General features: G+C 43.7%; 1 long non-coding RNA gene across 1 annotated transcript; it reads left to right on the top strand.

The window, feature by feature from the left end:
* Positions 1 to 39607: 39607 nt before the first annotated feature.
* On the top strand, positions 39608 to 87807 carry LOC128351318 (uncharacterized). Its single transcript, XR_008319706.1, has 7 exons — positions 39608 to 39652; positions 58124 to 58244; positions 75444 to 75501; positions 76895 to 77025; positions 79509 to 79596; positions 83408 to 83471; positions 87682 to 87807. It is a non-coding gene; the product is annotated as an uncharacterized LOC128351318 (long non-coding RNA).
* The last annotated feature ends 56372 nt before the right edge of the window (positions 87808 to 144179 follow it).

Raw genomic sequence — 144179 nt, 5'->3', positions numbered from 1 at the left:
TTGTAAGTATTGGAACCGTGGAGGTTCTTCGGACCATTCCAAAGTAAGAGTTTGAATAGATCTGAATTTTGTTTTTTCAGTAGTTAAACTTTGCAAGTTATATGCCTTCTCTCTCCAGTGGACAAACTTGTTAGCCACACCATGTTGTTGGTGACCTCCACTGACCCATCTCTAAGCTGGACTTTTATCCCTTTAATTTTTTTTTTTAGATATCCCCTCTCTTTTCCCTCTTCAGTCTAGCATGCACACACACACACACCAGACATGCATACACTGGCTATGATGAGTAAGCAGTCTCCTGCCAAACCTCATCATGTGTGGCCTCCACTGACCCGCCTCTGAGCCAGACTTTCCTATCCCTTTAATTTTGTTTAGAAGCCCCCTCCCTTTCCCCTCTTCTAGCTAGAAGCACATACATACAAACACACACACACACACACCAAGCAAACAGGCATGCATGTCAATGATGACTATGAGGCATTGTGCCACCATGTGCCTGGGTCCTGTGTGGCTTCCAACGAAGATGTGGTGGACCAGTGACTGAGGTTCTTTCCCCCTACAGGAAAAATGCATCCATTTGTTTGAATTTGAACCAAATTGGTGGCGGGGGGGGGGGGGGGAGGTTGAGCAAAACCAAACCTACCCACTCTGGTTTGAAACTCATTCATATTCAAATCACACAGGTCAAGCTGGTTTTGTGCACATCCCTACTCTCAACAGTGTGCCCACATGCTTTCCCCACATCCCCTTTGCACTTGCCCAGTGTTTCCATGCACGCTTTTACCAAAACCAAAGGCCCCATGCACCATTGGTTCCAGTAAAATGCTCCCCAGCACCAGAAATTGTAGGTACTGCATGGAGCTAGCTGTGCCAGCAGCACCTATGTCTCTGTGGGGCCAGGGCGATAGTACATTTTTATTTTTCTTTGAATCAGATATTCAAATGCAAAGCTGTAATTATATATACCCATGAAAATACCCTAAGAAGAATATAGGCTGGTCTAGAATTACCAGCAGAAGATATGGTGATCACTAGGCCTGTGCAGTCGGATAGGTCTGAAAAGCATGCCAGACCTTATATGCCCTACGTGGAGCACATTGGAATGAATTCTGCAATGACAGGAGGGAACTCTGAAAAAAATTCCCTACAGTTGTAGAATTCTATCAGAGTTCCCACATGTGTCTCAGAATTCCCCCAACACATTGCATTATCCCTGTCCCCCTCCCTTAGCAGGGACCTGGTAACTGCAGGAAACAGCAGGCATAATGTTCTCTTCATTCCCGCTGGAGCCAGCCAAGGCTTCTGGTTTAAAAGGTACCTTTTTCTCCCCTTAAGATCTTTGTTAATCTGCACCTGTTCCTGCTCCCAGCAGGTGCAAAGGATTTTGGGAATTGTTCTTTTAAGGGATGCACAATTCCCCACACCTAAGGTGACTTACTAGGGGCCTAAGGGGCGGGGGGGAGGGGCACTTTACACCAAAAGTTGTGGCAAAGTATATTCAGCATGCATTCATTTATTCCTAATACTTTTGTCCTAATTATGCCTGCCTTTACATATTTCCCCTATGACACCTTCTACATTTTAAGATGGTATATCATTATTATAATGTTGTGTTTTGTAACTTTGAGAATAATCCAACAGTAATTGCAACCTTAAATATATACTCATTTTATCACACCTCTTTTGATTTTTCTTTTTTATACTCAAGAGCATGATTATAATGTATGATAATGAATTTATTAAAGTACATCATTGTGCGTAATGCCCAAGTTCTTCATCAATTTATGTTTACGATTAAAACAATGAGCTGTGTTATTGTTGATGGATAATTGTGTAAACCCCTGAAGCCTCTGAAATAAATCCTCAGGGTAGCTTGTTTGTAAGTGGCTTGCCGTATTTTATTTATTTGTTTGTTTGTTTATTTAGTAGAAGGCTACTTGTATTTTCACTGTCACTGTACAAGGCAAGTATACAGGACCTGTGAGCTCCTTTGGGACAGTGAATCATTTTCTTACATTTCAAGACATGTTTGTTTGAAAGCAGTGGATAAATAGTATCAATAACAATTTGAAAAGCTCTCTCTTGAATCCTCCAACAGCATGGTTATGATCAGCTCCAGTGACAGTTCGGACATTTTCATAAGAATGATAAAGAATGATAGGCAGAAGGTTTTTTGGGGGGTGATGGTGGTGGTGGTTTGCCCTCTGTTCCTACTTTCCTCCCATGAGTTCTTCTCTCAGAAGAGGTAGAGCCCCTGGATTGTTGCACTGCATCTTGAGCACTCTCAGGATGCAGCAGGGGGCTCATTAGACTTCCCTCCTCGAGACTCCATTATGCTTTCAGGGCCAAGCATTGAGCTCCCCACTTCAGTCTTAAGCAGCTTGGCTTGGGCCCAAGGGATAAGTGGAGGGAAGCCACATTCATCCTGTCAGATTGAATCATGTTAGAATGAAGCCACATTCATCCTGTCAGGTTTGAATAGAAACAGCCTGATTCAGTCAGTCCAAGTTCGACTGGCCCGTCCCTGACCTAGGCCGCAGCTGACCTGGGCTATCATACAGGAGGCTGGTGGGACACTTGGAGGAGCTGCCGCCCGCACCAACTTTGATGTCTCCCCCGCCGCCTCACTGCCACTGCCTCTATTAAAGATACAGCGGTCCCTTTCTCTCACACACACACCCTCAACTGGCCTTAGGATAGGGATTAGGGAATGCCTCCTTTACTTGTAAAGGGGAATCTTCAAGGATTGTCCCTTACAAGTATCCCTGATGGCCAGACTCAACCCAATTCAACTGAAACTGAAACAGGATTGGGTCAATTTGAATCCAGTCCAGATTCAAACCGAACCAGCCGAATCCAAGCCAGTTCCGTGTACACCCCTACATGAAGCTATCGTCACACATTGAATTGGGGCTGTAGGTTGAAAGGACATAACACAGAGCTTTCTGCTGGGATTATGCATGGGGGGTGTCATTTAGTTATTCTATTTATTTTTATTACAGACTTTACTTTGTTATTACAAATTTTACTTATTAAAATCAATTCATTTTGTTATGCATTAGTTCCAGCTATGCACATTTTATAAGCATCATCTTAATCTCCCAAGACAATTGTTGTTTCCTGGTGGAAGTATGCTCTGTGCTCCCACACAATCAGCCCTGCTCCATGCGGAGCAGAGTGGATTGCTCGGAGGCCAGGACCGGTTGTCCTGGCCCTGGAAATCCCACAATGCACTGTACAAGTGCACACTGCATTGTGGGGATCTCTCCAGTGATAGGAAAGCAGCCAGCACTGAAAGCAGCTGGTGCTGACACACAGTCAGGTGAATAGGGTTAAAGGAGCACTCACTCCCTTAAGCTCATTTAAGAGGCAGGCTCCCTAGGCAGGTTTGCTGCCAAAGTGCTGCCAGGAGCTGCATGCCTCCCAGCAGTTCTCATGGGCAGGCAAGGCCAGGCTTGGCTGCCTTATCCCAGTCTTAGCTGCTCATGAGAACAGTCTCAACATCTTTCAAAAAGAGAAGGTGATGATGAGTCTTTAACTAGCAAAATGTCTGTCCCTATGGCAGGCTATGTGAGGAGAGAAGACTTTATATTGCTCAGGATGTGAACAGAATCTCTCTGTACAGTTCTTTGCACAGTAACCAAGCAAAGTGGATTAGTTTTCTCATAAGAGTGAAGGACCAAAAAAAAGAAAGAAACATAGGACTGACTAGAGGATATTACAGCAGCTTGGAATCAAACCTGTTCTATGACCCTGGTGGCCACGGAGAATCAAGTCTATTTGTTCTATTTATGAGTCCCCTACCTATCCATCTGCAGATCAACTCCTGGTTTTTGTTTATTAGACAAGACAAGGAGGCGGTTCCCACGATCAGTGAGAGCCGCCTGGAGAGAGTTAGCAGGGAGAGTGAGCTTAGCCCGCTCTCCCCACAGATGAGCAGTCAGTCTGCTCCAGGAGGCCACAGTGGCCGCCCACATGACTCCATAACAGAGCCGGTGGGGGCTTGGGAGTTCAGGGGCCACGCAGCCCCCAGAAGCTCCAGCATGCCCTGTGCGAGCATGCAGGGTATGCTGGAGAGACCCCCGAGCTAGGAGGCTGCATTTCAGCCTCCTGGTTGGGGGTCTGCTCTTGAGTTGTCGCACCACGGAGCCACGCCGCGGCAACACACGATTTTAAAAACCGGATATCTGGCGCACTTGCTCCGCAAACCTGGTTTAAGGGCAGGGATAGTTTAGCAGGTTACCCGCTTAAGAACCACCGGGCTTGCAGCCAAGGTCTCACTGAGAAAATTGGGCTAGCCTCCGCAAGCTCAAATTTATCCCATTGTGTGAATAGCCTCAAGATGTTGGAAAGTGACCTTTATAGAAAGAGTCATTTATAAATTTGAGTTCTCCATGGTGTATGAATATACTTCAAATGGCATACCAATGTTAAAACATTGCGCTAAAACAAATCCTATTAAAACAAAATGGATGCAACAAACCAATACAGCCATAAAAGTGACACTACCACCAAATTCAAAATCAGTGTGACCATCATTGGTTTTAAAATGCATAAAGCAACAAGGCCCAGTGTGTTTCTAAGGGCAATGAGTTCCATTGGGGTGGTGCCACCACAAAAACAGAGGCCTCCCTCTGTGCCCTCTCAGATCTCCCATCTGTAAACACGACAATGAAAGCGTTACTTGCTGTCATGTGGGGAGAGTTCATGATAATTTCTGAAAACTGCTTTTGATGCCTCTGATGTTTTGAGCTTTCTTGCAAAACATCAATTAATTTTAAAGGTTACATTAATGTTGTCTGGTTTCCTTCCCAAAATAACTTAAAAGCAGAAGGACTCTAAATATCTTAAAAGCTGAAAGTTAACTTTCACATAACAATAATCTTGTAAAATATCAATGTTAACCTTCTTATACCTATACTGTGTATCAATTGTGATAGAATTCACAGTTTTCCATGATTAATCCTGCAGTCACCAACATAATCTCATTATTTAAAAATATTTGTGTTCCATTTAAAGAGATTATGTTGGTGACTGCAGGATTAATGTAGGTTGGAGAACAAAAATACTGAAATCAGTGAGCAGTATTTGCTCTGAGGGGAAAAAATTATTACCCTGGTTTCTAAATTTAATTCACATAAACATATACAAGTAAACTGATGGATAAACTATACATTGCAATGCAGTCACTATTTCTCCACTATAAAGCTTCCTCAAAAGGAGACAATCCACAACAGAGAAGTAGTAGAGAAAGATGTGCTTAACCTGCCTGGCATTTCCCCATTGAATTCCACCAAATCACTTCCCTTTGGAAGGAAGTATGAGGTGAGCATAAGTACAGAACCCTGGCAGGTATAAAAGCACTTGGGGCATTCAGAAGAAAAGTGTTAGGCAGGGGGAGGATTGTGCATCTTCCTCTCTGCCAGTTCTAAGAATGCTTTCCAAGAGACACATGGCTGTCAAATCAATGTTAACTTAGCTGCATTGTAACATGCACTTGGCCCATATTAGTTAAACATGATAAAATATAACCAGTTCACATAGGCATGACTATAGTAGTGGTAGCACCAGAAACCTTTTTTTAGAGGGGGGGCACAGAAGGGGCAAAGTACATTTATGAGGGGTTCAGCTATGATCCACATATATTTCTGAAACAGACTTGGGGCAGCTGGCGAGGTGGAAAGCTACTAGGCTGCAGAGGGGTGAATTCTTGCCCCCTCTGGAGCCACGCTTGAACTACAGCATCAAATGATGATTCACGTGTGTGAATGAGCACGCACAGATTTAAAGCCACACCCATGCCACCTCAAGCAATAATTTTCAGCCGTGTTGGTTTACACATTCAATGACATGAGTCAACAAATAATAAGGAGATTCTCATGATCCACTAAAAGGGGGCTAAGGGAGCCCAGCCCACTTTTTGTGGATCATGTGCTATCATGGGAACTGCATGGCTCCCGGCAGCAAACCCCACTATTTCCCCCTCTCCTTAGCTGAGGTTAGCAGAGTGAGTGCTCCGCTAACCCTTTTAAAAAAATCTTGAGTTGCCACGGTGTGGCTCCGTGCCGCAGCAACTCATGACGAGACTCCCAGCAGGGAGGCTAAATGCAGCCTCCTGGCTCGGGAGTCTCTCCAGCATGCCTTGCGCACTCACGCAGGGCATGCTGGAGCTTCTGGGTCTGCATGGCCCCCAAACTTCCCAGTCCCTGCCAGCTCCATAACTATGCAGAGCGGCTAAGCCCGCTCTCCTCACAAACCCCATCTTGGCGGTTCCCACTCATTGTCGGAACTGCCTCAAGAGAAATAAATTGAGTATGCATGTGTGATGTGACAAATATGCTTCTGATCTTATATCTAGGCTACCTGATCAATAAATCCGACATCATATAACAATGTTTGAGAACTGAGTGTAACTATGCAAAGTAGTGGCACCATCTTGGCTTTATAGAATTTACTAATTTTGTTTTTTTAAGCAAAGACATTGAAGTGATTTCTACTGTCCTCTCTGGTTACTTAGGAAAATGCATTCCTAGTTTGTTCTACATATTACATGAAATGTTTGAATGAACATTGGTGCTGCTAGAGGAGGGAATAAAGGTGTATGTTCAGCTCTATGTATCAGCTGTGTGTATCAGCCAGCCTGGTTTCAGCCAGCAGTGATGAAATTGTATTCAAGTAAAAACAAAGTTAACCCACATTTTCTCATGGAGTAGGAAATCATGGTTATTCATGAAATGGGGGCTAGTCTTCTCCAGGAACTGCATGTATTGTCTTTTTTGGATTTCAATGGAAGAAATCATCATAGTTACTGAAATGATGCTTATGCTGATGAAGTACCTAGAGAATCAGACTGAAAACACGTTGAACAGAGCATTAATTTCCTAACTGGCAATATGTGCTGTCAAACAAAGTAATGGAGGGGATATTGCAGTGCCCTCACCAGTCTTTTGTGTGTTCATCTTGGAGTTCTGTATTTTCTGTATCAGACACTTTGAACAAAATGCCAAAGGGTGATTTGATAGGGTGATGGATGATTATCTTCCAGGTCATTTCTGTCCCATGATGCTTGGGGAAAGGCAGAGAGAGGTAAATAGATCAATGGAAAGTCTTAAAAGAATCCTTGATGTGTTCTTCTAGCTCAAAGCAGCTCAGCTGTCTTCATGATATGGGGAACTGAGGGGAAGGGGGATTGGCAAACGGAGAACAGATTTGCTTTGGTCTGATGCCCCCTTTGCTACAAAGTGAGCAAACAGCCCCTGAATCTGCTATTCTCTCTCGCTCTCTTAAATATTTTAAGTTCAAGTTGTTTGGGAAATGTTAGCTTTTCAGTGGAGAAAAGGCAGATCCTTACTAAATGAACTGTAGATATGAACAGTGGGTCATATTCAAAGTGTAAAAGTAAAATGCACTTTCATTCATTTGACTTTCTTCAGTTTCATGCCTCCTTTAATTCTTATCCCCTTACTGCTCCTCTTTTCCGGAACTTCTTCCCCCCACCCCTGACTTCTATACCACTTCCTCCTTCCCAAGATCACTTCAGATGTTCAGTCAGAATAAAGTAAGTGTGCAGAGTGGGGGCCAGTGTTCCCTGTAACAGGGATTCCCAGATGTTGTTGTTGACTACAACTCCCACAATCCCTAGCCAAAAGCCATTGCAGCGGAGGATGCTGGGAGTTGTAGTCAACAACATCTGGGAATCCCTGTTACAGGGAATACTGGTGGGGGCAACATCATGATGGCAAGCTCTGCCCCTAATATATGTTTGTTGCACCCAGACCCCAATAAGACTCAAGGCACTGGGTTGAACTTGGGCCAAACCTTATTAACTGCAATGGAATCACATAACATGGGTAATAATCTCCCAGGAGAGGCAGCTTCAGAAATGTCTTCTGCCTTCCCCATGTTTGGGTGGAACCAAGCTCAGAAGCCATTAGCAGTCCTGTGACAGCTCGGACCTCTTCACAGTTTACTGTGTCAAGGGAGGATTGTCCAAGTCACCCCTGAAAACCCTGAGTGGGTAAGCTGAATGAATCCTCAAAGTTGCTTCCATGTCCAGACATCCCAGGGCCACAAAACGCTGAAGGGCTGTTCCACGGAAATTCCCTTTCACACCAGTGATACTGGTTGAACCAGTATCACTGGTTTACACACCAGTGATACTGGTTCACCAGTTGAACACCAGTAGTTGAACTGAAAGCCTCCATACCTGCATTTACCTGCTAGCAGGAGCAGGAACTATACTAGTTACTGGCAACCACCACTCATGCCAGCAGCATGAAGCATACTTAGTGAGAAGTAGATGGAAACATTCCCACCAAAGGCCATCAGCTGGAAACATACAAATTTGCCCCAGAGGCAAATGAGCTTCTCCCCCACTAAGAAACGGGTGAGTGGTTAGGTGTTAATGCCTGAATGAGGCAGACAGGGGCAGGGCTGTTTTATACAGCAGCTACTTGATACCCTGCATAAGATGTGACCCAATGGCATGCCAGATACATGTTGTTTCTGCATGAGGCCAGCCACAACCCCACCCACCAGGAGCATGCCAGGAGTCAGGGTAAGGAGCAGCATTCCATCTAGTGAAGCTAAACCATGTATGCACACTACTATGTACAGAGTAACCTTTCCACCTTGTTGGACACCGGCCCTGACAGGCTTCATAATTGCATGGAAAGTTCTATGTGCCCATGCAAATGTAGGCTCATAGGCTCACTTCATATATTCAAACAACTGGGCATGAATTGGGTGAAGTCTGCTATTGTATTGCAGATCCTGGGGGAGGGCACACATGCTCATACTCATCCTTCCAGACTGAATGTCTGAAAAGTACTCAGGTGTTTAAAGAGTCCCTGTCAACAGCATCTGAAAACCTACATTCTCTCCCAAACTTGAACCATTTGTATCCTAGTATTCAGCCTCTGAAACTTTTTTAAGGGTAGAGTCAGATCAACTTCTAGAAAAATAAGATGATTTGAATGTGATGACAGTGAATTTGACTACCAATGAGTTAGAGTTCCACCCCACCCCTTCATCTCACATATTCCATGCCTCCCTGAAAATGGCAACCCCATTGGAGTTCTTCCCTTCCCTCTTGTGAATGTGTAGTAGTAGTAGGCTAATTGTGCATCATGCTGCCCATTCAAATGTGCATGCAGCAGTACAGATCTGATTCATTATTTCACCTCACGTTCACAGTGTGTTCAAGTGCAATGGTGACAAGTGAGGTAATTCACTAAGTGAGGCTCCAAGTGCCACTGTGTGGCAACTGAGGGAGGGACAAAATTTCCATGCTTAACTTTAGATAGTGGCAGGTGGCAATGGAGAAATGGGATGTCACTGTCGGCACCACAGAATTACACACTTTCCACCTGGGAACCTGCCATTGTCAATAGCCTGTGTGTGAGCTGCAGCAACTGTCCTGTCAGAAACAAGTTTGCAAATATTATTGTCACATCAATGAAGAAAAGAACACCATCTTAATCATGCAAGCTGTTATGCACTGTAATGCACTTACATTGCTGGCTGTAGCACCACTGCCTCCTGGCACCATTTCCACCACTGCCTCCTGGCACCACTTCCACCACTGCCTCCTGGCACCCAAAGGTACAAGAAGGAATTTTCCTTCTCCTCTCAGCTGCTGCTGTTGGTTTCATTTAGGCAACCATTAAATCACTGGCCATCACTACTTGACTATTTATCTTCTCCATCCAAAAGTACATTCTGCAGTATAAATTAAAGCAGACCTGAATCATTTGGTACACATGTTTATGCATAATTAGTTTTGTTGCACAACAGCTTGCATGATTAAGATGATGTTCTTTTCTGCATTGATGTAACAATAATATTTGCAAGCTCGTCGGCTATTGGTACACTTATCTGCGACAGCAAATATGCTGTTTTTCTTCAGATGCAGAAGCAGGTAGATATCTGTGGTTTTCTCACACATGGTCCTTTTTTCCTGTGATTATGGATGGGGCTCAGCTTGCCATGTGGCCAGAGTATTCAAGCAACCAGCTCTCCACAGGGTTAAAGGTGCCATGGGGTGAGGTTTTTAAAGAGCCACTCTGCAGTAAATGGTCATGGATTATGACAATGAATATTTATATTCATTGAAAATTGTCATGTAATTCTACCCAGAGCATGATGTGGTTAACTTTCAAGTAAATATTTACTCAAACAATCTGAACAAGGCAATCTTGCTGTGAGATTTGTTTTTCTGCCAATGTAGAAATTTCATACCCACATTCCAATATCCAGGTGCCAAATACAACATTAGCAATCACATTATGATTTGTCCAGAGAGAATTTATCCTTTCTCAGAGACTTGGATGCAATTACAGTCTGAGCCAACTCCCAGTGAAGTCAATTAGCCCTTAATTAGCAACTAAACCTGTTAGCTGGGAATCATTATTATTTATTTATGTAATATCGTAAAAATGCATAGCTGTTTATAGACAATTGAAATGTTTAAAAGCCTACCCTTCAACATTTACATTATGAGAATGATATTGTTTTGCTGTCCTTCCTCACACAGCAGGATGTTCAGAGCGTAGAAACTTTATCAGGCCAGTCCCCTTTAGGGCTGGGCATAGTGGGCCAAGGCAGTGCCAAACTTGAGTGCATGCAGACTGGGGACCGGTATTGGCAGGGACAGGCCAAACAGTGGTCAGGAGTTTGCCAATGAATCTGTTAGGCATGGGGGTATCTGCTTGGATACAGGAGGAAAGGCAGGTAGTGCTGGATGCAAGTTACCCTGCTCACTTGGCAAAGAGGCACCTTTTAACGTGCTGATTCTCTTTATTTAGCAGGAGGAGAGTGACTGGCCCTGTCCACCCCAAGCACAGTACCTCTAGTGACTTTTGCTGGTGTGTATCTTATGTTTCTTTTTAGATTGTGAGCCATTTGGGGACAGGGATCCATCTTATTTATTTATTATTTCTCTGTATAAAGTGCCCTGAGCCATTTTAGGAAGAGAGGTATAAAAATTGAAATAATAATAATAATAATAATAATAACAACAACAACAACAACAACAACCCCCAGTGAGGCACTACCTTGGCGTGGTTGTGGGGCTTGCGTGCTCTGAGGAAGGTGAGAGCTATGCCAGAGGTCCAGCCATACTGGACAGGTCTCACCAGAGGAGCCAGACAAAGAATGCCTCTCCCATCAACAATATGGTGAGACGTAACTTTAATAAATCTATACCGGATCGGTTGTCGCCTGGGTCAACAAGGACCGCGCCAGGTGCTGGAGTCCCTGGACATCTGGTGGCAAGTGGGCAACAGGACTCAGGATCTTCAGTTGAGCAACCAGGGCTGGAGACTGCAAGGTTACTGGAAGAAACGTCGCTTAACGCACAAAAATATACAAAAAATTGCAACAAGGAAATAATGATCTGCTATTACAAGTCTAGTCCAACTAGAAGACATTATTTAAAAAGAATGTACCAAATTTGGAAAGAGAAGCATCCAGATACAGAAATAACAGTACAAAGGCTAGCAGACTAGAGAAGATTCATAATAAAAATTAAGTATTCACAGAAGTTGAGCTGGAAGAACTGCAAAGAGCAACTCAGGCTCAAGATATGGAAGAAGAATTACCACCAACTGAAGCAGTTGCTCAGGCGCAGGTGGAGGAGGTGTTGGAAATAGAGGATGCCACTGTTGCTGAACTGTTTCAAAATCAAAACCAGGCAACCTCCCCTTTGCCTTCACCTCAAAAACCCAAATGCCATTTAACAGAAAAGCAACAAGAACTAAAGCAAAAAATAACTGAGCACATGAACCAAACAACGACCAGGGTTCGTCTTCCAGCTCTAAAAAGAGTTGCCAAAAAACAACTTGCTCAGGCATTAAAAGATGTCAATGCTGCACTTGCAGAAATAACAACCAATAATTTGCAAGAAACAAACCAACTAATGTACAGTGCAGGAACAATAACAACACAAGAGCTCGGATAGAAGATCAGTGGACCTGTAAAAAAAAGAAAGTACATCACCTAAATGGAAGATTAGATTAGAAAATAAAATCCCCAGGCTTAGATCAGATGCTAGTAAATTGAAAGATATGAAAGACAAGAAGCTGAAGAATGAAAACACCAAACAGTATCTGATTCAAAAATACCACCTAGATTCAAGGAAAATTAGAGAAGTCCTGGAAATAATAAAGCAACTAATAACAGCAGTGTCAAAGAAGATTAGCAGATACGAAGCCAGAATTACACAACACAGGCAGAATCTCCAATTCCAATCGAATCAGAGACATTTCTACCAAAGCATAGAAGGAGAAACTGTAAGAAACTTAGAAACACCAAATCATGAAGAAACAGTGCAATTCTGGGGGAAATTATGGGACAATCCAATAGATTATAATAAAAAAGCAGGCTGGATGAAAGAGGTCAAAAAATGTAACCAATAAATGCAAGATCTAATAATAACACCAGAATTAATAAGTGAAAGAGCAAAGAAAATTAAAAATTGGACTGTGCCAGGCGACGATGAACTGCATGGCTTTTGGCTTAAACACCTAACAAGCCTTCATAAACAGCTATCAAAACAGTTCAATCACACTTTGCAAGGAGGTGATATTGAACCTGGGAAAACTCATCTCATAATGACAGACCCAGCAAAAGGTGAAGTTCCAAGTAATTATAGATCAATAACCTGCCTGCCAACTATGTTCAAATTATTAACTGGAATAATAGCAGATGAAGTGATGCAACACTTATTAACTAACAAACAGCTTCCAGTTGAACAGAAAGGAAATTGCCCAAACACCAGAGGCACAAAAGACCAGCTGCTGATTGACAAAATGATTTTAGAAAACTGCAAGAGAAGAAAAACAAATCTAAGTGTTGCATGGATTGACTACAAGAAAGCCTTCGATTCATTGTCTCACACATGAATACTAAAATGTTTAGAAACAACTGGTGTCAGCTAAAACATTCAGATATTTATAAAAAAAGCAATGAGCATGTGGAGTACACAGTTAACAATCAATGGCGAGACACTTGGACAGGTTAGCATTAGAAGAGGCATTTTCCAAGGGGATTCACTATCCCCTCTGTTGTTTGTAATCGTCATGACGCCACTTTCACAAATACTAAACAAAACACTCCTCGGATACCAAACATCTAAAACATCAAGTCAAATCAGTCATCTGCTGTACATGAACGATCTGAAGTTGGATGGAAAGACTCAGTCAGAAATCGAATCACTGCTAAACACTGTCCGTATATTCAGTAGTGATATAGCAATGGAGTTTGGACTAGACAAGTGTGCTGCATTAATAATGAACAGAGGGAAAATAAGAAAAACAGAAGGAATAGAACTGCCCAATGGAAGCAACATCAAGAACCTGGAAGAGAAAGAATATTACAAATATTTGGGCATTCTCCAGGCTGATAACATTGAACACGCTGAAGTTAAAATAAATTTGGAAGTGAATACATCAGGAGAGTTAGAAAGATCCTCAAGTCCAAACTCAATGGCAGGAACACCATGCAAGCCATAAACACCTGGGCTATACCTGTTATCAGATACAGTGCAGGAATAATAGACTGGACCCAGGCAGAGCTAGAGACGCTAGATCGTAAGACCAGGAAAATGATGACCATCAATCATGCTCTGCACCCCCGCAGTGATCTCGATAGGCTATACCTCCCTCGCAGCTCAGGTGGAAGAGGAATGCTGCAAGTCCATCAAACAGTAGAGGAGGAGAAAAGAGGCCTTGAAGAATATATCAAGGACAGTGAAGAAGATGCACTTAGGATGGTCAGTAATGAGAAACTATTAAACACCAATGAAACAAAGCAGGCCTACAAGAAAAAAACAGTAAAGAACCAAGCAGAAAAACTGAAAAATAAGCCCCTGCATGGTCAATATTTGCACAATATAAGTGGAAAATCAGACATCACCAAGACCTGGCAATGGCTTAAGAATGGCAACCTGAAGAAAGAAACAGAGGTTTTAATACTGGCTGCACAAGAACAGGCACTAAGAACAAATGCAATAAGAGCCAAAGTCAAAAAATCCACAACAAACAGCAAGTGCCACCCTTTGTAAAGAAGCAGCTGAAACAGTGGACCACCTAATCAGCTGTTGTAAAAAGATGGCACAGACTGACTACAAACAAAGGCATGACAAGGTAGCAGGGACGATACACTGGAACATCTGCCAAAAATACAAGCTAACTGTAGCCAAAAATTGGTGGGACCATAAAATTGAAAAAGTTGAAGAAAATGAAGATGCAAAAATATTATGGGACTTCCGACTACAAACAGACAAACATCTGCCACACAATACATCAGATATAACTGTAGTTGAGAAGAAAGAAAAACAAGTCAAAATAATCGACATAGCAATACCAGGGTATAGCAGAATAGAAGAAAAAGAAATAGAAAAAATCACCAAATACAAAGATCTACAAATTGAAATTGAAAGGCTGTGGCAGAAAAAGACCCAAATAATCCCAGTGGTAATTGGCGCCCTGCAGAGGCGTAACTATAGGGGGGGCAGGGGGGGCACGTGCCCCGGGCGCCATCTTTTCTGATCACATGGGGGGCGCCGCCATGACCATCAAAATTTTTTTTTTAATTTTTTGTTAATACAAATGTTTCCTGCTCAGTGCAGCAGCGCTGCAGCAGTCAAGGGAGCGCATCGGTGCCCCCTTCCCCATGAGCGGTCCCTTCCGCGCCGCCTGCGCCCCCCCCCATTGCTTTGCTGGCGCCTAGCGGCCAGTCAGTGGCCTGGCTTGGCGGCGGCGGCGGGCGCTTGTGAGGAAAAACCTAAGTATAATGTAGTATGTTGGGGGGGCGGCGGGGGGCGCGGTGGGGGGGCGCCATTTCAGTGCTTGCCCCGGGCGCCGTTTTCCCTAGTTACGCCTCTGGCGCCCTGGGTTCAGTTCCAAAAGACCTTGAAGAGCATCTCAACACCATAGGGGCCACAGAAATCAGCATCAGCCAATTACAAAAAAGCAGCTTTACTGGGAACAGCCTATATTCTGCGATGAAATCTATAACCGCAACAACATTGACAATAAAATTCAGCCATCCCAGGTCCTTGGGAAGGACTCAATGTCTGGATAAAACAAACCAGTCAATAACACCTGTCTGGCTGTGTAAACAAGAAATAATAATAATAAGATTTTCTGATCTGTCCTTGCTGCAAATTCCAACCGATGTGGAGAGATATTTAGTTTCCATGAGAAGCAGCAGATCCTTTTCTGCCATGGCCCCAATGCTCCAAAGGTGAGATACATGCAAATCCTTTCCCTATTGCTCTTGCTTTTTATTTCTTTCAAAAAGAAAGATTATTTTCTCTTTCTCTTTCAAAAAGCTTTTGATGTTTGATGTGCTGACACGTTCTGCTTCTCTTTATTTGATTGTTTTAACTGGTGCTTGATGTTACCCCAGGTGTTATATTAAGATGGGACTTGTTATAGTAAGATGCGACTTTCTGTAAAGTATCCCCAAGAGTGTCCTCTCAATATTTGTCTCCATTCTAATGCGCTCTGAAATGGAAAGTACAGTTTTCATCTCTGCAGGAAAAAAAATGTAACTGTGGAGAGGGGGGCATAGGTTTTCAGAGCAGGCCAGGGGAAGAGCTCACCGGCATGGTCTTAGGATGATATACATGAGTACAGAATCCCCAGTTAAAATAATGCCTGAAGAGAGCTATTATTGATTTTATATGTTTTTTTCTTTGCACACTGCTTTAAAAATTCATCTGAAAACTTGTGTAAAAACTAGGGATGTGTGAATCGATTTGGGTACAAGATGATTTGTACCTGAATCTACTTGATTCAGGCGATTTGTAGACAGAACAAATCACCGCTGTGTTCAATTGCCCAGATTTGGGAACAAAACAAATCACCCAGAACCGGTCATGAAAACATTTGGGAATTCGAACCTCCATTTTTTGGCCACAGTGGGTTGGGTGGTAGTGCCCAATGGGTGGAAGTTACCACCCAGATTTCAAAGAAATTGGGCAAAGGGGTGGTTTTTAACAATTATTTGAAGTTCACACATCTTTAAGCTTTCCCCCATAGGGAATAATGGGGATTTCAGCAGCCGTATAACTCCACATAGGAGGCACCAGGGCGGCCCAGAGTGGCTTGTGGTGGGTGGTAGTGCCCAATGGGTACAAGGAAGCTGCCACCCAGATTTCAAAGAAATTGGGCAAAGTGGAGATTTTTAAAAAAATTTTGAAGTTGGTGTATCTTTGTGGATTTCAAAGAAGATTATGAATGAACAAAGATGCTCATTCATCATCTTTGGTGCAAAATGATGAATGAACTTAGAATCCATTCTCATTTCCTACCACAGAATCTACTCTCAAAACACCTCAGACATTTAAAACAAAAAAACCCCCAGTACCCCATGGGCTTGTGGTTTTGCACGTGGTTGACACCCTATGTGCACTACACCACAACCCACTCTGGGTCACCCTGGTGCCCCTCAAGTGGACTTACGGGGCTGCTGAAATCCCCATTATTCCTTATGGGAGGAAAGCTTAAAGACGCACCAACTTCAATTAAAAAAAAAAAATCACTCCTTTCACCAATTTCTTTGAAATCTGGGTGGTAGCTTCCTTGTACCCATTGGGCACTTCCACCCACCACAACCTACTCTGGGCCACCCTGGTGCCCCCCACATGGAGTTATAACTAAGGCTGCTGAAATCCCCATTATTTTCTATGGGGAAAGGCTTAAAGATGCATCAACTTCATTTTTTTTAAAAAACCATCCCTTTGCCATATTTCTTTTAAATTTGGGTGGTAGCTTACACCCACTGGGCACTACCACCCACCCTATGTTTTGCCCCAAATTGATTCAGATTTGGAAAATCCAGGTACAAATCAAATCTGGGGTGGTTAGGAGGCCTGATTTGGACCCAAAACACATTGGGGAGTGATTCAGTTTGGTTACAATTTGAATTTTTAAAATTGATTCAAGCACATCCCTAATAAAAACCTTTCCAACAAAAAACACATTGCTTAGGCACAGTGTAGTTCCTACTGAGTGGTAGACTGTACCACTTAAGGTTACAGGTGGGGGCTCACATGACAGAAAGTTCCAAATGGAAAAATCTGAATACCTTAAAACCAAAACCAAAACCTAACTAATAGGGAAGAAAGCTTGACTGGAACCCTCCTCCTTGATATCTGTTTTCTGAGGGGTTTTGTTGCATGGAGGAACATTCAGACAGTTCAGCCTAAAGTGGTACAACCCAGACACAGGTTTACCACTTCAGTGGAAATTCACAACTCAAAAAGCAAAGTACAGGTGTAGATCATGCTCCCCCCCACACACATACAGTATACTAAAAAAACCAAACAAACCCGTTTCTCCTGCAAACTTCATTAACAAATTCTATCCTATTAACTTGGGCTATAAGGAAACTTCTGCTTTCATTTAGATGTATTTAAGCTATTAGGTGTCTTTTCTTACTGCATTTCCTTTTAACCCAGTTATTGCTGTCCTAACCTGTCATACTCAGTTTTGTATGCGCTTCTTACAAATTAATAATTGCTTGTCAAACACACACACACACACCCCAATTACATAGGACTATTTTACTGTGGCAGGACCTGGAGTTAACTTGATATTCTATTTTGGGATCATTATAATGTTGTAAGATTATCTCTGTGAGGTAGGACTGTTCCATTATTCATCCTCAGCAGATACTTGAATTTATTTTAGGTATATTCTAATATAGTCTTCATTCTTTCTATAAATGCCAGCATTTGATTGATTTGTCTTGCCAAGAAGGCAGTATGTGTAGCAACCAATATCTGGGGGTGGAACCAACCAGAATCTCATGGCAGAGCAAGGCAGGTGAGAGGTCAATATTACAACCTTTTTCTTCATCTAGAATCATATAACCACAGACTGTTAGAGTTGGAAGGGATCTTGGAGGGTTTCTGGTCCAACTGCCTGCTCAGTGGCAGGAAACTGCTACAACATCCCTGTGAGATGTCTGTCCAGCTTCGTCTGAAACCTCCAGTAATGGAGAGCCAACTACTGCACAAGGTAGGCTGCTCCACTGTTGAACAGCTCTTAAAGGTAGGAGGGGTTTACCATTGCCATCTCCCGTGCAGTACGAGATGATGCCTTTCAGCATCTTCCTATATCGCTGCCGCCCAATATAGGCATTTCCTATAGTCTGGGAAACACACCAGTGGGGATTTGAACTGGCTACCTTTGGCTTGCTTGTCAAGTCATATTCCCGCTGCACCACTAGGTGGCTAGTGAACAGCTCTTACCAGGGATGTGCATGGAACCGGTTTAGAGGCCCTTTATGGGCCTCGGAACCCGTTAGGAACCAGCGGTTCCACCGGTTCAAAGGTGGCGGGGGTCTATCTTTAAGAGTAGGGGAGGGTGCACTTACCCCTCCCGCCGCTTACCCCCCCCCCCCATGCACACGCTGGCGTCCATGTTTATCAAAGCCCATCGGGGCAGCAGTGTACCTCCCTGCCACTCTGTTGCCCTCATCTTCCGGATATGAGGTACACTCCCGCCCTGATGGGCTTTGAAAAACATGGAGGGGAAAGCGGTGGGAAGAGTAAGTGCACCCTCGCCCTCTCTTAAAGATAGACCCCCACCACCTTTGATCCTCCCTGCCGCAGTTCTGTGCACATCCCTAGCTCATACAGGTGGGAAATTCTTCCTAATGTCTAGCCTACAACTGCTTGCTTGTAATTTCTTTTTCTTCCTTTTTTTTAACATTTATATTTTTATTAGTTTTCTATATACCAATGTGACTTCCAGTTCATCTTTCACCATAGTTATACTGTAACATCTATATTTGCTCTTGTATACATATTTTCTTCATATTTTACCATCATAATCCTTTAGTTTCATTACTCAAACAAATTCCCCAACTGTTATTTTTACATTTCAAGCCCCATTGATAAATCCAAGTTTACATTATTTTTTTCTATACCACAAAGAGGGTTTCCAGTCTTCTAAAAAACTTCCTGAATGGCCATCTCTTACTAATACAATAAATTTAGGAATTTCTATTTTTTTGGGGGGGGGGATTTCTTCATTGATAAAGCCCAACAGAAAGGGTTCAAATCTCTTGTGACATACATTTAAGAATCTTTTAAAATCCCTCATAAGCCATATCCTAAGGCCTCTTTACTTCTCTACAAAACTGCCACATATGATAAAAGGACCCCTCGCTTTCTCTACATCTCCAACACTTATTAGATACATTTTTGTAAATTAGAGCCAATTCTTATGTATTAAATGCCACCCATCAATTTTATCAAATTCTCTTTTACATTATATCACACTGTGAATTTGAAATATTTCTTCCACCGCTTCTCCCAAACCTCTAAATTAATATTATAACCTGCTTCATGTACCCACTTTACGATTATTAATTCTACCACTTCCTGTCTTGTTTCTTCACATAATAACAAATTATACATTTCAATAATTTCCCCAACTATTGTCAAATTTTTTCTACTTTGATCTTATCATAGGATAAATACACATGCCGACACCAACATTTAGAACATGTCAGAGTATTAATTGCAAGTATCATTTAAAATAAATATAACATCTTTGATAATACTCCTTTTCTTAATATAATTATTAATTTGATAATTTTTCTAACTTTAATTCTCTTCTGAAATAATAGCTGGATCTGAATCAAAATCTTTTTTGTATCTTCGCCAAAATTTTTCTAATTCCGAACAATCCCTCATAACAAATTTCTTAGATTTATTTTTAAAAAGACATCCCTTCAGGCAATAGCCATTTAAAGGCTATATTTTTCTTCCTCAAAGCGTCCACCACATACTTATAATGCTTCCGTTTCTTTAAGATTCTTGATGGGATCTCTTTCAGAACCCTTATAACGTGACCCCCAATGGTGAGAGTATTAGCAAAATGTGCGCCCCAAATCCTCTCTTTAATAGATGTAGTGGTAAGCTGTACTACGCTATCTCTGGGTAGCTTATTCGCCGAAGCACAGTTGGAGTTCACACGAAAAGTCAAATCCACTTGGCTCTCAAGCTCTTGATAATCCATTTGCATGAGCGCCGCTATCTCTGTAATAAGCAATTGTCTCAGATCTTGGTCCTTTTTTTCAGGTACACCCCGAAGTCTTAAAATTTTATCTTTCTGTCTAATTTCCAACATCGCCATCTGATCTTGTAGTTGATCAGAGCACTACTTTAGTTGTATTATGTCTTGCTCTACAGAGTTCATTTTCTTTCCTAAAATTTAATCAAATAATTAATCAAATTAATTTGATAGTTAATCAAATAGGGAAGAAAATACTTGCTTGTAATTTCAATCCATTGGTTCTAGTCCTGCCCTCAGGAGCAACAGACAACAAGTTCACTCCTCCTTCTATCAGACAACCCATTAGATATCTGAAAATGGCTATCATACCTTCTCTTGGTATCTTCTTCTCTAGGCTAAACATATCCAGCTCCTTCAAATGTTCCTCATAGGACTTGGTGAACAGACCCCTCACCATCTTTGCTGCCCACCTCTTAATCTCTTCAAATTCATCAGTATTCTTCCTAAAATATGGGGCCCAGAATTAGACACCATATTCCAAATGAAGTTGGCTCGGTGTAGACAGTGGATTCATGTGGGCAGAAAGGGCCCATGCTCATCCATTGAACACTGTCAATCAGATAGTAAACGTGTGTGTGTGTGTGTGTGTGTGTGTGTGTGTGTGTGTGTGTGTGTGTGTGATGACTTATCACTTAGCAGAATCTTATTATAAGGATTATATGGAATATGTTGCTAATTATTTAAGCAATTATACTTATTTAAAAGGCATTCAATAAGTCATCTGTCCCACCTTAAAGATAGAAAATACTATGGCCAGGAAATAAATGATTTGCATACACAAGGAGAAATGATGAGGAATATATTGAATGGCACAGAACTGTTCAACACAATGTGAATCCATGACTCATTTCTATCATTTCTATTCCCATGCATAGATGTGCAGCCCAAGCAATCCTATAAATGTTGAAGTTGTTCACACACACACACACACACACACACACACACACACACACACACATGCAAAACTGAGCTAAGGAAGCCCAGCCTGGTTTTGCACACATGTGTGTATCACTGGGATCAGACACGATCCCAGCGGCACTGCGTCAGGAAACATGCCTATGGAACCACCCTCCAAAATGAGGTTAGGAGAGTAAGTGCTCTCCTAACTCCATTTCTTTGATTGTCTGCCAGACCTGGCTGCTTGCAGCCAGTTGACTGTGGGGCTCCCAGTCAGCTTTGGGGAGGGGGGATCCCCATAATGCACCATGCACTCATGCAGTGCATTATGGGAGCTCTGAGGGGGGTGGGGTGACATGGGGCAATGGTGACCCTTGGAGCTACTGGCAGCAGCCAGTAATTGACTGGGTGAGCAATCTGCCCACCCAAAGGGAAGAACTAGATTGTCTGCGGGGAAGTAAGCTTTTTTTAAAGGCTTCCTCCTCGCTAGCCCTCTTGCTCTTTCTCAAGAGCAGTGAGAAAGTGCTCATTGACTACCTATAACCTACAGGGCATAATTTGAGTTAGGGTTTACCAGGACTGAACCCCAAATGTTGTTTACAAAGCTTTAGGATCTTGAAGAGCACACAAAATGCCACACTTAGGACTGGCTCTCCCTCCCTCCCTCCCTCTCTCTCATACATTAGGGGTGTGCACGGACCGGTCCGGGGCCATGCAAGAGGCCTCCGGACCAGTCCAGAATTCAGCCAGTCCAGCGGTTCGGCGGGGGTAAGTGTGGCTTTAAGAGCGGGGCGGTAGTACTTAACCTCCCCCCGCCGCTCTTCTCCCTCTGGCACTGGACTTTTCTGAAACTTTTTTTGGGGGGGCAGAGTTCCTCCCTGCCATCCCTGCCCCTGTCGTTGTCTCCCGATTTTGCAAGTGGTAAAAGCTGGTGCCACGCATGTGCCCATTGAGGCGTGCGCCCCCGTCACTGCTGCCGGCACGTGCACGCCGCATACGTCATTGTGAAAAGAAGTCTTTTCACAGAAGCAATCATCCTGTGTGTGACTTTGCCCAGAGTAATTACGTGTGGGACTGGGGAATGGGTTTTCATCCCATTCATCATGTAAAGGATGTATATAATATATACTTTTTAAAGATGTGTTAAAAGTATATATAAAAGAGATGACTAGAGTCATAGACTTATTCTCCTCCCCATTCCTCTAGCATGCTTTCTGCCTATGCATTGTCACTGCGAGTGGTGTAAAACCACCAGGTACTTGTGGATGTTGTTGTTGCAAGGATGAGAATTCTAGCAATATCTGGTTTATATATCGTTTTACGATATAGCTATTGGCCATTACGCACATTACATTTGAATGCAACAAATATGAGTATCGGGGATACACTCACCACACAGCAAAATGTACAGCTAACTGACATAGTTTGAAACTGGTAGGACGGAGAGTTCATTGGCTTTTGCACTGAAAACAGCCAGCCAGTTCAATAAGGCTCAGATGAACATCACAGCATGGGTGGGATGTACATCCAAAAGCCTTCCACACTGTCAATATATATCTGCTTGCTTACACTCATGGCTCTCTGCTTCTTTTATGACTCCCCCCCCCCACCTAAATGGAAACAACTGACTGAGTTTGTGAAGTTCAAAAAGAGACTTCTTTCCCCCTCTATGCTTTAAAAATTAAATAGTTAACTTGCACTTCTAAGAATTCTTTCAAATGCAGGAGCTATTGTGTGCCCAGTTTCTACCTGCGCCCTTACAAATCTTTCAGAATTTTCAGAAAGAGATTTCTCTGACTTATGCTGCATTAGGACGGTGGAGAAAATTTCAAATAAAATAGGAAGATACAGTTTATGAAAGATTGAGAAGGGTTATAAAATTTGATTTTTCTGTAAATAATTCATGATGCTCCTTCACAGCACTGATAAATTCTTTTCACAGTTCGACTCTTTGGCTATAAATATACCCACAATGAATACAGAGTAGGAAACTATTTTACCTCAGGGTGTGATGCCTAGTGGGTATGGACATGTAAAATGCATATGCTTGTTAAAGATATGCATATATGTCTTCCTTGTGAAATTAGGGAAGGGAAAAAGACATTATAGCTCTTTGCCCTTGTAGAGATTTTAAGTGCCAATTTACAAATATTTTCCTTCAAAATCATCCTTAGGTGGCTTGGAGCACACCACTTTCAAAACTTATATATGGAAGTTAAAATGGAGATACACTCCATGACCCCACCTATCACAAAAAATCATGAGACCTCCCCTTACGTAAAATGACGCAAAACCCTGTGCCTTGACATCACCACACTCTGAATGATTCCGACCTGCACTTCTGTTTGTGTTTTTGAATGAGGAAAATGATGTTGTTCACACGACCACTGATGGTGGGGCCCAGGGAGGGTGAGGGGAATCAGTAAGGATCAGTCCTACCTTCCTCCCAGATATGTGCGGGTCTCTCTTCAGCCACACTGCTCGTGTGCCCAGTTGAGCCATGCTGTAATGAGTGGAGTGGCCATCTGGACTGGAGGCTGGATGAATGAAGCCCAGCCCCACAATGCACTGTGCAAGGAGTGTGATGCATTGGGGGCCCCCACTGCCAGCCACTGTAGGGGATTTTTCTACATGAATGCTCGGGCTGCAGGCAGGCTGTTTGTTTGTTTTTTACATTTTATATCCCGTTCTTCCTCCAAGGAGCCCAGAGCAGTGTACTACATACTTAAGTTTCTCCTCACAACAGCCCTGTGAAATAGGTTAGGCTGACAGAGAAATGACTGGCCCAGAGTCACTCAGCAAGTTTCATGGCTGAATAGGGATTTGAACTTGGGTCTCCCCGGTCCTAGTCCAGCACTCTAGTCCAGACACCACGCTGGCTCTGCTTGAGCATTCATACAACTGGGGCCTGAGGAAGAAGGGTGCACTTGTGCCATTTTACCTCAGTATAAGCCCAGGTTAAGAAAACAACAACCAGGCTACCCCAGTGAATAGTGCTGGGATTGGGACCAGTGCTCCACACGAGCAGCCCTACCTGGGTAGGGCTGTTTGTGTGAATCACCTTGGTGTGCAGCTGCAGATTACATGCATGCAGTACAGAACAATAATTTAAATCTGAGTTTCTAAATTCACAGTCTGTTCTTTCTATTAAGTGTCCCAACTCAAAGATGCCAATGTGCTTTTTCACATGACCACATAAATACTGGTGAGCCTAAGGACAGGTGCAGGCAAGCTTGATTTAATTTAATTACATACATACATAAGCCTTAATTACGGTCAGAGACCAGCATAAAATTAGACATTACATGAAGGTAATACTAGAGAAAGGTCGCATGCGATTTGATTTAAATTTAATTTTACATTTGTATCCCACTCTTCCTCCAAGGAGCCCAGAGCGGTGTACATGGTTAGATTTATCCTCACAACAACCCTGTGAGGTAGCTTGTGCATAAAACAATGCATAAAGCAATTCCATAGCGCTGTTGCATAGGCCGGTTTTAGGTTAAGCATATTGGCTGAGATCCTGACTAATGAAGTGTGTGCACTCTGCAGGAGTGCAACAACAACACCATTCCCTCTGCACGCATGCTGTTGTGCAAGAGCCATTAGAGTTCTAAGTGTTCCCCACTCTCTGGAAGGGTTGTGCAAAATCAGTGGGGGTCGGGGGGGGGTATAGACAAAGTTACTCTTAGTATCTTAAAAGTTGAATAAAAATAAAATTTGTTAGTAGTTCTGCAGATTGTTTAGTTCTCTACTTAGAAAGTAGGTTTGCTTGCTTGGTTACAGGATTGTTGTTACAGTACATTTTACAACCATTGCTCTGGGTTTTATGAGAGTTCCCTTCCCAAGCTCATATAACTATTTCTCTTCACCTTAAACGCTCAGAACCCAACTTGGTTCTCTTAACTCCCAGGCTTTTAACTAGGCTATCTTATCTCCCTAAACCTCAAGTTCCAACTCTTTCTCTAACTGAATCCCAAGGGTTGTAACTGCCTTTCTTCAGAAGCAGGTTTCCTAACAGAGCTGCAGGATTTGTCTCTGCCAGGCACCTTAGCACTGAATTTTAACCCTTTCTATCCAGGTATCTCTAAACAGTTTATACTAAAACCCCATTTCATCACACTGAGCCTCAGAGATATGTTTCTGATCTTGCATGAACACCTCCAGAGTGTGTCAAGTGCTTACGAACAGTGTTCTCTCTATTTTTTTTTCTATCTGTGTGCAGAATGAATTTTGTTCTGATCGGCAGTATCAAGACAGTATGTGCACACGTGCGTTCAGAATGGGGCCTTCCTGATTCAACGTGAGTGGGGTCTAAAATTGTATGAACATGAAAAGGACAAAAATGCATGAACGTTTTGAGGATACCATGGACAGGCAGGAAAACAAACAAATGGATCATAGAACAAATCAATCTAGAATTTTCATTCGAGGCACAAATGAGCTCTACAATCGGGCTCTGTACCAAAGAACTGGGAAGTAGCCAATGTGACTCCAATTTTCAAAAAAGGATCGGGGGGATCCGGGAAATTACAGGCCGGTCAGCTTAACCTTGGTGCTGGGTAAACTGATGGAAAGCATATTTAAGGACAAAATTGATAAGCATATGGAAGAAAAGGAGAACCAGCATGGCTTCTGCAAGGGAAAGTCTTGCTTCACTAACTTTTTGGAGTTCTTTGAGAATGTCAGCAGGCATGTGGATAAAGGTGATCCAGTTGACATAGTATACTTGGACTTCCAAAAAACTTTTGATAAAGTTCTCCACCAAAACTCTTGAGTAAACTTTGCAGTCATGGAATAAGGGGACAGGACACATTCATGTATGGATCGGTAACAGGTTGAAGGACAGGAAACAGAGAGTAGGAATAAATGGACAGATTTCACAATGGAAGTAGGTAGGAAGTGGGGTACCCAGGGATCGGTACTGGGACCAGTGCTCTTTAACTTGTTCATAAATGATCTAGAAGTTGGGGTGACCAGAAAAGTAACCAAATATGCAGATGACACTAAGCTATTTAGGGTAGTGAAATCCACAACAGATTGTGAGGAGCTCCAAAAGGATCTCTCCAAACTGGGTGAGCGGGTGACAAAATGGCAAATGCAGTTCAATGTAAACAAGTGTAAAGTGATGCACATTGGGGCAAAAACCACCAAATTCACATATACGCTGATGGGATCTGAGTTTTCAGTGACTAACCAGGAGAGAGATCTTGGGGTCATGGTGGATAGCTCATTGAAAGTCTCATCTCGTGCACGGCAGCTGTGAAAAAGGCTAATTCCATGCAAGGAATTATTAGGAAGGGGATTGAAAATAAAACTGCTAATATTATAATGCCCTTATACAAATCTATAGTGAGGCCACATCTGGAGTACTGTGTACAGCTTTGGTCACCATCTCTTAAGAAGGATATTGTAGAACTGGAAAAGGTACAGAAGAGGGCAACCAAAATGATCAGTGGCCTGGAGCACCTTCCTTATGAGGCTAGGCTACAGCATCTGAGGCTCTTTTCTTTGGAAAAGAGGCAACTACATGTTCTAGGTGTTTAAAAGTATCCATGGAATGGAGAGGGTGGACAGAGAGAAATTTTCTCCCTCTCTCAAAACACTAGAACCAGGGGTAATTCCACGAAACTGAAGGTTTGAAAATTTAGGACCGACATGAGGACGTACTTTTTCACACAGCACAGAATTAATCTATGAAATTCCTTGCCATGGGATGTGTTGATGGCTACCAGCTTGGATGCCTTTAAAAGGAGCTTAGACAATTTCATGGAGGACAGGTCTATTAATGACTAATAGTCTGATGACTGCAGGCCATCTCCAGCCTTAGAGGCACAATGCATCTCAAAACCAGTTGCAGGGGAGCAACAGCAGGGAAAAGGGCATGCACATACCCCTTGCCTGTGGGCTCCCCAGAGGCATCTGGTGGGCCATTGTGTGAAACAGGATGTTGGACTAGATAGGCCTTGTGCCTGATCCAGCAGGGCTGTTCTTATGTTGTTATGATCAGGATCAAACTATCGACTTTGGACACATTATGTGAAAACCCATCTCCTTGAGAAGTCCTTAATGCTGGGGAAAGTTGAAAGAAAGAGAAGAAGAGAATGACCAGCAGCAAGGTGGATGGATTCGATTAAGACAACAATGAATGCACCACTGAGAGACCTTAAAGGCCAAGCTGAAGATAGATCATCCTGAAGAGAATCTATCTATGTGGTCGCTAAGAGTTGACACCGACTTGATGGCACTTAATCAATCAGTCTATCTATCTGTTGTTAATTTTTTATACCTCCTTTCATTAAAAGAATCTCAAAGCCGTTTAGAAAGCATTTAAAATAATACAAGGATATAAAACAGTTACACAATAAAAATATGTTAGAATATAAAAATACAAATCTAATTAAATGTAAGCCTCCCTCATTGTGGGCACATGGATCAGATCCCCTCTGATGACTTTGTCAAGCACCCCTTGGAAGGAGGTGGTCCCTCAGATATCCAGGGCCCAAACCATTAAAGGCTTTAAAGTTTTTTAAAAGACCGACACCAGCATTTTGACTAGGAAACAAATTGGCAGCCAGTGTAACTCTTTCAAGATGGGTGTAATATGATCCCAATGGGCAGCTCCAACTATAATCCTAGCTGCCACCTTTTGCACCAGCCACAATTTCTGAATATTCTTCAAGGGCAGCCCCACGTAGAGCACGTTACAGTAATGCAGCCATGATGTGACTAAGGCATGGGCAACTGTGACTAGATCTGCCTTCTCAAGAAAGGGACACACAAGCAAAGCTGTGCAAAGGCACCCCCGGCCACCTGAGCTTCCAAAAGCATAGGCAGATCAAGCAATACCCTCAGGCTGTGCACCTGCTCTTTCAAGGGGAGTGCAGTCCCATTCAGAACCGTTTAAATCCCCTCATCCCAATTGGCTCTCCTACTGACCAACAGCACCTCCATCTTTCCCAGATTCGTTCTCAGTTTATTATCCCACGTCCAACCCATCAATGCCTCCTGTCCCCAACTCAGGACATTCACTGCCTCTCTAGGATCAGGTGATAGGGAGAGATGTTGCTGAGTGTCATCTACATATTGCTGACATCTCAGTCCAAGTCCCTGGATGACCTCTCCCAGTGGTTTCATGTAGATATGAAACCACTGGGTTTCATATTAGGATATTAGGATGCAGGATTAATAAGGATGCAATTGTTTTGGGGAGAACTATGGAGAAGCTAGTATCTTGGACATAGTGATTTGCTGCAGTAATTTTTTTTTTTTAAGGTTCTTGGATACCTGAGGTGCAAGATTCAGCTTCTCTCCCTTATAAATAGGCTACTTGGGCATCTCATATATTGTCCTTGCTACCTGATTACATGTTCCCATGAATCAGTAGCGGCAATGTGAGAATTGCAATAAAGACCTTATTTCACTGGGTGGGAACTTGACTTTTTATTGTTGGGTGTGGAACTTAACTTTTTTTTTTAATTGAAGGTATTGTTATTCAAGCACTCTGGGAAAGGGCATTGTTTTATTAAGAGTGAGCTCTTGTTGAAGAATAAATAGCAAAGTTCATTTTAATAAGAGCACTGTTGACACTGGTGACTATTTAATTTAAACAAAAACAATATTTTTATTATGTCAAATGTAAGTTGGTCTTTAAATGTTAGCTATGCTGAGCACAATTCTGCCAAATTTAGACTTATGACGTCTCACTGTATTTTTTCTCCCAAGGAGAGGACTGAAGCCACACTTAAATACTCAGAAACAAGTTTACTCAGAAAAAAAATTCCACTGTTTATAGTGCAGTTTACTTCCAGGCAGGGGTGTACATGGAACCAATTTGGTTGGTTCGGTTCAAATCTGAACTGGCTCAGGTCTGGCTGAACAAGGCCAAAACGGTTCAGAGGATATATTTGTAAAGGGGAATCCAGTGAGGATTCCCCTTTACAAGTACACCGGGGTGGGAGGCCCTTTGGGAGGTAAGGGGCAGTCAGGCAGCAGTGGCACTCCTACCCCTGGACTTCGGGGCAACCCCCACCTGGCCGCCCCGTTTGTGCAGGACTGGTTTGCCTGCATAGTTTGCTCCTAATGTGCTTCTCTCCTATTGAAAGTGATAGGAGTTAAAGTTACTTGACTTTGGCTAGATTATTCCCATTCTGTGCTTAAAGCTCCCACAGATTATTTTCGCATGCTTCCTAGCAGAACTCCAGTCTCCTGTGAAGTTTTCCTGTAAAAGCTCCATTATAAGAAATGGCCATGTGGTACGAAGTTGCTGGGTATAGGGATGTGCAAGCTGGCTCAAAATTGAGTCACCTCATGTTTGAACTGATTCAAGGCAAAACATCAAACCGAACTGGGTTCGGATGGTTCGGATTGGCTCGCAGGCATACCAGTAAAGGAGAATATGGTGAGAAATCCCAACAAGGGGGCAGGGGGTCTTCCCTTTGTGGTCACACAAATGGCTCATACACATGCACTGAGGTTTTTAAAATGGCTTCCACACTTGCACACAGGCCTAAAAGGGGCCAGAGAAGGCTTGAACTGGGCCCAAACTGGGCCACAGCCAGCCGTGGAGACTTGGGAGGAGGTCAGCACAGGGGTGGGGAGAGCCACCACTGCCCCCCCACTGCAAGCCACCAGCGTGACTTGTAAGTAGTTTTTATTCCCCTCTATGGTTAGTGAAGCACCCACCCCTTTATCGGTAAAGAAAAGTCCTCAGTGGTCCCCCTTTACTGGTAGGCCTTTGAGCCAATCTGAACCAGCTCAATTTTAGCACAAACCAGGGGCTGGTTCAGAGGGGGCAAATCTGAGCTGGTTGAACTGAACCAGGGAAATTGATTTTGTGAACGTCCCTAGCTGCGGGCCCTGGGACAACACACCTCCATCTGCCCAGTGCATCCTCCAAGGGTGTTGTCCCTCTGCTACATACACCCAATTGTGCCTGCATGAGGAGGGTGGGGGACATGATGGTGGGTGATGGCAGCCGTGGTCAACAGTGTTGGCAGGCCAGCCAATGGGAGAATTGGATGCCAGGTGACTCCTTCCACCCTTTCCCTTGTGAATGGGCGCGCGATTGGGAGAGGCAGCAGCAGTTTTTCCTTTTTAATACTGGAGAATGGAAGGAGGAGGATAAACCTTTGCCATCTTCTGCCCATTTGATGAGGAGAAGGTAGAAAGGGGAGAAGATACTGCTCCTCCTCCTTCTCCCCTTTTCCTCCTCAGCGAATAGCCCTTCCTCCTAGAGTCTCCTGTGTCATCACCAAGGAGAAAAGCGGCATTGCAAATATCTTGCACCACTGCAAACTTCTCCTACCTGCTCCCATCTGCAATAGGAGGATATTGCTCTTGGTAGCTGGGAAGCTGAGTATGAGACAGTGAGAGACTTGTGGTAACACTGCCTCCTCCAGGAACTCCCCATATATGCCCCGGGGACACAGAAGTCAACCATGGGAATTTGGCCAGGGCTCAGGTTAACACCTCTGACACCAGCCTTGCAGGTAGCATGGTGTAGAAGACAACAGCAAGATCTTTCCCACTATAAATTCGGTGCAGGGAAAGAAAAACTGTTGCCACAAAATCTCTGGAAAGTTGTAATTACAAGAGGTCTGTCTATCATCTCAAGCTGTGCCTTTCTAAACTGAAATGCCATATTTGTTAAAGCAATTCTGTCAGTTAGCCAAGTCCAAGGAGATATGAAAAGAAAATGGCTTTCCCCTGCTGCAGGGCGCTTTTTCATAGCAAATGGTGTTGCTTCTCAGAGTGACTTTTTCTAAAATTGTTTATTACATTAACAATGGACATCATCCAGCCAGAAAAAGTACTTCAAAGCCCAATAGATTTTGATGATATAGACTTAAGAACCTTCTTATGTTTCCCATGGAAATCAATAGGACTTAATTAAAAGTGTTTTTCTTTGGCTTGATGGTACCTAATGGATGTGTATGCAAAGCTTTTCCATTGATACTTCAGCCTTGCTGAAAAATGATATTGCATGTTCCAGACAATTATTCACAAGATCAAATATGCCATTTTCATGAGTGTATGGTTCTCCACATCCTCTCCTTGATATTATGGTCTGCAGTAGATTCCACCTACAAAATTGTTTTAACTTCCATCTCCATTTATTTTTACTCATGTGGGCTCTACTGAACTACCGTGTTCAATATTGGACTTTCATGGAGGTGTACATATTTTTGGTGTATAATGCTAGTGTGTCCCCTTTTCGATCACATCTCTTCTTTTGAACTCATTACTGGAAGTCCCCAACTTACAAATGGGTTGTGTTCCAGAAGAACATTTGTAAGTCAGATGTTCATAACTTGGAATGCATAGAGTTCCCAAGCGTGTTGACTTGTTTGCATGTGAGGGTTAGCATTTGTAAGTTGGGGGCCTCCTTAATGTAATATGTTTGTTAGAAATATGCTTTGTTTGTAAGTACAGGTGTTTATAATGGGGAGTGCCTGTATATCCTCCATTTGTTACATTATAATACTGGAATTTGAACTCTATTCAGACATTACATGATATTTGCATACATACAAATATATGTCTTTTTGTGTGAATGATCTACATGAACTCATTTTAGTGAACTCCCTCAAAAATGCAGGCTACAAATCAGAAGTGTTCTACTGTACATGCATGGAACATAATGTGTCAATAATTGTATGTTTGTAAAGATCTGTACATGTATACATTTGTACAAATTGTATGTACACTAAATATGTGTGAACATAACATACACTGAACACAACAGGCTTCACTTATACTTATAAACTCATTTACCTTCCTGGACTAGGTTCAAGCTCATCTTGATTATTTCCCATACTCTGCTCATTAGTGTACAGAAATCACAAGCCAATGAGATTATGTTCTAATATTGCTGCTGAAATTTTATTGTGTGGTTTGCTAGGCAGCCCCACAACTCCCTTGGGAAAGGACATACCACACCCTTTGTATCTGGAAGCATGCTTCAGTGTTAGAGGCAGTAAGTGGTAATCCTTGTTGGCAGGAATCCTTGTTGGCAGGGGTGTGAAAATTGGCTCAAATCTGAACCAGTTCAACATCAAAATGGTTTGGTTTGAAAGTTCGGAGTTGAGCCAAACCATCCCCGGTTCGGCTCGACCCTGAACCAAATACACACATACCCAGTTCGGGGGTTCGACGAACTTTTAAAAAATATCTGTTTTCTTTTAACTCATACCCTCTGGGGGGCTTCTCCAAGGTGGCAGGGGCGGGGTCTGTGGAGGTTCCCCTTCCACCCTGCAGGCCTTCTTCTATTAGAAATCATCTGGTTTGGGCATCTTTGGCCCTTTCCAGGTCTATTCCCGGCATGGTGGCCATTTTGGAGGACATCATGCCTGAGCAGTAGGACCTTGCTCCAGGCTTCTGGGCCTTGAGAAAAGGTTTAAGAGTTTAGTGATTTCAAGAGGGTCATCCTTGGAGAAGCTCCCCAATTCAACCAGAACTAAGCCAGTCCTCCTTTTTATACCTCTGCAAGGTCCACCCACTGAATTCATGCAACTGCCAGCAGTTCTGTCCACAGTCGTCAGCTCGGAGAGGAATAATAACCCATTTAAAATGATTAAAAATTAAAACAATTTAGAATAATTTAAAAATCACTAAGGCCATGCTAAAATATGTGTTTTAGGGCTCTTTTAAAGGCTGGTAAATATCTTGAGCTATGGATACCTATGGGGAGTGCATTCCACAGCCCAGAAGCAGCTACAGAGATGGCCTAATCCCAAGTCACCACCATACAAGCTGGCAACAGCCAGAGATGGACCTCTTTTATGTGTGGCAGGGTTCTGTAATTGGACAAATGTGTGCAATGAACACAAGCTGCCACTTAGGGGAGCCATATCCAAATATCTGATTTAAATCATAATTTCCCCATAGGGATCAATGGGAAACACAAACATATTAATAACTCCTGAATGGCTGGGCAGAAAGCCCTGAAATTTCACATGGTATTCTTACATGTTTGTAGCATTCAAGGACATATGTTCAAGGACATAGGTCCACCTGCTGATTTTTAACAAATTTTAATTTTTAAAAAATTCTTAAAACATTCATTAAAAAACAACAAGTGAACTGATCACTTTGAAATTTTAGAAATTCTAAGAATTATTAAAAATCAAAACTGAACCAATTTCCAAATGTTGTGCATCTCTGGACTCTTTGATATGAAGTTGCTGATTTCTTAAACTTATTCAAAAGCATGCATTTCAAGCCAAGCTATTGAGGCTATTCACACAAGCATGCAAAACCATGCTAAGGGAGCGCAGCCCGGTTTTGCACACTTGTGTGAACCGCTGGGATATGGCCCAATCCCAGTGGCTACATGGCAGCAAATCCACCTAAGTAGCCTCCCTCTTAAATGAGGTTAAGGGAGTGAGCACTCCCTTAACCTCATTTTATTGATCATGTGTCAGCCATGGCTGCTTGCACAATCGGAGAGGAGGGGGATCCCAATAATGCACTGAGCACTCATGTGGTGCATTATTGGAGCTCCAGGGGATGGAGCAATGCACGGCAGCATGTCCCAGTACCCCAGCCCCGGGAGCTGTAGTGGGAGCCACTGTTTGTCTGGGTGGACAATCTGCTCGCCCAGGGACAAAGATCTGTTCATTTTCAGGGAGGGTGGGTCAAACCCGCTCTCCCTGCAGACCTCCATGGAGCTCTTCTCACTGATCATGAGAAGAGCTCCAATGTCTGCTAATAAAGCCTATTATGATGGTGTTGTCCCTCATTCTGTAGGCAAGAAACCAAATGGCTGCTTTCTTTTGCAAAAAAGCATTTACGTCTGTGTTTGTGATGTTAATATCTGAAGTTTTTCACATCCCCTTTTCTAGAACAGTGCAACAAGTTATGTTCCTTACCTTGCATAATTCCTTAACTTGTGTCACAATTTTTGTTATGAGTTTATTTTCTTAGACTTGGCAGAATCTTCCTAAAATTAGGGTTGTCTTATTGTTATCAATTTGTCATTTCCTATTAAAATTAGTCTATTTCCAGGGTGAAGATACTTCTCCAGGCAATGTAGTATCTTTTCATCTACTGTCTCTAGAATTAAGCTTTGACAAAGGTTATTTAGAGAGCCAAAGAAAGGAAGTGAAAGAACTGGGCATTTAAAAATGCTGAAATACCTGACTCATTTGCTGGTTACTTGTTTCAAACAGCCTCCATCCATTACAAAATCCTGTTCTAGAAGAGAAAGATACTTCTTCCTTGACAGCCTTACCACTCATTTGTATGTTTAAAAGGTGCACAACTGCTTTGCCATGATTATCTCGCTTATTCTTGGGATAGGAGGAGGAGAACCAAGCTGCCCCTGTGAGATTCTGTTGCTTCTCCTGCATCCACCACACCACTGAGCCTGACCTTTGAGCTTCAGCCATAATCAAGGAGACAATGAGCGCATCACAATAGAGAAACCACAGGTGATGTCATAATTGCCACATGCAGAGGGGGCAGGCGGGCAAAGTGTCATTTTGGAAGGAGATGCAGCAGGTGGGCACCTATCTACTCTACAAACAAGTACAGGATGTGTTTTCTACAACTCCTGTTCTGGAAGTTCTAGCTTTCTGCTCAGGCATTCAAGAGTTATTAACCTTTTTATTTCCCATTGATCCCTATGGGGAAATTATCTGATGTGGCCCATGTTCAATTCTTGCATACAGGCCCCTTCAGAGTTTGTTACACCATTGATGTGTGGTGGGGATCATGCTAAAGAAGACGCTCTCCCAGGTAACCTGGTAACCCATTAATATGATGCATGTGCTGGCCTCCGCATGGCTCAATGCCTCTTTTAATCAAGCTCAGAGACTACATGGTGCCTTTCCAAAATTAGGCAGCCTTTGGGGGATATGCCCCTCAGCAGCATGCTCTTACAGACTTCATGCTTCTGAGACTGGAAATTGATCCAAGATGAATCCTTTTAGAATACTTCTCCACAACGTAACTTGCCTCCCAAATGGACAAAACATTCTATCTCATTGAAAGGGCAAGTTTCTGTGCAAAAACTGAAACCTGCAAAGATTTGACTGAGCCTGAACTATACCTCTACTAGTAAAATATGGAGCTAATTCTAAATGAGTTTAGAAATAAGCATTTCAACTATTGAAATGCACTACAAAATATCTGACCTTCTAAATGGGTTCAAGTGTAACTTACTGTTACCAATCACAAGGTCATTGTTCTAATTTAAGAGCTTTGTCGGGAGGGGGGAGCATTTATAATTGATTGAGCAGATCCAAATGCTTTGCTCATCTCTCTAGACCACTTTCTCAGCTGCCCGAGGTTAATCACCAAGTCCACCACATGCTAATGTCCTCTGTTACATCATAATTAGAATGAGACTGTCGGAGCTGGGGAAGGCTGATGAAATTATTTGCTTTTTTTCTTCCAAGGAGCCAGATGTTGCTGGATAGATTTCACTTAATTCTCTGACAGCTGCAATAATAGGCAAAATGTGCAGAGAGATGATAGTGACACCGATAACGGCATAAGGAAAGGAATGGAAGGCATGCTTCTTGGCTACTTCATTATGATTATTCATTACAGTGGATCACCTCATTTTATGTGACAATTAGAGAAGATTGGGGAGGGATTTAGTGGCCACAAAATTGGAGCTATTTTGAATATGCAAATAGTACTCAGTGTTAGTCTATGCTCGTGTCTTACCAGCAATTCCTCATGGCTTTGTTGTACTTTTGTAATATCTATGGAATATCCACAGATATTTTAGCCTTGCTGAAAAATAATATTACATGTTCCAGATGATTACCCACCAGATCAAATAAGATGTTTTCATGAGTGTATGGCTCTCCATATCTTTTCCTTGATATTATAGTCTGTAGTAGATGCCACCTACAAAATTTTGGAGGTACTGTCCTTTAAATCTAGGACTGGGGCTGGCTTGGGGAGACTTTCTGTCCAAGCCAGCTCTGGGATGTTCTTTTAAAAACAATTTTTTTTCTGTTATTGGAAAAATTTTGGGCCAATGCCAAATCCATATCAATAGCATTGGGGAGGCCATAATGGCATTTATCGGATATTTCTGAGGCACAGGCCTAGTGTCCCGCAAAAAGAAACTACATTAAATAACTACTCTCAGAATCCACAAAACTACATTTACCATTAACAAAAAATGACTAATAAGCAGCACTTCATGGAACATATGTATAATCATTATCATCTTCTGCCAGGGACTTGTTTTGTAAAAGTTGAGCCCCTGGCATGTGAATTTGAACTGCTTAATAATGGGCCAAATTTATAACAGGGTTTCTCAAGCCTTCCTTTGTACATTGCTTTGCATATTGATATATAATGGCAAATAAGAAAAAACAATATATATGATATGTAATAGCCACCTAATGGCACAGCGGGGAAATGACTTGACTAACAAGGTTGCTGGTTCGACTTCCCGCTGGTATGTTTCCCAGACTATGGGAAACACCTATATTGGGCAACAGCGATATAGGAAGATGCTGAAAGGCATCATCTCATACTGCACAGGAGATGGCAATGGTAGACCCCTCCTGTATTCTACAAAAGACAACCACAGGGCTCTGTGGTCACCAGGAGCTGAATCGTCTTGATGGCACACTTTACCTTTAACCAATTACAAGCATACTAGCCGACCCCCACACAGAGCTTTGGGGCTGGCTGTTTCCCCCTCCCTCTCCCTCCTGCCCCGGTCTCTCCTGTCTTCCCCTTCCCTCCGGCCTCACGCTATCCAGCCCTCCTCCCCTCCCATTCCTCCCCCACACAGAGCTGTGGAGGGCGACCAAGAAGGGCCCCGCCGCCGCCGTTTTTCCTCCCTCCCGTCCACCTGCTGCCGTGGCCTTTCTCCCCCCCTCCCCCCTCCCACCACCGCCGCCTTTCTCTCCCCCTGCCCGCTGCCTGCCACAGCTTTTTTCTACCCCCACCCGCTGCCCGCTGCAGCCTTTCTCTCCCTCCGCCCACTGCCTGCCGCCACTTTTCTCTCCCCCCTCCTCCGCCCGCCGGCCGGCCACCACCAGAACTGTCTTCTCCCTCTCCTCCTCAGTCCTCACTTTGGAACTCTTGTAGCGTGTCACGAGAGTTCCGCCGCCAAATCCTGGGCACGCATGTCCCAAGAGAATTAAATATATAGATACTCTAACCGGTCTGTAAACAGAACTCTGAATTATAGAAACTCAGTAGCAAGTGACCATTATGTTACTTATAGTTTTTCATTGCTTTTACTTATAGTTTTTTAAATAGATTTTTATAGGGTTTTTATAGTTTTCATAGTTATAGTTAGCTATTGTTTTTTATTGCTTTTACTCTTCTGCCATGATCAAATAGTCTACTAATCTCAGACTTCTCCACTTGCTCTGGTAATTTGACTTATCTTTCAGCAGAGTTATGATGCTATGGGAATAAAGCATACCCATAACTCTCTCTGCACCCTGATAAGCAAGATGCAATTATCTGTGGCAAGATTTTGACTAAGTAGATAAAGGGTTATTTTCAGACGTCAGCATTATTCAAGATTAGGAACAAAGTTGAACCTCTCTGAATTTTTCTAATTCCCTTACATACTATATTGCCACACCTGCTATTTATTAGAATTACAGGAACTACATGATTAAAATAGTGGGTCGCTGATAAAATAAAAGAGTGGTGAAACAAATGTTCAATGGTTAATAACATTAATCCAAGCTTGATATTTATCTGTAGGCAATTTAAAATAAAAACAAAAAAAACACGCTAGTTTTCAGACCAAAAATTTTGCCCCTGTATAAACAAAATACAGTTTCCACACAAATAATTTACATTTGAGATTATGTTTAAGAATGTGGTCATGACAGAGCAACTGTGTGTAGAAATTATGATTTGCATTACAAAGGTCTGGGCAGCTGTCCATTGTATGCATGAATTACAAAGCTGCAGCAATGATTGTCTTCAAAAATTTACATTTTAATACAACATTGTGAAAACAGCAATTAATGATCTCATGTGTGTAGTATTACATTTTTATCGAACCTTCTGGAACCAATCAAAGGGAAAGTTGGTTGTGAACTGCTTTGAATGGACAGCAGCAACTTGTAGTCAAGATGGCCATCCAGGGGTCTATGGGCTAGCTGTTGTTGGCTCCTAGTGGCCCTACTGAATTTTAATTAAGGTGTGGTAAAGGGTTTCCCCAACACTTCTGTTGTAAAGAAAAGAAAATTTGTTCAAATTGTAAGTCATGGAGGTAAATCACATTTTTTCACGTAACATGTTAGTAAATATGTACATAAACATATTTTTATACAAGGCTGTGCCTGAGGGCAGAGCTGGTGCTCCACAAGTGGTAAATCCTAATGCTAGATGGAACCAACTTTTTAAATGGAACCTGACCACTTATGCATCTTTGGCCACCAAACTAATGTCAGTTATCATGTGCCAGAGGTACCAGAGAACTTCTCCAAACTCAGGCTTGTAGAAGAACTTTGGGGGCTTGTGAAATCCTATTCAAAGGACTGGCAAACTCTTCAAGCCCCATAAATTCTAATCTAAAACCTGGGCTCAAAGAAGCTCACTGGCATTTCTTCCCCACTCAAGGCAATCTCCTCATCAGAGTGTGGCAGGACAAAAGGAAAGGTAGCCCTTGGGACGTCTGCAGCATTCCTGAATATGCAGTTTTAGTATAAAATCTTTGGGGGCAATGTTCTTGAGTTGTGGGAAGAGAAGACTTTTCAAGTAACATAATTTTACAGTCTTATCAATTTTCACCCTTTTCCACACTCCATAATTAATCCAGTTCCAGGAACCCTACTGGGTTCATTTTTTTTGCATTTTTAAAATAAGGGGTTTTTTTAGCAGTGGGAATGGACAATAACCAATAGATTTTTAGGCTTTAAATGTCTTCAATTCAATTTGTAAGTATTGATGGAAAATAAAAACTGTATACATTTTCAAAAGACCATCAGAGTTTCTAGATCAGGATTCAAATATGCCAGGCCTGAAATACTACATTTTTTGAAAGTGACAAGACCGCAAGGGAGAACCTAAACATGGCTTCAATAATGCTGTTCCTACAAATATCCCATTTGTTTCTTTCTGGGAAGGTCTGCCCAAAGCCCATAGTAGAATGACAGTAGAAACAGCAGAATTCTAGGGTAATATCCACTAGGAGCAAAATTGTCCATTACCCTAGAATCTTTGGACAACAGTTTTGTGGTCTCTTACACCTCAAATTTCATCTTTAGTCCCTTTCCCTGTCTCCGCATTAGTGAGTGGGAAGGAAATGTCTATTAACTTCCATGGAATAAGGAAAGGGGGCTGCAATCAAGCACGTCATTAAAGATCACCCTTACATGCAAGATGATGATGTGGGGTGGGGGGGGATTTTCACCCAGCAATGAAAAATAGCCCTCTCTCCAGGTTTCTTAGAGTGGAATTAGTATGTTCTGCATTATAGAAGCTTGCTTGGGTAAGCATTATGAAGTCTCAGGAGGCATGGAGTTTCCCCTTTTGGAAGAAAGGTCAGAAATTCCTAGAAGAATGGAGCCCGGATGATCATTTTGGATATTGATTAATGTCACACTTACTAAGACACATGTACCATAATGTCTGAAGAGAGTTGTTAACGGGAGACTCTTTTTACATTTAAGATGCTGGAAGCAGACACAAGAAAAATGATACCTACATACAAAGTAAGTTCCATTTCCAGAAGGCAAAACACTATCATGAGACTAGCTAAAGAGTGTAATGAGATAATGAAACACTTTGCTTTCACAGCCAGTCGCTATCTAGAGATATTTCTTTAAGGTAAACTCATGCTGGAGTTGGCCATTGAATTCATTTAATCGATTAATGTAGCCTTAATGTACCTTGAGAGGCAATGTGGTGTAGTGGATGAAGCTGATTAAGTGTTTGTATGCAAGTCTGTGTTCAGCCGTGAAGCTCACTTCATATGTACTCATTTGGTATGTATCAAATACTGTTCTTTATTATACTCATGGTTACATTTTGTTTAGAATATATGCAATGGATTAACCTATGTAAGGAGTATTGCGATAAATATTAAGGTAGTGTGACATTATTGTAGATCCTTGTATCAGATTTTTGGCATCTGGTTTACCAAAAATCCTTATTGATATAAAAATAAATAAAATTGAAATCTGTGGTACTGCCACAGCATTGTTGGTTACCTGCTTAATAAACAACGGAATGTGGCTATTTCTAAGATGTTGTTACCAGACCTGCTTGTTCTGCCATTCAGTGTACCTCCTAAACTCAAGCTTCAGCCATTTTCTCTCTATATATCTTTTGCTTGGGAGAGAAACACTGGCTGCATTCCAAGTAAATGGTCATTCTGGCAAGGCACTTTCCTAAAAGGCACTTCTTTGTTAGGCACGTTGATTTGCAAAGACCTGCAGCAAGCCAGAGGAAATGCCCCCTGGTGATTGTGTTAAAGGAGAAACACAGAACAGATCCATCTTTGAGTTGCAAAAGAATCATAGGAAAAAGGAATGCAAGCTCTCTTCCTTTTAGTTTGATAAGAGTCTTCAAGCTTGAGTTGAACTCTCTGCCCATCTATTCCTCCCCATTGTTATCAGAATTAAGCCAGCATATGCCAGAATGTGTGATGTTCCCTCCGCCCCTCTCTCTGTCAAGGTGATTGCTCCAGCAATCTCCCTTGTATGCATATCCTTTGTCAAGGAGCATACACGAAGAAACCACCCAGACACAACCTAAGCGGTACTCAATAATCCATGCCTAATCAGGAGCAAGAATTCTCAAATTCAATCAAAGAATTATCCAAGGATGTATCTCTGCCAGTCTTCAACCTCCAGTCAACACCCCAAGGTATGTTTTTGCCTATAAGAACCCCCTTCAACATGGACTCAGGTTGGTTCTCTTTTTACTGGAATCACACTTTTGCCACCAGCACTTTTGCTGGAGTTTTTGTCACCTACAACAGCTTTTGACATTCAGGCTTTTGCCTCATGCTTTTGCGACACTTGCTGCTCCTGCAGCTGTGTGCACCTTGCCACCAGATACAGCACCCCATGTTGCCTGAGTGTGCAAATGAGCTTGCTTTATGCTTGAGCTCCCTGTAGAGAAGGATTCCTACAGTGAGATCTAGGTACATATGACAAGCACCTTCTGTCTCGCTCTCTTTTCTTTCACCTCCTTTCCTCATAGAACAACTTGGAGAGGACTGCTGCTCTTGTGGTAGCAAGCATGACTTGTCCCCTTAGCTAAGCAGGGTCTACCCTGGTTGCATATGAATGGGAGACTAGAAGTGTGAGCACTGTAAGATATTCCCCTCAGGGGATGGAGCCACTCTGGGAAGAGCAGAGGGTTTCAAGTTCCCTCCCTGGCTTCTCCAAGTTAGGGCTGAGAGAGATTCCTGCCTGCAACCTTGGAGAAGCCGTTGCCAGTCTGTGAAGACAATACTGAGCTAGATAGACCAATGGTCTGACTCAGTATATGCCAGCTTCCTATGTTCCTATGTAACAACTTGGTAACGTGCCTAACCAAACATTCTTTCATTTTCTGTACCGCTATTAACCCTTAATAAAGTAACTCTTGTTTTCAAAGTTGTGTCTCCATCCACTTTCATTCCCCTTCCAGTGTGTCCAGGCTGGGGCTGCCTGTTCTTCCCAGCTCTTATTCCCAGCTGTTCATAGGACTGCACCATTTGATGCTAATTTTGCCCACTTGGGCCAAAACATAGTCACAGAGGGTAGTAGCTGACATGGCTCCCATAGACCTCATGACAGTGTTCCGTTCCTTTCTTTTAGGCCACCCAGTGCAGTTTAGAAGTGCCATTGAACACAACAGGGCTTCCCTGGGAGCAAGTATCATTGAATATAATGGGGCTTTCACTGTTGGGATGCTGTGGTGCAGCCCCCCCTGCCGCCACTGCCATCCCAGTAAATGGCTCTGGCGGTGCAATTAGCCTCCAGAGACCTGAATGCAATCCTGGCAGCCGTCATTGCTGCACATGCAGAAGCCAGCCCCGGTGGTGATGTGCAAGAGTGCAGTTGTGTAGCTGCTTAAAAGAGCATGTGCACATTTGCACAATGGAACTTAAAACTGTTTCCAGTGTAAGTCATGCTGCACAAGTGCAGGTGCACTGTTTTATGTAGTTGTGCAACTGCACTCTTGTGCAACATCACCAGGATTGGCTTCCACATGTGCAGTAGAACCAGCCAGTCAGGAATGCCACATTGCTTTGTGCATTATGTGGCTCATTTGCTTGCAGCTCACCTGCAGAAAGAACCACCAAAAATGTATTAAATGCAAGCACGCATCTGCCCTCATGTCACACACACATACACATCAAAAGCCCTTGCTGTGAAAACATTCAATTTGCTATTGTTATTGAATTAAAGTGTAACACGTTGTTTGCCAAGCTTTGGGAGAACCAAAGGGGAAGTTTCCGTGCTCTGTTTTCTGTCCCAAAGGTAGTCAAAATCCTTTCCTCTCAGCAGGAAAAAAGAAGAAGCAGAAAATGGAAATGATCAGAACGACAGAGTAAAAACAGAATGGAATTGTAGTTATCCACTCATCCTTATTTTTATTGAATGATGATTTGCTTTTAACCCTTGGATTCAGTCCAGTCTACTATGGGCACAGGGATCGCCATGTGACATAATGGACCCCAATCCCCCCAATCTCCGGTAGAGTGTCATTGCATCTGGAGGTGCCATTGACACACAAGGAGGTTAGGGAGGACTGGGAAGCCTATAGCCATTTCATATATCCCTCTACTCTCAGTCAAGGATTGTGACCACAGAGCAGGCTGAGGACAATGGTGGGTAGGAGGAAAGGAATCTGTTATACCCTATGGGAATCCCTCCATAGGCACGGCATCTGTGGTGGAGACAGAGAACGGGGGTGGAGGGGGGGGGAGATTGCCATGTCTGAGTTCTGAACCGAGCTCTGAGCACTACGACATGCAATTTTAAAAATGTGATCCACAAATTATATTAGCAGACCTTGAATTCTTTGTACACCATAGGTTCTTCATCCAAGTCATAGGTTAACTTTGGAATATCTTCCCATTGGAACCATATTTTGAATAACTAGTAAGTAACCTAACATGTCATCCACATGTAGGGAAAGTGGTTGAAATTATTTAAAGACTTTCTATGGGCACAAATCAGGCCCCTCCACTGTATCATCATCCCTTTGTGGATGCTGCCTTGAATATGGGAAATTTTTGGCTACTCCTCCCCACCCCCATCATCAGATTCAGGTAAGGCTGAATGTGTGAACATGCCTATAGGTGTGCACAAGGAACTGGTCGGCTTAGCCTCTAAGCTTTCATAACCCCTGATAACTTGACAAAGAGGCAACTTTTAACGTGGTGATTCTCTTTATTTAACGGGGGAGAGTAACTGGCCCTATCCACCCCCAGCACAGTACTTCCAGTGACTGTTGCTGGTGTCTATCTTATGTTTTGTTTTAGAATGTGAGCCCTTTGGGGACAGGGAGCCATCTTATTTATTTATTATTTCTCTGTGTAAACCGCCCTGAGCCATTTTTGGAAGGGTGGTATAGAAATTGAATGAATGAATGAATGAATAGTTAGCAGTACATTTCATGAATTCTTTTCATGCCAGTACCACTCTCCAGTATTTTTCTCTATTAACCGATTACGATATTGTTGTCATTTCTATTTCTATTTTTTATTCTGGTTCTCTGTGTGTCATGTATTTATGGCATTATTTTACATTTTCATAAACTTCTCAAATTGAGAACTGTGATGTTCTCAGTGAATGAAGTGTATGGGAATAGAACGAACCGTTATTGAGGGACTGTAGTTTCCAACAAACTTGTTGTCAACCTTAGTTCAATTATTATGGATTTCAGGCAGGCTTGGAATGTCTCCAGAGCTGTCAGGATAGTTTGGCTTGATTTTTGTGAATGTATGGATGCTTATCATTTTGATAGTGTCTCAGTGGAAAACAAGCTTAAAAACAACAACAACTTGCATTTCAAAGAAATGAGGGATTTTCAGTTTTAGTAACAGAGAGAATCCAAATTCCTTTTGCCCTCCTTCTTTGCTCAGGAAGCAATTTATGTGGTAAAAATATTTAACCTAGATAAAATATCCTGCTTTAGTCTTTGTTTTGATTATGTTATATGATCTGTTTTAGATTGTATCTTATGTAGGCTGCTTTGTTGCCAAGAAGCTAAAAGTGTACTATCAATATTTTAAGTAAATAAATAAAAATAAAATGCAATGAGATCAGGATAGTGGAAAGGGTGTATAGAATGGATATATAGTATGGAAAGGATTTGAAAGGATATATAGTAGGTTGTGATTGTGTGAGAGCACTTAATGGCGTATTGGGTACAGCACTATGTTTCCCGAGAATCTCAGTTTTAATTTTAATTTGAAAAAGGAAGTTTCTACCCCATTTGGCTTCCTTTATGGGCAATGCCTGTGAATATTTCAGAAGCCAACAAGGGTGGCTGAATAAGATTTTCCATGCTTGAGAGAAGGCTTTACATAACCCTGACCCTCCCTATCACTAGCAAAACTAGAATGAATTATGCAAATAATAAAGATTCAGAATAACTTATGTAAATGTGCTAAATTTCCATAATTATATACTGTTACAGAAGCCTGCATAGAATGTGGACTGCTTATGTGAAGTGTTTGTTTTTCATCATGGACTATATATTCCAAAATATGGGTACTGGGCTTAGGACAAATCAGTTTTCCAAGGACAAATCAGTTTTCCAACTGCGGCATGTGTGCTTCCTTGGTGAACACCACATGGTCATGAATTTCCAGGGGTTAGATGAGGATCCTATCCTAGACAGAAGCAAAAGTACTTTCCACCCAGAGGCAGAGTTTTCTATTGCAGACAACAACATTCCAACGTTGCTATCTATTGATATTGCAGAGAGGTCCAGAATATATGGGAGCTTCTGGCTATAGCAGCTCTTCACCAGGGGTATAACCATAATAGGGCAAGGGGAGACAGTTTTCTGGGGGGGGGGCACTGCCTGGGGGTGCCCAGAGGCAAGTCACATGACTGACTCCCCCAGCCACGCACCCACCCAGGCTTCCTTCAGCTGTAATCATCTTCCAAAATTGATGTGAGTGTTAAGACCTGGAGCTACCAGAACAGCATGCCTTTCTCTAGTACCATTAAATGACTTGCATCATCCACAATTTACAAAACCTTTAAAAATAATTTAGGATGATGTTCTATTGTGGCACATAGGGGTGTGTGTGTGTGTGTATAAACTATATTTTTTGTTACCACTATTCAGCCTCATTTAAGATTTCTTTACTTCAGGAGCTGAGCTTCAGTGAGGGGGGCCCCATTTTAAAATCTTGTCTCTGGGCCCACTCCAACCTTGCTACACCCCTGCTCTTCACATTCCTGCTTTTTTCCTTGGCCTGGCTGGCTGCCTGATTTAAGGAGAAATCTAACATGGTGTGCTCTAGTCCTCTAGTATTGAGGTACAACAGTACCTCCAGTGACTTGCTGGTGTGTATCTTATGTTTCTTTTTAGACTGTGAGCCCTTTGGAGACAGGGATCCATCTTATCTATATATTATTTCTCTGTGTAAACTGCCCTGAGCCATTTTTTGAAGCACGGTATAGAAATATAATAATAATAATAATAATAATAATAATAATAATAATAATAACAACAACAACAACAACAACAACAACAACAACATTTATATTCCGATCTTCCTCCAAGGAGCCCAGACTACATACTTAAGTTCTTTTCACAACAACCCTGTGAACTAGGTTAGGCTGAGAGAGAAGTGACTGGCCCAGAGTCACTCAGCTACTATCATGGCTGAATGGGGATTTAAACTCGGGTCTCCCCGGTCTGGAGGCACTACCTTGGTGTGGTTGTGGGGCTTGTGTGCTCTGAGGAAGGTGAGAGCTATGTCAGAGGTCCAACCATACTGGACAGGTCTCACCAGAGGAGCCAGACAAAGAGTGCCTCTCCCATCAACAATATGGTGAGACGTAACTTTGAAAAATCTATACCGGACCGGTCGTTGCCCGGGTCAACAAGGACCGCACCGGGTGCTATAGTGCCTGGACATCTGGTGGCAAGTGGGCAAAAGGACTCAGGATCTTCAGTTGAGCAACCAGGGCTGAACACAGCAAAGTTACTGGAAGAAACGTCGCTTAACCGAAAAAAAATACGAAAAATGCCAACAAGGAAATAATGATCTGCTTTTACAAGTCTAGTCCAACTAGAAGAGGTTATTTAAAAAGAATGTACCAGATTTGGAAAGAGAAGCATCCAGATACAGAAATAACAGAACAAAGGCTAGCAGACCAGAGAAGATTCATAATAAGAAATAAAGTATTCACAGGAGTTGAGCTGGAAGAACTGCAAAGAGCAACACAGGCTCAAGATATGGAAGAAGAATTACCACCAACTGAAGAAGTTGCTCAGGCGCAGGTGGAGGAGGTGTTGGAAATAGAGGATGCCACTGTTGCTGAACTGTTTCAAAATCAAAACCAGGCAACCTCCCCTTTGCCTTCACCTCAAATCCCAAATGCTGTTTAACAGAAAAGCAACAAGAACTTAAGCAAAAAATAACTGAGCACATGAACCAAACAACGACCAGGGTTCGACTTCCAGCTCTAAAAACAGTTGCCAAAAAACAACTTGCTCAGGTATTAAAAGATGTCAATGCTGCACTTGCAGAAATAACAACCAATAATTTGCAAGAAACAAACCAACTAATGTACAGTGCAGCAACAATAACAACACAAGAGCTCGGATATAAGATCAGTGGACCTGTAAAAAAAAGAAAGTACATCACCTAAATGGAAGATTAGATTAGAAAATAAAATCCCCAGGCTTAGATCAGATGCTAGTAAATTGAAAGTTATGAAAGACAAGAAGCTGAAGAATGAAAACACCAAACAGTATCTGATCCAAAAATACCACCTAGATTCAAGGAAAATGAGAGAAGTCCTGGAAATAATAAAGCAGCAAATAACAGCAGTGTGAAAGAAGATTAGCAGATATGAAGCCAGAATTACACAACACAGGCAGAATCTCCAATTCCAGTCGAATCAGAGACGTTTCTACCAAAGTATAGTAGGAGAAACTGCAAGAAACATAGAAACACCAAATAAAGAAGAAACAGTGCAATTCTGGGGGAAATTATGGGACAATCCAATAGATTATAATAAAAAAGCAGGCTGGATGAAAGAGGTCAAAAAATGTAACCAACAAATGCAAGATCTAATAATAACACCAGAATTAATAAGTGAAAGAGCAAAGAAAATTAAAAATTGGACTGCTCCAGGCGACGATGAACTGTATGGCTTTTGGCTTAAACACCTAACAAGCCTTCATAAACAACTATCAAAACAGTTCAATCACATTTTGCAAGGCGGTGATGTTGAACAATGGCTTACAACTGGGAAAACTCATCTCATCATGAAAGACCCAGCAAAAGGTGAAGTTCCAAGTAATTATAGATCAATAACCTTTCTACCAACCATGTTCAAATTATTAACTGGAATAATAGCAGATGAAGTGATGCAACACTTATTAACTAACAAACAGCTTCCAGTTGAACAGAAAGGAAATTGCCCGAACACCAGAGGCACAAAAGACCAGCTGCTGATTGACAAAATGATTTTAGAAAACTGCAAGAGAAGAAAAACAAATCTAAGTGTTGCATGGATTGACTACAAGAAAGCCTTCGATTCATTGCCTCACACATGAATACTAAAATGTTTAGAAACAACTGGTGTCAGCAAAAACATTCAGATATTTATTTTTAAAAAAGCAATGAGCATGTGGAGTAAACAGTTAACAATCAATGGTGAGGCACTTGGACAGGTTAGCATTAGAAGAGGCATTTTCCAAGGGGACTCACTATCCCCTCTGTTGTTTGTAATTGCCATGACCCCACTTTCACAAATACTAAACAAAACAGGCCTCGGATACCAAACACCTAAAAGATCCAGTAAAATCAACCATCTGCTGTACATGGACGATCTGAAGTTGTATGGAAAGTCCCAGTCAGAAATCGAATCACTGCTAAACACTGTCCGTATATTCAGTAGCGATATAGCAATGGAGTTTGGACTAGACAAGTGTGCTGCATTAATAATGAACAGAGGGAAAATAAGAAAAACAGAAGGAATAGAACTGCCCAATGGAAGCAAGATCAAGAACCTGGAAGAGAAAGGACATTACAAATACTTGGGCATTCTCCAGGCTGATAACATCGCACACACTGAAGTTAAAAGAAAAATTGGAAGTGAATACATCAGGAGAGTTAGAAAAATCCTCAAGTCCAAACTCAATGGCGGGAACGTCATACAAGCCATAAACACCTGGGCTTATACCTGTTATCAGATACACTGCAGGAATAATAGACTGGACCCAGGCAGAGCTAGAGATGCTGGATCGTAAGACCAGGAAAATCATGACCATCAATCATGCTCTGCACCCCCGCAGTGATGTCAATAGGCTATACCTCCCTCGCAGCTCAGGTGGAAGAGGAATGCTGCAAGTCCATCAAACAGTAGAGGAGGAGAAAAGAGGCCTTGAAGAATATATCAAGGACAGTGAAGAAGATGCACTTAGGATGGTCAACAACGCAAAACTATTCAACACCAATGAAACAAAGCAGGCCTACAAGAAAGAACAAGTCAAGAACTGAGCAGAAAAATGGAAAAATAAGTCCATGCATGGTCAATATTTGCAAAATATAAGAGGAAAATCAGACATCACCAAGACCTGGCAGTGGCTTAAGAATGGTTACTTGAAGAAAGAAACAGAGGGTTTAATACTGGCTGCTCCAGAACAGGCACTAAGAACAAATGCAATAAGAGCAAAAGTAAAAAAATCCACCACAAACAGCAAGTGCCGCCTTTGTAAAGAAGCAGATGAAACAGTGGACCACCTAATCAGCTGCTGTAAAAAGATGGCACAGACTGACTACAAACAAAGGCATGACAAGGTAGCAGGGATGATACACTGGAACATCTGCAAAAAATACAAGCTACCTATAGCCAAAAATTGGTGGAACCATAAAATTGAAAAAGTTGAAGAAAATGAAGATGTAAAACTATTATAGGACTTCTGACTACAAACAGACAAACATCTGCCACACAATACACCAGATATAACTGTAGTTGAGAAGAAAGAAAAACAAGTTAAAATAATCGACATAGCAATACCAGGGGATAGCAGAATAGAAGAAAAAGAAATAGAAAAAAATCACCAAAAAGAAAGATCTACAAATTGAAATTGAAAGGCTGTGGCAGAAAAAGACCAAAATAATCCCAGTGGTAATTGGCACCCTGGGTGCAGTTCCAAATGACCTTGAAGAGCACCTCAACACCATAGGGGCCACAGAAATCACCACCAGCCAATTACAAAAAGCAGCTTTACTGGGAACAGCCTATATTTTGCGACGATATCTATAATAACCAACAGTATTGATGATAATATTCAGCCATCCCAGGTCCTTGGGAAGGACTCGATGTCTGGATTGACAAACCAGTCAATAACACCTCTCTGACTGTGTAAACAAGATTAATTTTATTATTATTATTATTATTATTATTATTATTATTATTATTATTATTATTAGTGTCCCAGTGTTCATGTATACTACAGTGGGTTAAGGTAAGGATTTTGTGTGCTTGTCTGCTGAAGGAAGAGTTGCCAAATGGGTTGCAAGACTCGGAAAGTAGAATATGTTTAGAAGAAAGGTGGCTGCCAAACGTTTGACAAACACAGGGATTGAAGAAATTGCAGGCCTCTCTCATCACATCCAAGAATGTAGCTAAAGGTTCATTTAGTAACTGTGGATATTATCAACACAAAAGATATAAGAATTGTGATATGTTGCACAATGTATTTTGAGTTTGAAAACAGTGAGTTGGGATCTCTGTGCTGGAGCATTAACAAGTTTACAGGATCACCAAAAACCAACCTTCCTAAAATCAATTTGTGCATTAACCGATCCTGGTGAGTAATAGCATGGAGATTTTTTTTTTTTTAAAAGAAGCCCCCGCTTTTTTTTAAAAAAAAAGAAGTCTAGTGAATTGCTTTAAAGGGCACGTTTGCATGCTGCATGCTCTTGGGGCATATCTGACTTTTTCTAAAATGGAAATTCCCAGGCCAATTGATTGCTTAGGAGCCATGGTACAGTTCTATAAATTACATTCCCAGTTTTAAAAGTTCAAGTCAATTGCAGCAATCAAAGATAGTTTTGTTGAGAGTAAGGGGTGAAAGTAACCAACTTCTGAGCAGCTGCCAATTTTGAGCATCTGCCCTTATAAACATAGGCCACAGACCCACAAAATTGGCACTTGTTCTGTAATTGTTTCCATCCTGAGTAGCAATAACGTCAAGGAAACTGTTCTGCATTTGACTATTACAAGCTGGAGATAGTCCTTTTCCGAACTTCATAGGCATCACTAATACATTTTAATTCAGTAATTTCATTTTGGGAGTTCCCTTTCCCTGTTTTTGTTGCTGAAAGATTGTTGTTTGAGTCAGCAGTGTATCCCAGGAGAGTGATACATTCTATCAATGGATTCTGAACACTGCCATTTTGTATGTCAAATCTGCATCCATTAATTTTCTTGCATAGACTGCTTAAGAGATATTTTAGATATGAGAAACACAGATATATTTCTCTTGTGTTTGGAGCTGCAACTTTAAGTGAGAGTTGTCCTTTTTGTCCTGTGTAGGCAGTAAAAAGGCACATCACCTCAGGATGTGGTAACACCGAAAGGGTTTGGAAAATGCCTCGGGGCCTTATCACTGTAAATGAATTATGTGTGTGTGTGTGATATTATATGTAATATATGTAATATTTATGTTCAATATATGATAATCTATACATACTAGCTGACCCCGCACAGAACATCGCCTCCCATCTCCTCCTCCCGCCTGGTAGGGCTTTGCCCGCCGTCTGCCCACCTCCTCGCCACTGCCATTATTCCTCCCCACCACCGCCTCCTCTTCCTGACTGGCAGGGCTTTGCCCGCCATCCACCCACCTCTTCTGGCTGGAGGGGCTTCGCCTGCCGGCCCTCCACCTCTGCATCCTGGCCGCCGCCATTATTTCCCTCAGCTTCAATGCTGGAACTCTTGCGCGCTCTAGAGCATCTGCGCATTAGTACTTGATTGCTCCCCTCACCTCAGAGATCTCTCCACCCTCACCTGAACTGCACTCCTGCTCTTCCTCCATCCTTTTGCTTCCATCCCCCTCATCCTTCTTGGTCGTGGCTGCAGCATTCCTGCCACCTATTGGCCAAGCTGCAGCCCCCTATCCCCAGAGACCTCCCCACCCTCACCTGAACCCCGCCCCTGCTCCTCCCCCCAGGAGCAGCAGCAGCGGTTGACCAGGCCTTTCCTCTCTGCTGCCACCACCATGGCCTCGTTCCCCTCAGGCCACTGACATGCCCAGGGCCATCCCTTGCCTGCCTGCCTCCCTCTGACAATGGCCTAAGTAGCCCCAAACAGCAGCAGTGGTTGACTGGGCCCTTCCTTGCTGCTAGTGCTGCCATGGCCACTCATTCCCCCCAGGCTGTTGACAAGCTCAGGCCCATCCCTTGCCCTTCCTTCTGTCTCTCTTCCCCTCCCTTCTTTTTCTCTTTCTCTTTCTCTCTCCTCCACTTGCTCTTCCCCACTCTTTCTTCCCCCTCCCTTCATGTTTTTCCTCTCTTCCTCCCTCCCTGAGTTAACAGATTTTGTTCATCTTGTTTCCTCATTTAATTCACACAACGGCATCCTCCTTCTCCTGAAGGGGGAGACCCCTGCCTGCTATCCTTTTATATATATAGATTCCTCTCCTCTACAATCAAGAGCATCTTCCGACCAGTAACAGTTGCATTTCAACTGACCTTAACCATCACAGGCTCCTCCTCCTTATCTGCATAGGGAATCCCCACTGCCCAATCACCACAGTGCCACAGGCTCCTCCTCCCTATCCACATATGGAATCCCCACTGCCCAATCACCATGGTGCTTTTGCTCTCACAGGCTCCTTCTCCTTATCTGCATATGGAATCCCCACTGCCCAATCAGGTGCTTCTGCTTGCAAACTCTGTCAGCCAATCGCCTCCTTTCTACCATGTCCCCATGCATGGCCCGTCTTGGAGAATTAATAATGATATAAATAATTCTCCTGGGTGTGCCTTGGAATGTGTGTCCCAGTGCCCAGCTGATTGGCTAGGTGGCGGACGCACCTGATTGGCTGAGGCGCACCCAGGAGTATTGGTTGCCACGGCAGGCCTGGCTGTGGAGGCCAGAGGTGGCAGCGGGCCTGGCCGGGACACGGAGGCAAGGCCCAAGAGGGGGGAAAGAAAGGGGGGAGAAGTGGCGGTGGGGAGGAGAGGCAGCTTTGCCCGGAAGCGGAGACTGGGGCAGAAGGTGAGGGAGAAGAGCTAACCTCTGGCCCCAAAAAGCGCACAGATGCTCTGTGCAGGATCGGCTAGTATTTTATATATATATAACATCTGTGTGCTAGGACTTTGTTGCTCTCCTTGCCCCAACCACTGCCCCTGCTGTATTGCTCAGTGTCAGCCACCCCCTCTTAGCCACCCCCTCCCTCTTGCTTGGTCACTCACCCACTCCCCACTACTCACTCTCTGGCCCCCTCCCAGCCACTCGCTCACTCACTCACCACTCCCTGCCACTCATTCACTCATTCCCTGATTACTCGCTCACTAGCCCCCTCCCTGCCGCTCACTTGCTCACTCCCCTGCTTGTTTGCTCACTTCCCCCTCCCTGCTGTTCGCTCACACACTCGCCCACTCCTCACTCGCCCCGCCCCACTGCTCACTTGCTTGCCCGACCCCACCGCTCACTCACTCACTCATCCACTCGCTTGCCCACTGACTCATTTGCCCATCCTCTCCTCTCAGCTACTCGCTCACCCCATCCCTACCACTTTCTCATTCGCTTGCCCCCTCCTTGGCACTCACTCACCCCTCCCCGCTGCCCGCTCCCTTTCTTGCCCCCTCCCCGCTCACATGCTCATTCACCCACCCCTTCCTGCTCACTCACTCCCCCCTCCCCGCCACTTGCTCACTCACTGGTCCCCTCCCTGCTGCTTGCTCCCTCACTTACCCCCTACCCACTCCTCTTCCTTATCTGTTTATGGAATCCCCACTGCACAATTGCCATGGTGCTTCTGTTCTGTTGCAGAACCTCCAACTGGTAAAGCACTGTGTGGGCAGGGCTTGCCACGTACGTCCTTAGCATATTATATATAGAGACATATATTATATGTAATATATCTCTATATGTAAGGAGGGTGTGTGTGTGTGTGTGTGTGTGTGTGTGTGTGTGTGTGTACCCCCAAACTCACGTCTCTGGGCAGTTTTGAATAAATACAATACAATACAATACAATACAATACAATACAATACAATACAATACAATGCGGATGTGCACAAATCATGATTCAAAGCACAGCCCAGGCACTTCTGAAAGGGAGGACAGATGGACCTGTTCTCCTCCCTTTTAAAGGTGCCCAGGCTGTGCTTCGAATCAGTGATCAAACCACAATTCATGCATATCCCATATAGTATAGTAAAATGCAATGCAATATATACTGTGCAAACTAAATTTCTATCTCTTCTATCTTTTTATAACAAAATATACCATAGAACAATTTAGCAATATCCATTACAAGTAGAATTGAGTGGAAATATCACTTCCTTAAGTGTTTCTGAAGATTAGGCAGAGAAGTGAGAAAAAGCTCCTCAGATCCTCCTCCAAACAATGCAACAGTGACACTCCTAATGCTGCACTAATCCTATGGTGGAGGGACTATTTCCTTTGATCTCCCCTTCCCCCTGAAACCCAATGCACCTCCGAAAATTATGCAAAATTCTCAAAACCTGAACAAAGTTTTTTTAAATTGTTATTGTTAAATTTATATACTGCCTTTTATTAAAGCAACCCCAAGGCAGTTTACAGCAAATTTTATATATATATATATATTTATTTATTTATTTATTTATTTATTTATTTATTTATTTAACACAAGATGGTAAAAAAGACAGAATTAAAATATTAAGTGGGGGGGGGAAATATTAAACAAATCTGATTTAAAAATGTAAAACAAAAGCATAAAATCAATAAAAACTATAAAGAGCAGCAGCAGAGAATCAAATAAATGCCTGGGCAAAAAGCCAAGATTTTACACTTTTTCAAAAAGCTGTGATGGAGACCAAGGAGCGAATAGCCACTGGGAGAGCATTCCAGAGTCTGGGGGCAGCAACATCTTGCCCTCCCTTAATGAGGCATTGATAATCATCTCCAACCATCTACCTGCCCCCTCCCTGGCAGCTTTTATTAGCCATGAAGGACAAGGGTCAAGAGCACACGATGTCGCCCAGACACTGCCCAGGATCTTGTCCACATCCTCAGGCTGTACCAACTGAAAAGAATCCAATACAATAGGACCAGATGGTACCAGAGGCACGTCTGCCAGAACTGCCAAAACTCTGGAGTCCAAATCAGCACGGTTGCGAGCGACTTTATCTGCAAAGTGACACGCAAACTGATCACAGCGGGCTGTGGATGGTTCCTCCCCCATTACCTGGGGGGATGTGTGCAGCAATGTCTTAGCTGCACGAAACAGCTCCGCCGGTCTGCACTGAGCAGATGCAATGGAGGCAGAGAAAAAGCGTTTCTTCGCTGCCCCCACCGCCACGGAGTAGTCCCTAAAATGGGCTCTAGCCTGTGTTTGGTCGGATTCGTGACGACTCTTCCTCCAGCGTCATTCCAGCTCATCGCCCTAAGCTCCGAGGAAAACCAAGGAGCGGAATGGGCTCCACCAAGCCGGAGAGGGCATTTAGGAGCACCCGTGTCAACAGCCCGGACCATCTCTCCATTCCAGAGATCAACCAGGGCCTCGACAGGGTCACCAGCTCTGGACACTGGAAACTCCCCGAGGGCCTTCTGGAATCCAAGCGGATCCATAAGCCTCCGGGGGCAGACCATTCTAATCGGCCCACCAGCCCTGCAGAGGGCAGACAGAGCAGTCAAACTAAACCCCACCAGATGATGATCTGTCCATGACAAGGGAGTTATCTCAAACTCCCCCACCTCCAGATCAGTTATTCCCTGGTCAGCAAAAACCAGATCCAGAGTATGTCCTGCCATGTGGGTAGGGCCCAATACCAATTGAGACAGGCCCATGGTTGCCATGGAGGCCCTGAAATCCTAAGCTGCACCCACTAGGGGGGCCTCAGTGTGGACACTGAAATCCTCCAAGACAATAAGCTTGGGGGAACCAAGTTATATAATTTATATTATATAATATAAATATAAGTTATATAATTAATAAGTAATAATATTTATTCAAATAGTGATTTAAAAATATAAAAACTGTTAATACAATCTCCCCAAGTTTACAATAACAGAAGATTATTTAAAAATAGAAAGTGTGCAATCTCCAGTCTGCAATATGAAGAGGCTTGAAAAGTACTAATATATGTAATAGTGAAGATGAAGATACTAGATAAGATTGGTGAAGATACCAAATCAAAGCTCATGCTGAGGAGCAGTGCTAAGTGCAATTTCATCAAAACTAAATTCTAAAATTGACCCTACAAAACTGATGCTAGGGATTACGGCTTTCATGTGTGAGCCTTACCATGGTTACCATTTACATTCTGAGATAAGTACATAAAATGTAACACTAAATGACTCCTTTTAATTAGAATATTAGTATAGGATGGAAAAGAGCAGGGGGGAAAGGTGAATTCATGGTGGCTTAATAGTCACCTTAAGTGGTGCAGAGGGAAAATATCTGACTAACAAGCAGAAGGTTGCTGGTTTGAATCCCCACTGCTACTATGTTGGGCAGCAGGGATATAGGAAGATGCTGAAAGGCATCATCTCATACTGCACAGAAGGAAGCAGGGACATAGCTAGGGGAGAGGGGGCTGTGTTCATCCGTCTCACTGGCAGCCTCCCAGAGTGAGGGAGATAATGAAGAAAATAGGGAGAGATGGACCTGGAGGGCCTTCAGGAGCTGGGGCCCATGTTCTTTGAACCCTTTTGCTCAATTATAGCTATGCCTCTGGGAGGAGATGATGGTAAACCCCTCCTGTATTCTACCAAAGAAAACCACAGGACTCTGTGGGTGCCAGGAGTCAAAATCAACTTGACGGCACACTTTACCTTTAAAGCAAAATACACATAAAATAATACATGTAGAAAATAAATGAAGACTATACTAAGTTATTTTAAAAATATATTATTTATTTATTGTGTTTCTATACCGCCTGATATAGAAATCCCCAGGTGATGTACAAGTTTGAGAGATTAATAGCCGCAATAGAACAAAAAATACACTTAGCTTTTCAGTTAAGGCTGCAATCCTATACAGTGTACACACTTGGCAGAAAATCTGATTGAAACCAATGCTACTTACTTCTAAGCAGGCATGCATAGAATGGATTGCACTGTAAAGCCAAAAACCTCAAACATTACAATACACAGGTAGTCAGTAGGCATCAAACTCAAGCTATCCTCTCAGCTGCCCTATAGAGATCCGCTGCTGACAAAAAACAAAGACAACATTCCTCAGGGGGAATGTTTGAACCTCTCCCAGACAGCCTCCTGTGCTTCACTGGCCTTTCTCTAAGTCCACTGGTTGTACAAAATAGAAACTGCACATTTTGCTCTTTATCTCCGCTTCTACAAGAGCTAGAGCTTAACTTAAGAAAAGAAAAGAAAGCTGCACATGCACAATTGAATTTATCAGGACTTGCACTAGCAACTTAGGAGAGGAGAGCTGGTCTTGTGGTAGCAAGCATGACTTGTCCCCATAGCTAAGCAGGGTCTGCCCTGTTTGCATATGAATGGGAGACTTGATGTGTGAGCACTGTAAGATATTCCCCTCAGGGGATGGAGCCGCTCTGGGAAGAGTAGAAGGTTTCAAGTTCCCTCCTTGGCTTCTCCAAGATAAGGCTGAGAGAGATTCCTGCCTGCAACCTTGGAGAAGCCCACTGCCAGTCTGTGAAGACAATACTGAGCTAGATAGACCAATGGTCTGACTCAGTATATGGCAGTTTCCTAAGTCCTATGTTCCTAACTGAATAGCCAGAACTAATAACTGTAGGTCACAATCCAACATCAAATTAGTGCAGGCCTGCTCAACTTAGGCCCCCCAGCTGTTTTTGGACTACAACTCCCATAATTCTCAGCCACAGCAGCCAATAGCCAGGAATTATGGGAATTGTAGGCCAACATCTGCAGGAGGGCCGAAGTTGAGCAGGCCTGAATTAGTGTAATAAACAAAGGTGTAGCAAATTACATTCAGCCCATTGCAAAATTATCTGACCCACAAATTCAGATTCTCCATCAACTTCGTCACACATACCACAAGTTTCTTTGGAAAGGTTGCTTCTAATAGTCCAGTGTATTCTTACTGTAAACCACCTTGAGGGTATGGTTGGGCAGGATCAGTTGTGCACCTACATAATTTTGGTGCCCAGACTGCCCCTGCTGCGAAGCCCCCTTGCTGAGAGGCTCCCCTGCATTTGGGAGGGCCTCCTGTCACCACCTCGTGCCTGCCCCGCTGCGCCCAACTGCCAAAATTTACCTTAATTTTAGCCACCAATGTGCATGGCCATGGGGTGGCGGGGGGGTGGGGGGGTGAGCCGAGCAGGCCTCCCCTCACCCCATGGCAGCTGCAGCAGCAGTTGTGGGAGCAGCGGTGCTGGGCCTGCCTGCCTGGCCCAGCAGCCCTTGAAAACTGTGAGGCGCTCCAGTGCGCCCGTGCAGTTCAGCACCTCACAGTTTTCAAGGGCCACTGGGCCAGGCAGACACGCCCAGCAGCTGCTTCACCCAACACCACCACAGGGCAGGGGGAGGCTCCACCTCCACCCCCTGGGTGTGCACCTCCACCCCCTGGGTGTGCACATTGGTGGCTAAAATTAAGGTAAATTTTGGTGGTTCAGCCCCTGCGTAGCCCCCCCCCGATTCTTGGAGGGGCCCCCGGATCTTGGAGGCCACAGAGTGGGTCCCCAAGGTCTTGGGGTAAGAACGCCTCTGGGCTGGATACAAGTTTGACGGTGTGTGTGTGTGAAAATAAATAGTATATAAAGATGCTTGCTAACAAAATACAAGCCTGACCTAATATATATCATTCATTCATTTGTCTAGGAAGAAATTAATGAACAACCATGGCCCCATATTAATGAACATTAGGAGGCAGATGTGTACCTAGGTAATTTTGGAGCCTGGACATAAAGTGCTTTAGAACTCCCCACCACCACCACTGCAAGTAAGTATCACCCCAATACACACACACACACACACACACACACACACACCTTGACACACAGTATTTTTAACACATGGATTCTTGAGGGCACAAACAGCAACTGAATTCACAAGAATGTAAGAATGTAAAACAGGTCTATTTATGCAAATATGCATTAGCAGAAACATTTCAACATACAACTTAACATATTCCCATCCTACACATTTTTTTCCCCACTCCCTGCTTTGTCTCTAAAGCAGAGGTCTCTCTCGGCTGGCCAGCACAGGTCATAGTAATCACACCAACCGGCACAGTCAAAAGAGGATTTGGGGGTCCCCAGGGGGCGTGGAGGCCCTGGACATCCACCTGGAAGACCCTCCCAACAGAGCACTTCTGTTGGGAGGGAGCAGATCCTATGGCCCTCCCTATAGTGAACATGTGGAGACTAATATAAGGAGAATGTCAGACATTTGTTTGAAAATCGCCAGGATTGACTGTGTCTCTGAACTGAAAATATCTTCAGGAACAAACCTGGAGATTGTTGCTATGGAATTCGTAAAGTGTCCCACAGTTTTGTTGACATCATGGGCTTTGCACAAACAATGACAAACATCTTGTGACGTTCCATGGCATCTCTGTACTAAACTGAGTAGATTTTGCGAATGAGATTTAGAGCTTCTCATCTCAGTTCCTGCTTCGACACTGTGTTAATTGGGCCAATGAAGTAGTTTGTGTTGATGAAGCTATTGGTGGTGAATGGCTCTGATAATGAAAGCTCACTGCTGAATATAACAGACTGCTGTAGCTCACTGAGCATACACACTTCAAATTATTTTGCATATCCTCTCTCTGTTGTTGGGTGGTTGTTGTTGTTTTTAACCACAGATGTTGTATACAAGAAAGTTTAATGATTCTGGCTTGTCAGAGAACTGGGTCACCATATTGTGGCTGATTAGCAAGCTGTTTCTGAAACAATCTTTGCTTATGCATTTTTTGAAAGTTACTTTCATCCTGTCATAACTTCTGGAGGGCACAGATGTTCCCTTCCAATTACTCTTAAGGATAATTTAAATCTAAAGTATTTTAGATGACAACTGCACAGTGATGGTACACACATAAATCAATCTCAAAATGAACTTCCTTTTTGTTTTGAATTGCTACTAAAGGAAGGAAGGAAGGAAGGAAGGAAGGAAGGAAGGAAGGAAGGAAGGAAGGAAGAGACAGAACCTCCCTTGTTAACATGAATTTATAAATGTCTAGCCAATGTATGATGGCTAACATAAAATGCCAGGGATTGGCATTCATAGAATTCCAGGGATAGAATGCCAGGGATTTCGGAAACTTTTACAATTCCTTAAATGAATGCCAAGCACAATGCCAAGGAACGTCGTAAGGCCAGGGCAGATTTTGTTTAGTACCGTATTTTATGGACTATAAGACTCACTTTTTTCCTCGAAAAATATCTGCCAAAATTCAGGTGCGTCTTATATGTTTTAACAGTTTAATATGTTAAAACTCTGAAAAACTGGATTAAAATGAAGGTGCGTCTTATAGTCCATAGCGTCTTATAGTCCGTAAAATACGGTAATTCTTAACTCGATTGTGAGAAACTTTTATTAACTGAGAGTAAACACTAGGGATGTGCATGGAATCAGTTCAGAGGCCCTTTACGGTTTGAACTAGTTTGAAGGCGCGGGGCATACATTTCAGGGCAGGGGAGGGGGCCCTTACCCCTCCCACCATGTTTTCTCTGCCGGCTCACAGTGTCAAAAGTGTCAGTTGGGGCGGCAGCATACCACCCTGCTGTCCTGGTGTACCCAGAAGTACCCAGTGTGTATGCGCATGTCGGGCCTATGCATGCGCATGTCACACTCGGGCACGCACCTGATGTGCACACGAGTAAGCGCAATGTGCACACCAAAGTGCCTGGCGTGCACATTCGTGCTGGGTACTTCCTGGTACTTCTGGCCAAGGAGGACACCGGGGTGACAGGGAGGTATGCTGCTGCCCCAACGGGCACTTTTTAAATAAAGCATCCCCAAACTGCGGCCCTCCAGATGTTGCTGAACTACAACTCCCAGTGTCCCTAGACACAATTTTTTGTGGCTGGGTATGTTGGGAGTTGTAGTTCAGCAACATCTGGAGGGCCGCAGTTTGGGGATGCCAGTGAGGAAAATGTGGTGGGAGCAGTAAGGGCCCCATCCCTCACCCTCAAAGTTATGCCCCCCTCTTTGAACCTCCCCCCACCGGTTCCATGCACATCCCTAGTAAGCACAATCTCAAACATGATGGCCACCTTCAGATCTAATGTGGAACCACATTCCCCTCTCCCACAGCTCTCCAGTCCACATTCAGACATTGAGGAGAGCTGCCTCTATGCAGTCAGAAAGACTGCAGAGAGGCAGGGGAGCTGGCTGTGTGGGCTTCCTTCTTGGCAGAAGGACAGCCCACAGAGCCAAGTGGGTAAGAGTGAGGCCGGAGCTTCCTCACTCAACTTCAGTTCCATGAGGCTGAAAATGTGATGCCAGTGTTTGGATTTAACACTGGCACTGCAAAACTGGAGTTGAGGGCAGCCAAACTCCACTCTGAACCAAAGGTTCAGATTGGAGTTCAGGGAGGGAAACCACAATGTCTTCTTCACTAGGGATGGGCGAACAGGTTTGTTTCTGAACCTGTTCAGCATCAAATCAGTTCAGTTCAATGGTTCAATATCAGACCAATCTCCCCACTGCCCCCGATTCAATATTGAACTGAACCTCCCAGCCTGTTCGGGGGGTTCTAAGTTAAAAAAAAATTACTCACCCCCACTAGGGCCTTCTCCAATGCCACAGGAGTCTAAGGAGGTTCCCCCTCCCCCCGCTGACCTTTGTTAGTGCCCACATCACCTGGTTTGGGTGGTGTTCTGCCCATTCCAGGCCTCACCCCCATGGCATTGGCCATTTTGGAGGCTGCCGTGCATGCCCAATGGGCCTCTATATGGCTGGGTCATGACCCAGGCCATGCAGAGGCCCATCGGGCATGCACAGCAGCCTCCAACATGGGGCTGAGGCCCATAATGGGCCAAAGACCACCCGAAATGGGTGATATGGGCACCAACAGAGGCTGGGAGGGAACTCTGGAGAAGCCCCCCAGAGGGAATGGGTAATTTTTTTTTAAAAAAAAAATTAATCACAAACCCCCTGCAGGACCAGACCAGACTGGAGAGGTTGAGGGTGGCAAAACCAAACATGCCCAGTCCGGTTTGAGTCTGGACCAGACTTGCACTGAACTGGGCAACCTAGTTTTGTGCACACCCCTACTCTCCACCATTAATTCTCCAAACATCTGATTTCACAAATCCAGACATGTAGCCACAGAAACCAGAGGTTAAGGGACCTCCAGTTTCCCATTATGTCTGAATTCAGCCATTCTCTTCTATGGTTCTACATGTATGGCTCATGCCGCATAAAGGATTCATATGTAAAAAAATTCAGCATGTGCTCCTGATTCTTTTCTTGTGGTCATGTTCATATATTGTAAAGGGAGATGTGCCACATTTTATAAATAAACACTCTAAACATAAAGGGGAGTCTATGTGTTTTACACTTGGATGTCCTTAGCTTTAATTCAGCCAAAATTATTCTACACCTGGAAGAAGTGTACATGCACTTGGATGCCTCCCAAGTAGGAGGGGGGCTCATGGAGGGCAGTTTGCTGAGGGCTCCCTAAAACCGGGAGCTGGCCCCAAAACTATAATTCCTAAAAAGAAAATACTACAAATATATGGATATTTGTAGAAACAAATATAGAACAATTTGTTATGGGGCAGCTAACAAATCTATCCTATATAATAAAAGGCTAAGTGAGTGGCCGTGGCTTTGGAATGTTGGGGATCTGCGTCCCTGCCTCCCTGGGCTGTTCTGGGCCTGCGCAAAGCGCAGGCCCAGAAGAGCCCAAGGGAAACAGGACTGCAGACACCAGTGTCCCACAGCCACGGGCGGCCATTAGCCAGTTTGTGGCGGCGGGGGAAAGTGGCCGAGGTGGCGGCAGAGCCGCCGCCTCGGCCATGAGCTGCGGCACGGCGAGAGGAGGCCGAGGCAACCAGAAGCGGCCGCCCTGAAAAAGGCGAGGGCAATGGCGGCGGGGGAAGACCGAGACGGGGGACAGGGAAGCTGGGCGAGGTGGTGGCGAAGCCGCCAACGAGGCCCCCGCCCGCTCACAGCCGTCGCCCCCGCCTGCTCACCCGCCCTCCCAGCTGCCCAAAATCACCTTCCCCGCTCCCCCCAAAAAAAGATTAAGGGCCAAAATGGCCCATGAGAAGGTCGCCGCCCCTGCCTATCGCCCTCCCGCCCACCCAGCTGCCAAAGACCACCTTACCCGCTCCAGCCCGAGGGAAAAGAGATGAGCTCACAAGCAGAACTCCTCTCTGTGCTAAGTCACTGCTCAAACTGCCGCTATGGACGCAAAGGACGCCTATTGCGTCCATTGCGACAGTATGGGCAGCAGCTTAACACAGAGAGTAGCTCTGTTCCCGAGTTCCTCTCTTCTCCTTCGGGCTGGAGCGGGTAAGGTGGGCTCCGGCAGCTGGGTGCGCGGGAGGGCGATAGGCGGGGGCGGCCACCTTCTCATGGGCCATTTTGGCCGTTATTCATCCACACAACCCCCCCCCCCCAAAAAAAAGTATAAGCAAAATAAGGAAGAACAAAAACAGAGACAACAACAACAAAAAAAACAAAAAGAGAGAGGGGACAAGGGGGAAAAAAAGAGACAGAAAGAGAGAGAGAGAGACAGAAAAGACGGGATAGAAAGCTAGCGCCCGTTATCATAACGGGCTTAAAAATACTAGTATATATATAATATGCTAAGGACATATGTGGCAAGCCCTGACCATACAGTGCTTGACCAATTGGAGGTAACAGAGCAGGAGCCATAGTGATTGGGCAGTGGGGATTCCATATGCAGATAGGGAAGAAGTGCGGGTAGGGGGTGAGTGAGTGAGCGAGTGGCAGGGAGAGGTCGAGTGAGTGAGCATGTTGCGGGGAGGGGATGAGTGAGTGAGCGGACAGGGAGGGGGTGAGTGTGTGAGTGAATGAGCAGGGAAGAGACAAGTGAGTGAGCAAGTGAGCAGGGAGGTGGTGAATGAGTGAGTGAGCGGAGAGGAGGGGGTGAGCAAATGAGTTAGCAGTGGGCAGGGAGTGAGCGAGTGTGTGGGTGAGTGAATGGGTGGGCAAGCAGCAGGGAGGGGGTGAGTGAGTGGTAGGGAGAGGGCGGGCTAGTGAGTGAGTGGCAGGGAGGGGGCAAGTGAGTGGTGGGGAGGGGGGCGAGCATGTGAGCAGTGGGAAGAGGGTGGGCAAGCAAGCTTCCCGTGGGGAGGGGGTGGCTGAGAGTAGGTAGCTGAGACTAAGAAATAAAGCAGGGGCTGTGGGGGGGGGGGCAAGGAGAGCAACCAAGTCCTAACACACAGATGCTCTGTGCGGGTTCAGCTAGCAAAATTTTATTTTTTAAATAATTATTATGTATTATTATTAAAACCTAGGTTCCAACAGCTACATAACTAATTCTCTGAGAGGGCTTTGAATTCATGTTTCTGATTCCCCCATGCCACATGGCAGACTACCTTGAGAGTGAGGGACATTTCAAAAGCAAATTGTGATATGGTGTTAGCCCTCTTCAGACATTTTAAAAGCATAATGTTGTACACAATTACAGCATGCACAGCAGATCCAGAGGTCCCACCCCGGCATGTCACTCACTCCCCCTGCTGGCTGTTCATAGTTAAAACATTTGTCTGAAGAGGTAAGCACTGTAAACATGATGGCACCTGTTTCCATGATTGGTAGGCTGGGCTGCCCCAGGCTGCTGATTACAGAAGCTTCTCCCATCCTAACTATGGTTCTTTATATGAACACTGTGACCATGAGCAGCATGGGGAAGAGTGTGTGACACGCCAGGGTGGGACTTCCAGAAGTGTACATCGTGTTGCATGCAGGGCATGATTCTTTTAAAATGTCTGAAGAGGGCTACTGTCGTCTGTTGCTCAAATAACAGATATGGAAAATCTTCCTGAACCGGCTCAAGCTTTTGCTCATGCTTGCAGTGATGATGTAGTTTTCAATGTTATAATTTAGCTATTTGTATGCATTGCTAATTAGCTGCAGAAGTTATTTCTATTATTCTCAGGAATGATATCCAGCTTGAACATCCCAAGGCAAGAATAAGTAGTGTGTAGCTCTCTGTGTTCTGAAGAGACTAGTAGTCCAAATGCCCTAATTGGGGGTGGGGAGGACTCTGCAAGGGGTCTGAGGCTGAGATCACTTGTAAACATCCCTATTTTAAAAAGTTCTATAACACATAAGGTTCATTTACTGCCTAAGTTACAATAAGATAACCTTGATGCATTCTCTCTACATTCTCTCTGCATTCTCTCTACACCTTAACTATATTTGCCATTATAGTGATGAATTCAGAGTTTTCAAAATATTCTGCATTGTGAAAAATTGGCAAATATGTTTTATTAATACAGGCATCCTTATTGTCCCTCTTCACTGCATGTAATAAGTGTCTGGAAGCCGTGTGTGTGTGTGTGTGTGTGTGTGTGTGTGTGTGTGTGTGTGTGTGTGTGTAAAATAGACATATATTATTCTAATGTTATATATTCTGTTATAGACTGTATCTGTTATTCTGGAAGCAAAAGCACCTGCTAAAAATAAGATAATGATGAACTCTTGGTAACTTTGTAAATTAAAAGAAAGTTTTAGCTTGTCCCTCCTGCAAATAACAACAAAACACACACCAAAAACACCCAGTCTAACAAGGGCCTGTGCTGCTTGACTTCTAGAACCTATAGAATGTTGAGTGAGTCCATTTGAAAAGGTATAAGGGTCTGAGGATGTGTGCCATTGAGTTAAAAGTCATTTACAGAGAGCTTTCAAGAGGAAGTAAAAGCGGCAGGGGGATCTCTTTTCTACTTTACAAAAATCTCATTTTCCTACTTTCCAAAGACTTCCACGTGCCATGATACATAATGATAAAGCAGCCAGATCTCAGGCTGTTACTCTTCTAACACTGTACAGCACAGCAGGGGAAGGATTCAGAAGTAGCAAAGAAAAAAAGTGCCTTTTTTCCCTTTCCACACTGTGGCATGTGTGTAAAGTTTATTTTCAGTTGTTTTTATTTATTTTATTTATTTATTTTTACATTTCTATACCGCCTTTCGTTAAAAGAAAACCCCAAGGTGGTTTACAAAAATTAAAACATACAATAAAAGCAATAAAAACACCAAGCAATAAAAACACCAAGCTAAAAACATATCAAACAAGCATAAAAAACAAGACAACAGATAAAAACACACCGAAGCAGCAGTAAAAACGATTATGTAAAAGCCTGGGTAAAAAGCCAAGTCTTTAAAAGCTTTCTAAAAGCCGTGATGGAGTCTGAGGAATGAATGGCCACTGGGAGAGCATTCCAGAGTCTAGGAGCAGCAACAGAGAAGGCCCTGTCCCAAGTGCACGACAGCCGGGCCTCCCTCATTGTCGGCACCCGGAGCAGGGCCCCCCGAGATGTCTTCGTCAAGCGGGCAGCAACCCTTGGGAGCAGGCGGTCCCTCTAATACACCGGGCCCAAACTGTTTAGGGCTTTAAAGGTCAAAACCAGCGCCTTGAATTGGACCCGGAAATGAACCGGCAGCCAGTGCATCTCTTTCAAAATGGGGGTGATATGTTCCCAATGGGCAGCTCCGGATAAAACCCTCGCTGCCGCGTTTTGCACTAGCTGCAGTTTCCGGATATTCTTCAAGGGCAGCCCCACGTAGAGCGCGTAACAGTAATCCAACCACGACGTGACTAAGGCATGGGTAACCGTGGCCAGATCTGCCTTCTCAAGAAAGGGTCGCAGCTGGCGCACTAGCCGAAGCCGTGCAAAGGCACCCCTGGCCACCGCCTCCACCTGAGCTTCCAAAAGCAGAGCCGGGTCCAGTAGTACCCCCAAGCTGCGTACTTGCTCCTTCAAGGGGAGTGCAACCCCATCCAGAACCGGTAAAATCTCCTCATCCCGATTGGCTCTCCTACTGACCAACAGTACCTCCGTCTTATCCGGATTCAATTTCAGTTTGTTAGCCCACATCCAGCCCATCACGGCCTCTAGCCCCCAATTCAGGACATCCACCGCCTCCCTAGGATCAGATGACAAGGAGAGATAGAGCTGAGTGTCATCCGCATATTGCTGACAACTCAGTCCAAGTCCCCGGATGACCTCTCCCAGCGGCTTCATGTAGATGTTAAACAGCATGGGGGACAAGACCGATCCCTGCGGGACCCCACAGGCCAATGGCCACGGGGCCGAGCAGTAGTCCCCCAGAACCACCTTCTGGACCCTCCCCCCCAAGAAAGGACCGGAACCACTGCAACGCAGTGCCTCCGATTCCCATACTCGAGAGGCGGCCCAGAAGGATACCATGGTCGATAGTATCGAACGCCGCCGAGAGGTCCAGCAGAACCAACAGGGACGCACTCCCCCTGTCTAGTTCCCGGCGTAGGTTATCCACTAGAGCGACCAAGGCAGTCTCAGTCCCATACCCGGGGCGGAAGCCAGATTGAAAAGGGTCCAGATAATCCGTATCATCCAAGACCCACTGCAGCTGGGATGCCACCACACGCTCTATCTCCTTGCCCAAAAAGGGAAGGTTAGACACAGGTCTATAGTTATCCAGGTTGGAGGGATCAAGGGAGGGCTTTTTTAATCGTGGTCTTAGCACCGCCTCCTTGAGGCACGATGGCATCCTGCCCTCCCTTAATGAAGCATTAACAATCACCTCCAGCCATCTGCCTGTCCCCTCCCTGGCAGCTTTTATTAGCCATGAAGGGCAAGGGTCAAGAGCGCACAAAGTCGCCCGCACACTGCCCAGGATCTTATCCACATCCTCAGGCCGCACCAACCAAAAAGAATCCAACACAACGGGACCAGATGGTACCAAAGGCATGTCTGCCGGAACTGACAAAACTCTGGAGTCCAGGTCAGCACGGATGCAAGTGACTTTATCTGCAAAGCGACAGGCAAACCGATCACAAAGAGCTGTAGATGACTCCTCCCCCATTGTCTGGGGGGATGTGTGGAGCAAGGTTTTTACCACACGAAACAGCTCTGTTTGTCTGCACTGAGCAGACACAATGGAGGTGGAGAAAAAGCATTTCTTCGCTGCCCCCACCGCCACGGAGTAGTCCCTAAAATGGGCTCTAGCCCATGTTTGGTCAGATTCGTGACGACTCTTCCTCCAGCGTCGCTCCAGCCGTCGCCCGAGTTGCTTCATCGCCCTAAGCTCCAAGGAAAACCAAGGAGCAGAACGGGCTCCACCAAGCCGGAGAGGGCGTTTAGGGGCAACCGTGTTAACAGCCCGGGCCATCTCCCCATTCCAGAGGTCAACCAGAGCCTCGACAGGGTCACCAGTTCTGGACACTGGAAACTCCCCGAGGGCCGTCTGGAATCCAAGCAGATCCATAAGCCTCCGGGGGCGGACCATCTTAATCGGCCCACCACCCCTGCAGGGGGCAGATGGAGCAGTCAAACTAAACCCCACCAGGTGATGATCTGTCGATGACAAGGGAGTGGTCTTAAATTCCCCCACCTCCAGATCATTTATTTCCCGGTCGGCAAAAACCAGATCCAGAGTGTGTCCCGCCACGTGGGTAGGGCCCGATACCAATTGAGACAGGCCCATGGTTGCCATGGAGGCCATGAAATCCTGAGCCGCACCCACTAGGGGGGCTTCAGCGTGGACATTGAAATCCCCCAAAACAATAAGCCTGGGGGAACCCAAGGCCACCTCCGAGACCACCCCCGCCAGCTCAGGTAGGGAGACTAAAGTGCAGCGGGGTGGTCAGTACACCAACAGAAACCCCAGCCTATCTCGGAGGCCCACCCTCAAGGACAAACACTCAAAATTCTGAGATTGCCTGACCGGGCACCTGGAAACGGGGAGGGTCTCTCAAAAGATGACTGAAACGCCTCCTCCCCGACCCTCAAGGCGGGGCTGTTGCACGATCTGGAAACCTGAAGGGCAGAGCTGAGAAAGACCAACCCCGCCCAGCGCATCCAACCAGGTCTCCGTCACACATACCAAGTCAGCACGCTCATCCACAATCAAATCGTGGATGAGAGATGTTTTTGCGTTAACTGACATGGCATTCAGCAGCAGCACCCTAATCCTCGAGGGAGGGTTCTCAGAGCTCCCTGGGGTCAGAGGGTTGGGAGAAGGGCCAGAAAAAGGAACAGGCCTCAATTGCCTGGACCGATTTCCCCTGTAATGGCCTGCCCAACTCCCACCGCCATACCTCCCTCTGCCCGCTACCTGTGATATTGCCGCCCCCACTCCAGACCCACTTTTTCGCTCTCCCAGACACATCTCCCCAGACTAACCCACCACAGCTTCTTGGCTTAATAAAAACCAAAACCAGACTTGTACATCTCCTGCTAGCTCCTTAATTACAGAGAGAAGGATCCTCAGCGCAGAAGGGGAGAGATCTTCAGGGCCCTGGGCAGCTCGCCCCATGGCTGAGAGCCACAAGGACGAGAGCCCTTGGGCCAGCCTGCCCTATATAGTGGCAGAAGCCCCAGCACAGCAACAGCCCAGGAGATGTTACACACCTGGAGGAGAGGTGGGGCAGAAGCAAAAGACAGCAAAGCAGTCAGTGCCCCACCCAAGCTGTTCCCTTCTTCCTTCTTCCTTCTTTTTCACCTTAGATGTTACTATGGCTTGTATACATGTACTTGTATTTCCGCTGCCATCAATTATACAATGAAGCCTCTATAACTCTGTTTCTTTACCCTGATAACATGGCTTTGCAGAGGAGGGTATGTTACTGAAATCACTCAGTCAGATGTACTTAAAAACAAAACAAGAAGGATATGTATTTAAAGATGTTATCTGAGGCTTGTTTGTTTCACTACTGATTAGTAGTGCTGACATCTTGCTTGATTTCAAAGCTGATGATTTGAACTTCTCACAGCACTTAGTCACTTCACACACAATGGCCCAGTTCAGACATAATGCGGAACTGCAGGTCCAATGGACCTGTGGTTCTTCACCCTCTTGCCCCAGCTCTCCCGTCCACTTTTGGGTGACAGGGAAAATTGCCTCTCTGCAGTCCGCGAGAAGGACAGCCCACAGAAGGACAGCCCCCACAGCCAATCAGGCCAGAGTAAGGGAGGAGCTTCCTCCCTCAACTCTGGTTCCGTGGGGCCCAATCTATGGTGTTCAGATGTAACTCTGGCACCAGAAAATTGAAGGGTGGCAAAACTACACTGATTGAAGTTTCAGAGTAGAGTTTGGTGAGGGAAACCGCAGGTCCCTTTTTGCCCTTAACTCTGGCTTGCCGAATTCGGATACGCGGCTTCAGAAACCAGAGGTGAAGGGACCTCTGATTTCCTATTTTGTCTGAATTTGGCTAATATATAAGGTTTTTCCTTTGAACGCTGTTCCTTTCCAGAACTGTACTTCACAACCCAGTCTTTATTACAGACTGTCCTAATAACCCAGTCCTTTATTTTTTAGACTGTCTTATCCTTTGAGTCTCAGAACAACTCCTCTTTAACACTGTTTCTACGCAGACCCAAATCCCCTCTCTAACTGAATTTCCCTTCCAACTTCTAACTGCTGCTCTCTAACTGTCTCTTATGTTTGACAGCTCCAAAGGGTTCTAAGCCAATTTGCATAAAAGTAGTCCTGCAACATTTCATCACACACCCTCCTAAAATCTCATTGCTGGTGGAGCCCAGCACTTGTTCCACACTGGCTGAAGTTCTGCACTCAGGTTAGGGCCTAGAGACAGAGACCAGCTCTGGCCTGTGAGGACTGTTGGGGCAGCCCTCACCTCCTTCCCAGGAGTATGGAAAGATCAGCGTGGCCTGAGAGGAAGGCATGAAAGGAGGCGCCCAGGCCAGGGAGCTCTTGTCCTTGGCGCCTGAAAAGACCAACTGCCTGAGACACCATTTTATTAACTTGCTGTAATTTGCTTCTTTTAATATTTTAAACCACTTTGGGTGCCTTTGGGTGTCAAGGCAGAAAGGCGGTATAAAAATGTAGTAAATAAATAAATAAATAATACACGGCAACATTGCTGCAGGTCCTGAATGGTCTCTCTAGAAAGGTCAGTTGCCAATGTCCTATCACAGTTTCGTGTGATCAAGTTATAGAATTCCAAATAGGGCTATGTAGATGGTGGTGAGAGTATGGAGATAGAATGCTTTATTTTCAAAGGTGGGGCCACCATGGAAAAGACACTGGCTTAATCCCTTCCTAATGGTGTCTCACATACTTTTGTACCATACTTACTCAGCCCTGTGACTGTACCCAGGTCTCGACTCTGGAGCAACCACGAGTGAAGGGCTCCAAATGCTCCAGACAACACGAACTGCCCAAGGTAACCCAGGCAGCTTGTATCATGTGAATAGGCTTAAAATGGCAAGGAAGTCAGCCTGGGGAGGTCTTGTGAGACCTCAGTCCAGAAGACGTGACTAATCTCAGTGTGAGTGTCAATCCTTCTGGAGCTATTTAACAAGGCAGATATAAGGCCGGGAAGGAAAGACTTGAAAGGCTGATGGTTGTGGCTTCCAGGAGAATAGGAACTCAGGAGATGTATTTGGGGCTGAAGACTAAAAGAATGACATCAGAACACCCCAGGTCTCAGGCCACAGGGTAGGTTTATAACTTTAACCAAATGCCTGGATAGTGGAGATGTATATAGGGATTGATTGAATCTGTAGTTAAATGTTTGGTTGTAAACTTTGAAAGCAACTATTAAAAATGTTGCCAAAAGATACCTTTCAGAAATATACATGTAGGGACTCCTGTAGCACAATCAAGCTAATTATGAGTAATAATAGAAATCCTGCCTGGGTGGGGTGAGATGTAACATTCTTTCCAGACCAATAAGTTGTAGTGGTTAGAATATTGCACTAAGAAGAGGTTCAATCTCTATCTGGCCAAGACACTTACTAGGGTAGTCACTCAGCCGAACCTACCTCACTGTGTTGTTGTGAAGATAAAATGGGAGCAGGGAAAACTATGCACACTACCCTCTGCAATTTGGAAGCGAGTATGGGCTAATCATGAAATAAATATGTATACAGCTCCTCTAAAAGTAGTAGTAGTAGTAGTACTTTATTACGGCCAATGGCCACTCAATACAACATAAACACACACAAAACACTACACAACACTTCAGAAACACCAAAAGAAACTGCAATAAAAACAGTACAGTAAAAATATCATACATAAAATTTTTGTCTCGATAAAATCAGTTCACCCTCCTACTATACTATGTCCGCATATAACCTCTGTAGAAATCTGATATCTATTTTAAGGGTTATATTGAAAATGGTTAAAAGATTTTATAGCACCTTGAGAGCCACAGTACTCTACTTGAATGACTGGACATTCTACTTGAAGGTACTCACACAGTACTCTACTTGAATGACTGGACATTTTGTCCAACTATTTGTATAGAGGGAGGCATTCAATAGTGGGGCTTCTGTTTAATCAGTTTTAAGTTGGGTTGAAGTTGGGTTGAAGTTGTAATGTGTGTGGGTTTGTCTGGAGATGGGGAGGCAGGGAGTGCCTTCGTTGAATGTGGGGCAGCTATTCCAGTGGTGGTGGGGAATAGAAGAAGTAACGTTGGCAGGTCAGCAGGCTGTTCCAGGGGAAGGGTAGTCAGAAACCTAAGAGCTGTCTCCCCTTCCGGCTGTCCTGCCAGCTCTTTGACTTCGGGGAGCACTGCCAACAACCCACATAACCTTGCCTTGCTCCTCTGCAATGCCAGGTCGGTCCAAAATAAATTAGAATTCATCCATGATTTGATTATGGATGAAGAGGCCAACCTGGTGTGTATTACCGAGACTTGGTTGGGGGAGGCTAGTGGCCCAGTCTGGTCCCAGCTTCTTCGTCCAGGATATTCTGTAGAGGAGCAGGTGGGGGGATGTGGGCAGGGAGGTAGAGAGGCTGTGGTCTATAAGGATAATATCTCCCTTACCAGGGTCCTTGTTAGGGTATCAGACCATATTGAATGTGTGTACTTGAGTTTGGGGACCAGATATAGACTGGGACTTCTGTTGGTGTACTGATCGCCCAGCTGCCCAGCGGAATCCCTTACTGAGCTCACGGACTTGGATGCGGAACTTGCGTTGGAGTCTCACATACTTTTGGTGTTCATCTCGGGACCAATTTGTCCGGGGCAGCTCAGGAGTTCATAGCGGAAATGACAACTATGGGCCTATCCCAAGTGATCTCTGGATTGACATATATTGCAGGTCACACACTTGATTTGGTCTTTTACTCTGATCAGGGTGGTGTTGCGTTGATGGGGACTCCTACGATCTCCTCGTTGTCATGGACGGACCACCATCTGGTTAAGGTTGGACTTACAACCACTTTCCACCTCCACAGGGGCGAGGGGACTATTAGAATGGTCCTCCTGAAGAGGGTACTGGATCCGGTAGGATTCCAAGAAGCCTTGGAGGGATTCAGTGTTGGCTCTGCTGATGATCCTGTTGATGCCCTGGTTGAGAATTGGAACCACTTACTCACCAGGGCAGTAGACACGATTGCTTCTAAGTGTACCCTCCAACCTGCTTCAAAATTGGCCCCTTGGTCTACGGAAGATCTATGGGGGCTGAAGCGGCAAGGTAGGCAGCTGGAGCGCAAGTGTAGAAAGACTCGACTCTAATCTGACAGATTACGACATGGAGCACATTTAAAGATCTATGCTCAGGCGATACGTGCGGCAAAGAAGTGGTTCCTTTCTGCCCGTATTGCCTCTGCGAGTTCACATCCAGCGGAGTTGTTCAGGATTGTGAGGGGACTACTATCTGCACCCTCTCCCTTGAACCAGAATTTGGAAGCATCAGTCACCCGCTGTGATGTGTTTAATGAATTTTTTGCAGACAAAATCTCTCGTATTCGGGCCGACTTGGAGACTCCACAATTAATTTGATGCCTTCCACTTATACGATTTGACTGGATCAATTTCAGTCTGTGACTGCTGAGGATGTGGACAAGCTGCTTGGAGTGGTGAGGCCTACCACTTGTTCTCTTTTCCCTTGTCCTACATGGGTTGTTCGATCTAGCAGGGAGGCTGTTATAGGTGGCCTGGTAGAAATCATAAATGCTTCTCTGAGGGAGGGCAGGATGCCTCCTTGTCTTAAGGAGGCAATTATTAGACCTCTTCTAAAGAAGCCTGCATTAAATCCCTCAGAGTTGAGCAATTATAGGCCAGTTTCCAATCTCCCATGTCTGGGCAAGGTAATTGAGAGGGTGGTGGCCTCTCAGCTCCAGGTGGTCTTGGAGGAAACTGATTATCTAGACTCATTTAAAACTGGTTTTTGGGCGGGCTATGGGGTGGAGACTGCCTTGGTCAGCCTGATGGATGATCTCCAGTTGGGAATTGACAGAGGCAGTGTGACTCTGTTGATCCTCTTGGATCTCTCGGCGGCTTTCGATTCTATCGACCATATCCTTCTGGAACGTCTGAGGGTGTTGGAGGTTGGAGGCACTGTTTTACAGTGGTTCCGCTCCTACCTCTTGGACAGATTCCAGATGGTGTTGACTGGAGATTGTTGCTCTTCAGAATCTGAGCTTGTGTATGGTGTCCCTCCAGGCTCCATACTTTCTCCAATGCTTTTCAACATCTACATGAAACCTCTTGGAGAGATCATCAGGGGATTTGGAGCTGGGTGTTACCAGTATGCTGATGACACCCAGATCTACCTCTCCATGTCAACTTCTTCAGGAGTTGGCATATCCTCCCTAAATGCCTGCCTGGAAGCAGTAATAGGCTGGATGAGGGAGAATAAACTGAAGCTGAATCCAGTTAAGACAGAGGTACTTATTGTGAGGGGTCAGAACTCTAGAGATGATTTTGACCTACCTGTTCTAGATGGGGTCACACTTCCCCACAAGGAACAGGTTCGCAGTCTGAGAGTACTTCTGGATCAATGTCTCTCCTTGGTTTCTCAGGTTGAGGCGGAGGCCTGGGGTGCTTTCTATCAGCTTCGGCTGATACACCAGCTGTGCCCATTTCTTTAGATCAATGACCTCAAAACAGTGGTACATTTGTTGGTAACCTCCAGACTTGACTTCTGTAATGCGCTCTATGTGGGGCTGCCTTTGTACGTAGTCCGGAAACTTCAGTTGGTTCAGAACGCGGCAGCCAGGTTGGTCTCTGGGTCATCTCGGAGAGACCACATTACTCCTTTGTTGATGGAGCTACACTGGCTGCCAATAGGTTTCCAGGCAAAATACAAAGTGCTAGTTATAAAAGTTACAAAGCCCTAAATGGCTTAGGCCCTGGGTATTTAAGAAAGCATCTTCTTTGCTATGGCCCCACCGCCCATTGAGGTCACTTGAGGAGGTCCATCTCCAGTTGCCGCCAAATCGTTTGGTGGCTACACAGAGACGGGCCTTCTCGGCTGCTGCCCTGAGATTGTGGAATGCACTCCCTGCTGGGATACGAGCCTCCCCATCTCTGGCAATTTTTAAAAAACTTCTGAAAACACATCTCTTCAACCAGGCCTTCTCAGCTTTTTAAAACTTGTTTTTAAATTGTTCTGACTATTTAATTGTTGTTTTACGATGTTTTTAATTGTTAATCATTGTTCTATGCTTTTATAATTATTGTTTTAGTTATTAACTGATTTTAATGGTGTTTTAATGTAAACCGCCCTGAGCCTTTTGGAAGGGCGGTATAAAAGTTCTAATAATAAATAAATAAAATAATAATAAATGAGCCAACACTCCACCTGACTGGGAGAAGTCACAGGAGACTGGCAGCACATTTGAAGTAGCCCACCAGGATGGGCTTGGGTTTTGAGAAAAACTTAGTTTACCGAATGAAACAGCAACATGGAGTGTTGGCTCCTGATGGAGCTGCATACACTTGGGATAACCTTTGCTATAACTGCAGGCAGACACCATCCTCCCATATAGTCATTGGTTTGGTCTGGCCCTCACAGAAAAGGACTGCACAATACAAGGTGTTTCTTTGCACAAAGCAGATAAGAGGGAGATAAATTTCTGCCCAGCTAGCCCCTACCCAGGATCACTGCATGAGATAGCTTTCACTCTGCACACACCCTGCCCATTATAATGACATACATTTTGCTAGTTATAAATAAAAAACAAATCAGCTTGGGGACTATGGCACAGAGGGTGAAAATCTTATTTTAATACTCTGCTTCATTATCACGTCTTCCTAGATTTCCCTTCCTTCTGCTTGTACTGGTCTGTGCTGTTTGTGCTAGATGTGCATTTAAGGTAATCACCACTTTCCTATAATGGCTTCTAAAATGTGTATTTTGGGTTGCATGTTTCTTTGTAGCCACATATAGATGAGCAATATGGCCATTTAGGAAATTAAAACTGTACTAATGAAAATGCAACTCTCTTTTGCCTAAATATTCTTGAACAATAAAGAAAATTCCATTAAGAAAATTAGAAAGGACTTTTCTTTATTGCTTTCCCTTTCTAAAATCAGATCAAGCAGTATTCCCACGTATACTATTTGGTACATTAATTTGCTGCTTCAAACGGTGTGCAATCAATTGCTAAAAGTTCCACAACATTACATTATTTTAAATGGACCGTCTACATTGCCCTAAAGATATTCTCCAAGCTAACTTATCAGCTTCAGACACACTATTGATGGCATACGTTTCCTAATAGGAAGATTCAGAACTTAAGCATACAGCACACTGTGATTGCATTATAGCATGTTTAGCAGAGATGAACTTTAATTCCTCAGAAGCATTGTTCACATGTGAGACTATGAAATACAAGACTAATGCAGAATGGGCCACCCAATGGCCTCATGCTGGGGGATTTCCTAGATTGGGGCCTACCAGGATGCAAAGCAGCATATTTTTCTGGTGGCAGCCACTCCTCCTCCCGTAAAGAGGAGGCAGTGGTGGTCCCCATCCTCTGGGGGATGGTGTGGCAGTATGAACAGGCCTGGAGTAGATGGGGTGGCCTGTGTTAAGCAGTCTCGATGGCATTCACCGCAGTACTTGTGAGGAGACCTATAGGCCCAGCATGGGGGAAGCAACTGTGCACTGCTTTAGCGGCCACTGTGGCTGTTGTGGGCACAGACCCTTTCTGGAGATTTGAAGGCCCCTCCCTTTTGTGTCCTGGATGCAGCAGTGGGGTGTGCACGAGGGCTAACTGAAGGCCTAGTTTGGCTGGCAAGGTATAAGGCCCTTGAGATAGCTCTGCAAGCCGGGAAAAGACTCAATTTGAGCTCCTCTCCCACCTCCACTATGGGACATGTGGAGGTAGCAGTACATTGGGTGGGCAGCTTAGGTCTCCCCTTGCTGTTTAATTTTACCCCCTCCCCCTTTTTTCTCTGTATTCACAAAAACAAAGAGTAGATAAACAAACTGATTTACATGCCCCCTAAGAAGACAAAAGGAAAGAGGGATGGCTGCCCAATTCGGCCCCATGGGAGGCCTACTGCTGCACAACTCTCCTCATCTGATGAGGAAGATTGGGGAGGGGGGGTTGAGTGTCCTTATTGCCAAGATGAGGTGCTAGAGAAAGCCAAGTAATGTGGGGAGAAGGGGGATGGCGCTGGTCCTTCATACTTGAATAAGACAGGCAAGAAATGCAATAGGGATACGGCTAGGGCTGAATTGGTGCATTCTCTTCCTGATAGGCTTGCACTTGTTAAATGGGATGCCCAGAATCAGGAAGGCAGAAACCAGGATCCAGTTGAACCTCAACTAGTGCCAGCTGTGCCAGCTGCCCCTTCGCCACACGTGGAATTGCCGGGGCTGAGCGAAGCAGGTGAGATAACAGCTGTGACTCCCAGTAAGGGCACTGGTGTGTGGCTGGCTTATCTTCTGTCTGCATCCTCTGCACCGGCTTGGGGCTATGGCCAATGCTGGTCCCCGGCAAATGTGGCTTGGCAACATATTGGCATTGCTTGTCCAGCTGGTGTTGGGGGCTTCCCTATGTGCCATCAGGAGTGGTGTGGAAATATGGTGCCCTCCATGGGCTATGAGGGAGCTGAAGCAGCTGGAGCATACAACGTGGGGTAACATTTTTGCCTAAGCATTCACATTATGGGGTCATAACCTTATGCATTATGGCCACCATATGGGGCCATAATGCAGAACCATATCACCAGCTCCTGGTGACTAGGGAGAAAATTTGGAGGGGTGAATACATTGACCTGTTCACCTTGCTCTTTAGGGAGCCAGAAGTGACGCCCAAAGAAGGCAAGCAAATTAAGGAGCAGGAGGTAACTAAGCATAGGCCAGTGGAATGTGCATGGAATAACTGGCTCACTGGATTTAATGTTTAAATGGGGGTGCTACTGCAAGTCCAGCCTTCAAAGGGCCCTTCTTTGGTTAAATACTTGGACCTTTTCTATTGCACTTTTATGGATTTCACGGGCACTCCTTGGATCCATTATGATGAAAATTTTAGAATGAGGTCGGCTTTGGACCTCTCCCTTCCTTGGGATATGCCCTTATGGGAGCTTTGGATTCTCATCATGTCCCCTTCCCAGAATATCCAGAGTGACGAGGCAGATAGTGGGAACCTTCTTTTCAGGCTGGTGGCATCTTCTGAGACTGTGGGTATGAGCCAGCAGTGGGGCCAGCCCCACCTCGTTTGTTGGGAGTTTAACAGCAGTGGCCATTGCTCCTGCAACTCTACACATGTGGTGTGTGCAGAGACAAGCACTCCGGTTCCTCCTGCAGCTAGGATAAGCCTTGGGGGAACAGCCAGAGGACTCAGTCCCCAGGTTAGCAAAGCGGGGGAGGGACCTGGGTCCTCTCCAGCTGGAAAAGGGACTTAGTTCCTTTCAGGCACATTTTCTCTCCAGCATTTTGCCCTCATATCCACTTCACCAGGTGGTGGTATATTTGATGGATGAAGTTTTTGTTTAGATTTAGGTTTCCTTGCTGGTCACAGAAGGTGGCCTCTCAGCAGGGGCGTAACAAGGCTGGAGTGGGCCCAGAGACAAAATTTTAAAATGGGCCCCTCGCTGATAGACACACACTTCACAATATATAGTCATGTGACTTGCCTCATGTGACTTGCCTCTCTGGGGGGGGGGGGCCTTGAGGCGTGGGGGCCCCCAGGCAGCTGCCTCCCCTTGCCTAATAGTAGTTACACCCCTGCCTCTCAGGCCCCCTAATTTGCATTCCGTTCATGGTTTGGAGAGTGTGGTCCTTAAGAAGACTGAAACAGGGGTGGCAGATGGAGGGGTCCTCCTTGCCCCCTTCTGGTCACTGCCTATAACTCAGCTGTGTGTGTCTCCACTTGGGGTGGTTCTTAAGGAGGCCATAGGGGTATACTTTTGGATACTTCATTTGTCTTTTCAAAGGGGTCATTGTGAATGATATGATGCCTGGTGAATTGTGCTTGGTGCATTACACATCCTCTGATGAGGCAGTACACTTTGTCTGAGGTTGTAGAATGGGTACCTGCTAGCCAAGCATGATATTGAATCCACTTCTCATCGCCTCCCAGTGCACCCTGAAGATGTTAACTTGCTGGGCTTTGCCTTCAGAAGCAACTACTTTATTGATAGGGCATTGCCCATGGGGTTTTCAGTATCATGTGCTGTCTTTGAAAAGTGCAGTGCTTTTCTTTTATGGGCACTGAAGTGAAAGACGGGCGTCAATTCCACTGCACAGTTCTGGGATTGTTTTGTTTATGGCTGCTGGGACTCTGGGTAGAGTGGCATGTTCCTTAACCTGTTAGTCCGCCCTGGAATTTGGGTCACCGGTCAGATGATAGGCTGATCTGAGGGTTTGGGACAGCTTCCTCAAGGCCTTCACTTTGGAGGGATGAACAATTCCTTTAGGCTGATTTACAGGTTCCCAGCAGCCTAGGTTGGGGTGTACTTTAAGGGCTGGTGGACTTTGGACAAATTGCCCCATTGACATGTGACTGGTATGACCAGAGATTTTGGTGTTTCTGGAGTTGTACCCCATTGTTGTAGCAGTCTTGGGGCACAGGGGTCTTGGGGCACAGGGGTTTAGCGACTCCATGTTCTGCCCTGCTAACTGGGCAAAGAGGCACCTTTTTAACGTGGTGATTCTCTTTATTTAGCAGGGGGAGAGTAACTGGCCCTATTTACCCCCAGCACAGTACCCCTCCAGTGACTGTTGCTGGTGTCTATCTTATGTTTCTTTTTAGACTGCGAGCCCTTTGGGGACATAGATCCATCTTACTTACTTATTATTTATCTATGTAAGCTGCTTTGGAAACTCTTGTTGAAAAGCGGTATATAAATATTAGTTGTTGCTGTTCAGGCAGCTGGTAGGTGTTGGAGATGGCTGGCCAATCCTGCCTGAGCATATTATGAGGATCTTAGTTCATCTCAAGGCATCTGGTGACATGGTGAGTACACTTGCAGGATATGTTTCTGCTCTTTCATTTGAATCTCTAAAGCAATCAGCAGGGTTCCCGGCACTGTTGCCTTTGGGTTTAGATGGAGGCTGGATGACTGGGGAAGAATTTGCACAACTGTTCCTGATTACAGGAATCTAGTGACTCCTGAGTTGCTCAAGATTCTTGTAGAGTTATAGGGCTGCTGCCCTGGGTATTTTTTTTTAGGGCATTCAGACCATACAGGGTTTTACCTCACAGTCAGCATGCCAACCGGTCTGCTTGTCTGCGAGGTAGGGATCAGTCCTGCTCGTCTGATGGGATCCAGTTCCTATGGTATAAGCTAAAACAGGCCAAGTAGGTAGGGGGCAGGTCACCTCTATGCTTCCAGCAGACAATATGGCTCTATTTCTTGTTCTGGGGTTTTTTTAAATTTATTTATTTATTTATTTATTTATTTATTTATTTGATTTCTATACCACCCTTCCAAAAATGACTCAGGGCGGTTTACATTAAAGCTGGGGGAATTTATGGGGTTTGGCCCAGCAGCAGGCAGCTGCCTGTTTGTGCAAGTGGTTGATGAGCCTCTAAAGCAATTCCAGCATTGGGCGGTGCTGCACAGGGCCCTGTGGCAGGGCGGGAAGAACCCTGCTGACGTTTGGTTACCTCGTTTGTAGTGGGGCCGCTTCCACGACTTCACGCATGGGCCTCTCAGCCAGAGAGTTGGCATTCTGGTACATTCCAGAGTTATATGCATTAGTGTCAGCGTGTGTTATGTTAAGCACATTTTTGTCCTGGCAGGTTCTGGATGAGCAGCGGCTCCACTGCCTGTGCAAATCTGTGGCTGTTTGATTGTCTCCTGGGTGCACAGATGGGCCAGCACCTCCAATTTTTGGTACCTACCAAAAATTTGTTGACCATACTTCCATATTTTGGTTCGGCATGTGGAATATGCTCTGAGGTTAGTTATTGTCAGTAGTTAGGGATTTTAATTTAATGCCCCCCACCCCAGGTTTGCTGTTTAACTTGGGAGAAAACAATTGGGCCCAACCAACTGACATATTGATTTGTCGGAACTGAGGCAGGGGCTTGCTGGATTTTGAGGGGGTGGGAGGGCAAGGCCAAGGAGACTAGCCTTCCCCTGTGGCTGGGGTAGTGCAGGTGGCATTCAGCAGTAGTTGGGGTTTACACTGATGAACATCCTTGGTCTAGTTAAATCAGGGGTGTGTGCAATCTGTCCTTAGCTTTGCAGCTCAGGGGCTATATTGCACATGCATACCTGCTTCAAGGACTTCAAAGGCTGTGCAGCTTGCAGGTGTGAAGTTCACAAATGGGCCCTGAGGAAGTGGAATTAGTACCTCCCTGATTCTGGGCTCCGAGCCAGGGTGCGTCACCCAATAAGGCTGGTCCTTCATACCCAACTAATACAATATTCAACTAAGGAATAGTTGTTCAGCACCAGCCTAGGCTAGGCCCACACTGTAGGCATTGGAGTTTTTTCTCACAAAATCCAGTTCTTTAAATTGATAATAAAGTTGTGGCTCTTTCTCCCTATCTATCTAAGAGACTGCCGTGTCTTAGATAGACAGATAGAATAACATTGATATGACTAAACCAAGTGAAAGTGTTTAACCAACACTATTATGCTGTTGTTAACCAACATGCTATGCTATCCCCTCAGAGAACTGTAATAGTCTCATTATGCTGATCAGACTGTACCTCACCCACAGTACATACACATTACAGTTAAACTGGTTTAAAGCCAATTGAAATGCATAATGTGGATGTACCCCAACTTTTCCAGGTAAGCATGTTTATGATCAGCCACCCGGAAATATACGTGTCCAAATCCTGCGGTTAAATCCATGTGTTCCAAGTCTTGTGGTCAAGCTTTCCTTCTGAGTTCAAGTCTAGGTGATGGAAACCCGTTGCCTTTGCTCATTGCCACAGACTTCCTGTGCTCTGAAAGGGGCAGGCACCACATGTTGAGAAGCTGCGCTTTAATTTGATGCTCTGGTAGTCATCTGTTGAGGTCAGAAAGGAGCTTTGTTTTTCCTTCTGAAACTTCAAAGATATCTACATATGGAGATGAAGCAAAGGACGGAGTGCTTTATGACAAAGCATGATGTAAGTGGGAGCTTGACTGATGCGTCTCACTTCACAGCCAGAAATTTGATTGCTACATTGAGGATCAGGAAGGAATTTCTTTTGCTTGAGACGGGTTGATTGTTGTGATACCATCTGCCACATCCTGTAGCATACAATGCATCTAGCTGCTTGAGTCCTCTGGATAAATCACACTAAACCTATTTAATGCGCTGCAGGCACATCTGGTGCCTGATTTTCTGCTCTGATCTCAATGTGTAGGCTGTAACACACATTTTAGGTTGAAGTTTTCTGTTATACAGGTCAATCTATTGTGGATTTTTTGGGAATTGTGGCTTTGATGTTCAGATTAAATATTAAACTAAAGGTTGGTGTAGAGAATGCACACAAAAAGCCACATACCTATACATACTTCAGCCTGGAATCTCCTTTGGTGTGTCAGCTTGTTCTCATTTTGTATTACATGACAACCATTTGTGGTTCAAATGGAAGCTTGTGAATGTTGCACACAAAGAGAATGGTACACCAAGTAAGATGAGATGCCAGGCTCTGTGGAACTGTGCAAAGGTAAATGCTTTTTGTGCATTTGCCTGTTAACGGTAAATGTTATGTGTCTCATATAGATAACTGGGAGTGCAGAATTATCCCAGAACAGTCCTTTCTTTACAAGAACGGCCTAAATCCAGCACAGAAAATGAGATCATTCTGGCCTTGTGCATAACTACATTCTATGAATTGGCCCTTTGCCAAGATTTAACACTGCCATGGTTTAACACTGTTGAAGCATCACATGCATCTAAGCTATAAAGATCAGAAGCAGTGAATTCATACTTGGGGCACAATAATAATATTATCATCATCATCATTATTATTTAGTACATTTATATACTGCCCCATACAAAAAAGTCCCAGGGCTGTTCACAATATAAAACCTTTAAAACAGTAACATAATTAAAACAATTTAAAATACAATTTAAAGAACTCTAAAACTGAAGCTATAAAACTATAAACTATGAGCCTGACTAAACAGGTATGTTTTTAGATCCTCCTTTACAACCTTCAGAGAAGGGGAAACTCTAATTTCATTAGGAAGTGTGTTCCAGAGTCCTGGGGCAACTCTAGAAAAGGCCCGGCTATGAGTCGCCACCAACTGAGCCGGTGGCAACCGCAGCCGGACCTCCCCAGAGGATCTTAACAGGCAGTGGGGTTAATAAAGAAGGTGTTCTCTTAAATACCTCGGACCCAAGCTGACATACATTCCTATCCCACAGTTCTTTCGAATTATTTATTAGTGATTTCTGAATGTAAGTGGGTAAACATTAGCTACATTTTTCTATTCTTTTCTCTTAAGTGAATATGATGTTATATATGTAGGAGATCAGGAAAATTCTTGGGGCCCCTTGAGGATGTCGATGATACTGATTTGTAAAGATGTTTTGATGGCTTTTTATTAGACAGCCAAGTTATCTGGTATTTGCAACACATGCTATGTTATTGTTTTTAGTTAACAATCATGTTATTCTAGAGGACCATGTGTGCATAGTATTCCATTTAATTCAGAACTTTAAAATGGTCATGTTTCATTTTCCTGGAGCTTGGGGGAGGACAGGAGAGGTTGTATACAAGGACTTGACTAGGTTTTCATTAATGAATTGAACTTTCGAGTAATTCTATACTTCCACATATAATGTCCTGTTCTGTACACTGTCATACATAGTTGCTGATACTAGGCTGAGGACCAATGCAGATGACTGTGGTGGGTTGAAACGAACTGAGAAAATGTAAGTTGAGTCAGGCACAAGGTGATGTGATAAGGTGAGACTACTTCTGTACACTGAAGTCCCAGTTTGTTCAAAGCAGCCTAACATTGGGCACACTACTGTTGGGCACATTGGGCATATCCTAGACTAGTCAGTTATTGGGCAATAAAATTCAGTCTGTTGGGCCCACACTGAAAAACTGAAATGTATTCATTTCCATGCCTCAAGCATGAACCTACCAAAAATGGAGACATAAACCCCAGTTGCAGGGGAGCAACAGCAGGAGAGAGGGCATGTCCTCAACTCTTGCCTGAGGGCTTGCCAGAGGCATCTGGTGGGTAACTGTGTGGACTGGACTAGATGCTGGCCTAGAAAGGCCTTGGGCCATATCCAGCAGGACTGTTATAGGATAGTATAGCTTTGTTTAGCTTGGGAAAAAGTTCTAGTTCTATCAGTGAATACTAGGATAGTATTCACTGAGGCTCTACACACGATTGGTGTGTAGAGCTGGGAGGGGTTTGGCAGGGAGAGCAGGTCAAGCTCACTCTCCCTGCACAGGAGTGGCTAGCCCACCCTTGGTAGCCAGACTGGCCACCCACATGATCGTGGAGCCAGTAGCGGCAGCGAGGATTGGAGCCCCCCAGTCCCCAGAATTTCCAGAATACCCCATGCGAGTGCACGGGGCATTCTGGGGAGACCCCCGATGCTGGGAGGCTGGTTTTAGCCTCCCAGTCAGGGGTGTCCTCGTGAGTTGCCACAGTGCGGAGCCATGCTGCAGCAACTCACGATCAAAGAAACAGGGTTAACGGAGCACTCGCTCCGCTAACCTCATTTAAGGGCAGGGCTATTTAGGCAGGCTATTCACCAGTGAACCACTGGCCTCACCCTCAAGCACAGTGGTTCTCATGATGGAGGAAAACTGGGCTGGTCTCCCTCAGCCCGCTTTTCCTCCATCGTGTGTATAGCCTAATTGATACTATCAGTGCTGAGCTCATAGGATAGTTATAACACCATGGAGAGCCAGTATAATTTAATGGATAAAAGTATGAACTGTGGACTGGGAAGTTGCGACTTCCAATCTCACATCTACCAGGAAGTCACTTTTGACCATAATTATCTCCCACCTATGATATGGGAGATAATGCTGATGTAGCCTTCGGGGTTTTGCAGAAGTTAATGTGAAAATGTTCATGAGGCACTATAAAGTGTGATGTAAGTGTTATAATTGACAGATTGACCAGTGACTCCTTCTCTAAGTCATGTATATGTCTGTGGTACAGATGAAGTGTACCATTGAACTACATAAATTATGACATTTCTAATAAAAATAGTGAAACCACATCTTTTGATTCGAGCATATTAGCAATAGCAATAGCACTTACATTTATATACCGCTCTATAGCTGGAAGCTCTCTAAGCGGTTTACAATGATTTAGCATATTGCCCCCCAACATTCTGGGTACTCATTTTACCGACCTCGGAAGGATGGAAGGCTGAGTCAACCTTGAGCCCCTGGTCAGGATCGAACTTGTAACCTTCTGGTTACAGGGCGGCAGTTTTACCACTGCGCCACCAGGGGCTCTTACATATTGACTGAAATAAGCAAAATCCTTATGCTTATCAAGATTAAAATGTAGGCCAGGGGTTCCCAAAGTTGGGTGAGGCTGGCGATGATGATTTGTGGTTGGTGATGATGGGCTTTGTAGTCCAGCATTTGGAGACTGAAGGCTAGGAACCCCTGATAAAGGTAATGGTCAGATTGCACTGGGTATTCTGCTAGGCCACCAGGGCATTCTGATTGCATCAGAATAATATGTTCCAGCTGCATGTGTTACTGGTCTAGTGATTTTAGACCAAGTAGGCCACTATTCATCTTAACAAGGCTTTGTCAATAGTAATTAAAGTTAATTAAATAGTACTCTTAATGGTGGTCTTTGAAATAAAGAGAGGTCTTTCCACACTGCTGAAATTGGAGAGAGCTTTGCTATAAACTCTGAAGAGTAGAACTGCTTTCAACTTTTCACATAGCTCAACATATAAAGACAATGATGAGATTCAGATGAAATTGTGAGAGAAGTAAAAAAAGGAATTTCTGTAATATTAGCAAACCTTTGGCTGAGAGGAAGATCCCTAAAACATCATCAGATTTTCACGTGAATTTAAAAAGAAATTGAACATAAAAACTTAAGAACAGCCCTGCTGAATAGGGGCCAAGGCTATCTAACCCAGCATTCTGTTTGACACAGTGGCCAAATAGATGCCTCTAGGTAGCCCACAAGCAGGAGATGTAGGCATTCACCCTCTGCCTCCATTGCTCCCTTGCAACTGATATTCTAAGGCATGCTTCCTCTGAACTTGAAGGTAACCTATAGCCATCAAGACTAGTATTCATTGAGGTGCTTCAGACGATTGGTGTGAAGCAGCATTCGGGGTAGTGCAGGGAGAGTGGGCTTAACCCGTTCTCCCTGCACATGGGCAGGGAGCCGTCCGTGGGCGGTTGGATCAGCCGCCCACACGACTGCCTGCTCCATCATGGAGCCAGCAGGGGCAGCGGGGATCAGGGGCCAGCCAGCCCCCAGAAGTTCCAGGATGCCCCACACAAGTGCACTAGGCATTCTGGAGAAACCCCCAGGGCCGGGAGGCTTGTTTCAGCCTCCCAGCGGGGGTCTCCTCATGTGTTGCCATGGCGTGGAGCCGCGCTGTGGCAGAACATGACCAACAAAATGGGGTTAGCGGGGCGCTTGCTCCACTAACTTCGTTTAAGGGAGAGGTAGTTTTTTATGTTTGCTGCTGGGAGTCGCGTGGCTCCTGTGGCAGCAAGTGACCAGGGGAAATCGGGCTAGGCTCCCTTAGCCCTATTTCCCCAGTCATAAGAATAGCTTCATTGATAGAACTAGAACTTTTCTCCAAGCCAAAGAAACTCAGTTAGAGTTTACATTTAGCTGTCATGGCTAATAGCTATTGATAGACCTATTTTCTGAGGGGTTCAGATGACACGGTGGCACCGTGGCACCGTGGCTCTAGTTCCTAGAGTGCATGCTTCCAGCAAGAGCCAGACATTCTTCACATATCATATTGTTCAAACTCATCATCTCCTCCTTCCAGCACCCAACATGCTTTATCCAAAATATGAAGTGGGGTGGTGGATGCCAATGGAAGTGCTGCTCAGCAACTGGACATTGGTGGGTTCAGCCATGGAAAGCATGCAATTTCTGGCTTGCACAGGGAGTGCATGCCCCCAGAAAGTGGCAGCTGGTGGTACCATACTTGCTGCTTTGTTGTCTGAACCCACGCTTTTAAAGCCATTTAAGCTAATGGCCAACACCACATCTGTTGGCTGATTCATGTTATTGCTGGCCACCACATAGGGATCTGCCAGGTGAACAGTTGTCCATGCCACTGGCACTGATCTGCTATCTCCCATATTCACTGACCCCACCTCAACAAACACACTGCTGCTAGCCACCAATCTCTTTGTAAGAATGTTTATGGATATGTCCATCTTGTAAATTTTGGTGTGGAAGATGAGACAAGCTTCAGTTTTGATATATCTGCAATACTGTTACTTGAATGTTGGAATGTACATTTTTGTTGTCAAAACTAGTACCCAATATGTGTCTTGATAGCAAGTTTCAAATGAGGTTGATCATAATGTCCAAATATTGTGAAATGTTGATACTTTCTCGGATGGTTTTAAATTGGGAAATTCGCCTGCTTTATAACCTCTGTTTAATTCCAAGTTTGAAAATACGTTTGAGCCAGGAACTGGCTATACAACACAAGGAAAGGATAATGAGATGAATTCCAGTCTAGTCTACATTTCTCATAATAGAGTGGAGACTGGAGATCAAGTAGCTATAGCTAGCAAGTACGGAAAATCAGAGACTGATTTGACTTTTTGCTAATAAGTATGTGTCTTGGGATAATCTGAATGTTAAAACATGCTGAAATGTTTGCATGTGTTCTAAAGGTCAAAGCGTTGGAAAGTAATTTTGTCTGGAGCTCAGATTGACACTTGGAGCAATCAGAGCTGTTTTGCTCTCTACATTGTTTAACAAATCTCCTGGGTCCTCCTTCCCTTAAATCAGAAAAGAGCCAGGGGAAGGGGAAAAAAAGCCTTCTATAAATTTGTGTTGGTGTGAGGAGTGTGCTGGGTTGCTTCCCCATCTCCCATTTATTTGTATTAAATTTATATAAAACTAATTAACTACCTTTTTTTTTTGTTTTCAAGGTGGATGTTCCTGATTATGACTTGACTTTGGATGAGCATGAACCACAGTGACCTCTGTGCCTTGCCTCTCACTTGGAATAACCCCTTTTCCTTTAGCTTCATCATTGCAATTCCAATTGTTTTGCAGCCAGTAAATTCTAGGAAAGCTTGTAAAGTACATTATTAGATTTCATCTGTGACCTCTGAAAGTCAGTAACTAGAAGAGACAAGGTGAAGAAAATGCATGCTTAGTTATGCAACTACTATCATAGGGAGTTGCTCATGGATCCGTATGATTTAGATTGCTAACTATTGATGGGCTTTGTCTAATGGGAGGATATCACCATGATTACTGAGCATAGTTAAGACTGTGTGAGGTGCAATATTTAAGTGTTTTTCATGTCAGAGTTGAAAACACATGAAGGCTATTCACATGAGCAGCCCAGCCCAGCTTGGTCTAGACTGCTAAAGTGCAGTGCTGGGATAGCTTCAAATCCTGGCGCTCCCACCCAACCGTACCCTACTTTTAACCCTGGCCTTCGGCCAGGCTTAAGGGTGCGAGTGTGCCCTTAACCCTGGCACCAGGGCCATGTGAGAGCTCCAGCAGTGTGCAGCCAAAGCATGCACAGATTTGGGCACTTAGAGCACCCAAAACCCGGGGGGAATCCCCCAATGCACCATGCTCATTGCACAGTCCATTGTGGGATTCCTGGAGGTCAGGACGAGTCATAAGAATGTAAGAACAGCCCTGTTGGACAAGGCCCATCCAGCCCAGCATCCCATGTCACACAACGGCCCACCAGATGCAGCTGGAACCCTATAGGCAGAAGTTGAGGGCATGACCTCTCTCCTGCTGTTACTCCCCTGTAACTGGTACTCAGAGGCATCCTGCCTTTGAGGCTGGAGGTGGCCTATAGCCTTCCAACTAGTAGCCATTGATAGACCTCTCCTCCATGAAGTTATCCAAACCCATCTTAAAGCCATCCAGGTTTATTGGCTGTCACCACATCTTGGTGGTGTCCTGGCCTCCAGAGATCTGCGTTGCTCCGTGCAGCGTGGCTCTTGTGGACATGCAGTGGCACACGAAAGATGACCTACAAGGATCATCTGGGGAGAAGGTAGGTTCCACCCTGCCTTCCCCTCTGCCCACCCGATCGTGTGTATAGCCTTATGGTTTGAATCTAGCCCTACACTTAAAGAAATTGGCACATTTTGGTCACAAGGTGATCTTCCTGTGTTTGTTTTTGCAGAATATTTCTCTCTAGAAAATTCATTTTCATCCTGCTAAGTAATTCTGTTGTAGGGCTTAAGCTGAGCCCAATCATTATTCCCCGCCCCCTAAGGGGTAGTTCACATATTCATTAAGCCAAACGTCTATTTTGTATGGTGGAGGAGGTATGAGTGACCACTTCCACCATTCACATAAGGTACTGTGAGTATCCCAAAAGATATACATGTATAAGCTCAATATGTGCAAATCTACCCTCTCAGAAAGGAGGTGAGGGGAATTTGAATTAGACTGGTGCCCAGGTTACTGAAGAGAGCATAAAGAAGTCTCTTTGCCTTCTGTGCACAGAAGACCAGGCCAACAATTTTTACTCCTTAGTTTCTACCAGTGTTTCTTCTAACAGAGATTCCCAGATGTTGCTGACTACAACTCCCATAATCCCCAAACACAAGCCATTGCAACTGGGGATTCTGGGAATTGTAGTCAACAACATCTGGGAATCCCTGTTAGAGGGAACACTGGTTCCTACTTTTCTTAGTTTGTGTCAGGGCTTCCCAAGGTACAGCTCCAGGACCTCTTACAGTGCTAATGCTTTGCTGTGGAAGTATACAAGAAGGGGTCAGAGCGGCAATGAGAGGGGAAAGAAGATCAAGACACCAGGTACGTTTTCTCCTCTCAAGGGCACATTCGTGCCTATATTTCCCTCATTGAACTGGTTCCTAGGCTTTGCAAGGAAAAGGAAAACAAAACAAGAAAAAAAGCACCAAACAAGCCCGCTTATAAATGGAACAAATACATAAATAGTAAAATAATCACCGTCATTACTAACCGGTTGGAAGTCACACCACTATTCAACACATCATTGATTGGGTTCAAGGCTTCATGTTGTTCAGAAACCCATGAAGTTAGTTCTTATTCCCTTGTTGCCAGTCTGTGCTACTGTACTTACAAACATTCACTAATTTAATCACTTATGAACAATTTTTAAATAGAGTTTAAAGCTACTTTCAGAATAACAAGAAAATCATAGGATCACTGGTAAAAATGGGTGTATAAAATAATATTATGAAGACCACAAATCAAATGTAACTTAAATCTGTTACACAGTGATGGCAGGTTATAGGCCTTCTCAGACAAGGGCAGTTTTTAAAATCTGTTTCCAAAGTTGAACAAGGTAATGTATGTGTTGAACTCACTTGAGAGAGAGATCCAGAAGACTGGGGCTGGCATGGAAGTTTCTTAATGGGTGAGTGGATTCATATGGGAAGAAGCACTTCCTCAGTTTGGCTGCACCCAGGCTATTCAGGGTTTCCATTTTGTTTTTTGTAGGAAACCAGAAATCAATGCAGATCATATAGAACTGATCATATTATGTTATGCATAACCAAGAAGCATACAGTTGCATTATTCCTCACCACCTGTAACTTTTGACTGCCCATCAAAAGCAGCCCCATGTAGAGGACCTTTAGAACAATCCAGCTTTGCCACACACTAGCATATTCATATATGAAGACCGGCAGCCCAGAAATCGCTTAAATGAATCATGAATAAATGCTGTATTCATAGCTTAGCGTATGTATCAACCTTTAAAAGAGCCCTCAAGATGCAGTTTTTTTAGCCTGGCTTTTAGTGATATTTGAATATTTTAAATTGTTTTAAATCATTGTTGTTTTAATAGTTTGTCTTATTGTATGTATTGTTGTGAACCACCTAGAGCTTTGGAGTAAGGCGGTATATAAATTAAAATAAATAAATAAATAAATAAATAAATAAATAAATAAATAAATAAATATTGCGCATTGCCCAGAATAATGTCAAAATATTGAGCATACGCCAGAAAAATGTCAAAGACTGTGGTCTAAATCAGAAAAAAAGAGCAGTAGTGAAAGAAAATTGAATACCTTGGGAGAAAAACTGTCCCAAAAATGTGATGCCAGTGATCAGGAGGGAAGAAATAATCTGATCAAAGAGGGGGAGGTTTTCTTTCACACATCAGTACGAGGCATCCAGTGCAAGAGGACTGTGATGCATAAAAAGCTTTGAACAGCCAATAAATCAATAAACAAATAAAACAAATAACTAACTATGTCCTCCCAAACATTAATAAACTAATTTTATTCATTCATTCATTCATTCATTCGATTTCTATACCGCCCTTCCAAAAATGGCTCAGGGCAGTTTACACAGAGAAATAATAAATAAATAAATAAATAAAATGGATCCCTGTCCCTAAAGGGCTCTTTTAACTAAAAAGAAACATAAGATAGACACCAGCAACAGTCACTGGAGGTACTGTGCAGGGGTTGGATAGGGCCAGTTACTCTCCTCCTGCTAAATAAAGAGAATCACCACGTTAAAAGGTGCCTCGTTTATAATGCGTGTTATACTTGTCAGCTGCTATGAAATTCAGTCTTTGGTTAATACAAACAGGAGTCGAATTGCTATTAGGACATGGCTTTTGAAAAGCTGAATAGAGGCTCATTTTGTATTCTAATTTTTAACCTGCCTGCTTGGAGAAAATGCCAAAGCCACATCACAAGGTGGGTAAGCAACAAAGGTCAAATTTACAATTCATATTCTGACACAGTAAGTTTAATTAAAAGATAATAAAAGGCTATCATTTATTGATGGTTTTAACATTACTGAATGGCTGTGACCTTAGGCTAGCCTCAGGCATCGCGGCTGTTCCTTAGCTAAAACAAAATATGACTGCTTGGAATCACATGCCTATCACAAGGCTTTAGCATTATCCCTCCATAAAAAGGTGGGAAAAGCTACTGTGAATTAAATCGACTTTATTTTAGATGTATACATCATACTATGTCAACTGCTCAATCTTTTTGTTAAAAAGTAAAAATACGGGCTGATATCCAGAGTAGCAATGTTCTGGTGCTACAGTGCTGACATTCAGACTAATGATACCCCATTGCATGGGGGGAAGGGGGATTTTTGCCAATTCCCCCTTCTCTCTGAAGCTCACTCTGCCTCTGGAAAAAATATCTCTGCAGCTGGCAGTGGGGAGCTTTACCCTGTAGGGATGTTTGAACCAGTTTGAGGGTTCAGGGGTTCAATGGTGCGAGGTTGAACTAAACCCCCCAGTTCGGTCCAGACCTGGAAAAACCCCACCCCCAAGTTTGAGGGGTTCACGATCTTAAAATTCTGGGTTTTCTTAAAAAAATATTTTTTATTTTTTTATTTACCTTTTCCTCCCCTTGGGGGAGTTCCTGGAGGCGGGGAGGGGGTTCTGCAAGGTTCCCCCCTGCCAGCCTTCTAAATCAGCCCCTCGCCTAGTTTGGGTGCTCTTTGGCCGGTTTTTGGTCTTCACCAGGCGGCCCGTTGGCCATGTTGGGGGCTGGGTGCCTGTGCACATGGCCTCTGTGTGAAGAGATCAGTATGGGGAAACTTCTCGTCCTTATTCTAATTCTCTGCTTTAGTCTCTTCTTTCACCCTGTTCCCCCCCACCCCAGGCTAAACAGAGGCCATGTGTGCAGGGGCCAACCCCCAACATGGCTGCCAGGCCACTGGGCGAAGGCAGAAAAACATCCGAAGAGCACCCAAACTGGGCGAGGGGCTGATTTAGAAGTCTGGTGGGGGGAAGGGGGACCTCCACAGACCCTCCTCCTCACCTCATCCAGGAACGCCCCTGAGGGGAGGAAAAGGTAAATTAAAAATAAATAATAATTTTTTAAAACCCCAGAACTTTAAGATTGTGAACCCCCCAAAACCAAACGGGGGGGGGGGGTTTCAAGGGGATGCCGAACTGAACTGGCCCAGTTTGGGTTCGAGGCCAGTTCAGCCTCGCACTGAACCAGGCTGGCCGGTTCCATGCACATTCCTATTACCTTGTTAATTTCTGAAATCAAGCTGTTGTTAAAGGCAGAGGAGCTGGGCCAGTAAACTGAGTTGGCAACATAGTTCACGTTCTAGTGTAGATTCCCTTTCCTCTAATTATGGAAGACATTTGCATCTCCATAGAGTAACTTTTATTTGCCATAAAATACAGCATGGGACTCCAGCATTTGCAAAAGAGATCACTATGGGGAAACTTCTTCTCCCTTATTCTAATTCTCTTCCTTAGTCTCTTCCTTCACCCCTGTTCTCCAAGCCTCCCTCAGAGATATATTAAATCACTGGAGAAGTTGCTGAAGGAACAAAACTCTTTGTCTTAAAGAAATTATATGTGGCAATTTCTGTGAGCTACAAAGTTTTCCTCTGTCCTGGACTGATAGGTAGGGATGCATCGAAATGCAATTTGGCATCCAAATCACAGCACAATCCACAGCATGCATGGAGGCCATGTGTGTACTGGTGTCATGCAGGGACAGCTGAGAGATGCCCCACTGGTGCACAATCAAAGCTGAGGAGAGCACGTGATAACAAAAGTGGAGGTGAGTTGAGGAGGAGCAGGTATGGACCTGTTCTCCTCTGTGTTAAAGGGGCTGTGGAAGCCCTCAGTTTTAAAGGGATTGTGCTGCAATTCAGACGCTGAATCGCATTTTAAGCACATCCCTACTGATAGGATGCTTGAGGAAAGTTGGCTCAAATGCAGAAATATCGGCATCTTCCAACCTTTGTATTTTATTTTTAGCAGGTAGGTAGGATAGATCTTCCCAGGGCTCTTTATTGCAGCACAAGTCAGTAAACATGGGCCTGAAGAATTTTAAAACCTGGCCAGCGAGATTTGCCTTGCTTGCAAATAGTTATTTTGAACTGAAGCTAGGGATAGTTTCACAAAATCAGCCATCCACCTCATGTCTTTGTGGCTGGACTGGACTGCAGGCAAGGCTCATCTCTAAGTCTATAGTCTGTGACTGTGCAGGGTTCCTGTGTGGTTGATCCATGTAGCCAATATGGAACAAGGGTGAGGGACAAATGTCTTTGGGCTACAGGGGTATGGGGACCAACAGAGCACCCCTTTGTGATGACTTCCATGGGTGTCGTGGAGGAGGATTCCTCAGATGAAGACCTAGAGCAGGGGGAGCAGGCTGAAACTCTGGTCAACTCAACAGAGCCAGAACTGACAGGCTTCCAAGCCCCTCTGCCTCCTTTCCCTCCTCCTGATGAAGCCTCCGAGGCCGCTGAAGTGCCCCAGATCCCCGACAGTGACACTTGGCCAAAGTACAGGCTCAGAGGGAGGAATGTCGCAGGTTGGAGAGGCTGGCCAGAAGGAACAGGTGTCCTAGCTCTGGCCCTGCCACATCTCCCTGACAAGGCCCAGCTGCAGTGATAGGCGGGGCACTTGGCACATTGCCTATTTAGAGCAGCCTGAAAGCTGGGTCTGTGCTGGAAACAACGTCCATGGTGACCAGCCCTACCATGAGCAACCTTGACCTAGGAATCTGGATCTGTTTGTTATTGTCTGAACCTATTTCATGTTTACCCCTGACTCTGTGGAATTCCCGTGTAGACTTCAGGCAATCTTTATGACTCTCTGTTCATCCATTCTCTGGTATTGACTTCTGGCTACATCTGACTTTCCATCCCTGTCTGTTGGCTCTCCCTTCCCCTCTAAAAGAGTGGTTTTCACAGCTGCTGGGCAGTCAGCCAAGGCAGGTCATTATAGCCTTTGTTCCTCAGGATAGTGCTTCACCCCTGCAGACTGACATCTAGCCAGTGAACAAAGTACTTGCCAACTGCAAGAGGGAGATGAGTGACACTTCTGAGCCAAATGCCAGCCACAATCCCTGCATCAACATCAGTTTGGCTTTATCTTTGGGCAGGCAGTAGATTTCTGTTTCACTTTTGCCTGCATTTTTAAAAAATTAGTAATATTATTTTAAGCACATTTGTGCACATTTATTTATGCATATTTTTGCCTGCCCAGGAAAGCATATGGCAGCAGTGAACATTTTCATGACTGTCATCTTTATTTGGGAATCCCTTCCTCACCTTCACTCTTATTATCCACAAAATGGTGGGCAAAAGCAGGGGCAGTCACTACAGGTGACCTAACAATGATGATGTGGTTCCTGTTCCAGTGCCACCATTTTGAGAATCCCGTCTGGGCAGCTGCTTCCTGGCACAAATGCAAAAAATAAATAGACCAAGAACAAAAAAGGGGGTGACAAAAGCAAATTCCTGAAAACCGATATTTTACTGCCATCATTTGCTTTACTGAGCAGGCAGAAAGGTGAATAATAATAATGATGATGATGATGATGTTAATAAAATTCAGCCATCCCAGGTCCTTAGGAAGGACTCGATAAAAACAAACCAGTCAATAACACCTGTCTGACTGTATAAATAAATAATAATAAATAATAATAATAAAATACAAGCTAGAGCAGAGCTGAAACCTAGTGAAGTACATAGGTTACTGACTGCCCAAAGGTGAAGTGCAGTCAAAACCCCCAAACAACCTCCCCCATATGCCTCAAAATGTTTTGTGTATTCTTCTGCCCCTAGCAGAAACCGTTTAATTTAAGGATTTGCCCCTGTGGAATGGGTGCCGTAGAAACTACCCCTCATGTTATTTTATATTGTAAATTTTATAGCGATGCTTGTTTAAAACTAATTACTCCTCTTTTGGGTAAGTTTTCAGGTCACTCTGATGAATTTTATTTAGAGTTTTTGTTATCTAAATTTTGTAGAGATCACTTTCAATGTGGCTAGGTTTTGCTACATTCATTGTTTGTATTATACGCTCCAGTCTTATGTAATGTTTTTTTGTTGTACAGTCTGATCTATGATCATAATAAAGTTTATCTATCTATCTATGCCTCAAAATGTTTTGTGTATTCTTATGATGTGCCCCTAGCAGAAACTATGCAATGCTTGGAAGTACTCCTGCATGTGCCCAAATACTTTAAAACACCACACACACACACACACACACACACACACACACACACACTGCATGAAATCCACATGTCCATGTGGTCTGCAAGTACCACCCATGTGCACATGGGTGAGTGGGAATGAAGGGGCAATGTGTAGGCAATGGAAGGGAAAATGAATGAAGGATTCTAGAGAGGATGGATAGCAAATTGCAGGGGAAGAGGAAAGTGGTAAGAAGGCAGGAAGAAGAAACCCACACCTTTTAGGAATGCTGCAAGTCCATCAAACAGTAGAGTAGGAGAAAAGAGGCCTTGAAGAATATATCAAGGACAGTGAAGAAGATGCACTTCAAATGGTCAATAATGATAAAATATTCAACACCAATGAAACAAAGTAGGCCTACAAGAAAGAACAAGTCAAGAACCGAGCTGAAAAATGGAAAAATAAGCCACTGCATGGTCAATATTTGCACAATATAAGTGGAAAATCAGACATCACCAAGACCTGGCAATGGCTTAAGAATGGCAACTTGAAGAAAGAAACAGAGGGTTTAATACTGGCTGCACAAGAACAGGCACTAAGAACAAATGCAATAAGAGCCAAAGTCAAAAAATCCACCACAAACAGCAAGTGCCGCCTTTGTAAAGAAGCAGATGAGTGGACCACCTAATCAGCTGTTGTAAAAAGATCACACAGACTGACTACAAACAAAGGCATGACAAAGTAGCAGGGATGATACACTGGAACATCTGCAAAAAATACAAGCTACCTGTAGCCAAAAATTGGTGGGACCATCAAATTGAAAAAGTTGAAGAAAATGAAGATGTAAAAATATTATGGGACTTCCGACTACAAACAGACAAGCATCTGCCACACAATACACCAGATATAACTGCAGTTTAGAAGAAAGAAAAACAAATCAAAATAATCGACATAGCAATACCAGGGGATAGCAAAATAGAAGAAAAAGAAATAGAAAAAATCACCGAATACAAAGATCTACAAATGGAAATTGAAAGGCTGTGGCAGAAAAAGACCAAAATAATCCCAGTGGTAATTGGCACCCTGGGTGCAGTTCCAAAGACGTTGAAGAGCACCTCAACACCATAGGGGCCACAGAAATCACCATCAGCCAATTACAAAAAGCAGCTTTACTGGAAACAGCCTATATTCTGCGACGATATCTATAACAATTGACAATAAAATTCTGGCATCCCAGGTCCTTGGGAAGTACTCGATGTCTGGATAAAACAAACCAGTCAATAACACCTGTCTGACTGAGTAAACAAGAAATATAGTGCCAGTGACGCACTACCTTGGCATGGTTGTAGGGCCTGCATGCTATGAGGAAGGTGAGAGCTATGCCAGAGGCCCAACCATACTGGACAGGTCTCACCAGAAGAGCCAGACAAAGAGTGCCTCTCCCATCAACAATATGCTGAGACATAACTTTAAGAAATCTATTCCAGATCAGTCGTCGCCCGGGTCAACAAGGACCACGCCAGGTGCTGGAGTCCCTGGACATCTGGTGGCAAGTGGGCAACAGGACTCAGGATCTTCAGTTGAGCAACCAGGGCTGGAGACTGCAAGGTTACTGGAAGAAACGTCGCTTAACCAAAAAATATGCAGTGGTCCCTCGACTTACAAACTACTTGACATAAGTATTTTTCGAGTTACAAACGGCAGTTTTAGATCCGGTTTTAGATGCGGTTTTTTCGACTTACAAATTTTTAGATGGGGTTTCCTTGACTTACAAATTTTTAGATGGGGTTTCCTCGACTTACGAATTTTACATGCGGTTTCCTTGACTTGCCTGCATGTTTATTGCCTGTTTATTCTAGAAAAGAAATGTTCCTGTGCAGTTTGCAAGCCTTACTGGGGGTCTGGGTCTTTTTTCTAGGCTCCGGAACGCATTAATCCGTTCCCAATGCATTCCTATGTGAAACCGCTTTTCGACTTACGAATTTTTCAACTTACAAATGTGCATTCGGAACGGATTAATTTCGTAAGTAGAGGGACCACTGTATACGAAAAACGCCAACAAGGAAATAATGATCTGCTATTACAAGTCTAGTCCAACTAGAAGATGTTATTTTAAAATAATGTACCAAATTTGGAAAGAGAAGCATCCAGATACAGAAATAACAGAACAAAGGCTAGCAGACCAGAGAAGATTCATAATTAGAAATAAATTATTCACAGAAGTTGAGCTGGAAGAACTGCAAAGAGCAACACAGGCTCAAGATATGGAAAAAGAATTACCACCAACTGAAGCAGTTGCTCAGGCACAGGTGGAGGAGGTGTTGGAAACAGAGGATGCCACTGTTGCTGAACTGTTTCAAAATCAAAACCAGGCAACCTCCCCTCTGCCTTCACCTCAAAAACCCGAATACTATTTAACAGAAAAGCAACAAGAACTAAAGCAAAAAATAACTGAGCACATGAACCAAACAACCACCAGGGTTCGACTTCCAGCTCTAAAAACAGTTGCCAAAAAACAACTTGCTCAGGCATTAAAAGATGTCAATGCTGCACTTGCAGAAATAACAACCAATAATTTGCAAGAAACAAACCAACTAATGTACAGTGCAGCAACAATAACAACACAAGAGCTCGGATATAAGATCAGTGGACCTGTCAAAAAAGAAAGTAGTACATCACCTAAATGGAAGATTAGATTAGAAAATAAAATCTCCAGGCTTAGATCAGATGCTAGTAAATTGAAAGATATGAAAGACAAGAAGCTGAAGAATGAAAACACCAAACAGTATCTGCTCCAAAAATACCACCAAGATTCAAGGAAAATTAGAGAAGTCCCGGAAACAATAAAGCAGCAAATAAGTGCTGCTTTAATTTGAGAAATAAGTGTCAATGAAGATTAGCAAATACGAAGCCAGAATTACACAACACAGGGAGAATCTCCAATTCCCGTCGAATCAGAGACGTTCCTACCAAAGCATAGAAGGAGAAACTGCAAGAAACTTAGAAACACCAAATAAAGAGGGAACAGTGCAATTCTGGGGGAAATTATGGGACAATCCAATAGACTATAATAAAAAAGCAGGCTGGGTGAAAGAGGTCGAAAAATGTAACCAACAAATGCAAGATCTAATAATAACACCAGAATTAATAAGTGAAAGAGCAAAGAAAATTAAAAATTGGACTGCACCAGGCAATGATGAACTGCATGGCATTTGGCTTAAACACCTAACAAGCCTTCATAAACAACTATCAAAACAGTTCAATCACATTTTGCAAGGAGGTGATATTGAAAAATGGCTAACAACTGGGAAAACTCATCTCATAATGAAAGACCCAGCAAAAGGTGCAGTTCCAAGTAATTATAGACCGTTCTAATTCCAAGTAATTATAGGGGGGGCTCTGCACCCCCGCAGTGATGTAGATAGGCTATACCTCCCTTGCAGCTCAAGTGGAAGAAGTATGCCTCAAGTCCATCAAACAGTAGAGGAGGAGAAAAGAGGCCTTGCAGAATATATAAAGGACAGTAAAGAAGATGCACTTAAAATGGTCAATAATGAGAAACTAGTCAACACCAATGAAACAAAGCAGGCCTACAAGAAAAAAACAAGTCAAGAACCGGGCAGAAAAATGAAAAAATAAGCCACTGCATGGTCAATATTTGCACAATATAAGTGGAAAATCAGACATCACCAAGACCTGGCAATGGCTTAAGAATGGCAACTTGAAGAAAGAAACAGAGGGTTGAATACTGGCTGCACAAGAACAGGCACTAAGAACAAATGCAATAAGAGCAAAAATAGAAAAGTTAGTAACAGCAAGTGCCGCTTTTGTAAAGAAGCAGATGAAACAGTGGACTACTTAATCAGCTGTTGTAAAAAGATCGCACAGACTGACTACAAACAAAGGCATGACATGGTAGCAGTTATGATACACTGGAACATCTGCAAAAAATACAAGCTACCTGTAGCCAAAAATGGGTGGGACCATAACATTGAAAAAGTGGTAGAAAATGAAGATGTAAAAATATTATGGGACTTCCGACTACAAACAGACAAACATCTGCCACACAGTACACCAGATATAACTGTAGTCGAGAAGAAAGAAAAACAAGTTAAAATAATTGACATAGCAATACCAGGGGATAGCAGAATAGAAGAAAAAGAAATAGAAAAAATCACCAAATACAGAGATCTACAAATTGAAATTGAAAGGCTGTGGCAGAAAAAGACCAAAATAATCCCAGTGGTAATTGGCACCCTAGGTGCAATTCCAAAAGACCTTGAAGAGCACCTCAACACCATAGGGGCCACAGAAATCACCATCAGCCAATTACAAAAAGCAACTTTACTGGGAACAGCCTATATTTTGCAACAATATCTATAATAACCAACAGTATTGATGATAAAATTCAGCCATCCCAGGTCCTTGGGAAGGACTTGATGTCTGGATAAAAGAAACCAGTCAATAGCACCTGTCTGACTGTGTAAATAATAAATAATAATAAATTAATAATAAGCACCTTGTATGTTGTTGTTAGAAAATTGAGCAGACTTATTTTCTCTAGGGACCGTAACAAACTTACTACTACTACTACTACTACTACTACTACTACTACTTCTGATTATAAGCAAAGACACAACAAAGTTGCTTTAATGATCCACTGGAACATTTGCAAGAATTACAAAATGGCAGCAAGCAATAAGCACTGGTGGAATCATCCGATTGAGAAGGTCACAGAAAATGATGGGGCAAAAATTATTTGGGATTTTTGATTACAAACTGATAGGTATTTAGCGCACAACACACTTGATCTGACAGTCATTGAGAAGAATCGGGTTCTGATAACTGATACTGCAATCCTAAGGGATAGACGAGTGGACTAAAAACAATTGGAGAAAATAACTAAATACAAGGACCTTCAGATTGAAATTGAACAGCTTTGGGAAAAGAAAACAATAGTGGTGCCAATAGTCATTGGTGCCCTTGGTACAATACGAAAAGAACTTGAACACCATCTCAACACCTAGGGCATCAATAAAATTACAACACACCAACAACAATTACAACACATCAACGAATACTGCAATGATACTTTTAATTCTTCTTTAGTTATCCTAGACCCTTGGAAAGGGCACGATAATTAAAGTACCAAATCTGATCCATAACATCTGGTAGACGGTTTGTAAATAGCATAATAAGTAAATAATAATAATAACTTGGCATAACCCTTGCTAACTTGGTAAAGAGGACCTTTTAATGTTGTGATTCTCTTTATTTAGCAGGGAGAGAGTAACTGGCCCCATCCACCCCTAGCACAGTAACTCCAATGACTTTTGCTGGTGTCTATCTTAGGTTTCTTTTTAGACAGTGAGCCCTTTGGGGACAGGGATCCATCTTATTTATTTATTATTTCTCTGTGTAAAGTGCCCTGAGCCATTTTTGGAAGGGCGGTATAGAAATCAGCAGCAGCAGCAGCAGCAGCAGACAATTACAAAAAGCAACTTTACTGGGAGCAGCCTATATTCTGCGATCATATCTATAATAAAAGAAACAACACTGATAATAAAATTCAGCCATCCCAGGTCCTTGGGAAGGACTCGATGTCTCGAAAAACAAACCAGTCAATAACACCTGTCTGACTGTGTAAATACATAATAATAATAATATAAATAAACCACAAAATTGAAAAGGTTGTAGAAGATGAAGATGTAAAAATATTATGGAATTTCCGACTACACCAGGGAGCCCCTGGTGGCGCAGTGGTAAAACTGCCGCCTTGTAACCAGAAGGTTACAAGTTCGATCCTGACCAGGGGCTCAAGGTTGACTCAGCCTTCCATCCTTCCGAGGTCGGTAAAATGAGTACCCAGAATGTTGGGGGCAATATGCTAAATCATTGTAAACCGCTTAGAGAGCTCCGGCTATAGAGCGGTATATAAATGTAAGTGCTATTGCTATTGCTACAAACAGACAAACATCTGCCACACAATACACCAGATATAACTGTAGTCGAGAACAAAGAAAAACAAGTCAAAATAATCGACATAGCAATACCAGATGACAGCAGAATAGAAGAAAAAGAAAGAGAAAAGAATAACAAAATACAGAGATCTACAAATCGAAATTGAAAGGCTGTGGCAGAAGAAGACCAAAATAATCCCAGTAATAATTGGTGCCCTAGGTGCAATTCCAAAACACCTTGTAGAGCACCTCAACACCATAGGGTAAAAAAAAATTACAAAAACAACTTTACTGGGAACAGCCTACATTTTGCGGTGATACCTATAACAACAACAATATTGATAACATAATTCTGGCATCCCAGGTCCTTAGGAAGGACTCGCTGTCTGGATAAAATAAACCAGTCAATAACACCTGTTTGACTGTGCAAACAAGGATAGATAGATAGATAACTTCATTTGTTAGCTGCCCCTCAACAAATTGTTCTCTGGGCAGCTCACAACAGAGGATTAAAACAATACAGTAAAAACACATGAAATAATGTCAAAAAAGGTGAAAAGAAAATTAGTTAAAAATCAGATCAAATATGAAAATCAGAATTTAAAAGGCCTGGATGAACAAAAAGGTCTTTACCTGGTGTCTAAAAGAACAACGTCATGAAGCTAGGCGAATGTCACTGGTGAGGCTATTCCATAAACAAGGTGCAGCCACCAAAAAGGTGGGTTGGGGGTAGATCATGTGGCAAGCCACTGTCAAGCCCCTTGTCTCCCCCCCCACCTGTAATATTGGGGTAATAATGCAAGTACCAAGACCACCTTTAGGAATGTTGAAAGGATTACTAAGTTAATATATACTAGCCGACCTGCACAGTGCGCTCTTTGGGGCTGGCTGTTCCCCCCCATCCTGTCCCACTCTCTCTTGCCCCCCTCCCTCCTGCCCCTCTCCTCTCTCTTTCCCCCTCCCCTCTGCCCCACTCTCACCACAGGCTGCCCCACTCACTTCCCCACCCCCTTGCCCTCTTGCCAGCTCTCCTCCTCTCCCCTCGCCTGTATCTGGCTGTCGGCAGCCAGGCCGGGCCGCCACCACCGCCTCCTCCTCACATGGGACGCCTTCGCCACTGCCTCCCAGGGGCCAGCCGAGGCCCCATCACCTCCTTACCTGGGACGGCCTGGCCTGGCCCTCCCACCACCACCTCCCAGCGGCCAGCTGAGGCTGCCCCCACCGCCTCCTTACTCGGGACGGCCTGGCCGTCTCGCCCCCACCGCCTCCTGGTGGCCAGCTGAGGCCACCTCCTCCTCCTCACCTAGGGCGGCCTGGCCAGGCCAGGCTGTCCCACCGCCACCTCCTCTGGCCGTTTTGCGGCCCGCCACCACCTCCATTTTTTCTTTCCCCTCAACTATCTCCCGCCCCGGCTGCAACTCTTGCAATGTGTCGCGAGAGTTCCACCACCAAATTGAGGACACGCATGCCAGCTAAGAGAATTAATTATATAGATTAAGTAGTGATATATATATATAAAATAATATTTGTTCCCCTGTCTTTTGGAAAACAAAGTCCATTGCCTTGCATAACTAACACCATGAAGACTCTTCATTGCTGTTATTACTACTACTTTTAAGGATATTTCTATTCCACTCAACACTTCCTTAGTTTTGGCAAGAGCTCCAGAGGCTAATGTGGCTCCAGGAAAGATGCCAAGTAATAGCTTGTTAAAGATGTGACATGACAAAGTGACCCCCAAGTTGGAGTCTGTTCCTCCATTCTGGCCATTAATTCTGTTTCCTATAAGACGCTTCACAGTGGAGGTCGCTGAGCGTGGATTCAAGGTTGTCGGAACCTTCCAGTGTCACACCAGCTTTAGTGCTCTTATTTGGGGAGAAGTGAGGAAGATTTGTTAATCTGTTAATTGGAACCGGTGCATATCTAACTTCTATAGCACTGAGCTACTAATTAGTTGTCTCAGTGACAAATGAGAGTACTAATTAGCTTCATAGAAAGAACTAGCTGAGGAAGTCTCATTCTGGTGGTCAGCAGTTCTAAAACAAGTTTATGCAAGTCATGGATGTGTTATGTTATGTACAACAACATCTTTATTTACCCTCCCACCTGTACTCACTCATCCTAATATATACAGAAAACCTGTACACACTATTGACATGCAATGCTATATATACATGCATGTAAGCCACTATACTTACTTCCCCCTGCGCTTGCTCTCTCGCTCGTTCTCGCTCTTGCTCACACACATTGAAGCTATTCAAATGTGCAGGCAAAACCAGGCTGTGGAAGCCCAGCCCGGTTTTGCCTGCACATGCACACCACCAGGATTGCCTTAGCTGATCCTGGCCAGCTCTGGGGAGGGGGACCCCCATAATGCACTCGCTTGATGCATTATGGGCACTCTGGGGGCAGAGTGACACATCCCCACACCCTAACCTCCTAAGCTACTGGCAGCAGCCATTAATCATCTGGGTGGGCACTCCACCCACCATAAAGGGAGCCCTCAGTTATCTGTGGGAAGGTAAGCTTTTAAAGACTTCCTCTGCACTAACTATCTTGCCCTTTCTCACTGCTCCTGTCTAAAGACCAACCTTAAATATTAGTGATGCATGAAAGCATTTCAGATTCCTCCACACTCACCCAAAAAGCAGCTGCAAGACAACAGAGATGCATTCATGCATCTCTGATAGCAGATCTAGTTTGGCCTTAACCATTGACCAAAACTGAGCTAGTGCTGCCTCTTCCTTTCTCTCTGCCCTTTCCTACCAACAGTCCCATCTGTCCCTTGCCTTTGCTGACATTTCTTAAACCTTTGGGTAGCTAGAATGTATATAAGCAGCTTATAAACAGTGGTGCACCAGCTGGTAACCTCCCGGCTTGACTATTGCAATGAACTCTACAAGGGGCTGCCTTTGTACATAGTTCGGAAATTTCAATTAGTTCAGAATGTGGCAGCCAGATTGGTCTCTGGGATAACCTAGAGAGACCATATTATGCCTATTTTGAAACAATTGCACTGGCTGCCGATATGTTTCCGGGCAAAATACAAAGTGCTGGTTATTACCTTTAAAGCCCTGAATGGCTTAGGCCCAAGTTACCTTAGAGAGTGCCTTCTTCTGCAGGATCCCCACCGCACATTAAGGTGATCTGAGGAGGTTCTTCTCCAGTTACCACCAGCTCGTCTGTGGTGACTCAGAGGCGGGCCTTCTCTATAGCTGCTCCGGGGCTGTGGAATACGCTCCCTGCGGAAATCCGCAATTTGAATTCTCTATTAGCCTTCAGGAGAGCCCTTAAAACGTATTTGTTTGGCCGGGCTTTCCAGGGTTTTTTAATCAGTTTTAATATTCTAACTCGATTTTGGGGCTTTTAATCACTGTGATTGTTCAATTGTTGTTTTAAAATGTTTTTAAATTGTTAATTGTTGTTATATTGTTTTTAATTTGTTTTAGCTCTTTACTGCTTTAGTGGTTTGTTTTAATTGTAAACTGCCCTGAGCCATTTTGGAAGGGCGGTTTATGAATCAAATAAATAAATAAATAATAAATCCTCAACACCCGAGTAAATGGCTAAAGATGTCCTATTTTAATATACTGAAGCCAGACCTCTCACAAACAATGGCTACAGAGGTTTGGAAAAAGTTCAGCCTTCATTTATTTTATTTTCGTTTAGCTTATCTGATTTGGAGGTCAAGTGGACAAATAGATTCCCTTCTGTAAATCTATCTGTTCTGTGTTTGAATTCGATACTTCATTTGATTCTCTACAACCACAGTAAGGTTCTCATCTTCATGGTGAAGACAGATTTGAGAATGTATTGACAATGCTTAATAGAATCTCAAAAGCTAGAGAGATGCTGGCATAGGATTTTTAATTACTGGGTACAGGCTTTAGTGTCTACCATTTCCATAACTGGGAAAGTGAAGAATAAAGTATGCAAAAACACAATTACTAAAACTGCAGAATATGTTCTATAATGTGAGAGGAATTATTCAAATCTGCATAAATTATATAGGTTTCTGAACTTAGATTTCCTTGATGCAGAAGATTTTGGGTGTATCAGGGTGGAAAATTTTAATATTTGGTTCATGGCTCAGCAAGGATCTAAAACTGCACTGACTACAAAAACAGAGAGACAGATTAGAATAGCTGTGCATCACAACTAATGTTTGTAAATAATAAGCATTTTGAACAGGAAACAACTTGGTTACTAATTTTTAAGAAGCAAACTTCCTTCGTTCTCTGTGCGACACACACACACACTGGACACAGGATACAACTGACAATCTTTTCCTCTCCATTTTCTTCCTCTTGTATACCAATGCTGGAGAACTCAAATGTCCCATAAAGCCACAAAGGACTTTTAAAAGAATTTAAGGTAGTGAAATCCACAAAAGATTATGAGGAAAGGAGCTCCAAAAAGATCCTTCCAAACTGGGGGAGTGGGCAACAAAATGGCACATGCAGTTCCATGTAAGCAAATGTAACGAGATGCATATTGGAGCAAACTTGGGCCTGATCCAGTAGGGCTGTTCTTGTGTAAGAATAAAGAGAACTACTTGAATGACAGCTTCATGGTTTCCAAAGTGTTCCCCAGTTTGAACTTGCCCCCCGCCTCCCGCTTTCCATTTCAGAAATCAAACATGGGGATACAGCTCGGCCACCCATAAATGCACTTTGCCCCTTCTGTGTGCCCCCTCAATTATTTTTCTGATGCTCTTTTTCTCTTTTCTGTGGTGGGAAGAAACAGAAAAGAAAGCCAGGGGTAAGCACACATCCGGCTGTGGATCTAGCAGCACTTCACAACTTGTACTTGCCATCTATGAAAGCTGCTGAAATATCCTATGTGTTGGATGGGGTCCAGTGGAATGCTTTCTTTTTTATAATTTCCCTCATAGTCTTCCTGCTCAGAGCCCTATCAGCTGATGCAAGCTCTACCATCATGCTCCTATGTGCATTCACTGATACATTTTATCATTTGCACATTTTAAAATGTTTTTTCCCAAATCTTGTTTTTCTCCCTAGAAATCTACATGAGTCACACATTAATTTTGGGGTCTGAACCATCTCTCTGGGACATTCTTAAATGCCATAAGTTTCCATTTACAAATTTCTTGAATTTAATGTATAGAAGCAATATTTGGAAAGGAATGTATGCATGACACAATGAGACTGTTCATACACACAGCTTAGCCCAGGCTAGGGCAGCCCAGCCTGGGCTAGGCTGTGTGTGAGGCTCCAGGTTCTAGACCAAACCAATCCCAGCACTGCCTCCACACCAAGCCCAAGTTTTTAACCTCAGCTGGCGATCATCTGGGCAACCGCCACTGGGTTAAATGGCTTCTCCCCCTTGGCCCACCACCATTTCTGCTCTAACAAGAGCAGCCACCATGTTCTTAGTGTAGGCCACCCTGGGATGTGGGAAGGGAGAAGTCCTCCCACTCCCAGATCCTGTTGTCACTGAGCCACTGCTCATGTGGGTGCACGGCAGGGCAGAGTGGAAGGAGGCCGCTGCTCGTCTGCCGGGGAAAGCAGGTGAGCAACTGCCTTCCCCACAGCCCTTCGCAGTGGCCATCAGAGGTCATGTGAAAGACCTCGATGTATTTGTCAACATATGTCTATTGATAGCTCCCTATTATGTGCCATTTTCCTTAGAAATGAAGTTTTTGGATCCTTTAAAATGATTGTGTACACAATCTCTTTTGATTATGTTGCCTGATCAAGAAGGCAGTCACTACAGTTCAAATCTCAAGTAATCCATTAACTGGTTATACATATGAGAAGTCTGTGTGGTGCTGTACCGTGCTTCTTGCATCTCCTCCTGACCAATATGTCCCTGGTCATTCCTTTTCATGGCACCTTGGAGTACTTGTAAGGGTAGGGATAGGAACATAAGAAGCTGCCATAAATGAGTCAGACTATAGGTCCATCTAACTCAGTATTGTCTTCACAGACTGGCAGCGGCTTCTCCAAGGTTGCAGGCAGGAATATCTCTCAGCCCTATCTTGGAGAAGCCAGGGAGGGAACTTGGAACCTTCTGCTCTTCCCAGAGTGGCTCCATCCCCTGAGGGGAATATTTTACAGTTCTCACACTTCTAGTCTCCCATTCATATGCAACTAGGGTGGACCCTGCTTAGCTAAGGGGACAAGTCATGATTGCTACCTTAAGACCAGCTCTCCTCCATGAGACCAGCTCTCCTCCATGAGGTTAACATGGATTAGCACCAGGTGTTAGCATGATATCTGTGTGGTGAGTCCTGCCCTGATTGTAATGTTCCAGTGTAGTGGATATAATCAGCCCCCCACCCCAGTCTCATTTGCATTGGTAGAGATGCACACCCTGAGAAGCTCTATTTCTTCCACTTTATGTGAGATTATTTCTCTACACATTTTGCTGGATTTGCTATGCATATTTTTGACAATGGTTCAATTCAAGATTTCAATTTAAATAGTGTGTAAAATGATACAAATAACAAATACAAATGATACAAATAACTGTACCTGATAAAAGAATGTCAGGGAGCAAAACTGAGATAGAGAAGAAGCAGTTAAAGCAGAAAAACTCCAGAATGATGGTTCCCAGGTAAAATTAACTATACAGCAAATGCAATGAAAAAGAGAAGAGAGGGGACATAAATCTGATAGCTTGTAAACACAGGCAGCATGACATACTCCCAATTTCGTTGGCCTTTGTCAGCATTTTCATGTCCTCTTCCTGAAGATATTTCATCTCTATTTTTTAAAAGTAATTCGTTACAAAATTAGACAAAGCAGCTAGACTAAATAACTATAACTAAATAAATTTCTACATTGAAAAGGGCAATACTGTATTAAAATGGGAACAAAATAATCAACGATTGATGTAAAAGTTGACTCCAGGTTTTTTGTTTTTTTTTAAGTTCACTTGATTGATTGATTGATTGATTGATTGTTCTATTTTTAGACCACCCTTACAAAATAGCTCAGGGCGGTTCACAAACATCAAAGACCCTTTAAAACAATTTAAGAGCACTGGAAGGCCAGGCCAAACAAGTAGGTCTTTAGGGCTCTCCTAAATTCCAATGAAGAATTCAAATTACGGATGTCTGCAGGGAACGCATTCCAGTCCAGTAGCAGCTACAGAGAAAACCCGCCTCTGGGTCGCCACTAGATGAGCCGGTGGCAACTGAAGCCGGACCTCCTCAGTTGATCAGACAGAAGAAGACACTCTCTAAGGTAACCCGGACCAAAGCCGTTCAGGGCTTTAAAGGTAATAACCAGCACTTTGAATTTTGCTTGGAAACATATCGGCAGCCAGTGCAGCTGCTTCAAAACAGGCATAATATGGTCTCTCTGGGTTGTCCCAGAGACCAGCCTTGCTGCCACATTTTGAACTAACTGAAGTTTCAGAACTATATACAAAGACAGCCCCACGTAGAGCGCATCACAGTAGTCAAGCCTGGAGGTTACCAGCTGGTGCACCACTGTTCTGAGGTCATCCTCTTCTAGGAATGGACGCAGCTGTCGAATCAGCCTAAGCTGATAAAAAGCACTCCTGGACACAGCCTCCACCTGAGATACCAGAGTGAGGCCTGGATCCAGGAGTACCCTCAAGCTGTGTACCTGCTCCTTCCGGGGGAGTGTAACCCCATCTAGCACAGGGAGATCTAACTCATCCCTCAGACACCTCCGTCTTGCTTGGATTCAGCTTCAATTTGTTATCCCTCATCCAGCCCATTACTGCCTGTAGGCAGGTATTTAGGGAATGAACACCATTCATGTATGAACTTTACCTTAGCCAGGTGGGATGCCTGTTCTGATCTGATGTGCATTGTGAAGAATATTCAGGCAAATTCCTGCCCAGGGTCTTCCCCAGGCCTGCCCAGAGAATGGGGAGAATATTTGAAATCATGCATTGACATCCTTCACTTTCAGACTTATCTTTGGTAAACAGTAGAGGCAGGTCTATGATGAGGTATTGCGGAATTGCCTTAGGCAACAGATTCTACGTGTTGGTATAGCTCAGAAATTATCCGTTTTAGAGTGTGTGTGTGTGTGTGTGTGTGCACGTGCGCGCAGGCATGCACATGTGTATTTGCTGACACACACACCATGGTGTAGTTCACGTTAAATTTTCCATCTCAGGCAGGAAAACATCTTGGGCCAGTTTATAATTATTTGGTCTTCCTGCTGAGCATGAAACAGAAATTTTAAGGGTCATGCCAATGAGTCAAACATTTTAAATATGTTTATTATGGGTGTCCTCATGGTCTAATTATTTTTGCAATGTCATATTTGGGAACTAATATTTTGAAATGGTTTTTTAAAAAAAATTGCATGCTGCAAATTAGCTCAGGTATGGCCAGCTTCTATATTCTTGTTGACTATTCCTGAGACAACTTGCATACAACCTGACTCCCTCATTATAGTCAGGCCTTATATAACAACCAATTGACCTGAACCAATGTAAACTGCTTGAAGAGGTAAATACCCTTGATCCTTGAGTTTGTAATGATGCTGGATTTCTATAAACAGGGTTTTTGTTGTTGTTGTTGTTGTTGATGATGATGTTTAGGACACGCCCTGAGAAGCTGCGTAACCATGCCCGAAAAGACATGGAAGCTCTTTTCATGATCGGTGAGAAGAGCTTCTTGGCGGTCTGCAGGGAGAGTGGGTTTGCCCGACCCTCCCTGCAGATGAGCACTCACCCATCACTGGGTGGGCGGATCGGCCACCCAGACAAGCAACGGCTCTCCCACGGGCTGCCTGTGCCCCACCACGCCTCATTCAGGTGCTCCAGGATCGGGTGCAGGGAAGCAGCACCCCGCCACCCAGAGCCCAAATAATGCACCACTCAAGTGTGCACCTACCTTCTAAAAATGAAACCTACACCTCTAAATATATATTAAAGTTATATTAGACAACAAGAATTTACTTTTATAGAAGATAATGATTACATAGGATCTTCCTGACTAGTAATTTACATTGTGATTTAAATCATTAAAACTGGGTCCTTCTGTGAAGCAATTTAAATCAATTTGATTTAAATCAAATCAATCCTGTTGACAAATAAAATGTTCTGCCACAATGCCAATCCTTTGTCTCATTTTTGTGAAACTTGCAATCCCTATATCAGTGATATAGAGCAGGGTTGGACTACAACTCCCATCACCCCCAGACATGGCCTTTGTGGCTGAGGATGATGGGAGTTGTGGCCCAACAACATCTGGGGGCCCAAGGTTAAGAAACCCTGGAATAGAGCATGACTATAGTCACCTGTCAGAATTAGGACTAATTAATTATGGGGCTTAACAATTGTTGTAGTAATGAATGAGCTCCCCAGCTCCACCCACTCTATGGAGTAATCAGGTTAATTTGTCAGATATCTTTCAGAAATCTGAAAATTAATTTAAATGAAGAATTAGGTCCAGAGCAGTTAGGTTCCTGGGATTTGGCAGTGTTGCATTTCCCATGGTTCTCACCCCCCTGAACATTACATAAGCATGAACAGTAGTGCCCTAGACCTCAGTTCCTGCCTCAGCATTGCCAGGAACTCTCATTGTTGTGCTTCCTCACCACAGCAAGTAACATAGATTAACCAATTAACCCCAGTTTCCAGCAGTGCTTGGGAAGAATCCAAAAGACTCAGGTGGTAGACTTCTAAATTCCAGTCCAAAATCTTCTCCTGCTACAAAGCATGCTCTGTCACTAGTGGTCTATGTGTGTATTGTAACTGCTCACAATCAAGACAACACACAAGTTTTTAGTAACATAGTGAGGTCATTCTTATTACCAGTCCTACCTGGATAGGGAGCACTAGGCAGGTAGGGCTAATCATGAGAACTGCTGGGATAAGTTCTGATTCTGGTGCTCCTCTGCTGGGTAGCCTGGGTTTTGTATCCGGGCTAAAAATGGGGTGCCCCCTCCTACCTCACTTCCTGGTCATGTGGGTGCACAGGCTGCTGCAGCTCCTTTCAGGCTACCATGGCCATTAAAATCATAGAGGCCAGAGAAAAAAGTGACCTGGACTCAAGGATTTCCACAGTGCATTGTGCTGCTTGTGCTGTGCATTGTGGGATATCTGGAGACTGGGCATCCTTCCCCCGGCCTCTGGATTGGCGCCTCACTCGCTGCAGCACCAATCATGTGGGTGCACAAGTGGCGGCACTTGTAAGAACCAGTGATCGTGTGGTGGTGGTGGGTAGGTAGTACCTTGCCTTCCCCCCCAGCCCTACTTAGCCCCACCAGTTCTGATTGTGTGAATGGCCTTATTATCTGGTCATCTCTAAATGAAAATAATTACTACAGTGTTCTGTGCATTCTGAGAAAACAACAGTATTCATTTGCAAAAAAAGAAAAAGAAAAAGTTTTTTTGTAATACTAATTGAAGATGGTGCTCTGTGAAACCACTAAGGTAATTGGAATTAAAATGCCTGTGGTAAACTAGAAACTTTCATAAAACTAAGTGTAAGGAAATAAATGTTTGGATAGCACATTTCGCTAATAATTGCAATTTCCAAAATATACTTAACCATGAATACAACATTTTAAGTTTTTATAGCTTTTTATAATGGGAAGTGTGCTTTTATATACTACTATTTAATACAATGTATTTTCACATAAAAATGGGGTTCTCAATAAAAACCTGCTATACTTCTGGCTGTTGGAAGTATTTTTAAAGAGGAATCATCTATCAGGAGAGTGTACGATAGATACTGAGTTTCAATGCTGCACACTCGGTTTGAGAAGAAAGAATAATTGGAGAATTTAGAGAACACTTTGGAACAATAAAAGAAATGGAGGTGCTTCAACGACACGTGTGAAGCATCTGACGGCGTTCTGTGGGGAAAGCAGGCTTAGCCCGCTCTCCCTGCAGATGAGCAGATGCTCGTAGCTGGGCAACCAAATGGCTCCATTATGGAGCCAGTGGGGGCTGTGGGGATTGGGGGCCACACAACCCCCATAAGTTCCAGGATGCCCCATGCGAGTGCATGGGGCATCCTGGAGAGACCCCCGAGCCTGGGAGGCTGCTTGCAGCGGCTGGGGGTCTACTTGTGTGTTGCTGTGCGCTGCGACGACACATGAGCACAAGTTTATCGTAGCCATTGCTCTGTTAACCTTATTTAAGGGGAGGGGGGTTTATTGTGCCTAGCTGCTGGGAACCGCGCAGCTCCCATTGCAGCACACGATCACCCAAAAGCAGGCTGGGCTCCCTTAGCCCACACTTTGGGGCAATTGTGGGAATAGCCTCACTGACTGACAAGTAAGAAGCTGTAAATTATATAGCAAGGTTCAATGGAGTATAACAATAAAAAAGTAGTTTTCAGTGGTTTTAAAACTTTCTTCCTTCTGTGAATAGCTTTCAGATAACTTTGTCTGAAAATATGGTTCTGCCATGGAACCTACGTATTTTGCAAGGGGTTTCTGGGACAAGTTCTGTGGTGTGCAGTCAGTTCAAATGAGGCATTGGTCAGACCCATTGGGCCTCAACTTCATGCCTTGTAAACTGAGAACACTCCCCTATGGCTACACTTTTAGGGAAAGATCAGTAGTGGAACTATGCAGAACAGGCTATGAGCTGGGTCTCACGATCAGTGAGAGCCCAGGAGCCCTGGGCGGCTGGATCGGCCACCCACATGATTGCCAGCTCTGTGACGGAGCCGGTGGGGGCTGCGGGGACCGGGGTCCAATTGACCCCCAGAAACTCCAGCATGCCCTGCGCAAGTGCGTAGGGCATGCTGGCGAGACCCCCAGAGCCAGGAGGCAGCTTTTTGCCTCCCCTCCAGGGGTCTCCTTGTGAGTAGCCATGGCGCAGAGCCGCACCGCGGCTACTCATGATTTAAAAACCCGAATTTGCGGAGCACTCGCTCCACAAACCCGGTTTTAGGAGCAGGCTACTTGAGTGGGTTACCCACTCAAGAACCACCGGGCTCACAGCTGAGCCCGGTGGTTCTCATGATTGCAGAAAAGCGGGCTAGCGGAGGCTAGCCTGATTTTCTGCAATCGTGTGAATAGCCTCTATTTGTAGCCTGCCATGGTACTTTGGAGGTAGCCATGATTCAATAGGCAGGCCTTTGATTTTGAACTGAAGCACTGGCTAACCAAAAAGAGCTTCAATAGAAGCTGGCCTTTGCTGTGGTCCCTTAAAAGACTACAGTTTCCAGGCGCAACGGTGCCATTTCCAGGACTGTGGAGCAAAGAAAAGAAAAGAAAAACTATTGGAAGTCCTTTTGAAAGGGAAGCCATGCTCAGCAGCAGCTGCTCTTTCACAAGCAATGGATCACCCACTACGTACAAGGTCTGAGGGAGATTTTGGAGGCCTGTTCAGCCCAGAAGTGATTTGGCCACCTGATATGACTTGATATCAGGTCATATCAAGTTGATATCAAGTGACCTGATATCACTGGAGGTTGAACAAGGTCGGTTTTGCTGAACTGTATATGGGTTTGGAGCCAAATAGGCCTTCAAAGCTTTATATGGCCCTAATCAGTAGTTCTTTCAGCAAAACTTACCTGTTATTTCTGACTTTCTCATTGGTGAAACCCTGCTCAGCTCTTAAGGAATCCCATGGTTCCTGATGGAGAATGGAGGAAGTTATTGACCCTCCATCTGCTATTGAGAGTTAATGTTTCCTTTGCCAGCAGCAAGGATGGCAACTGGAGGCAGCCTATGGCCCCTCCCTCTGTTCCTCCTCTATTGAAATCTTAAGTGGTTTTAGTTCTTGGCTGTTTGACATATGGTGACTAATGAAATTAGATAGCTAATTTATTGAAGGCTGTTCTGGTGATTTATGTGGTCATCACCTCATCAAAATAATGAACCTGGTTTCTTTTTACAAGGTCACAGTCAAGACACCAGAAGAGAAGCAAAACCTAACTGGAAACAATGCTTGCATTGTTTATTTTCTACTCCTCAAATAATTTAGATTAAACAGTACAAACTTGAACTTATGTTTTTCTTCTTATAAAACATGTATATACTGAGTTACATACTTAACTGGAAATAACACTTTAAAAATAATTGCTGCTTTACAGTAAGCATGTTTAAGATTCGTCTGCACGTACATGGCCTAAGTCACCTTAAGTGGTGAAGCAGGGAAATGCTTGACTAACAAGCAGAAGGTTGCCGGTTCGAATCCCTGCTGGTACTATATTGGGCAGCAACAATATAGGAAGATGCTGAAAGGCATCATCTCACACTATGTGGGAGACGGCAATGGTAAACCCCTCCTGTATTCTGCCAAAGACAACCACAGGGCTCTGTGCGCACCAGGAGTCAAAATCAACTCTTGTTGGCAAACTTTACCTATATGGCCCAAACTGGGGACAGGCATTAGGTAGCTTGGGGGATACTAGCAGCTCCTGGGTTTATCTGAAAGAGCTGTCCAGGAGCTTGCTGCTACATTTTTAAACATGTAGGGAAGGGACAGGGTGAAGTTTCAATGAAAGACACTTCGTACCTGATCAGAGGTTCTCTGCTCCTTAATTTTAAAAGTGTGGGGAAGGAACATATTCAGCCTCTTTCTCGCTCATCATTTTGATTTGTGGGGTGGGGGTGGGAGAACAGAGCAGTCTGAAAAATCTTTATTGCTAACTAAAAGGTGAAGAAGAAATAAGGTTTGTAGTCATTGTGTAAGATGTCAAGTTAAAAAAAGAAAAGAAAAAGTCATAGAACTGTTCAACAAAATAAGAGTATTATTTTAGGCAGCAATATTTGATTCTGGATAATAAGCATCACAGCAACTGTTTTGCTTTTGTTTAATTTCTAAGACTGAAGTCCTATCCTATGTTATTGGAGCAACTGGAGTAAAAATACAGAGATCAGGCTGCTTTTCTTGCGGAAGTAAGCAGCGTGATTGCTCCTATGCAGTCCAATTCGCAGTTATGCCTGACCAAGTTGTATATCTCTGGGCATCATTTCCTCTTATCCCTGAACTGTGGCTGTTGTTGTCTTCTTCAAAACTGTGGGGGGAAAGAATCTTCTCCCTTGGCTCACCTTGGGTTTATATCAGCTTTGGTTTTCCACATATGTAAAATGAATATTCATTGGTTGCTTTTGATCAAATCTTTGGCCACTTATAGGGTTTCAATGTTAAAATGCCTTATTGTATAAACTTATTTCAAAGTCTTCATTCTGCAACTGATTCTGCCTACTCAATCAGCCATTCTGCAGCTGGATTTTCCTTCATTTTGTTCTGCTAACTTCCAAGGCTTTGGCAAAGCAACAAATTAAGATGGTTAAAATTGTTCATCTGTCTGAAAAAGCATTAAACAAAACAAAAACAAAATTGCTCCTGGAAACCTTGTCTGCTTCCTCCCATCATCAGAATGAATCTTCTCCCTAGAATCTATATATTTATTTCTCCTAGGCATACCTGTCGCTAATCCTGTGTGTGAGCTCTTGCGAGAGTTCGCAAGCAGCTGCCGGACTAGCGATGGGGACGGGAAGAAAATGGCTGCCAGGATGAGGAGGCGCTAGCAGGCAGGCCCAGCTGCCAGGAGCAGGCGGCGGGCAGGAGGAAAGGACGGACCAGCTTGAAAGTTCGCCAGAAACTGTGGCTGGGCAGTGGGCCAGGTGGGCCGGCAGAGGCGCAGATGCTCTGCGCCTGGCCCAGCTAGTTTTATTTTATTTTGAATATTCCTTTGCCAGCTTCTTCTCTCATCCTGAAGGAGTGGCAACAAATGCTTGTTAAATTTGTCCGGAATAATAAGCCTTCTAGGGTGGCTGCTAAGTCATTATCATTATAGATAAATGTGGCTTAGCACTTCCTTTTATTAAAACTTTTTATTAAGCAGCTCTCCTAACTCAACTTTCCTCTTGGTTTTCTGATGATACTGATATTATTCCGGAAAAGCAGGACTTACTGATTCCTTTAACGGATTTGCTCGGGTATCAGCCTAAGGCAGACCTAACAGTTCTGAAATCTAATCCTTGCACAAAAGTGCTTTTTAAAAAACTGGATAAAATTTAAGGCCAAATTAAGTCCGGGTTTGTCACCACTTACTGCATTTTACTGTGGCCTGAAATCATTTTGGTTATATCCAGTTATGGCAGGTTCATAATTTAATACCATTGAATAGTTTGATCCTGGTATTCTCTCTCCTCCCCCCCCCCCCAAACAGGATTATTGGAACAGGTTTATAAACAGGTATATGTTAGTATTTACTTGCTTTTGAGAACTGCATTGATCCTGACTAAGAAAGCACCGGAGTAATGAGAGGCTCAGAATCACACTTCCAGACTAACTGCACCAGTACACTGGAATACAGGCTATTTTTGATGACCTCCCCTTCACCAGAAAGCTCTCTGTGCCTCCTAAAAGTATGTCCCTGCAGAATGTGTGGTCCTCAGGGACATCTTTTTGGATGGCACAGAGGGCTCCCTGGGGAAAAGGAAGTCATCAAAAATTGCCCCTTCTCCAGTGCACCAGTGAAGTTAGTTTGGAAGTGTTATTCTGATCCTTTTGCTGCACTGGCACTTGCTTAAGATGTCAGCAATAATACAACTCTGACATATAGAATATTGTTGTTCAATATGTCATATTTTGACAATTTGTTGTTTTTAGCTTTGTAATGTGCTATTCATGATAATAACAATCGGTTTCCTTTTGACTAAACTGTTATGCATGTGCAGATTCCCCTTGTTGGATTATGTATTCCTCTAGTCTCTTCTTGTGTATCTAGTCTCTTGGGTTGAAAGACAGTGTGCAGGGCCTTTATTTTGATTGATATATAGCATGTAATTAATTTAGGCTCTTGAGAAATGCTTTGACGAATACCTGAAGTGCTTTTAAATTAGACTAGCTGAACCCGCACAGAGCATCTGTGCGGTAGTTCATTTCCTATTTGGGTTTAGTTGGGAGAATTCGTTTGGCTTGTCCTCCCACAGCTCTCTCACTCGCTCTGCCCCCCCCACAACAGCTCTCTCACTCACTCTGTCCCCCCACACAGCGCCTCTCTCGCTCGCTCTGTCTCTCCCCCCTACGCGACTCTCTTGCTCGCTCTGTCTCTCCCCCTACGTGACTCTCTCGCTCGCTCTGTCCCCCCCACAGCGCCTCTCTCGCTCGCTCTGTCCCCCCCACAGCGCCTCTCTTGCTCGCTCTGTCTCTCCCCCCTCTGCGACTCTCTCTCTCGCTTTGTCTCTTCCCCCGCGCACCTCTCTCGCTTGCCCTGTCTCTCCCCCCGCGCGCCTCTCTCGCTCGCCCTGTCTCTCCCCCCGCACGCCTCTCTCGCTCGCTCTGTCTCTCCCCCCGCGCGCCTCTCTCGCTCGCTCTGTCTCTCCCCCCACGCGCCTCTCCCTCGCTCTGTCTCACCCCCCGCGCGCCTCTCCCTCGCTCTGTCTCTCCCCCCGCGCGCCTCTCTCACTCGCTCTGTCTCTCCCCCCGCGCGCCTCTCTCGCTCGCTCTGTCTCTCCCCCCGCGCGCCTCTCTCGCTCGCTCTGTCTCTCCCCCCGCGCGCCTCTCTCGCTCGCTCTGTCTCTCCCCCCGCGCGCCTCTCTCGCTCGCTCTGTCTCTCCCCCCGCGCGCCTCTCTCGCTCGCTCTGTCTCTCCCCCCGCGCCTCTCTCGCTCGCTCTGTCTCTCCCCCCGCGCCTCTCTCGCTCGCTCTGTCTCTCCCCCCGCGCCTCTCTCGCTCGCTCTGTCTCTCCCCCATGTGCCTCTCTCGCTCGCTCTGTCTCTCCCGCGCGCGCCTCTCTCGCTCGCTCTGTCTCTCCCGCGCGCGCCTCTCTCGCTCGCTCTGTCTCTCCCCCCGCACGCCTCTCTCGCTCGCTCTGTCTCTCCCCCCGCACGCCTCTCTCGCTCGCTCTGTCTCTCCCCCCGCACGCCTCTCTCGCTCGCTCTGTCTCACCCCCCGCGTGCCTCTCTCGCTCAGCAAGGAAGCTACCTGAATTTTTTCAAATGATTTGGGCAGAGGGCTGATTTTTGGTGAATTGTTGAAGTTTACGCGTCTTTAAGGTTTTTCCTCATAAGGTATAATGGAGCTTTCAGCAGCCCCATAAGTGCACTTGTGGGGTGCCGAGGTGGCCCAGAGCAAGTGGTGGTGTAGTGCACATAGGGTGCCAACCACCCCCATGGGTTTCTAACCCATGGTGTACAGGGTTCTGTTGTTTCTGAGGTATTCTGAGTGTAGATTCTATGATAGCAAATGAGATTTTCAATGAGACACCATGAATCCACTCTAATTTGCTATCATAGAATCCACACTCAGAATACCTCAGAAACAACAGAGCCCTGTACGCCATGGGTTAGCAACCCATGGGGGTGGTTGGCACCCTATGTGCACTACACCACCACTCGCTCTGGGCCACCCCGGCACCCCCCAAGTGCACTTATGGGGCTGCTGAAAGCTCCATTATACCTTATGAGGAAAAACCTTAAAGACGCGTAAACTTCAACAATTCACCAAAAATCAGCCCTCTGCCCAAATCCTTTGAAAAAATTCAGGTAGCTTCCTTGCCCCTACCCGGCACTACCACCAACCCCACACCACTCTAGGCCACCCCTTTCCCCCTGACATGAAGCGATACACCCTCCATTATACCTAATAGGGGGAAACCTTAAAGACGTGTAAATTTCAACAATTCACCAAAAATCAGCCCTCTGCCCAATCACTCTGCAATTGGGATGGTAGCCTCCACCCATTAGGCACTACCACCCCACCCCACTATTTTGGCCCAGATCCCACATTATGCCCCCAATCTGCCCCAAAGACACTAAAACTTCAAAAATTCACCAAAAATCAGCCCTCTGCCCAATCCCCCTGAAAATTGGGTGGTAGCCTCCACCCATTGGACACTACCACCCCAGCCCACTCTTTTGGCCCCAGGACCCATTTTTTAATCCAAATCGATTCAGATTAGGATTAATTCAGCTCCAAATCGAATCAGGGGTGATTCGGACGGGCAATATTCGGATACAAAACAGAATGTGGGTGTTTCGGTTCGGATCTGAATTGAAACACCGAAAATCCGAATTGCACACCTCTAGTCTCCACCACCCGGGCAATCCGCTGGGTTGCCGGGACGCATCCCCACAGAGGCACGTCTACGAGAATTAATATAATAGATACTGCTTTAAAGGTATGAAAAGTGACATATCTACATATTTCTCTTTCACTTCTTTCAAGGAAGAATTGAAGAGCACTTATCCCACCAAGACTTTAAAAGCCTAGAGACAGATGACTAAACTTGCTCCAGTTTTCCCCCCATCAGGAAATTCATCCAGCTGTCTTCCACTCATCAACACATTGCATATTTACTGATATTTATATGCTCCTAAATGTCATTGTTTTAGTCTGATTCTTTTTTTAATGTGAAAATTCTTAGTGCTCATCATAAGGGTGCTTTGTCATGCATGTTAACCCACAGTCAAAAAATGCAAATTCTTTCCAAAAAAACCCTTCTCAAAATCAACTTTTCCACAAAGCTTTTGGTGTAATTACCATCTCCCTAGTTCCAACTACCTGTTCAGGGTCATCTCTTGTTATCTTGTCTCCTGCTCTGTCAATATTTAGAGGATGAATTCCTAGGGGGAAAGGGCCTTCCTTTTCCTCTTTCACTCTGTAAATATGAATAATATGTAATGCATAGCTGTATCAAAACTGCCCTTCTGGCAATATTCTACGAAATTTGTACCTTTACATCTGAATGAAGGATCTATGGAAGTCTGGACTTTTTTCTGTCCCAGGCCTCACGTAATTTCTTAACAGTCTCCTATTAAATGGAATTAAAAATTAGAATTATAATATAACAAGCATCATATAAAATAACCATACTCAGAACAGGGCCTCCAAATTAATTGCATAATGGAACATAGGAGTCATAGGTTTTTCACTTCGTGATAATTTGTAAAAATAAATTGCCACTTTAAAATCATTATATATTTTCAAGATGCAGAGCTAGCTATTTAACAGCTGTTTTCTATTTACTAGTTTCATCACTAAAGCACTTACTCACTGTGGGAAACTTTAACAACATCTATGAAGAATTCTATGAATGTGGTGGTCTTATTTTCTGCTCCATGGTGTGTGAATGAGAATTACAAAAAAAGAAGAAAGTAATTATCATTCCTAAATTACTTTCAGCTAAAATTCCTTTGAAGCTTCATATTCTTATTTTTCGAGAACATACAAAGAGGAGTGAACTTGGAGTGGGGAAGGAAAAAGTTAGATATTGGACTATTTCTTGATATAAATCAGTATCAATATTTATCAAATGTTTAAGCGTGGCAGAGACATATGGGAGAAAAAAAGATTCTGTCACATTGACAGAGGGCAGGACAAGTAGTAATTGCTTTAAATTGCTGAATGGTTTAAATCTGGGGAGTGAAAACCTGTCCCTTCATTTCTCTGGATATTTTTGCCATCTGACGTGCTGGCTTCACATGTTAAGGACAGTTCTCTGAAAAACCAGATATGCAGTATTCACAATGCAGATTTTAATCATTGTTAGACTCCTCCTGTCCTCATCATTACTGCAATTCTCACTTTAAACATGCTTCCCATAAAAACCACAGACAGTTATCTATACACTATAACACATTTAAATTATTTGTTTATACTGTTATACAGTTGGAATAGTTACTCAAATACAGATAAGATAGACCTGTTATTTCTATAGAGACCTACAGAAATCAGAAAGAATTTTATCTGAATGAGATTTTAGAGTTTTCCCTACAGCTGGGCATGGAAACACAGTTTCAGTACAGAAGTCATTCTGGTGTTTCAGAAGGGGACTGATCTGATTTTCTAATTTGCCTGCAAATTGTGCTTTAAATTGACCCAATCTGAAGGGTCATTTCAATTCAGAGTGGATGCTTTAGACTTTAAAGAGAAATCACCAAAATGCCTAACTTTTTCCCCCTTCATTTCTTTGCACAATGGGATGAAAACTAGAGGTAGCAATGCCTTTCTGGGCATGAAGCCTGCCAAACAGCAAACAAACTAAGTCATCTGCATTGGTGCAGGCATTTCTGAGAAAAGAAACATTAAACTTTGAGTTTTCTCACCCATATCACCTTTTAAAGGGAGAATGGGATGAAAATGGCAAAGATGGTAGCCCCTTCTAAGCATGAAGTTGTTGTATTCTATCCAGTATATTTTATGTTATGTTGTTTAGAAGTTTGTCCCAGTGGTAATCCTGTAGAGAGAGAGAGTATGTGTGTGGGGGGGGGGAGGGAGGGAGTCAAAAAGGAAAAGGGAGGGAAAGGAGTAGGAGAAAATGGAGTTGTTTCTGAATAAATGCTTAGTTAAATCTTCCCAGAATATGGGAAACTCCTCTATTGGGCAGCAGCGATATAGGAAGGTGCTGAAAGGCATCATATCATACAGCTTCGGAGATGGCAATGGTAAACCCCTCCTGTATTCTACCCAGAAAACTACAGGGATCTGTGGTCACCAGGAGTCAACACTGACTCGATGGCACAACCTTTCCCTTCCTTTCTAAATCTGTATATAAGATTACTTTGTATTTGTGTGGGAATCAGCTATAAAACAATAGTCTGTACAGGGATATTTTAAAATGTGAGCTTTCTCATTAAAAAATGTGAGAGGGCAACACTCCAAAGTGCCAAACTGGATCCAAATTGAAGTAGGGCATTTGGGGCAGCTTTGTTTCAGATTTGAATCAAAGTAAATCTAACCAAACTGACATCACCCCAACTGAAGCTTTAGTTTTCGCCCCAGATTTGGAGGTATACAATTTGATTCTATGATGCTTCACAAATTGCCTCCTGTTTTTGCAGTCCCAGTAAGTCAGCAGAAACAAAATGTTTCTCTAGCCCATTGTGGGCAACTGTACATGACTTGTGGACTGAGTTTTTGGGGCTGCAAGGTTTGTAGGTCTGCTTAAGACCAAGAAAAATATGCAACACATACATATCAATTCCCAGGGAAACAGGATCTGAGGAATTTCAGGAGATTGCAAAATGGTTTCAATGACAATTGGATTTATTATTATTATTTTACACAGTCAGACAGGTGTTATTGACTGGTTTGTTTTATCCAGACATCGAGTCCTTCCCAAGGACCTGGGGTGGCTGAATTTTATTGTCAATGTTGTTGCTGTTGTTATAGATATCGTCGCAGAATATAGGCTGTTCCCAGTAAAGCTGCTTTTTGTAATTGGCTGATGGTGATTTCTGTGGCCCCTATGGTGTTGGGGTGCTCTTCAAGGTCTTCTGGAACTGCACCCAGGGTGCCAATTACCACTGGGATTATTTTGGTCTTCTTCTGCCACAGCCTTTCAATTTCAATTTGTAGATCTTTGTATTTGGTGATTTTTTTCTATTTCTTTTTCTTCTATTCTGCTATCCCCTGGTATTGCTATGTCGATTATTTTGACTTGTTTTAATTTCTTCTAAACTACAGTTATATCTGGTGTATTGTATGGCAGATGTTTGTCTGTTGGTAGTCAGAGGTCCATTAATATTTTTACATCTTCATTTTCTTCAACTTTTTCAATTTGATGGTCCCACCAATTCTTGGCTACAGGTAGCTTGTATTTTTTGCAGATGTTCCAGTGTATCATCCCTGCTGCTTTGTCATGCCTTTGTTTGTAGTCAGTCTGTGCAATCTTTTTACAACAGCTGATTAGGTGGTCCACTGTTTCATCTGCTTCTTTACAAAGGCGGCACTTGCTGTTTGTGGTGGATTTTGTGACTTTTGCTCTTAATACATTTGTTCTTAGTGCCTGTTCTTATGCAGCCAGTATTAAACCCTCTGTTTCTTTCTTCAAGTTGCCATTCTTAAGCCATTGCCAGGTCTTGGTGATGTCTGATTTTCCACTTATATTGTGCAAATATTGACCATGCAGTGGCTTATTTTTCCATTTTTCTGCTCGGTTCTTGACTTGTTCTTTCTTGTAATAATAATAATAATAATAATAATTCTATTTCCATACCGCCCTTCCAAAAATGGCTCAGGGCGATTTACAAAGAGAAATAACAAATAAGATGGCTCCCTGTCCCCAAAGGGCTCACATTCTAAAAAGAAACATAAGACACACACCAGCAACAGTCACTGGAAGTACTGTGCTGGGGGTGGATAGGGCCAGTTACTCTCCCCCTGCTAAATAAAGAGAATCACCACGGTAAAAGGTGCCTCTTTGCCCAGTTAGCAGGGTAGGCCTGCTTTCTTTCATTGGTGTTGAATAGTTTCACGTTATTGACCATGTGAAGAGCAACTTCTTCACTGTCCTTTATATATTCTTCAAGGACTCTTTTCTCCTCCTCTACTGTTTGATGGACTTGCAGCATTCCTCTTCCACCTGAGCTGTGAGGGAGGTGTGGCCTATCGACATCACTGCAGGGGTGCAGAGCATGATTGATGGTCATGATTTTCCTAGTCTTACGATCCAGAATCTCTACCTCTGCCTGGGTTCAGTCTATTATTCCTGCAGTGTATCTGATAACAGGTATAGCCCAGGTGTTTATGGCTTGTATGGTGTTCCCGCCATTGAGTTTGGACTTGAGGATTTTCTAACTCTCCTGATGTATTCACTTCCAATTTTTCTTTTAACTTCAGTTTGTGCAATGTTATCAGCCTGGAGAATGCCCAAGTATTTGTAATGTTCTTTCTCTTCCAGGTTCTTGATCTTGCTTCCATTGGGCAGTTCTATTCCTTCTGTTTTTCTTATTTTCCCTCTGTTCATTATTAATGCAGCACACTTGTCTAGTCCAAACTCCATTGCTATATCGCTACTGAATATACGGACAGTGTTTAGCAGTGATTCGATTTCTGACTTGGACTTTCCATACAACTTCAGATCGTCCATGTACAGCAGATGGTTTATTTTACTTGATGTTTGAGATGTTTGGTATCCGAGGCCTGTTTTGTTTAGTATTTGTGAAATTGGGGTCATGGTGATTACAAACAACAGAGGGGATAGTGAGTGCCCTTGGAAAATGTCTCTTCTAATGCTAACCTGTCCAAGTGTCTCACCATTGATTGCTAACTGTGTACTACACATGCTCATTGCTTTTTTTTATAAATATCTGAATGTTTTTGCTGACACCAGTTGTTTCTAAACATTTTAGTATCCATGTGTGAGGCAATGAATCGAAGGCTTTCTTGTAGTCAATCCATGCAAGACTTAGATTGGTTTTTCTTCTCTTGCAATTTTCTAAAATCATTTTGTCAATCAGCAGCTGGTCTTTTGTGCCTCTGGTGTTTGGGCAATTTCCTTTCTGTTTAACTGGAAGCTGTTTGTTAGTTAATAAGTGTTGCATCACTTCATCTGCTATTTTTCCAGTTAATAATTTGAACATGGTTGGCAGAAAGGTTATCGGTCTATAATTACTTGGAACTTCACCTTTTGCTGGGTCTTTCATGATGAGATGAGTTTTCCCAGATGTTAGCCATTGTTCAATATCACCTCCTTGCAAAATGTGATTGAACTGTTTTGATAGTTGTTTAAGAAGGCATGTTAGGTGTTTAAGCCAAAAGCCATGCAGTTCATCGTCGCCTGGAGCAGTACAATTTTTAATTTTCTTTACTCTTTCACTTATTAATTCTGGTGTTATTATTAGATCTTGCATTTGTTGGTTACATTTTTTTACCTCTTTCATCCAGCCTGCTTTTTTATTATAATCTATTGGATTGTCCCATAATTTCCCCCAGAATTGCACTGTTTCTTCTTGATTTGGTGTTTCTATGTTTCTTGCAGTTTCTCCTTCTATGCTTTGGTAGAAATGTCTCTGATTCGACTGGAATTGGAGATTCTGCCGGTGTTGTGTAGTTCTGGCTTCATATCTGGTAATCTTCTTTGACACTGCTGTTATTTGCTGCTTTATTATTTCCAGGACTTCTCTAATTTTCCTTGAATCTCGGTGGTATTTTTGGATCAGATATTGTTTGGTGTTTTCATTCTTCAGCTTCTTGTCTTTCATATCTTTCAATTTACTAGCTTCTGATCTAAGCCTGAAGATTTTATTTTCTAATCTAATCTTCCATTTAGGTGATGTACTACTTTCTTTTTTTACAGGTCCATTGATCTTATATCCGAGCTCTTGTGTTGTTGTTGTTGTTCCTGCACTGTACATTAGTTGGTTTGTTTCTTGCAAATTCTTGACTGTTATTTCTGCAAGTGCAGCATTGACATCTTTTAATACCTGAGCAAGTTGTTTGTTGGCAACTGTTTTTAGAGCTGGAAGTCGAACCCTGGTGGTTGTTTGGTTCATGTGCTCAGTTATTTTTTGCTTTAGTTCTTGTTGCTTTTCTGTTAAAAGGCATTTGGGTTTTTGAGGTGAAGGCAGAGGGGAGGTTGCCTGGTTTTGATTTTGAAACAGTTCAGCAACAGTGGCATCCTCTATTTCCAACACCTCCTCCACCTGCTCCTGAGCAACTGCTTCAGTTGGTGGTAATTCTTCTTCCATATCTCGAGCCTGTGTTGCTCTTTGCAGTTCTTCCAGCTCAACTCCTGTGAATACTTTATTTCTTATTATGAATCTTCTCTGGTCTGCTAGCCTTTGTTCTGTTATTTCTGTATCTGGATGCTTCTCTTTCCAAATCTGGTACATTCTTTTTAAATAACCTCTTCTAGTTGGACTAGACTTGTAATAGCAGACCATTATTTCCTTGTTGGCGTTTTTCGTATATATTTTTCGGTTTAGCGACGTTTCTTCCAGTAACCTTGCTGTCTTCAACCCTGGTTGCTCAACTGAAGATTCTGAGTCCTGTTGCCCACTTGCCACCAGATGTCCAGGGACTCCAGCACCTGGCGCGGTCCTTGTTGACCTGGGTGACGACCAATCCGGTGTAGATTTATTAAAGTTACGTCTCAGCATATTGTTAATGGGAGAGGCACTCTTTGTCTGGCTCCTCTGGTGAGACCTGTCCAGTATGGTTGGACCTCTGGCATAGCTCTCACCTTCCTCAGAGCACGCAAGCCCCATAACCACGCTTCTCCTTCTTATTATTATTATTTTGGCAGAAGCTTTGCAGATCTCTGTCTTTGGTACAGCTTGGTTCTTCCAGTTAATCTGTAGTTTTCTACAGTGGGTTGTCTCTGTGTGTTAATCTGTTGGGTTGATACAATCTGTTATGCATCCTTAGCCTTTAAAATCTTTGAGTTAATGTGGCACATCTTTCTTTTTTTTATTAAGAAGCACACATAATCTCCAAACTAGCAGGTCTTTCCCCTGCTCTCAAGTGACAAGCTTTAGCCTCACCATCCTGACCTAAAATGCATCTGCAGACTGCTGAAGTTGGCTGCTAATGCTCATGCCAATCTGTTAGGATGGCACTACGCCCATGGAGAAGCTGGCTGAATCACTGCCCTAGGGCATACTTGCCAAGGAATGATTTTTATGACCAGATTGCCTGATGCAGAAGGTTCTGTATCTATGCAAGAATTCCTACATCTGTGCTAATACTTATGCTCCTTCACCTCATGCCTCCATAAACTTAATTGCACCTGTTGGTCCTCCTTTGCTACAAATAGAACATATGAATGGTACAGGCACAGAAAACATATGGGGCATTGAGTACCCAGGGCTGCCTCCAGGCAATGAATCGTGTTGCCTATAAAACTAGTAATTCAATCTGCTGGTCATTCATTTCTCCCATGTTCATTTAACAAACTTACACATAGAATGTTTCCCTCCACCCCCACCCCCACCCCCCTTTACTCTTCTTTAATAAGCCAAGAAGAAAGATACTGGTAGAAATAAATCCTTTTTAAGGCATTGAACCAAAACCCATTATGTTTGTTCACTTCAGCTGGTTTTGGATGAAGACCTAATAAATATTGCTTTGCTAGAAGGGTTTATGGAAGGTCAGCATTTCTTTCTCAATATTTCCTCCAGCAAGTAACCTCAAGCAAAAATTAATAGCTGCATCCAAATTCAAAAGCTACTTAAATGAGCTAAGGAAAGGGCAGAAAGAAACAGCTTTTTGAAGTAAGGAATGAGAGACAGAGGATGGTTCACTCAATATATGCCCTGTGGGTAATCATATACTTCACATGAATCGTTCTGTGCCAGTCATTGATACACACATTGATGGCTGTGTGGACAAATGGTCTGAGCTAGTGTGATCATTTTTACACTCACAACTAGTTCTTTAGTTTGAGCAGAGGCCAGAGGGCAAGAGCAAGTGAAAGACTGGATCTTTAAACTCTGATAATCAAACCTCTTAAATCCACCTTACAGGTTAGACTAGATGGATTTTCCATGTATCTTTTTGGTTGGAGACCACTTGCAATGGCTTCCACATGGTTAGTTCTCCATGCCTCTGTACGATACCATCATCACTCCGTATTTGGCCTTTCCACACTGCATAGAGAGTTTGCACAGCAATACCATCTCCAGAAACATGCAGAACTGGAAAGGAAATACTGCATGTGATGCATTTGAACTGTAAGGAAAATGTTGCTTAATACAGGGTGGCATAGGGAAGAGACAGATAGAATGTTATTTAGCTCTTTCTCACATTGACTTCTTTAAGAACAAATGTGCCAGTATAAGTACAAATACTTTTTCTGATTTTTTTTTTAAATCCATCCATATTTCTTGTTTGTTTCTATCAGAGTTGAGTCAAAGGGGAGCAAATGTATTTTGTTTTCATTCTAGATTTTAAAGACATGCTTAATCTTATACTGCTCTGATGAACATTTACTGTTTGTAATTAACCCATTCACTGGGTTGATTATAATTGAACTCAATCAATGGGCTCAATTTTCTATCTATCTATCTATCTATCTATCTATCTATCTATCTATCTATCTATCTATCTATCTATCATGTTTTTATACTGCCTGATATGTACACCATTAGGCAGTGTAAAAATTAAAAACACAATATAAAACAAGGAGTAACAGCTAAAATTTCACAATACCATAAAAATGGGCAAACAAATACAAACAAAGAGTTTAAAATTAATTTCAGATAAAAGCCTGCAAAAACAGGAGCGTCTTGAGGGTCCTCCTAAAAGCAAACAGAAGAGATGCTCTTATTTCAACAGGGAGCATATTCCAAAGCAAGGCAGCCACAGAGAAAGCCAGGTCCCGAGTTACCATCAAACAAGCTAGTGGCAACCGTAACCAGACCTCTCAAGAAGATCATAATATGCAACAGTGTTCATTACAAAGTATCCATGAAGGAATATGCATGTTTTGGGGGTGATGCTTTTGAGTGTTAGTTGATTCTGAGAGAATTTGCAAAAGGGGATTGCAGCCAGATATTTGTGTGCATGCAAATGTGTGTCTTTAGGGTAGCAAGGAAAATTAGCTCATGATTATCTGCACTGAAGAAGTACAGATGCTTAGGTGAAGACCTGTCCTTTCAATAATGTAGCATCTATTAAAGTTGAATTCATATAGCCTTACCTATTAACCTTGCTGAGAAACCTGTAAATCTTAGTAGCTAAATGGGGCGGGTGGGGTGGCCTGGGACAGGCTGAATAAGGCTGAAGGAATTCTACCTTTTGTTAGAATTCCACCAAAGTAGAAGCAAAGAAGCTTGTGTTTAGACACAGAAGCCTTGTTCAGATATTGTTCCAATGAGGAACAGAGGCCAATATCCAGACTAACCTTCTGGAGGCATGCCAGGGTTTAATGTTGCATGAGGGAGGAACAAAGCTCTCAGCTATCTCCCCTCCCCTCTATAATTGCCTGTGTTGGGGGGCCCTAGGAGATGATTTTGGGACATTCAAACCAGATTCGAAACAGGGAGGGTAGGTTTGGTTTTGCTCAAACCCCCAGCCCCAGTTCGGTTTGAATTCAAACCGGTTCTAAAAGGTTCTACTTAGGTATAATGGGAACTTGAACCAGCCCATTATTCCCTATGTGGAGCACCTAGGGGCCCAAAAGTGAGGTGGTGGGTAGGCACCAAACCCCAAAGCAATCGGACACTCCTGTGATTATTAATGAATTTTAAAAGATTTTTTCCGTTTTTGCATTTCACCCATAGGGAATAATGGGGATTTGAGGATGCCCCATTCCCTCCTTTGGAGGGTGCCTGGGCACCCCAAATTGGGTCTGGGGGCATGGCAGGTTGTGCCAGAACTCCCCCCAGGCAGCCCCTAGTCAGCTGGGTTTTTTTCAGGAATTTTTTAGTTCTGGCCTCTCTTAACAGTCTATCTCAGAGTGTATTCTCTGCTGTGTATATAATATTATGAAGAACTCTTCAGAAGGGCTGCCTGGGGGCAGTTCCAGTTCAACCTGCTGCGTCACCAGACGCACTTTTAGGTGCCTAGGCACCCCCCCCCCATGGGGGAATGAGCTGGATGGGACACCTCAAACCCCCATTGTTCCCTATGTGAGAAATGGGGGGAGCAAATTTTTTAAATAAAAAAAATCACAGGAGTGCCCACTGTTTGGGGGTTCGGTGGATGGTGGGCACCCATGGGTGCCTGCCACCCACCCCAGGTTTGTGCCTCTAGCAGGCCACACTACCAACACACAGTGACACAACTAAAAAGACACCCAGCTCAGAACCAAAACACCACCACAGAAACTGACCTGCTGCTGTGTCCACACAACTGCAAAGCCAAGGGAACCAAACCAGACAGCACAGACTACACAGCAGCCACACAAAGCAACAAGAGACCTATCAAGATAGTGGCGCAAGGCAGTAAAACCAACCCGGCATCACACAAACTGCAAAGAAAGAGGGGCAAGGCAAAAACACACAACAGTGAAGAAGGAGAACTTAAAGTAATGCACACACCCCTTTTTTCTGTTCTTCAGTTTGGGCATGCATTTTGCAAAAATACAGCCAAGTCTGCCAAGCAGACTCTCACCACCACCACCAGCAGCAGCAGCAGGTCAAAAGGAAGACTGCAACCAGAGGGATTTTGCTAGGCCAGAGGCTTGGCTTTAAATAGGATTTGAAACTCCTTCCTTTGGCAGCCTCCACCTTTGCCCCCCCCCCCCGGCCAATAGGGTGCCAGTTCTCGAGGTCTGGCACCACTCCAGAGCCTACCAGAGAGCCGGACTCATCTGGCCAATCAGGAAAGCATGAGCTCAGCAAAGGAAAATCAAGCAAAACAAGTAACACAAAATGGAGAATAGGACCTAAAATGGCCTCTAGAACCTTCAAACTGGATTAAACAGGTTGAATTCGAACTGGCTCTAAAAGATTCTAAATAGGGTATAATGGGGACTCGAACCAGCCCATTATTCCCTATGTAGAATACTTAGGGGCACAAAACTGGGGTGGGTGGTAGGCACCCAGGGTTCCCTACCACCCACTGAACACCAAAGCAATCAGACACTCCTATGATTATTGATTTGCTTAATATTTTTTTCAATTTTTGCATTTCTCCCATAGGGAATAATGGGGATTTGATGATGCCCCATTCCCCACCTTTGGAGGGTGCGAGGGCAGCCCTAAGTGGGTCTTGGGATGGGGCAAGTATGGCCTCAAATCCTCCCAGGCAGCCCCAAGTTTGTAAGGTTTTTTGTTTTTTTTTTTAATATATATATATTAAAAAATAATTTTTCCTTTCATTGTAATGCATAGAAGTCTTTCTCCATTCATACGTAGAACTGTGTGTGACCTAAATTGCTGTGAATTCTGAGTTCAGAGTTCACAGCAGTTAGGGTCACTCTCACTGTTCTACTTATATGAAAGGGGAGAGACTCCTATGCATTGCAGTGAAAGGGAAAAAAATACTTTAAAAATATTTTAAAAATAAACAAACTTGGGGCCTCCTGGGGGGAGTTGAGGCCATACCTTCTGTGCCCCCAGACCCACTTTGGGGTGCCCTGGAACCCCCCAAAAGTAGGATCTGGGGCATCCTCAAATTCCCATTATTCCCTGTGGGAGAAATGCAAAAATTGAAAACATCTTAAGAAAATTATTAATAACAACTAGAGTGTTTCATTGCTTTGGCATTTGGGGGTTGGTAGGCACCCCCGGATACCTACCACCCACCCTCAGCTTGTGCCTCTAGGTGTTCTACATAGGGAATAATGGGCCAGTTCGAGTCCCCATTATATCCTATTGGAAAAATAATTTTAAAAGTCAAAACATCATTAAATATTGTAGGAGTGTCCAAATGGTTTGGGGTCTTGGTGGTAGTTGGCACCCATGGGTGCCTACCACCCATCTCAGTTTTGGGGGCTCAAATGAGTTCAAACCAGTTTGAATAGAACCAGGCTCTTTTTTGTTCCAGCTCGGACCAGCATTGCCAATTCAATGCCCTGTTTAGTTCAACCTTCAAACCAAACCGGTTTGAATTTGAACCTCTTTGCACATCCCTACACAGGTGGCTGCAAAGGGAAGGGAAGATAACTGAAGATTGTCCTTCTCCCAACCATGCAATTGAACAACCTGGTGAGTTGGTGGAAGGTAGTTTGGATGTCAGCCAGTGCCTCCATTCATGGGGCACGTGGTAGCACACTGGCTACCCCATGACCATGCCACTATGCCCCCATGTATTATGTTTGCTTCCCAGAATTCCAAATCATGAGGACAAATTCTCCCCAGGGATACATCTCTGCAGGTAAATTATGTACCTGGGCAGAACCAATAGGTGGCAGAAGGCATGGCATTGAGCTGATGCACTTCCATTCCCTTGTTCATCAGTACACTGTACTGTAATGATATCTGAACTGGGCTAGTGTGTAGAAGAAAAGCAGTATCCACTTCTCCTCATCTTTTATTCCACCTCTTGATGTTAGAGGAGGGGATCTAACTCTAAATAGTAAATCAGAGAGTGCCTTGTGGAAAGTCAAATGGAAGACAAAGGGAGAATTTGTTTCTTCTGCTTCAGGGATTTTCATAGATTTCATTCCTCTGCCAACCTTTCTCTTCTTTCTAGTTCTACAGATCATGAAGAGCTCCAGTATATATGTAACCCCACTACCCACCACACACCTTGCCTGAAGATTTTACACTCAGAAATAATAGAAGCTTGTTTTAGCCCAGCTTACGTAAACAGGCAGATTTAAGGACCAATAGGGAAGGAGCACCGACTGGAATGGGGAGCCAATGAGAGTTTGAGCTTTATACCCATCCTTTACACTGATGTGAGTGAGAGCAGGCTCAAGAACTCAGTTGCTGCTACAAAATATGTTGGATTAACAAGTCTTCCCCCCTCCTCCCAAGGACTCTTCAACTGCTGTTTCTACAGCTACTGTTCAGAGAAAGACATTTGAACTAAAAGAGAAAAGTGATATATCTCAGAAAAAGCACAGAACATCTAATCAAAATGATCAATGTCAGCCTGATATAGAGATTTATGCCCAATGGGATTTTGTTAAAATATTCTTTCAGAAATTCAGACATTTTTAATGAAATGGAAGTGCTACATTTCATAAAATCACATTTAATATTAAAACACATTCATCATAGTATGGTTTTGTTATGTAATTTTGTTTTAATGAAAGGTTGAAAGCGCCTGCTAGCATCATTAAAAAGTAGCCTTTCATTCCATCAGCACACCCTGCCCAGGCAAAAATTTCTTTTTTAAAAAGCACTGGCAGCTGGGTCACAGGTTTTGCAGGTCTGAATCAGATCTTGTAGCCTCCAGTGAAAATGGCAAAAGGCTAATACATGTATAGTACACTGCAGATACAAAATCTATCAAGAATCCTATATCTTCTTTCTTACTATGGTCGTGCAGCGATCTACATAATTTGATTTCTCCGCACATGATTACTCCACACTTGTTCACACTCTGCTGAATGAATGAACTGATTCATTTTTTAAAAAAATGTGTGTGATATATAAATTTATATCTGTGGAATTTAATTCATGATGGCTTATTCACACATTCAAACAACCACTGGAGGCCACCCCACAGTATCTTGTGCATTATCTTTGTCCATGTGATTATAACTTTCTATAAATATCATGTAACCAACAGTCTTGAAAAATAGTATGCCGGCATATTTGATGAATGTATCTTAGTCTTGTTCAGCTCAATTCCCACTCTGCTTTATTGAGATACTAAATAGCATGACTCCTTAACACTTCACTTTGACAGACTTTTAAAGTTACCAAAAATTATTATCTTTTTTTCATCACTATGTCCCATGTCAAGAAACCACTAAATCCCATGACAAGGGCTGACATTTTAAAGGAGGAAGCCCTCTAGAAAGGAAAATGCAAGTCTCTTTGTGATTAATTTACTATAAATGTTTTCTTAGACAATCATAATAGACAACTTCATTAAAATTCAATTTATTTTTCATTTAACTATGGTACCTTTTTAGATTAATATTCTCCCAGTGTTGACTCAGGGCTCCTTATTGATATGCTTAGGCTCTCTGACCTTGAGATGTTAATCGGAACACAAACATCTATCTCCCTGCCTTGTCACCATTTTAGCTTGTGTCTTATGATCAAATCCCTTCAATGGCCAGAGATCCATCACTTTGCTGCCATTGGCCTGGCATGATTTATGGGTGACAGCTAGAAGCAATAGTTATTTTGAACACTTTAATGCTTCATAAAATATAGCTAGAAATGTCATACTACTCTGATGCTGTGGTAACTATGTCTCTCTCTGATGCTGTGGTAACAGTTAAAGGAAGTGGAGGTTGACTTTCCTTTGTGTCCGAATTTGTGAAACCCCGGTCCCATCAGAAAAGTGACCCAAGGTTTTGCTTCCCAAACTCCAATTTGAAACCTTGGACTGCAGTGAGTTTCATTGCTCCAACCTGAGGTTTGCAGCTGCCAGAGTTGCATCCAAATGCTGAACTGCAGGTTTTGTTGGCTGTAACTGAAGTTGAGGGAGTAAGCTCCTCCCTCTCTCCAGCTGTGTTTTGGCTGTCAGGGCTGTCCTTCATGCTAGAAGGAAACTCGCACAGCCAGTTCCAAATCCTCTCTATGGCCTCCCTGACTGCAGTTCAGTTCCTGGCCATTTCATCCAAATGCAGACAGCTAAGCACATGGGCGGGAGGAGGAACACGGATCTCTTGGCCCCTCAGTTCTGCATTACATGTGAATGGGGCATTTCTCTCTCTGCTCCCCATACAATGTGTAGCACAGGAAAATAATTACTTTTCATTTTTCTTCATTATTTGGAATGTAGATTAAATATGAAGGTGCCACACAACTACCATTTGTTCATATTTACATTTCTTTCCTGTCAAATCAACATTCATTAGGTCTCTTGGCAGCATACAAAAATAAGAAAAAACACTATTAAAAAGTACACATTAAAATAAAACAGCGAAGCAGGAAGCCTGCACAGCCCTTGCAAGGCCCCTTGTCACCTTGCTGCCACCTCAGTTGAAAGGGGGGGAAACACAAGTCCATAAATGGAAAGGAAGAACGAAAGGAATGTTGAAGTATGAAAGTGCCTGAGTGCTCATAGTCTGTCCTTATTAGGCTGCTAAGTTCAGAACCAGGAGATCACACACTAGAACTTGCCAAGACTTGCTTCTCCCAACTCTGGCTGCAAAACCCTCAGTGGGCAAAATCAACGTTAAATGCTCTTGATTGATTAAATGCTGTCAGGTCTTAGCAACCACACAGAAAGATTCTCTCCAGGATGATCTGTCTTCAATTTGGCCTTTTAGGTCTCTCAGTGGTGCATTCATTGCTGTCATAATCAAGTCAATCTACCTTGCTGCTGGTTGTCCTCTTCTTCTCTTTCCTTCAACTTTCCCCACCATTATGGACTTCTCAAAGGATCTGGGTCTTCACATAATGTGTCCGAAGTATAATAGTTTGAGCCTGGTCATTTGTGCCTTGAGTGAAAATCCTGGATTGATTTGTTCTATGATCTATTTGTTTGTTTTCCTGTCTGTCCTTGTTATTCCAAATACCTGGAAGATATTCCACCTGCAAATCAAAGTCTGGTGATCCATTTGGTTGTTTTGGGGGTTGCTCAACTTGATCCCTGAGTAGTAAACAAAGCAGATAGGGGTTTATGGTCTGACCGTAATGTGAATTTTCTGCCCCACAAGTAAGTTTCTAAAGTGCCTCACCATCCAGTGGAAATGATAGTGTACCGAGAACCAGAATCTGCCATCATCCCTACTTCATGGCCATTAAGTTAAACTTGGCAATGTGGAGAAGCAGGCTCTGATTCTGTCACACTTAAAAGACTGTCAGAAAGCGGTTCAGCTGCCTCATCCTTATCATATGATTAATCAGTAATGGAGTGCACTGCAGACTTGCAAACCTTAGCAAAGTGTCCCTTTTTCTTGCACCTTTTGCAAGTGACCCTTTGTAAAGGGCAGTGAGCAAAATTGGCTTTGTGGACAGAGTCTCTACTTCAGTAGCATTGGTAGCTCCTCCTTTCTGGGAAGCCACCAGTGGGCCCCTGAGTTTGATGTCAGATGCAGGGGGCATGGCCACACTTGCAAATAAACTTCACCCAGCACTGCATTTGCAGCTCAGCCAGGAGCATGGTGTTTTGTTTGGGGTGGGGGGGCTTGGAAAGGCAGAGAGAGACATTCTCAGCCAAGCTGGGAACCCAGTACTGGCTGACGTTCTTAAAAACGGAGCCAAGAAAAGCAATAAAAAGCGCTTTCAGCAAATGCGGCTGAAACTTACTTGCAATCCTGCATCTGATGACAGATGGCTGGCAGACCAGGTTCTTTGAACCCCCCCACCCATCCCCGTGCAATGGTCGCTACAACCCTGGCTGGTCCTCCTGAATCTCTATGTCTTGTGTCAATGGAACTGCTCCGGGGGAATTGGCAGGAACCCTGAGCTATGTTTTAGACTTGTGAGGGGAAATTAGCTAACTCGAAATAGGGCAGTCCCACCTTCAGAATAAATTCATTCAACGCTTCGGTCACTGAAAGAACTGAATGGAGAGGTTAGAATTCAAAATAAATTGAGGTGTATTGAAGGCTCTTTTGGGGTACAGGAAGATAAAATAATGGTTAAAGAGCAGAGCAATAATATTAAACTAGAAAAACCAACAAGTTACAACAGACTATGTTACTTCTCACAAGGGGGAAATTTGGCTTGAGTTTCTGAATTGAGTTTACTCAAGGCTGATGAGAGAGAGAGAGAGAGAGAGAGAGAGAGAGAGAGAGAGAGAGATTCAGACTTTAGGAGAAACGAGGAGAAGGGAAAGTAGACTGTTGAGAATAGTGGATTATACTACCTCTCTCCTTCCCAGAGGAATGCGATGAACCCTTGCAGCTTGGTCTTGGCTGAGAGGCTTCTCTCCTCTGAAGCAGGCAAGTGGGATCAGAAACCTGGGGACCAGGTAGAAGTCTGTCAGCCAGGCAAAATTCAAATATGAACCAAAATCTGGCAGCCAGGAGTACTGTGCACTGCAGACCGGGTTAGGAAAACGTTCAGTTGAAGGCAGGACAAAATAGAGGTGCTTGTGCCAGGATGGAGGAAAAACATGGTGGATCTGAGGGAGAACCACCTGGGGAATCTGAGGTAGGGACACAAGTGACACACAGATCTCAGGCGACCCAGAAAGCACATGGGTCAATGGTGTCCTGACCAGTTATAGGAAAATTCTTGCCTGAGGGAATTATGCTAAACACACTTTGCAAAAGTGAGCAAAAGGGACAAAGTGCAGGACTAGCCATTCTTCTATTCAAAACTGAGGACTGGACAACATCTTGGATGAAAGCTAGGGAAGTTCTGAAAGGACCCGTGAATGGAGAGGCAAGATGAACGTAATAGTTTATCTCTCATGTCTGCCAGGATATCTGTAACTAAAATGTAAACAAGCAGACTTCCAGTGCCTTGGGCTAGCCAATCACATGCTCATTAGCAAAGGAGATGACCTGTTGCTTTCTTATTGCTCCTTCCTGAGGAGGTGCTAACTTGACTATATTTTCTGTGCCAGCATAGAGAGAACACTTGGCTTATTCTTTAAAGAATAGCTCTTGATTAAATCACGTCTATTCCAACTTCCAACCTGGAAGTAATCAGGGGATTGACAGCATGGGGAGGTCCTCCTGTGCTTTGAACTTAAGAATTTCTTCTCCCAAGCTATGTGTCAAAATGACATGCCCTTTGAGTTAGCTACAGGTGAAACAAAGTGGAGGTCCCACGGTTCCATGATAACCAGAGTGCAAACAGTGGTAACCACCACTGGCTCTCTTGATAACACTTGGTAAAATGCACTTTTCTCTATCCCCATGCTTGAACCCTGTTTGGCTCTAGATGGCTTGTCTTGTATCTTACAGTGGTGAATGAAGTTCACCATGCAACTCTAGAGAACTTGATATTTAAATTTCACTGCCCCTCAGAACCCCCCAACCTGTCTTCACCCAATTGCAACATCAAATTAAGTGTGTGTGAGAGAGGGGTGGGTGGGTGGGTGAGTAGAGGTAGTATTTGTAGTTCATTTATGCTTGCTTATCAATGTTATTTCACTTAAGATATTTAGGTATGTTTTATTTCCATCATGTGTCTCCACCATATACAGTAAAGGAGGCTTACATATTTTGTGATTCCTCAAGTTAAATGTAACCCACAGCTATATGTTGGTGGCTCACCTGAGTGGGATAAACCTCTTCCTGGGATTGCAGCAACAACAAAAGAAGGTTGTTATGCAGCTAAACTAAAATACATGGCTGGTGGGTACAACTTCTGAAACATTCTTGTTTAATGTAGTTTAAATTCTAAAGATCTGAAAGAGAGGTTTTCAAACTATTAATAACCTTTAGAATGAGAAGGGGGAGATTTACATATAGATTTTCACAAACTGTTTCCCAGTGTTGCCAACCCTTGAAATCAGTTTTTACAGACAGAATTGAAGAAAATTACTGACAACCAAGCTTTTTTATGGATTTTACATAATATCAATTCTACATAATATCAAAATGACTCAAAAGGCCAAGTGAACAGTATGCAATGTTTTCATGGGAAACAAAATAATATGTAAGTAGCCAAGAATTCCAGCATAGCAGGAATTTCCTCCACAAGACCTGCTATGCTGCCTCATCGTGGTGGTGGTGGGGTGTTTCTGGGAGAGATGAGCGAAGTACGCTGGGAGGTATACTCCCTGTAGGGTCTCCCAAATTGTGAAGGTCATCCCAGCTGCCCAGCTAAAGCAAGAAGGCACCTACATCAGGCAGCAGTGATATAGGAAGTTGCTGATGGTGGACAATCACTTCAGTGACAATGACAAAGGCATAATTTCAACCTGCGTGGGAGAAGGCAATGGTAAACCACTCCTGTATTTTGCCACAAAAACCACATGGATACACAAAATGGAATGATAGTTGATGTAGTGCTGGATGATGGGCCCCTTAAGTCAGATGGTACTCAACATGCTACTGAGGAAGAGCTGAGAATCTCTCAGAGTATCGATGGTGTTTATGAAACGGTTAGACTAAAGCCTCTTGGATGTCTAGCAGCTGATGTTACCATGCAGGAAAAGAAAATCCGAAGCTGCAAAGACAGAATTACAATGAGAACGTGGAACATAAGAAGCATGAATATGGGAAAGCCCGGCACAGTGAAAGATGAAATGAATCTACTACAGATTAACATATTGGGCATCAGTGAATTAAAATGGATTGGAATTGGACATTTTCAGTCAGAAAACCATACCGTTTACTACTCAGGACACGAAAACCAAAGAAGGAACCGTGTTGCTTTCATAGTCAAGAAGGATAGAGCAATGACAGTACTTGGGTATAATGCTGTCAGTGACCAACTAATATCAATGAGATTGCGTGGACAACCCTTTAACGTGACAGTTCTTCAAGTCTACGCCCCAACAACTGATGCAGAAGAAGAGGAAGTTGATGAGTTTCATGTTCAAGTTCAGGCTGAAATTGACAGAACATGCACGCAAGATGTAATGTTGGTGGTTTGAGACTGGAATGCCAAAGCTGGAAAAGGTAAGGAGGAAAATACAGTTAGCCTATATGGCCTAGGAAACAGAAATTAAGCAGGAAAGTTTTCCAAAGGTTTTCCAAAAGATCTCTGAACTCAGAGAGAGGTTCCAACCTCAAATTGGTATGTTAAGGGATGCCAAAGGACAGATAGTAGCTGATTCAGAGAAGATCAAACAGAGATGGAAGGAGTATACTGAAAATCTGTACAGCAGGGACGTCAACATATTCCCTACTTGCAAGAACCTCTAGTATGGGAAGATGAAGTTAGATCAGCACCTGGTCATTACCAAGTTGGAAGGCTACAGGAATTGATGGAATAGCTACAGAAATATGGCAGGCAACAGAAGAATCAATCAAGGCTCTAATCAAACTATGCCAGCAAATTTGGAGAACAACACAGTGGCCAACAGATTAGAAGAGGTCAGTCTACATACTCATACAAAAGACAGGAGACTTAACAGATTGTGCAAACCACTGCACAATATCTTTTATTTCACATACTAGCAAAATAATGCTCATGATCATCCAATGCAGATTACAGCCCTACTTGGAAAGAGAAATGCCAGATGTTCAAGCTGGTTTCAGAAAAGGTTGAGGAACAAGAGATATCATTGCTGATGCACGCTGGATAACTGAGAAAGCCAAAGAATACCAAAATGAATTCAATATGTGCTTGATTGACTACAGAAAAGCCTTCAATTGTGTCGACCATGTCAAGTTGTGGAATATCCTTAGGAAAATGGACATCCCAGAACATCTCATTGTTCTCATGAGAAACCTATACACAGGATAGGAAGCCAAAGTCCAGACGGAACATAGTGAAACAGACTCGTTCCAGATTGGCAGAGGAGTAAGACAAGGCTGTCTACTTTCTCCTTCCTTATTCAATTTATATGCTGAACATATTCTGAGAGAAGCTGGACTAGAAGAAGATGAGCATGGCTTTAAATTTGGAGGAAGAAACATCAATAACCTGCGCTACGCTGATGACACCACTCTGATAGCTGAGAATTTGGATGATCTGCAAACTCTAGTAATGAAAGTCAAGGAGCACAGTGAAAAAATGGGACTACAATTAAATGTAAAGACTAAACTAGTGACAACGGGTACAACAACCAGCCTCAGAATTGACAATGAAGACACTGAAGTGAGGGATAGCTTTTGCCTTTTAGGATCAACCGTCAACAGTAAAGGATCCAGCAGTCAAGAAATACGCCGCACAGCAGCACTTGGTAGGGTTGCAATGAAGGCTTTGGAAAGGATATTTAGATGCCGTGATGTGTCTATACCTACAAAGATTAGAATCGTTTGGACAATAGTTTTCCCCGGGACACTATGGATGTGAAAGCTAAATTCTGAAGAAGTAAGATAGAAAAAGCACTGATGCTTTTGAAGTTTGGTGCTGGAGAAGACTTTTGAGGATACCATGGACAGCCAGGAAAGCAAACAAATGGAGCATAGAACAAATCAATCCAGAAATTTCACTCGAGGCACAAATTACCAGGTTCAAACTATCATACTTCGGACACATTATGCAAAGATCCAGCTTCCTTGAGAAGTCCATAATGCTGAGGAAAGTTGGAAGAAAGAGAAGAGGACAACCAGCAGCACGGTGGATGGACTCAATTATGACAGCAATGAATGCACCACTGAGAGACTTTAAAGTCCAAGTAGAAGACAGATCATCCTGGAGAGAATCTATCTATGTAGTCACTAAAAGTCGACATCGACTTGACAGCACTTAATCAATCAATCCATTTTGATCCCATGGCGTAGTAGTTAGAGTGTGGACTAGAACTGGGGAGACCTAGGTTCAAATCCCCACTCAGCCATGACGTTCACTGGATTACTCTAGGTGAGTCACTTCTCTCTCAGTTTAACCTACTTTATATGGTTGTTGTGAGGATAAACAAGCTATGTACTCAGCTCTGGGCTCCTCGGAGGCAAAGTGGGATATAAATGTAATAAATTAATTAATTAATTAAAATTGCTGGGAAACAAACTAATGAGAATCAAGTAGCCGTTAACTGTGATACCCACAAGTAAATCTTGCCAATGTTGTTGGCAAGGGAGTACAAGCCAAGTGAATCTGCCCTGGAATCAGGCAGATAAGATGCCAGCCATATGCTGTGGCTTCCTCCCATGATCTGGAGCCTCGTAGCCATGGCCTTCCCTCCTTCCTCTCTTCAGGATTGGCTGGCTCAGTTCACCTTTCCCTCATCCTGACTGACAGGTTCAGCACTAGTGAAATGCTTGCTGATGCTCAGTGGTAGCATTTCCCTCACTCCTGAGCCTGTCAGTCTGGATGAGTGAGGTGGGTGGCCTGTGCCGCAGTACCTACCCAGGCAGTCACAGGGAAAGGAGGAGTGAGGGATACCTGAAGAGGCATTGTCTTGCTTGAAGCCAATATTAGACCTACAGTTGGGGGCCATTGTATGTGATTGAGTTAGGTAGGCAGCAAGAGGAGAACAAAGAGTCAACTGTCACCTAGCTGCAGCATTTCTACTGATATTTAAATATTTTTATGGAATTCATGCACATATCTGGTTTGGGGTAATTTTTATGAACTGTCCATGGACTTATGGACTCTTTTCATTTTAAGTCATCTATTTAAAAGGAAAAGGAATATTCTGGAGTATCTAGGTTGTATTCCCTTGTTTTAGGTGGAGCTAGTTGACTTTTTTGTAGAATGAACCTGGCATATGCAGATTTCTGCTCTACATTCTGTTCTGGCCTTCCCAAAGGCTGAATAGTGCAAAGCTTATCATTAGTGAAGTGTTTTTTTTCCAATATTCCTGCAGCAACAACACAAAGGGCGCTAAAGAGCACAGTTGTTTTGAAGCTGCCAGAAATGAAAAATAGAAAGGCCAATTATCTTTGCACATAAATTGTATTACTTCATTTGAACTCATGATGTTAAACTAACGTGGTGTCCCCAACCCCCCAGCAATATGGACCTGGGTAAATGGAGGGTGGGATACAAAGATCACAGGTTTTGTTTTGTTTTTTGCTCTCATAACTATAATCAAAATGTATAGATCAAATTGTTGTTTGATCCACTGATTACAAAAAATCTTGCAAGTTTATCCCCTTACTCCCCAAAAGATAAATTCTCAACCAATTATATTTTCCCACATGGCCAGGCACAGCTTCTAAATTAAATATGATTTGGGGGGGGGGGAGTATATTCTGTGCCTTCAGATAAACCTCTATTTTGCTGCTACTTTGTTTTCCCTTACATGTATTGTGGTAGGAAGGAGGAAGCAAAAAGTTTAGATTTGTCAAAGTTCCAAGTTGATACTACTGCAATGCATGCTTCGTAGGGCTGCCTTTAAAGTAGTTCAACTGTAGTTGGGAAAGCTAGTGCAAAATTCTACAGCCAGATTGGTCTCTAGGATAACCCAGAGACAGCATATCACTCCTGGTTTAAAAACATTACACTAATTGCCGATATATTTCCAGGCAAAATACAAACCAATAGTGGGTCACATATAAAGCCTTAAATAGTGTAGGCCCAGATTATTTAAGATAATGCCTGCTTCTACACAAGCCCCACCACTTGTTAAGGTCATCTGGAGAATTGACCTGCAGTTGCTTCCCACTCATCTGGCAGTGACTCAGAGTTAGAACTTATCCATAGCTGCCTATGAGCTTTGGCATACATTCCTTGCTGAAGTAAGACTTAACATCTTCTCTGGTGGCCTTCAGAACGGCTCAAAAAACATACCTTTGTAATGTATCCAAGCTTTTGGTTGAGGTTTTAACCATTTTTAACTCTTCTTAAATGTGTTCTTTAAACTTTAGTTGATTTTAATTGGTACCTGTTTTCTTTCCTTTTCTGTAAATTGCCATGAGATTTTATAATCTGGTGGTATAAAATGCCACCAAATAAATAATAAAATGTTCAGAAGCAAAATATTCCTGAACATCAAATCTGGGAATATTCAGCTAGGAGTATGCACAAAACTGCCTGGCCTGGTTTGGTCTGTGTTCAAACCAGACCCAAACAGGAACGAGCCAATTTGGTTTTGCCCCCGATCAACAACCCCCCCCCCCAATTTGGTTGAATTCAGGAGGATTCATCAAACTTTTTTCCAAAAATTTCTTTCTTTTCCCTTTAACTCACCCCTTTTGGAGGGGCTTCTCCAAGGTGGTGAGGGGTCCATGGAGGTTCCCCCTAACTTGCGTCATGACTCAGCCACTCAGGATCACATTGCACATGTACAGCGGCCTCCAAAATGGTTGCTGTGCTGGGGAGTAGGCCTGGTAGGCTAGTGGGGAGGGAGAACCTCTGCAGACCCCCTGCAGCCACCTCAAAGAAGCCCCCAGAGGGGGTAAGTTTTTAAAAAATGATTTTTTAAAAATGGCTCGATGAACCCCCAAACTGTGTGTGTGTGTGTGTGTGTGTGTGTGTGTGTGTGTGTGTGTGTGATTATTCTGGGATCAAGCCAAACCGGGGGGGGGTTTGGTTAGACCCCAAACCTTTGAACTGAACCAGTTTGATATCAAACTGGATTGGATTCAAACCTTTTTGCATCCCCCTACATACAGCATAGGGGGTGTTGTTGTCTTCATGTTTTGCCTGCAAGATTTCCAGAAGTTTGTTATTGTAAACTGCCCAGAGACGAAAGTTTGGGGTGGTGTACAAATTTGATAAATAAAAATAAAATACATAAATAAGTATCTGGATGGGCAGTGTTGAAAGCAGAATGTTGGACTAGGCAGATGTTTGGCCCTATCCAATAGGGCTTCTGTCTCCTTATGCCTTGGAAATTTAATTTTAAACCCATTAAAAGGACCACAAGATTATGTGACTGAGTAAAGCAATATGGCTTACTGACTGGATTGTGCAAATTCATATTTGTATTTTGAAGTGG

This window comes from Hemicordylus capensis, chromosome 3 (genome assembly GCF_027244095.1).
Source record: "Hemicordylus capensis ecotype Gifberg chromosome 3, rHemCap1.1.pri, whole genome shotgun sequence".
NCBI lineage: Eukaryota > Metazoa > Chordata > Lepidosauria > Squamata > Cordylidae > Hemicordylus > Hemicordylus capensis.
Note: the sequence above shows the minus strand (reverse complement) of the source record. Positions and strands in the feature narration are given on the sequence as shown.